The sequence below is a fragment of the Argentina silus genome (assembly GCF_951799395.1).
Source record: "Argentina silus genome assembly, chromosome: X".
Taxonomy (NCBI): Eukaryota; Metazoa; Chordata; class Actinopteri; order Argentiniformes; family Argentinidae; genus Argentina; species Argentina silus.
Window position 1 is genome coordinate 3,227,372 of NC_139653.1, and position 144,179 is coordinate 3,371,550.

A 144,179-nucleotide genomic window follows, 5' to 3' on the forward strand; every position below is an offset into this window, starting at 1 on the left:
CATTTAACTCTCGGCTTCTGGGCACTAATCTTTTCCCTTTTGGGCTGGCTGGTCTCTCTGTCTTCTTCAGTGCTAGGACCTACTTCAGGGGTGCTGATGTCCTGCGAACTGTGGTTTACTTCCTGCCGCTGGACTTCAACCGACTGACTTGACATACTTCTGAGGAAATAATTGTCAATGCGGGATCCCTGTGTTCCCTCTACCAAGCACTTCCTCCTCCCTTGATGGATTCTAAGACCCTTCAAAGTTGTTACCTTTTGCCAGCCGCATGAACAAGTTTGGAGCTTCTTCCCACCCATCTCTGATCTAGTGCCTTCCACAGCCATGTTTTCCCTACTCGTAGTCAGGTCCGTTCCAGAGTCAATAACCATGTTAGCCATAGATGAGTCATCTTCCGCCCCCGCTCTCGCAGACTCTAGGGGTGTTTTTCTCAAAGTCGTTTCTGTAGCTAGGTAGGGTGTAACCACTAGGTTTATACAACCTTGGTTACTGCAGCATTGAGTTGCTAACCCAATGCCGCCCCGGTGGGGTCTATTTCCTCCTGTCAGCTGTCTTTCCATTCTGTCACAAGGTCTTTCCCTAGTTGTCAGCTGCTCTATTCACAACAGTCACTAGCCTAAGCTAGCTTTAGCATTTATTAATACACAGGACAAGATGTTATAATCCCTTGTGCCATGATCCAAGGTAAAACAGATGTAGAAGGCCAAATCAAACCAACAAAGCGAGTGATATATCCACCATTCGATGCAACACCATAGCAAACATCAGGCTACGCCGTCATAGGTCTACGGAGTCATTCCTCAGGTGGTACCATTCACCGGTTACCTACTCTAGCCAACTGAGGTAAGCAGCATGTCATTGGGGTTATCAAGTGGGCACCTTCTGTCACCGGTATAATGTAATGTTAACTTGTGTTAACTGGTCATGTGACCACTTATGTTGAGTTCGATTCATCATGTCAATAACCATTTGAAGTTCTACTTGGGAATAAATGTATGTATTATACATACATGATATTGCTGCTGTTTAATGTGCTGTAGCTATTAAAAAAACAATGTATTGAAATCAATTGACATGAAATTATCTTTTACACACAGGTCTCCTAATTTTAACCCCATCAATCTTGTCTGGCACGCATTGAAAGAGTACATCAGAAGCAAGGCGAAACCAACGAACAGAGATGATTTTATTGCGGCCATTAGTACATTTTGGGAAGAGAAGCTGACAAGGACGGCCTACAACAAGGACCTTGATCACTTATGGAAGGTTCTGCCAGTGGTTATCGAGCTGGAAGGTGGCGCATCCAGAATATGATCAAGAACGTCAGTGTTGAATAAAAATCAAATAACAGCACAAACCAACACATTGTGTCCAATGTTACTTGACTTTGGATTGCTCACTTTATCTTACACTTATTGCTTTATTTACTGTTGAGAGGAAGCTTGCAAGGAACTCATTTAATTGTACAGTTTACAACCTCTATCCTGTGCACATGAACAATATGCTTTGACTTGATTTTTCATTAAAACATGGAACAAATAAAAACATGTAATTTAATCTTGTTTTTGTGCAAAAATGTTTTAATAATGCTGCACCGCTTCAACCCACCTAAATAGGGGGTGAAAACCTGAAGCAGGTCGTTAAGAGACTTCACACCCTGGCCATTGTTAAGAAATGGGTGGGGGAAGGTCAAGAGGGAATTAAATGTCTGTGTGTGCTTGCTTGAGCTCCGCTTACACCAAGCTCGTTTTCCATTAACAAACAAAGGCGTGACAACTTATCTAGACAGTCTTTTAGAGATACAATTTGAATGCTGAGTACAATCCAGTCCCACTCCTCCCCCAGAAGAGTAAAGTTCTTAATTTAAAGAATTCTGTTAGTTCATAGAAGATTGAAATGCATTGATTGTACTGTAGCCAAAATGTTGCATATTTTAGAGAACTGTTATCAATTACGTTTTACATCGAAAAGGTTACAGATAGGACTACTGCTAACCCTTACGGTTACCCTTCCACCTCTCTGCTGTTTGACAGACGATGAGTCAAAAAGTATAAACATAGTGGATTTGTCAGTTATCACTGGCTGGTACACTTTTATTTAATGTCCCCCAAATATTAAATCATGTTGCCAGCAATGGTAGAAAAAGATGTTTGATTGAGCAGTGTTTTAATGGGGGGGGGGGGGGGGGGGGGGGGGCTTTCTCCACTGCAGCCTCTACTCAATTTGAAACACTCCCAAACCACAATCAAACTATTTTTTATTGTGCTTTTGTTTTACTTTTTATGTATCTATTCTTGTTCTCTCCATGAAATGTAGTGTCTTTGAGTACTGAGAAAAGTGTTATTATGACATTTTTAATCCAGTCTTAATCCTACTAAAGCCCAACATCCTACTACTGCCTCGCATGAAAATTCCTAACTTAATTCGATCATCAATATGTTGCATTATTAAATCTGACTTGTGCTAATTCATGTCAGACTGTGCTAAAACATTTCTCCTGCTTTTTTGTGTTGTGAGAGAATGTGTGATGACGGTATGAGAGTAGAGGAGTCGGTCTCATTGCTTGGTCCTCGTTAAAATAAACTGATATTTAAACCATTTCCACTCTTCATCTCTATAATTCATGAGCTGCTATAATAAACTAGATTTTGCCAATGTATCTGATAAGGCAAACCATCCTGTTTTTAAACATCCATCACAGCTCTTGTATTAACCACTGGCCCACTGTACGTTAATCATTGAGGTCACATAATGCTAGATTGACCCACATCTGACCCAGCTAAGCTAAGGTTCATTGGTCTCTGCACTTAAGAAGGTGCAGGGGGACACCAGAAGGAGAGCAGGTGTATGTCTCCTGGACACATAGTCTGTTGGGAACAGGTGTACGTCTGCCTTACCAGTATACACTATGAAAGTCAGTATGTCACAAACTGCAGAATGTATAACATAACTGGAGACACACATTTTTGGAGACAGACATCATCTAACTTATGATTGCTAGCAAAAGTTAATCTGAGCAGTTGCTAACAAACGGCAAATGATTTTGCCTAAGGTTTACTTTGCTTGCAGGTAAGGTCAATTTTAATTTACTGGAATTTAACATTAATTAAATTCCAGTAATTGATGCCTGTCTCCAAAATGCCTGTCTCCAAAAATGATACCTGTCTCCAGTTGTGTTTACATTCTGCAGTTTTTGACGTATGGACTTTCATAGCGTATTCAATATAGAGGTCTTTCGTTTTGGAACTGCTTACCAGTCCAACTGAAGACCTGTACTTGCCATACATTTTAGATAAAACAGTTATGACATGACATGCCATAACCCAACTAACTTGTTCTTGTCATTTCTGTCAATATCACATCTGCTCTGCTTTGTTTAACTCACAAACATGTATTTATTTTCCCACTATTATTTTACCACTACTGCACATCTTTTATTTTCACTTTTAATGTCACTTTTTATGTCTGTCTACTGTGTGCAACAGATTTAATAAAATAGTGTGTCCATTGCTCTGCAGTCCAAATGATTCATTGCATTGACAGCCCATTCATTATTCCCATTTCAACATGCTATTATGTTATTCAAATTTTTTTCCAGTTATGTTGCGGGAAAGCTTTTAATGAATTTAAGCCCTCCTCATGCCCCAGGATGAAAGTATTTTTGGCAGGGACATGGATATTTCTGGAGTGAGAAATAATTTCCGTCGGAGCAGTCCTTGTTAGAGAATTCTCTGTTATTAGTCAGCTTGTCTGCCTTGCTCCTCCTCTGCAGTCTCGAAAATTATTCAATTCTCATACTGTATCTATCCCATATCCCATGGTGCTAGGCCTAGCACTACAGTGTCGTAGCAACTCACTTGAACAGGCTGTATTCATCTGGAAGAAAATGCAGCTTTAGATTTTGGTGCTGTTGTGGAGGGTCGTTGAAGCAAAGTCATGATTTTAGTGTTGTTGTTGTTGCAGACAATGTGGTTGATTCTCCTTCTGGGCAGGGATTATTTTTGGTAATCAGACAACTGGCTGGAGACTGATGGTGACCCAATATGACACCTCTGGATCAGGCAAGACAGGAAGAAAGGAGAGAAGGGTACTTGGTGGGAGGGCACAATCTTCTGGGTCTTGGGTGCAACAGTGTAAAGCAAACCTAAGAATAAACCAGGTCCGTTAATAATAATTGTGATACCTGTTTAATGAATGTTCTCAATGTCTCCAAAGAAAGTAGCTCGTAAGTTGGGTAAAACAAAGGGAAGAAAGAAAGAATAACCTTCCAATGAAAAAGTAGAGATTTGTGCTTTTCATATCTCAAGTTATCTTTCCAGAGGAAGTGCCTGAGGGAGGACATCTAATCTGCAGTATATGGTCCTTATCTAAAGCTTTACACAGTATTTCCCTATGCATGAGGTACAGTTAGGGCTTCAATGTTTTATAAGGGCTAGAAATAAAGAAACAAATGTGTGACCCATAATAATATAAAAAGGTGGTGATTATTTCTTTAATGCCTAATATTATTATGGGACCCACACAAACTCCATGAATGTTGTTTTTGTGCACTTACTGCTTTGAATTTGTCCATATGTCTTCTGAAATCATGAAAATGTATGGCCTTATTTATAACTCAGTGCCTTTGGGTCATGACTCATGGGGTGTATCCATCATGCTGTAAAGGCAGGCAGCGCATTGATCACTGCTCATGCATTAGTGTAGAGGGCAAAGTAGATGGAGCAAATTCTGTCTCATGCTGTGTACAGCACCTCCAACCATTTGGAAAAATCCTAACAGAATGCTGAGATGAAACTCCCATGAGCACCAGGAGCAGTCATGTCCTCTGAGAGAGGCTGACGGCTTTATTGTGGTACTGCTTCCCTGCCCTCAGTAGTCCTGCTCTGCACTTGTCACACTCAGTTAGCTCAATGAAGTAATGAATATGCCTCTGTACATTTTTCATGAGGGAGGTGGGGGTAAGAAATCTGCACTTTATAATGCTTCTAATATGGAGCTTTTCACACACACTCTTCCCACAAACCATCAATGTAATGATGTCATGGTGCTCTCCAAACACAAATAGAAAAGTCAGCACATAAACTAAGGTTATTCCTAGTGGAAATTTCTCTTCATCATTTTACATCAGTAATTCAGCAGCACAGTCCTCCACAAAACTCAAGTGTGGATATTCAACATACAATCTATACAATATGGAATCAAACAGCTGTTAAAAGACTAATGCAAAATGGATGACAAACAAAGAACTGTATGGTATAAATGATCATCAAAATGAGGGATGGAAAATGTTAAGGATATGTTTCTGGCAATCATTCATGTTTACAACCATTTGTAATGGCATCAGTCACTGTAATTCAAATTAGTTTACAATCTTAAGATAGTTATATAACACATTGTGAATCAATTATACTTTAGCAACAAACAATCGTAGGTTTAAAACTGGAGGGCACATGAGCAACAGTCTATTGGAATTTCAGATTATATTTAGAATGGTCTTTTCTAGCAGTGACATACTGCAGACGAGAGACACTTTGGTTTTGGCTGCACTCTTTACCCGTGTGCAATAATACAGCTCTGATTTTCAATTACAAGTAAGAGTTTGCATTAGGCAAAGAAACACTGAGGGTAATGGACTTTCTCTGTTGCTCAGAGAAATGGGCTTGTCCCCTGAGACCTCTGTTTCCATTATTAAACCTCCACCATATTGCCTATCCAAGCGGTTTCCGTCCCCATTGACCCAAGTGGAATTACCTGCTTTTGAAACTTAAATGCAACCAAGAAGTGAGAGAGCTACTTTCTGGACCTATAATTGCTGTCAGCTATCTGGGGGCTTGATATGCTTTAGCAAGGCCTCAGTTAAAATGTGTCAAACGCGTTTTTTGTTTCATACTGATATTGCTGTGCTGTTCACAAGCTGAGGACCCAGAGGGGACAGAATGACAGAATTCTACATAACTTAAACTGTAGGTCCGGTATAGCATAAAGTGTGTGCAGGCTGGCTGCAAATATCAAGCGTTAGATGATGAATTGCAATATAAAAAGAAAAAAAGTAAAATCTCCAAGATGAGTCATGTGTTGCAAATACAAACATTTTGTATTCAGTAGGGTAAAGATGAAAGCTGATTTCACACAATCCTACAGTACCATCTAACAGTCTGACAGCTAGTTATGCAGATGTGCATAACAAAACAACGCTCTCCTGAATTGAACTCCCTGAAATGCATTGGGTAATCAGGTCACACAGGACGGAGCTGCCTCTCTCCAGATGAAACAGTGAGATGTCGTCCTTGTAGAGTTTTAGTCTGTGTCTTATCATTCACCTACATGGACTGCAACAATCCATGATGGATAGGGTTATATTGAACCCCCAATATCCTTGTGTCCTTTAGGGAAAAGGAGAGATGTGTTTTTCCATCTTCAAACTATTGTGTTCATTAGTATTTGATGGTGATATGGAAGGAGGTAAAGTATTGCCTGTTTCTAAAACCACACACAATATTCAGGGCCCTATCCAATCAAACCAAGTAGCTTGAATTGGTAAGGTACTGTGTAATGTTAAAAATGAATGACCATTCACTATAGTAATTGTGACCGTTAACCTCTTCTGAAGGCAAGCCCAGCAAGATAGGTGAAATTGAAAATGTGAATGTCTGGCTGATGGCAGCTGAGATATAATACCAAATCTATAAAGGACAATTTCAAGCCTTAGACTCTCTGGAGCCCACCGTTCAATCATGAAACGATTCACTTAGATTGATCAAGGAGTGTGATCACATGAGAATGTTACATGTGGCTGTGATGGGGCTTTGCAGGACCAGCTTGGGATTTTATCACTGGACTGAATGGATTTGTACAAATATGTTCTGCAAATCGTTTCAGAGGGATCAAATACAATTCGTCTTATGAAATGATTATACAGTAATGCAGATTTCATGAGGAATAGTAAGGAAGTGAGGAAGATGATTAAAAGCAGAGACTTTTCTGTGTGCCTAAATCTGAACTCCTGAAGTCTGTGTTACAGTACAGTATCTCCTAATGATACAATACAGTATCTCCTAATTATTTTTGTCGTTGACAGTCACACATTAAACAGCATGCCTCAATGCACTTACAGTACAGATAACATGCATTCTTTTTATTTAAACTTTATTAAACATGACATCTAGGATGAATGCATGCCCTCCAGCTTCCATGAAAGATACAGTTTATGAAGGAATAATGATGGGAAATGGTTTTCAGTATTTTTATTTTCAAGTCATAGATAGATATGAGTCTACTCAAACTCAGATTTACTCAGATCACTCTGAGGGGGTAAAAATGTAATTCATCACATGCAATGGTTACAGATGTCTGCTGAAAGCACGTTCAGAGTGCAGCAATGTTAAACCCTAGATTCTGAGAACTGACAAGCTGCATGAGATGCACTCCTAACAGATTACTCAACAAAATGCCTAAACACTTCCTGGCATATGTACAGGCAGCAGAGACATGCGCTACTGTAGGTCTGAGTGGTTTCAAGACCTACTGCCCAGTACATTGAACATTGGCTTTTTTGCCTGACTTCATCAACTGGGTGCAATGAGTAATGTGTAGCAGCAGATGTATAATCTTTTCTGGGCAGGCTTAGGATGTGTTAGATTCATAGCTGACTCTGGATTTTCTAATACAGCAGTAATTTGTATGACCTCATCTTTAACTGAATTTGGATGTAAGGAATGGTGGGCTCTGACCCGAACCGTACCATTTATAAAGATTTCAATGAATCAATCACATTTCATCTGATTGAGCCAACACCCCCATAATGTCCCTGTGACTGAATGTATTCAAGAACTCTCAGTTAATGCTCATGTCTTTGAACACCATACAGTGTATGTCTTTTACAGTAATTGCATCTACTATAAGGCAATTGGACACACAAGTAATGTGCATGTTGGACAGGATAGATTTCCAAGTGTAATTCTACCTTCTACCAAATGACAGTAATTAATGACTTTAGCAAAGATTCTAAGATTTCAACTTCACATACTAATGTCACTCTGATATGTCTCTTTATGAACACTTGAATGCAGTAATGGCCCTTAAACCCTTGCAGGCACTCTTTTCAAATTACTGAGGTGGCTATTTGCCAGAACTTAATCATCACTTGATAGGGACAAAGGCAGTTTCACTGATAGGAGCATTGTCCAGAACCAGACCTTAATTGTGTGGTTACTGTGTTGAGAACACCAGGATAATCTCATATGGGTTTCTCAGACAGATGTCTCCAATTAATGGGCTCTCTTTGAAGGAAGGCCGGGCAGTCTGGAAGGAAGATACTTTGGGAATTCGATTTCAAAGTCGAAGACTAATTTAGTCTCTCTTGAAGTATGTAGACATTAGAGCAAGTTTTAATCATGTTTTTTTTTTCTATCACAAACTACATGTCAGACACAACTTTAAATAGATAACTGTTGAATATATGACTGGATCAAAATTCTATATTTTCCCTAAATGTTATAATAAACAGATACAAAAGGTCCCTGCATGCATTAATTACTCTGTACCTATACACAGTAGGCATCTGCTCTCTGTTCTTGGGAGAAAAAAAAACATATATGAGAGAGAGAGAGAGAGAGAGAGAGAGAGATACACAGAGCTACATAGAGAGAGGGCGAGAAAATAAGTGTGAGCACACCAGTCCTCAGTAATTGCATTGTATAAAGGGGGAACAATAGAGGAGGAAAGAAGGAGCATTCCCCAAGCACATGTCCATTGAGAATCCACATTTTTTGAGTGAATTGAAGCTTTGATTGGAAGGGAGAGGGACTGTATGGTAATGAGAAGGATGGAGATAGAGACAGATGCTGATGTGTGGTATGGCTCCCCTGCTGCTTGAGCGAAGCTTGTCATGAATGTGCACGTATTTGGGCTTATTTACCTCGATCCTTCAGGCTGGCTCACAGGCACGTCTCCCTGCTGGAGGCACACCGCCGTTGTCTGGCAACCCTGGATCAAAGAGTGCTGCTGTGTGGCACATTAGAGATGGTGGCCCAGAGGGCCAAGCTGAAAACCCCATTCAATAAACAAATCACATCTGCATCCTTTTATCATAGGCTGTTGCTACACTGTTACTCAGCAAAACCTTTGCTATACAGTAAATAGGTTCTGAAGAGAGGTACTGTATCTATCTGACCTCATGAACAACATATTTTGATACTTCCACCAGCCATTGCACTCTTCATTCTCACCTGATTAAGACACATTTTCCTCTATCTTAACTGGCTTGTCAGAAATACAGTCAGTTGACCTTTTCAGATTGGAAACCTAGCAGAGGGAAAATGGGGATCTATGATTTGGAAAGCCTAGCCTGCCACTAATTAATTCAGTAGACGATCCAGCCTTTCCAGCCTTTTTCCTATGGCAGTTATTATGGAAAGCCTTGAATCTCTGTTTCCAATTGGGCCTTTTCATTGTAATGCAGATAGCAGTTGCATATTCATTTGAATAATTTCATCTGCTGTTGACTATCTATAAAATATTAACGATTGGCGTTTGCATTTTGGTACACTTCATTGGACGCACAGAGAGTAAAAACAACACTGTGCTGTTTCAGCATGTAAATACTAAACATGAACAGATGAATGTTATACATTTCTGATTTAAATTTCTGTATGAACACCAACAGTGCACAGGTAGTTGTTTATTTAAAACATAAAAACACAATACAAAGAGAACTGTTTACAAAATGCACTTTAAATCAAAACACATTGAAATGTCAAGAAAGAAAGAAATCATCAAACAGTCAGGCCATTTCTTCACATTTTCATGTGGTTTATCTAGAGACCAATCAAAGTTTTAATCATTATTTCCATTGTATATCAGATGGTTGAAGATCTACCCCAGCAGAAAATTGTGGGTCAGATCTGGTCTTGTGGTGGCACATAGAAACTCAAAGTAATATATGCACTAGACCTGGTCCAAATGTGGAGGGCCAGCCCTGGATGAGAGTTGGCAATTTGCTATGGGCCAGCTCTGGGATGTGATATTTGGCCCTGACACATTCCTGTTGTTACTGGGCCACTTTTTGTCTAAATGTGGGAGGCCAGTACTGGGTGAGAGTTGGAACTTTGCTCATGGGCCAGCTCTGGTATGTATGTGGTGTATGGCTCTAATAAGTTCCCATTGTTGGCCAGTGTACTGGAGGTCTAAATGTGGTGGACCAGTACTGGGTGAGAATTGGAAACTCTGGCTTGAGGTATGTAGCCCAAATAAGTTACTGTAGTTGCTTGGGGCACACACAGTTCAGATCGTGTGAGTTGGGCTAAGAATTTAGAACTCTGGAACCACAAAAACTGGTGTGGACACACAGAAGTGACAAAACAGCTTGCCACAGTCAAACTTATCAAAACCAGTCAAGATGAGAGGAGTAGAATTAGGTTATAGTTTCGAAAATACACAGACCATTCGGGGAAATCTACTCATCTTATCTGGTTTTGAAGAGTTTGACTGTAACACACTGACAGACTCATCAAAACCAAATGAGAAGACACTTACAGACCATCTGAAGAAATCTAGACTCATCTCATCTGGTTTTGATAAGTCTGTCAGTGTGGCCAGATAAAAAAAAGAAGACAAAATCTGAATGAAACTAACAATTTGACAAAATCGAGTTTTCAGTTATGAATATTGTACAGTACGTGTTTCATATTCTCTGATTTTGTCAGATGTGATCTCCCCAGTTTAGGTGATCTCAGAATTCAAAATTCTTAAACCAAACTGACAATCTCTGAGCCAATCAACTAAGTCCAGATTTCATCAGACAGACATCGGACAGATCTGTGTCCCAGACTAATACGTTACCATATTACTAGACTGATACAACAAAATCTATACAGATTTATTACTGAACACATTGGATAAGAATACAAACTGGTAGCACATCAGCTTCCTCTGACTTTCAAAACACTTGACACATCCTCCATTTATAGGAGACACCCAATTAGACTCAGGTGTGGCCAATGAAGACACAACACACCTGATGCCCCTCCACTCATTAAGGAAGTATGTAAGCTATGGCCTCTGTGTAATTTGGTGGGAGTTCATTGGCAGGAGGCCAAAGGCTAGGCTGCTCATGCATTTGTTTAGAATGCTGCGTTGCCAGTAAGCTGGGTAGCGAAGTGTTCTTGTAATTAATCATTTTCTCTTCACTTTTCAAGTCCTAAATGTCTTTTTATTATCGTCTTAAATGTTCTTCAGTTAAATTGTAGTTAACCTGACTAGAATGGATTTTGTTAACGTTTCTTTTTTAATCTGCCCTTAAGCTAAATAAACACCCAGCACAGCTTGGATTTGACCTGAGACTGTATTTTGTGTGGTGTATTTTGTGTGGTGAGTGTGTTGCATGTTGAGTCTCTGCATTGTGTCACTACTGCTAAGTGCTCAAACTGTTTGCCTAAGTTTGTGATATTTCATTTTTTAATCAGATGGATCCATTTTGGAACGTAGTTTTTGGGTCTGGAGAAAGTTATGCAGATGTTATAACGTGTTGGAACTAGGAAACTCGGATATTTCCAACTTGGAAACTTGTAGAAAGATGACCCATGTTTTCCACTTGCAAACACAAACCAACCAATAGGAAGCTCTACGCAAATAACTTATTAATCATTATTAGTTAATTTTAACTCTGAGGTTACGAGTTTCTGTCATGAATGCAGCATTATCCGTGATTTGGATTTGATTAAACAAACTACATCAGCTAAATGTAGCCCCAGCTAACAGATACATGTGCTCGGGGGATTCAACCAAGTTTTATATTGCACAACCAAATCTACTCAAATTGCATACAATTAAATACTTGGTTACATGTGAATTTGTGGTGATTTGAAAATTGGTCAGTATTTCCATTTCCTTTTTTGTTAGCAGGGGCTGCAATTAGCTGAAGTTAGCATTGGCTATTTCAACAATTTTGAATGGTAATGTTTCTCCTGGCTCATAGATTACTTTCAGGGTACAAGGAATCATGTGACTATAATGTCAAAATGTTGATGCATCCCACTTGGAATAAAGGAACAGAACTATAGTTACCATACCATGTGAAATCTCTGACAATGCAACCATGATCTGGTTACCATACATAAGGCTGTATGTCAGCACACTCAACAGTATATATATATAAATGGGCCTGTTATGGTGCCATAAGTAAACCAAATCTTGGCCACAATACAACCATAATTTGAGTAGAACTGGGCCAGATCTGGTTACCATAACTAAGCCAGATCCATAACTATGGCCCGGCTGTTGCCACAAATAGGCCAAGCCTGGGTCAGAATGTTTGTTCCCTGGGCCGGCTCTGTTGGCCGTACCTAAGCCCAATCATCACCATGAAAAGGCCACATCTTGGCCGGCATGTGAATGTGGCCCAGTCACAACTTGTAATGATGGGCCGAAGTGGACCAAGTCTGGTTTCCATTACAATCACCATGCAAAAGCCCGATCCTTGGCATGAAAATGCCACATCTTGGCCAGCATGTGGATGTGGTCCAGTTACCCGGGCCCTCCTTACTAACCGAAGTACACGGTGTGAGGTCTGGAGACGTCCATTTGTTGACGTTAGTGTGACAGTGTAATCATTGAATTAGATCAATACCATGTCAAAATGATGCACTGGTTGTGTTTAGTCAGGACATTAGAATCATTAGAATACCACATTTAGTATTTTAAAGAGCTTACATATTGACTATAACATATTGACGGACTGTAACAAAAACCTGCGGTCAAATGTGAAGCGCCAATGTGTAAAATAGAACACAAATCTGAAGCAATAATAACATTTAATGAAATATAATTAAACATACTGTATATGGAAGAAGGTCTATACATCAGTCATTTGCTTAAGTTAAAAACATTAGAGTGGACAAAAAGTTGCTTCTTCTTTCAGTGGCTTTATGCACCTTTACACAAATACATCAGTAATGTCAACAGACAAATTCGTCGGCTTTTATGCTCCACCATGCAAAACAACTTCAAAACAAATCTTCTGAGTTCCTGTGTGCAAGATCCACAGACGTCGGTTGCACATTCCACAGATATTGTTCCGTGTACATCGGCCCAATTGACACTGTTTCTTTGCAGGCATTCTCACATCTCAGACACTTGCCGAGATGCAATAAGCCAGTGTTTCGTAGTACGTGTGTGATGAAGGGTAAGTGTCTTTTCTTCGCAGGTTGGGTGTGCGCTGCGTGGGCTTCTATTCACATGTAATTGCTTTGATCATGTAAATAACTGTTATTGTCTGTCTGTCTATGTTGCTGATATAGCCTTTACAGTTTAAATGGGTAATCCATTCATAACTGTAAGGTCATTTTCGATTCATCATGATGAGGGTAAAGCTACACATGAGGCTTTGGGGACAGATGTGAATTGCGCTTCAGTATGTGACTTGTTGGCTATTCAAAAAAAGGTGTGGTAGTCATGAAAATGCTATTATGTTATAAAGTCAGGGAAGGAGGGAGACATGGGTTTAACAATGGCAGTTATTTTATTATAAAGTGTCACATTGCGCCTGTGGACCTCCGTTGGGGCGACTAATGTTAAGCAGCCAGACCTGGCCCATATCTGGGCTGTTTATCAAGTGATAACTGGGCCATACCCACATACCGGCCAAGGTCTGGCCTTTAAGGCAAAGATCAGGCTCAGGTATGACGGACAGAATCGGTCCACTTCTGGCTCAAGCAACAAAGTCGTACCTCGGTCACATCCACATGCCGGCCAAGGTCTGGCTTTTTCATGGCAAAGATGAGGCTCAGCAATGGCAGCCAGAGCTGGCCACTTCTGGCCGGGGGAACAAAGTTGTACCTGGGCCACATCCGGATGCCGGTAGAAAAGAGACGTGGGCCAGATCTGGGCCGTCATTTCTCTGCTGACTGGATAGTGTCACGTAAGAATGACACACAGGTTGTTTTACCTCATTAACACAGGTTGTTTTACCTCCAATAACGCAGACAACTGTTGTTTTACCTCATTAACACAGACAACTGTAGGTGTTCTATACAGTACATTCCATGATGTTTGTTTGACCGCTGAACATCTGTACATATACAGTAGCAGTATATTAAAATACAGTGCTTATAAAAAATATCTTCAACCTAGTTCGAGTTTTTCTCCTATACTTCCATACATATTTCAGTACATAGATAAATAGATATTCTGTATGTGGATTACAAATCTTCATACAAAGCTTTTATTTAGCAATACATGTGATTATAAATGCTTAAATGGAATGGTCTGGGGTCTAACCCTGACATCCGGTAGGTAGGCTGGGTGAAGGCTGAGAGTTGCGTGCTGACTGGCATAGACACCAGGTACCCATGGCCCCTGCCCCCTTCCAAAGCCGGTTTCTAACTCTGCTGGCAGTCATTCTTGCTGCAGGTGGCCTGACGCTCGATCTGCCACGTACCCTCCTCGTATGTGCAGTAGCAGATTGTACACTCGTCAATCTTCACCTCGCGGCCAGCTGGTATCACTGCTGTGTCCGCAAAACAGTTTGGCCCTGGCAAAAGAAGAGTATTTTTTAACTGTAAGTGGTTTCACTCACTGTCATTGGATGTGTACACAGTTATGAGCTGAACAAGGGGTAGGCATTTATTGCCTTTCATTGGACAGTGTCTCAGCTGAAAAGCATTGTTACAGATGCAGATGGTCAAAAGATCGTGGATTATCCCTAATATTTCAACATCATGAACACATCAAACATAGAAACTTTGCTTAAAGGAGCTGCCACCTCTGGCCATTAATAACATCCTCCCTAATCAAGAAAAACCCTAAAACAACTATCCCACAGATCATGAACACTCTCCAGGTGGCAGGCATGAATGTGTCAGAGAATACCATCCAGAGAATATTTCACTAGCTGAACTACAGAGGCTTTGCTGCAAGGTGCAAACCACTAGTTGTCCTCAAAAAGGATGGTAAGTACCTACAAAAGCCAGCAGAGGTCTGGAAAAAGATATTCTAGACAGATAAGACAAATATTATTATGTCCCAGAGTGATTACAAGAGGAAAGTTTAGAGAAAAAAGGATCTGCCAAAGATTTACAGCATACCACCTCATCTGTGAAACATGGTGGAGGGGGTGTCATGTATAGCTGCCACCACAACTGGCTAACTTAATTGATGATGTAACTGACGGCAGCAGCAGAATGTATTCTGAAGTGTACAGAAACATCTTGTCTGCTTAAGTACAAGCAAATTCCTCCAAATTCATTGGATGCTCTTTATAACACAGTAAGACAATGACCCAAAACATACTGCAATAGCAATTAGAGAGTTGTTCATGGTCAAAAAGTGGAACGTTCTTGACTGGCCAGGTCAATCCAATTGAACATGCATTTAATTTCCTGATGATAACATTTTAGGCTAAAAGACCTAAAAACAAACAACAACTAAAGATGACTGCAGTACAGGCCTGGCTGAGCATCACCAGAGAAGAAATACAGCGTCTGGTGGGTTCAATGTGTTGCAGACTTCAGACAGCTATTGCATGCCAAGGATTGTCGACCAAATATTAAACATAAGTGCTTAATTTGGACATTATATGAATCTGTCCTATTATTTTGGGTGTCCTGGAATGGGGGACTATATATAAAAAGTGTTTGTCATTTCTAAATGGTGAAACCAATATGTACACTAACACCATCAAATAAAAGCTGAGAATGTATACTTTAACCTAATTATTTTGGTTTTAAACTTTTGGTATTTTTATATTTATGAAATACTTCACTATCCCATTACTTAAACAAGGCACTGTATTTCTTTTAAGGGATCTGAGTCCCTGATCACTACTGATTAAACATAGTCATTACAAGTATTAGTAAGCTTTTAGAACGCTTGAATGTTAAATTACTGGACCTTTGAAGCAGCAATATTCAATGGATGGACTAAGAAACCAGTTAGATGTAAGCTTTCCCACGTTCACCACAGTTATATAACCTTCTTTCCTCTGGTTCCTAATGTAAAAGCAAGGCTATTGTCTCAAGAAACCCCCTCTGTCTTCCACGAGTAGCCAAAAAGATATTCACATAAATCATCCCTTATCTTTCAAGCAACACAGACCCAAATAGGCACTTAAGGAGCTGCACACTCAACATAGTGTGTTGCACAATATTGGTTACTAACAAGTTGTTGAGCAGCACTATATAATACTAATACTTATATATATATATATATATATATATATATATATATACACACACACACACACACACACACACACACACACACACACACACACAGACATGTAGTGTGGATTAGTGTTAGACTATCCTCCTTAGCATACATCGCCACAATTTTTATCTTTCTATCTATCTATCTATCTATCTATCTATCTATCTATATGTAAGTATTAAGATGACATATGAGTCGTTCAGCTGCAGCTAAGACATTTCATTTGATGGACAAGCTAAGGAAAAGCATGCTGGGACATCAATCAATGTGAACAGTTTTCCGAGGCTGTCAAAATGTCAGCCCTAACACATTTATAACTTGTCAGATGAATACTGATGAGACTTTGTCTGCGTAACAACTGAGCACGCTCCTGTTGCAGTTGATTCATCATTTAAAACATTTATCATAACATTAAGCAAAACACTGCCTAAAAGATAGTCTCTAAAAATGATTGAGTCCTCTTTCACTCAATAAGTAGGCAAATCAACCTGGTACAAATCAGGAAATATGTCCTGTGGAGACAAGATTGAGCAGAAGCCTGTCAAGCATTTGTGCACAGATGATTTGCATGACACTGATTTCTAATCGTTTATGCACATTCTGTCAACTCTGCTTACTCATCGCTGTCACCCTTTTCTTCTGCTCATCATTTCAACACCCACCTTTTTAGTCATGGCTTCATTAATACAATATCCCTCTTCTCTCTACTGTAACTGTTTTTCCCAAATCACATTACATGAGCAACAAAGAAGCCTTCCACCATTCATCTCTAGCATCAGACTCTCAGAAAACACAAAAAGACAGTACGACGTGTTCTTGCCAGAATTGTGCCCAGTATGCATCTGTCTATGCAGTAGGATTGGACAAAAGTGTAAAAAGAAATACTCATTAGTACCTGTGGCTTAACAATGATGATGACGTCTTTACTGTAATCTGGATACACTTTAAAAGTGTAGGTAATGGAAACAGCAGAATAACTGCAAATCACTTCCCTTAATGCAGTTCTTTATTATGCATTATGAATGCAGAAAAATACCCCAGCTAGCTTTGTGAAAATGGTAAGTGGAAGCGTTTGGGGAGGAGAGAATTTAGAGCAGTGATTCTGCTAACACATGAATCATTTACTCGCCCAACATGTTGCATGAGATTGCAGTCCAATGTGCTGCCACATGTTAATATAGTCATACACTGCTGTCAATTTAGCAGTATTTTACCTTATGTAGAGTTTCAGAAATGGTATGCTCAGAGCTTTACTGTACACATGGATGTAATACATTATAGCTTTAATCAAGTGTTGCATTTTTCCTCCTTACCCTCTTTATCCTTCTCTGTTTCCATGGCTTTCATTCATTTGATCAAAATTATAAAATAAACAACAGTGTACTGTAAGTGTAGTGTATCTGATGATTATGATTGGCCTGTGTTATTCTGTATTCCAAATGATCTGGGGTCAGTTTCCCGAAAGCTTCTCAGCTTAATTCTCTTTTGTAAATTCAGGCCCACCAGCTAAGTGATTCAAGGAATTCAATTCAACCACTATACTACATATACATTACTCTACAGTTTTTAATGCACTCTTTCTTTACTTCTTTTTGCAGCACCTCTATTGCCCCTTCATGAATATATCCTCCCATACCTCGCTTATTTCAAATTAGAGTTTTTGTTTCCTTTGGCGACCAGGTTTCCTCCTCTTGTGGTGTGCTGTTTGAAGTGCGTTTGGCTCTGGTTTGGCCTGTTTATCACAACCTCCACAGATTAGTGTCGACCCCAATGTCTGAGCCTTCAAGAGCAGTACTTGTTTCCTCATGCGTTGCCAAGGCGATGGCCTGTGTGAGCTAATGTCGTGGGGGAGGGACTACCACTGAGACACAGTGAAGAAATGAGAACCATGCAGCAGCAGTCAACTTCTGGATTAACTTGCTTTCTGTGTTATTGGAGGCAGTAGCTGTGGCAGAAACCTTGAAGCTGAATTTACTCAGCATACGTTTAAGCCTTGAGGCGCATATCATTGAATCCACGTCCTTTAGGAAGAGAAAAAGCAATCTCAAGAAAAATCTAATTGATACTGCTAAACTATGAGAGGTTTCTTTCTTCTTAAGTTAAATTGACTGCACTTGTACTCTGCGCATTTTACATAAATTAAAGTATCATTATAGATAGTGCTATCTACTGTATGTTCAATTAATGTATTTCCTACATTGGTCACATGCATAACCAAAATCCAATGCAATGATTACTATATCTTCATGTTTAACAGGTACAGCGGATGTGAACTTGTTTTCGTTTCACAAAGGTGCCTTTCACAGATGTTCTTTGATATTCATGAACAACTGCCTGGGGTGGATGTTAGCGATACCCCTCACTTTCATCTCCCCCCCGGCTCTTCCTCAAGTGTCTCTTTGCATACAGCTTGAACAACACATCTGAGACACGGTGCTCTGCCATAACAGAAATGATTTTGCATGCCTGAAAAGGCCAAAATGATGTCTCTGCATGATAGATGAAGCAATCAAACGTCAAAACACTGAGATACATTTCATAACAACACTAACAAAATGCATTAAATTAAATAATTTTGGTGATGGCAGTGAGAATATTATAGCCTAGCAAAAGACTGCTGCATAAATGACAGGGATTCGAATGACTTGTATAGAACTTGTTTGACTTGTATTGTATTGTATATATTACTTGTATATAAACAACTTTGACTTCTCTGTTCAGCTCCTTAAGCCACATTTTCTATTGAACTCATCAGTAAGAATAGGATAAACAGGGTATTTTGTTCACTGCAGTACAATCTGTGGAGTGTGATCTTGAATCTCGTCACTTATCCGTTCTCCACTTTGGTGGCCATTAGCAATTGGAGAAGCTTTGATGTCATACTTCAGATGCCTCGAGCTCTCAGGAGGTCTCAACATCTGTTTACCTCTCAAACAACATCTGTATATGAATGAGCCTGACACAACAATACAGCAAGAAACTTATAAACAACCTTAAACCAAACTAATTTACACACTATGTTCTACCATGGAATTCACTAAAGCTAATGAGAATTGGTGTGTTGTCTAATGTCGGTATGATCAACATTGGAGAGAAATCACTTGTATGTCGACCCATGTACTGATCTACTTGACTTTTTCCCTGGAGCCATGGTCATTTTGTGCGATTTTCGGGATTTCCGGTTTCAGTAACACTGTAGAATGGTAACATGCGGTAGTCCCAGTAGTTGTGAATACAGTTACAATACAGTTACGCTACATGGCATTGATTGATCTTAAAACTATAAACCCTTATTGCCTGAACAAGCCTGTGGATTGTTTGGTTCATTGAATATACATGGACACTACATACTGTATGCCACATTTCTGCTTAAGGAAATTCAAGTGCCTCTCCCCTATAGATTAATATCCCTGAAAATATAACTGAGCAAATCTTGACTATTGTATTGAGGCAAACATGTTTCTTTTTATGCTGATTGCATTTACATTGTATACTGTAAACAGCACGTCACTTTAAGAGGCCATGTTTGAGATACATATTGCCAGTCATCATTATTTTTGCTGAAGGAGGCAACATTGCTGACATTGCCATGTTGCATTAGGGTCACCCAAAGAAAAACAAGGGGACACAATCTAGGACATGCTGTCTGAAATCATCTGAAACAACTTCAGATAATTCACTGTGACCCAGAGAACTCCAGAGAATGCTTTCAAATCAGAAGGATCTCACACACTAACCCAGGGAGCATTTATTCACACCAGCATATTGTAGCAATTCATTGCAAACACACTGTCTGGGGTAATTGAGACGTAATTTTTATTATTATTATTTCCTGATGAAAATTTGTGGGCTTGCTCCAGCTGTCTAAAATTATTTCAATCATAGTAGAACAAGTGGTAGTAAAGATGAATGTTATTATAGTAATGTTGACTTAAAGGGGCAATCTGTAATCGGTACATCCATTTTGGGACTTTAATTAATTAATTAATAAAGCCATTGATTCCTGAAGACTATACCTTATAAATGCATATGAGATTAGTTCAACTGTGTTACCCCATCAGAACCCAAATATAAGCTTGTTTTAATCCATTGTACTGTATATCTTAAAAACATGGTTAAAACTATTATGTTGATCTCATGGACAGTCGGTCCTTCCATCCAGAGCTCTGTCGATCTTAGCTATGATATTGAGAGTGGTTACAACAAGTTTCATAAGCAACCTCAAGATTGTTATCTTGCATGATGAGGCGAGAGTAGCCTTTCATGAACTGTTCAACATCTATAACACGAAAGGCAGCTTGGTGATTTGCCTGTTAGGCATTATTGACAGTTTCAACATATTTTGTTCTGAAACTGTTATTATTTAGTAGTAGGCCAGTAGCACTGGTTGAAGTAGTGACTGTCATAGTAGTAGTGATGGTGACTGGTAATGGAGTAGTTATACTGTAAGGGACAGTTGGTGAGTTCTTGCTTTCAGCATGCTTTGTGTTCTATGTTATGATGAGATATTAGAGACAACATGAATCACTCACCACTCTTACAGAGGGACAACACTCACCACTCTTACAGATGGGACAACACTGCTCAGGCTCATACTCCGGGTTCACACACTCCGTCAAAGGACAAGCTGCCACAGAGCACAAAACCTCTCCGCTTGCCTCGCAGCGGCACTTCTCACATGGAGACACCTGGAGAAGAGGAAGAGGGAGAAAAAAAACGATTTAATCAAACACACAGGCACACACACACACACACACACAGCTCTCCTGTACCACCAGGTTCAAAAACAGTTCTTACCTGCAAGCTATAACATTGATGACTGAAACAGTTGAATCTCATGACCGTCTTCTATATACAGTGCCCTCCGTAATTATTGGGACAGTGAAGCATTTTTTAAATCTTTCTTTTGACTCTATACTCCAGAAGTTTGGATTTGAAATCAAACAATTACTATGAAGTTGAATTATAGATTTTCAGCTTTTATTTGTATTGGGACCATTGGCTTGTCAGGTGTGTTCTGTCACATCATTTGTGCAGGCATAAGACAGCTGTCAATGTCCAGTATTGATTCTAGGCTTTGCGGTTGCCTTTGGAGTCTGCTATTGGTGTCTGTCAACATGAAAACCAAAGAGGTGTCACTGAAAGTCAAAGAAGCCATTATGAGGCTGAAAGAACAAAAGCAGTAAAAAATGTAGGCTTACCAAAGTTAAGCAATAACACACTCAAGGGTGTGCTATATCATGGATATTGGAATGGCTGTGATGCACTCATAGGCATGAGGCACAGCCAAATGCCATTGACCGATATCCTAGATATATAGCACACCCTTGAGTGTGTTATTGTAGGTTTCTGATGGCAACAATAATTGTTGATAGTTCTGGAATGCATGAAATATCACTGCAGTTAGGGGCGCAGGTTGGTTGATAGTTCTGGAATGTATGGTCCAATATGATTGGCTTGGTGACCCAGTAAACAAATAGCTGGCTGTCTTATAAAAGCTAGCTAGCTAGTTCAGTTTTTAAGGAGTATAGCAGCATACGAATGACAAAAACAAACATAAATGAACCATTATTGTAAGAATTCCCTCCATTGGTCCAGCAACGTTTTCATTATTGAAAAACAAGTTTTTAAAAAAACTACAATAAGTGAGTGTTTATCGTGTACGTATACATTTGGTAAGTGAAAGTGATGAGGTAGCCATGCTGATATCGGGGATACCGGAAGGGCTGGAATGCTCCTCAGCCAATCACAATGTTTGATTTGAAACAGTTGTATAATCAACCGTTTGCAACATTATTAAAAAGAAAGCACTGGTTGTAGATCAACAATCACAAACAGCCTGATTCCAGGCCAAGGAAGACCTTTACAGTAGATGACTGAGACATTATCACCATGATAAAGAAATACCCCAAAACAACTGTCCCACAGATCAGAAACACTGTCAAGGAGGTAGGCATGAATGTGTCAGAGACTACAATCTGCAGAAGACTGAACTACAGAGGCTACACTGCAAAGTGCTAACCATTAGTTAGGCTCAAAAACAGGATGGCCATGTTACAGTTTGCTAAAAGGTACCTAAAAAGATACCTAGCTGACAGAGGAATAAAATGTTATTGTGGACAGATAAAGCGAATATTATGATGCACCAGAGTGATGGAAAAAAAAGGAACTGCCCAAGATCCACCTCATCTGTGAAACATGGTGGAAAGGGTGTTATGGTTTGGCATGTATGGCTGCCACTAGAACTGGTTAACTTGTTGTAATTGATGAAGTAACTGCTCACGGCAGCAGCAGAATGAATTCTGAAGTGTACAGAAACATCAGAACGAGTACAAGCAAATACCTCCAAACTCATTGGACTGCGCTTCATCATACAGTAAGACATCAAAAATACTGCCATAGCAACTAAGGAGTCTTTCAAGACCAAAAATGGAAAGTTCTTGACTGGCCAAGTCAATCTTCCTATTTAAATCCAATTGAACATGCATTTCATTTCCTGAAGATAATATTTTAGGCAAAAAGACTTACAACAAAGACTTAACTGACAAAAACTGATGGCTGCAGTACAGGCCTGGCAGAGCATCACCAGAGAAGATAACCAGTGTCTGGTGGGGTCAATGGGTCACAGACTTTAGGCAGTTAATGCATGAATAAAGGATATGTGAACAAATACTAAACATGAGTGCTTAATTTGAACATAACATTATTTTGTCCCAATACTTTTGGTGCCATAAAATAGCGGGACTATGTATACATTTTTTTTTTCATTTTTGTCTCAAATAAAAGCTGAGAGTCTATACTTTAACCTCAAAGTAATTGTTTGATTTCAAATTCAAACCTTTGGGGTATAGTGCCAAAGGAAGAAGAAATGCTTCACTGTCCCAATAATTATGGAGGGCCCTGTATATATACTGTACACTCTTTGCACCCCCACTACATGCCACATACTGTGGCTATTGTATCTCTGTGCAGGTCCAGTCTATCCAGACTTGATTGAGAATAAATGATTTATAAATATAAATACTCACTGCGTGAGTCTAGAATCAGTAGCCAATCAATGAAAAAAGGAAAATCAATGTGCTCAATGGGAAACAGAAGAAAGATGCCTTCAATTTCTTTGGTTTGTGAAGAGGGTGTAGAATTGCTTTGGAAAGCTAGTAATAAAGGGGAGTGTGCGAGTAGTACAGTTGAATAAAAAAATAATGTGTTGCCTGTTGCTCTTGTTTCTAATCCCCCAGGCACAAAGGATATATTATTAAAAAAAAAAACCATTCAATCGATATATGGTATTCTAAGAGAAGAACTAAAGCAAAAAAGCAAGGATTACCAGAGTTTCAAATGGGTGTTCATCAACCAGGAAATTGCTTTGGGAAAAGTTATACATTACGGCAGACAATTTTGCAGATATATCGAGTTATACATGCTTCAGGCTATAGCTCCATTTCAAGCTGAAAATGTAAGGGTAAAATATACTTTCCTTAGCTTGTCAATCCTCCGTACAGCATATTTAATGTAGTACCTTTTATCAAAGATACAATACAAAGCTGGTGGTAGAGTTGTCTATGGAGCTTCTAATATAAATGAGAGATGAGCTCTTTGAAATCTAATGAGCTTAGCTCAAAAAAAGATCATTCTACCAAGATTACCAATTGTATCAAGATACAGTATTGAGTAATAACTAAATTACAAAATAAATGTTAAAAATGCTGCTTAAACAGGCTCACTGTTTTCAGCCTGTTTTCAAAGTAACATGCCTCTGTATAGTGCTTGTAATAAGCCCATCACACACATGGAAGTGTTCTATTTGCAGTTCCCCAAGTGTTTGCTATTAAACATGTTACAAATGGATGCAGTCACATGCTCACCTTAAACTCCTGTAGCGACATGTAGATTTTGCCCCGAAATTCACAGTAGTTCTTCTTTTCCTTGCACTGTGGGCAGCACTGGCTGGTGTCCACCCTGATGCAGCGAGGGGGAACTTTGGGACATTCAGGCTTGGCACACAGGGGACCCTCATCTGTGCAGAGGCACGGGCATGTGGAGGGACCTGGGGTAAACTTCTCACCGATGGCAAACACAAAGCCACTCTCATCCATGCAGCCCTTCCCCCTGTAATCTGGGTATGCGTACTCATCAATGGCATCAAGAGAGAGGTTGACTTCACTGGTAGGGCCCTCGTCTATTAGGTTTGGGTCCTCTTGCTCCTCCCCCCACACATCTTGTGCCTTTGCTCCCTTGGCTCCACGCTTTTTAGTGCCTGGGTTAGGCCTGGCCCTGTTGACAGAGGTTCTATTGGCCCCTCTGTTGCTCTCTAGGGCTATGGAACTGAGCTCCTCAAGCTTCTGCTGGGTGCTGTAGCTCAGTACCCCCTCAGATGCCTGGCTGTCCTGCTTCTCCTCCCTGACCTGGATCAGGACCTTCTCCAGACGTTCCCGGCTCACCGACAAGGGTACTATGGGGTTACACTGAGCACCGGTCATCAGGAACCACAGAACAAAGAGAACTTCTGCTGTCATGGCAACAGAGTGCAGCATATCTCCCCACCACCTGCAAGGTGGGATGACACCTTGGTTCACATAACACACTTCACATTTCACGCGTGAGTCAGTCCATCTGGAAAGACAAAATTAAATCATCAGTACTTTTTCACATAATAGTCAAGTCATTAGTATTCACTTTGTCTCCGTGTCTGCCTGCAGAACTGTAGTAGAGTAGACATTTTGTTTCTGCATTGTACCGTGTCCTGCCAAAAAAAACTCTACAGTAAAAGGCCTAAACAGACACAAGTGTAGTCTATTGGGTTGTCAGAATGGAGTGCATTCATATGGCTTATGTCAGAAAATCAATACGGTTTCTTACACTAACCCTTCTCCTTGCATCAACCGCTTCCCGCAGTGACAGACTGAAGAGAAAATGGCCAAAAAAGGACCTGAATTGACCACTCTCTCGCTCTGCTCTCTGAACAAAGAAAATAATCAATGAATTCTGTTCTAAATAAATCCCAGAGAACTGCACAGATTCAAATAAAGATCATGGTTTTTCTCAAGAAAGAATCAAATAAATACATTGGATTTGTGTATGTTAATGTCAATAATGCTCAGAATTGCAAGAAAAAAAACACTACAAAAGAGGTTGGTTTATATGTGCAACATCTGCATTGAGACATAAAATCGCTTCACTAAAGGTGAAATCATAATGTATATATACTTTCCATGAGTTGCTCGCAGTTGCACTAACTGTAAAGTCATTGACTAGCTAACTGTCTGCTTTGCACTGCAGTTTAGCTAAAGTCATGACAAACTAATTAGCTGAACTTTTATCACAGACAGCCAGTTAGCTAGCTAGCTATGTCATGTGTTTAATGTCAGACAAAAAGTCGTAATTTGAGCTGCGGTACGAGTGTCTGCGGTGCTGTGAGTTGAATGCGATAGCCGTTACCTCAAAAAGTGTTCAGTATTACTCCCGACAGTAACTGACTCATTATTTGAGTCATTATTTGAGTTGAGACACAAATTTGGCATGGTTAGAAAGCAGACATTCTCAGCCCTTTAACAGTCATCAGAACTCAAAATATGTTTAGGGGCACAAGCGACTGAAAATGATGGAGCAAGTCACAGCTACATCTCAGTACTATGCACAGCAGCATATCAATCTCCTATTAGCACAGTAGATGCTATGTGGAACCTTTGGGATAAGCCTATTATTAAACCTAACCATTACGCCTATCCTTAACCTTTAACCTAACCCCTACCCTTAACCCTAACACCTACCATTACCCCTACCCGTTGGAGTTTTTCTAAAATGACTTAATAAACTAATAAGAATACAAACCTGGTATTTATTATGAATGGACAGGTCTAATTCCTGAGAAATATTACCATGTCACCTCAGAGAAATGATGAGATTTGGGTAAATTCCAGCTAAATCTAGTAATTCCATGAACTCCAGGGTGGAAGTGAGAGGCAGAATGAGGTGCATACCGATGGTGTTGCAGAAGAGAGAGACAGCCAGCCTTTATAAGCCAAAGGACATAATTTGGCTCTACACAGCATATAACCTCACTGCTTTAACAGCTGCTCCTGCTAGTACCAGTCCTACACTGCTGCTGCATGTCCTCTCTCTTTCCTACAGCCCCACAGGCTAGCCATCATCTTGTGGGTTCATACATAGTGGCCACTGCCTGCCCAGTGCTATAATAGGCTTTGTTTTTCTTTTATCATTGGAGGGTTCTATTAGTGCATGTGAAAGTAGGTAATTGGTAACATTTTACATTTAGTAGTTATCTTACCCGAGTAGTAACACTGACTGTGATAACAACATTGTATTATTAATTTGCTGATGGAATGTCTGGGGGTCCCTGAGGACCAGTTGCCACCACTGGCCTATGACATCAATGTCGTCAGCTCATGCCAGTGTGTGTGTGTGACTGACAGAGGACTGTCAATGTTTTCCCTGACATTTAAAGGAGCTGCGCCTCAGTGCTGCAGCACTACAGTGAATAAACACTTTTTGTCTTCCAGCTGAGAAGGTCTGGTTCACTCCTTATTGTCAACATGGTTGTAAATCATTTGTTTAAGGTCAGGTTTAAGGTTGTGTTAACATCTTAAATCATTTAACAATGCCTCTTGTGGAAATGATTAACCAGGCTATGATACTGAAGAGTGTGAGAATGGCAGATTCAATAATGCTTACTATCTCAAATAATTTATGACGTATGGCCTTATTCATCAGTCGACATGGCAAGTGAAGCTACATCTTAACTTAGTGTAGACCATATTTCAGTGTGAAATATCAATAAAATGCTAGCTTTCCTTTGAGTCAAGAGTAGCTTCATTACTGTAGCACCATACTCATTCATAATCTTAATATTTGACTGACCTAGCCAGGGAAGGCATATGTGTGATGGGCGGGGTTCAAACCCAGGTCTCCCACATGAAAGACACAAGCGTCTACCATTAGGCCAGGAGGACATATTACTCATTACTCATGGTCTGAGGGTGACACTCAAATTGACATGTCTCAGACAGGGCTATCTCATCACGAGTGTTATTCCAAATCACCTCTGCTACAAACTGTATGCATCAGATTAAGAAGATGGTCATTGTTCAAATGAACTCTTTAGGGAACCTGATCTTCCTCTTCCTTCTTTAGTTTGCCTCGAGTGCCCAGGCCCAACACAGGTCTTAAGAGGAGAATAGGAGAAATAAAGGAGTTTTTCATGATGCTCATACGTCATTTAGTTTCCTGTATGGGTGCGTCTAGAAAAAAAATATATTCCATGTAAATGGAAGTAGTGACGTGTGCCTTTACCAGTTCCAGTTTGAATGACATCAACAGTTGATAATAACAAAGTAAACCATGGTGAGGATAGTGGGAACATTTATCTTTCCTAATATTTCAGGTGTCAGGTAAAGGAGGACCCATATCAAATCAGCAACAGATCAGCCCCAATTAAAACAGCAAACCTCCAAGGCAGTTCACCTTCATTATGTATAGTATTAGAAGCTAAACATAAATCTCTTAATCAAAGATAAGATGCAATGTTAACATATAAACTGTCATTAAAGAAGGCAATGCTGTATGATGGTCACTTCTGGCCTTCTGTATACTATAGTTAGGGAAAGGATACATTTGTTTCAGTTGACTTAAGCTTTGTGTAAAATATGTTTATTAAGCACATTGACATATGGATTGCGTATAAGTATACAGTATGAGATTTCCTTCGAAAAATATTCTTATTCTTCATAGATCACATGAGCGATTCAGGTTAGCTTCATTTTGTGACAATGCAGATCATCTGAGATGGAATGAAAAGTGTTCAGACAGTAGTGGCTAGTGGGCTGAGATTTGACAGGGTTGAAATAACATTGAATTAATGATTCTCAACTTGGAAAAGCCTTAATTTGTTTATGTGAATAAATGGTGTGAAATGATGAAATCTAATTAAAGCAATGAGAGTGACTGATGGGTATTCTAAAGCAGGCTGCCAGTGAATAAAGACAGCTCCAGGCTGTCTAATTGAATTGCATCCCTTGACTGTGATATTTACTACTGACCCAAATCCAAAAAAACATGCCTAAAGATGCAGTAGCTTACATAAATGTAATAAATCAAACAATCCAGCTAATAACATTATGATTACGACCCATTGACACCCACGATAGCCTGGAATTTAGTGGGTTATTTATCGGGAGAGTTTGGTGTAAATGAGTCTATTACCCACTCAATTCCCAACCAATAATTGCCCAGCTCCGGACATATAGTAGAAATCCCAATAATTTAGTTGGTCCAGATCCATTTCCAGTAAATGGGACAGCCAGACCTAACCACTAATGTCACTGTGACCCACTTGATAAATCACAACCTGTTACTGTGTTCTGTTGGTGTAAATGGATACATGGCAGAACCCCATTCATCTTCAACCTACTGTAGTTTATTCCGAGGTAATATGGTATGAGTGGGAGTAGTGTAAAATACAATTATAAGGTGTTGATTGGTGTACAAAGTACCCTGATTCAACACCACCCATGTATTTGTCACATGGAGTCAACATTGGGATGGTAACCATGAGGGCAATGATCAGAGGTCTACAGAGTCATGTATCAGAGGAGTTGTCTGAGGTTGCACCCTCTGGAGGGGTATAAGGTAAATCCATGGCTACCATGGGTATCTGGGATCCTATGCCTATGCCTTTCTATAATGCACTCAATCATTTTTGTAATTGACTTGATGATAATGACAAAAGTAGGTTAACACTGAGAACTGAGAGAAATGCATAATCTCAATGTCACATTGTGCATACAGAGCTATTCCAAGGCAAGCCGATTCTAAGTAGGTTACTGTACTGTTTGATGCAGAGAAAACAAAATAAAAAAACTCCACATCACATCCACAGTGCTGCTTTTGTCGAAATCAACATGATGTTCACTACTTCCCATGCACCTGTTACAGCAGCAGATAGTCAGACACGGCCGAGCCATTGATAATACATATATGATATGGTCGAGCACGTACTGAACCCATTCAAATGTCAGCAGCGTTTGAATAGGATGTATAGCCTACAATAGCAATACATGATAAGCAAAATGACATTGTGCTGCTGAATGCCGACAAAAAGAGCTCATTCGGACGATAGACAAAGCGCACAGATAGATTGTTTTCGAATATGACCAATTAACAGCTTTTTTAGGTGACCTGCCAGATGTGTAGGATATGCACCTATGCACAATCTTTAGATCTAATCAATTGGCATGCATCTACGCGATGGTGTTCTAAATTCTCAGAGATTATCACAAGACTCTAATGAATCAAACTAAGTTGATGTGGAAATGTGCACGCTGAAATATGAACCTATTCACATAGAAAGTTGCAAAACAATTGAAATAGTAGCAGAAACTATAAACCATGTTACCTGTAATTTTCTGTGTCGTTATGCTGACCGCTGGTTTGAGGTTGAAGTCGGAGCTTGTATATTATAACAGCAGCCCTCGGCGGCGGCAAATCACTTTAGTGACAGAAAAGCAAACGCATATGTCAAATAAGCCAATAGACTACACTATCATACATACGGATCTAGCTTCCTATAAGGATACTTTAATACATTTGTACCTTCTGGTCCTTTTCCTACGATAACTGGGTTGTCGTTCGATATACTGCGAGACCCGAGCAGCAAATGCGTTCCCTCGTCTACATTACCACTTTTTGGTTCGGGTGACAAAAAAACATCAGTGTTCTTACGTCACATATTCAAGGGTTCAATGAAAATGGTGAGCTTGCACTTGACCACTAGGTGGGGTATGGTTACAGAGTAGGCTCAACATGAGCATGTGTGAAATTATCACCTTCATTTAAAACCCTCATTTTAGGACTTTTTGAGAAAGCAAACGTAATTGTGCTAGTAAGAGAAGAGGATATAACTGTAATTATGTAGGGTAACAGCACAGGAACTAAAAGTAGGCCTACAGTACAAGAAAAGGAATTTCCTGAAATATGGGATAGGATAAGTATAGATAATGAGTATGTGATAAAGACTATGGAAATTGGCACACACACACACACACACACACACACACACACACACACACACACACACACACACACACACACACACACACATTCTTCATAAACTTTGTAATTTGATCACTGTCTTACCTGCATTCTCATTGCCTGAAAAAAGCTATGAAACAATCACAATCATAACAATCCACACAACACCACGCCCTCCCCATTAGGGGAAATCATTAATATAGCATTAGCAAGAGGCTGTGAGCTCACAACTGCCCATGGCATACTGCAGAGATGCACCACTGCTGGCTGTCACTACTGTACACATCCCTAGCTGTCATTACTGTTTCCATCCCTATTATTTATTGATTATCTCCAACAGCATTTTAGCCCCGAAAGTGGAAATCGACATGCAAACAGGCTAAGAGCCCTGTGCTCTTAGGGGTTTGGATTGTGGATTTCAAAGTCTATAAAGCTCTGTAATCGAAAAAAGGTAGTTTAATATATGCAGTACCAGGGTTCATTCCAGATGAAGAGGGCTGGCTGAGAAACAGGGAGAGGCTACAGTATACTTAGGAGTATGCTTGAATAGGCAACCAGAGGCTAAGTTGTTCCTGCATTACCTGTGAGGATATTTCAATGTGTTGAATATGTACTTGATGTTTTGGGTCACACCAAGTTCACCTCAAATTTTCATTAAAGAAATAAGTTTGCTCCATACCTGTTGCTGTAGACCTGTTTGTGCCAGAGTTCAACAGTTGTTATGCCCATACACAACTCAGATACAAACAAAACAATTATTTACTTAATTCTACTATTTATTCTCATAGATAAGCAATTATTATTTTAGGGGCATCTCAAAGATTGAATTGGACAATGAACAACTTTACATTACAATATGTATGAACACGAGTGCAGTGGCATCAATGGATTTAATTTAAAGTGAAACTGTTGTTATTGTGTTTTTGTTCTTAGTTAAACTACTTAAATCTATTGAATCTGTAGACCTATGGTACCTATGGTGGACATTAAATAGCATGTCGGAAAAACTCTTATGATAAGTGATAAATTAAAAGAACTTACAATAAGTCTTACAACCCCTTATCCTTACAATTGTGTCAAACAGCTCTGTAAAATTGTACCCAAAGGAATTCAAGCTATAAATAGTAATTGGTTTCTAGAGCAAGGTACAAGACTTAAATAACCCAGACTTTTGTACCTAATAAATTATTGACAAAGAATCTAGCAATATGGAAATATATCTGTGCTGTGCACTCAAACAGTAGAGATTTAATTAAGATAATGACTGACCATACCATACCGCATTTGAATTGAGACTTCATTTGAAATGTAACAATATCTACAAGCATGTGAATTCTTTGATTTTGCTGTGCAATCGAAAGGAAAAAAATACCCATAAAAAGCTCTGTTTATTTCAAAGTTATTTTGTATGTGACAAATATAACACATTGGGAGAGCTCATCAACAAGACTGAGGCTAGACCCTAACTAAAAACAACTACAAACATAAACATACATTTATTACAATATACAGCATCAACCACAGGACACAGAGTGCAGAAGAGAGAATGAATTGGATTGGATTGCTGAATCATATTAAGAGAAAATCAACTACTGTAGCAAAAGAAACACTAGGCCAGTCCCACACAAGATTGTGTTTTGTGTATTGTGTGGAGTCAAATCCACACGAATCCAATGTCTTTAGGATAATCCCATCAGAACTGCAACTGTGCAACGATACTACAGAACACCCAAGCCTGTTACCAGTGATGAGAGCCTATTGGAGGAAAGTAGGAAACATGACAGAGGGACAGAGGAGTGGAACAATGCTTGTTAAAAGAAACTTCACAGTTGTAACGCTATAAACCAACCCTCTGAATAGTCTACAGCAGGTTCAGCATCACTCAGTGTATGATACTGGCTTCCTTCTAAAAAAAGTATTATTGGTACACTATTTACAATAATACAAAACAAAGTATACATCTGACAAAAGTGATTTTGCTTAACACGCCACAAGAGTAACACATCTTGTATACCTCAACAAAACAAAAGCCAACACATGAAGAGGATCACATGTGTCTATGCAGCTTATAAGCCTATAAAATGTATGTTTAGGTTTACATGAAGACCGTACAGTAGGTACAGTGGTTTTACTTATAGTTAAAAACAATTGTGTTGTATTAATAAGTAGCTGAGTGTGAGAACTTGTGTTCATCAACAATTGCCCTTATTAATCAGACATTTTGCTGATTCACTTTTCATGAATGACTTCATAAACACAATATTGACAAGACCTGAAAAGCTATTCTTAAGTCATAAATCAATATGGGGCAAACTTCTGCCGGTCAGATTTTTTGATCCCAGCAGTTTGGATCTTAGCGGTGTAAGGGGATAGGCCTTGTGCTAGGCCTGAGGCTGGGTGGACAGCCATCATAGGCAGAGTTTTCATGCCAAGCAGACTGGAAACAGGGACAGCATAGTGCGGGGTGGGGATGGTGGAAAAGGTTGAGGGAGAGTGGACATTAATGGTGGCGGGGGCTTGAGTGGTGGCAGCCAGGACAGCCATGGAGGTAGGTGTAGAGACAGTAGGAGCAGATTGAGAGAAGGCCATGTTGAGGTCAACTTGGGTCACAGTGGAAGCAGTCTGCATACTGTATTTAGCCATCTCTAAGCTGCAAACAAATACAGGGAGGAGAGCATTTTTGAGAGGATGGGATGAGACAAGGTAGGGTTCAGTAAATGAGTTAAGGGGAAGACAAATCAAAAGAAGAGGGAAGAAAGAGGGAGGTACGACATGGGAGGAGGGTAAGAAAAAGGAAGAAAAAAATAATCAAAGAAGGAATGTCATGAGTTAAAAGCAGAGACAATAAGATAACAAGGGTTTTCATGTTTTCAGGAGTATGGATTGGTGGATTGTGTGTAAGTAAGCCCCACAGGTTTCAGATTAGATATGGTACTTTTAGTTACAACAACAGTGTGTGATTGGCTATCCCATCTCTATCATGGGGAACCCAATAGGTCATAACTGACATTCCACAGTAATTAGGTGGTCTTACCTGGCGTTGATGAGGTACTGTGCCACACTGATGCTGGTCGGGGAGCCTGTGATCGTGACTTGGCGCATGGCAGATCCATCTGTGGTGCTGCCTATTTTGATGTGAGCTCCAGATACCTGGCGAATCTCATTGATCTTGCTGCCTTGTCTACCAATTATGCAGCCAATAAACTGAAAAGAGATATGGAAGATATGTTGATTATACAGTAAAGACACCCCCACCCTTACTTTGCCCCTCCAAAAAGACATTTAATCCGAGGCACTTACAGTACTTAGAGCAGAACAATTGGTGTGTTACAACAGTGTGATTTAGATGATGTACATTGTCTGGTGTAGACAGACTTACATCATTGGGTATTGCCATCTCCTGAGAACTTGTAGGGACAGAGGCCTCAAATCCTGCAGAATAAGATATGGAATGATAACTTAAATGTACATTTACACTTACACTGAAAGGCATCAGAGGTGCATGTTATGCACATTATGATGTCTGAGACACCCCATAGGGCATTCATCAGGTGTCTGATTACTGTACTTGTATTTGATTTACACATCAGTGAAGGCTGTTGGAAGTAGAAATTGGAGGACAGGCTCATTGTAATACATGGAATGGAATGAGGAATGGTATTAAACACTTGATATCATTCCTTATTCCATTCCGTGCATTACAATGAGCCCGTCCCCCAAATTTCTACCTTCAATAGCCTCCCCTAGTACACATTTAAACATGAAACTGTAACCCAAGATCATAAAAGAAGTGACAAATCTTTGAATAAATTAAATGATATTAGAACCAATAAACATTGGCATTACAATCAGTAAGTCTATCATTTGAATTATATTCCAAAAAAGTATTATTTTGGAAAATGTCGCTTTTACTTTTCTTGCGTCAAGGCTGGGTATATATGAATCCCTTCTGGTTGAATGTGTGTTTTGTTTTTTTATCCTGGTTTGTTGTGGAACACATGGGATGGTTTACAGTACAGTACAGTAGGTCAGGGATGGTATGGGGATGTTAGACATGGAGGAGAGATGTTGCAGAGGTCAAGGAGAGGGGTTTGTAAGATGAGGATCTGTTTTGGAGCAGGTAAGGCAAAATATCAGTGAGTTGGTACACTCTGATAGCCACTGTGGCACTTATACAGATTCTCATATTGCACATGTGCACTGTTTTTACAGTAATTGATCTACGTTGTACACTGTTATGTGTATTTTGTGTCTGTATAACTTAGACATAAACAGATGAAAATCTCAATGTGTCTTCTCTGGTTAAGTGAAGGATAATAATAATAATAATAATAATAATAATAATAATAATAATACCAGTATAAACATAAACATACCAGTAAATGTGTAATACAACATTATATAAAATATACTGTATATAAAAAAGTCACTGAAGCTGAGGAAGGTGTTTTAATGATGCCATGAGCGCAGGAGGACAGAGAGAGGGATAGATGGACTTCCCCAGGGAGCCTTGGGTACGTACCAGGGAAGGTAGGATTGCTCTGCCCAAGGGAAGGGAAGGGGATATGCTGCATAGCCAACTGGTGAAGCTTGGTCAACTGCAGGGTAGGAAGGAAGTTAGAACTAACCAATCAACACTGGATTATTTTGGAGGAGCTGACAGCTACAATACAGAGCCAATCTGAAGTTAAAACACAGAGTTTCATATATTGCATCCGTTTGGATAAGAATTTGACGTTTTTTAATCATATTCATGCGGGCTTATCTTTGTAATAATTGGATTTTGCCAATAGTTCATGTGGTATTTCTATGAGAAAGAGGGGCTACATGATTTTAATGGTCCCGATTTTCGCCCACAATCTTTTTAAAGAATGCAAACTGCTATGTTAGTATAAGTAATAGTAGTATGTACAGAAGTGACTATGATACAGGGTAGTGTTAAGGTTTAGGAGGGCATAATGGTGGAAGGTGTTGGGCAGGAGTGGGTAACTGGGATAGGTGGTATGTGATCAGACAACTACACTTACATCTTGATGTGGAAAAGCATACTGCCCTTGTATTGTGAACGCCTACAAAACAAAGTGGGAAACAAGAGGGTGTGGGTGTTAATATGACTGTTTACACAAGTGCTCTGTTCTCCCTGTTTGATTATATTCTAAATGGCGTACCTTAGGTCTTCTAATAAATTAGGACGTAAATGTACCATAGCTTCCTTTAGCCTTATTAGCGACTGCTTTACTCACATCCCAGCATCCTCTACAACTATGTCCCACATTCCCATAGCTTTTAACAACATCAATATTTTCGATCTACCTCATTTCATTTTTTATTTGTTTTATGTTTATTGTAGGGACATAAGGGGTTGTTAGGCATGATGTCACATGGCAAGACATGACAACAGTTTAAAAAGGCCATATTGTATTTGACATGTCCACTATTGATGCATATCAGAGTACTGATCACTTGAAACAGTAAAAATGCTTGTTAATGTTAATGTGTGTTGTGTAAGCTCTGACCAGAGGCTCTGACCAAGTCATATGTCTGCAGCAACAATTATATTTCCCCTGGTCGGTCACTCATTATTACATGCAGATGCTACCCTCTAGTGGTGGTAATATGCTCTGATCGTTGTTTAGCTGGATGAATGCTTTGATAAATGTAAATCATGTTTAAGAATGTCTTTATCAGAATAGCATTTTTTTTTTTACATTTTGGTACACATTGCTATTGAAATTGGTAGGCCTACTCACTGGTTGGGAGTGTTGTTGTGCTAACATGGCATGGTTTCCTCCCTGTGTGGACTTTGGACGATATGGAACAGTTGCTCCTTTAGGTGGTGACTGGAGACACAAGCGTGCAAAACAACAAACATGATTGTCAGGACAACTGCATTATTATCAGCTGCAAGAAGTGCTATGTAGCCTACTGTTCTTTAGATGACTTGGATGTTAATTTGACCATTTTGTAATCAAATTATATAGTGTGTCCCATATATCAATATAATATGAGAATCGGTAACTCTATCTGTGTATCTCTGATAGAGCAGGTAAAAGTGCCTTGCCTCCAGCATGACAGAGCAGATGTGTCTCACACACTGAGTAATGGCCAGAGGAGTGCCTGAGATAGTAACAGCTCTCTCTGTGGAGTCCGGCAGCATGTCTCCTGCCACCTGCACCTGCGCCCCTGTGGTCTTAATAGCAGACAAAATGGGAGAAAAAAGAGAACCCATTACTTGCCTTCCGATATTCAAATGTACAAAATGACATGACTAATGTCTGTCATGCCTGTCAAAATAAATATTTAATTCCATTATTTGGAGATTACAACTCCCCATTCTTAAGGGGAATAAACATGTTTGAGTGAGCATGTTTGTAGTCTCACTTGACCAGATTTACAGGTACTGTCTACTGAGCAGTTGTAGAGGACACTCAGGACACACTGTACTGTGGTTGATGTTTCTGACAGAGTATAGTTAGGCGATGAATAGGTTGCAATGGATTAATCAAATGAATTCCCTCATGACCTTTGTCAAGAGACCCAGAATCAAAACTTGAGATGATTTTTGTTGCCAAATCCTACCTCTCGGATCTCCTTGATCTTGGACCCCCCTTTGCCTATCAACGAGCCACACTGACTTCCTGGAAACACAAGACGGAGTGTCACTGGTGGCTTGCTTGTCACTGTGCTGTTGGTCATAGCGGCAGTAATGTCCTGGAACAGAGCACAAGAACATGGTTAACCATTGAGTCAATTAAGTGTCATTTTGCGTCATGTAAGTGTATCTCAAGTCAGGATTCTGCCCAAAGTGAGAGAATGAGTTTGGGTATTACTGCCAGAGCCTTTACAGTGCTGTAGTTACCTCCTCAAACTTCTCTGCGATCATGGAAAATGCTCTGAAGATTCCCTCTGTTGGCCCTGTGATGGTAACAATCCTCTCTGGAGAGGATCCCTCTGAAATGTTAATGCGAGCCCCACTCTGGAAACACATACAAGTATGGCGTTTTAATACATTTGATCTGTCACATGAAACGAAAACATATTCATAGGATGTTTTTCTGAACCGCATAATAAATCTTTAACACTAACATATTGCATAATTAGTGTGCTTGGGAAGCAACACACTCTTGTAATCCTCCATACTTATTATTACAATCTTTGTAGGCTACTATTCTTCCAAGGGTTTCTACTCCTACATGTTTTCAGCTAGATACACCAAACCAACTCCATCTACTTATTATAATTAGAACATTTTTACACATGAGGGTCCATTCTCATTTCCTTGCGCACCATCTCATGCACGCGAATCTATGCTTTATGTGTCAGTACGCGCCATCGTGCCAACTGCGCATTCTCATATGATATTTTACGTGCAAAATCTCCATGTCCCCTGCGCTCTGGAGAGGCTGCATTAAGTCCAGCAACGCTATTGGCGAAATTGAGTCTTTTGCTATCAGCATTTTATCAATGATGGTTGATTCAACAGTAGGCTATTCAGGTAATGTAACATTGCTGATGTCACAGTCATTTGTTGAAGTGACACTGGAAATAATTGAAAAAACATATAGCAGTATTGAAACAGCAAAAAGCATCGCAACCCTTATCTGTGGTAGTACGTTTCACTTTTTAGTGGTCTCGGTCATTTGATAGGATCAGTTGATCAAATAACCTACATTTATATCATTTCCAATGTATCGTCATTGCTTAGCAATTAGAAAGTATGGCCTCGTTGATGTAGAGAATCCGGTCCAAGAATAACAGAATACATACAGTTCCAAGTTGTATTGTTATATTATGTACTGGGATACAGGAGAGTTTATGACAGTAGCCTACAACTAGAAAAATAATTTCCAGAAGAAACTTTGTGGACTTGCAAAGTCTTATTTTGGTAGTGGAAAAGGTTTAAAGATGTTTCGGTAGATAGATAGATTTGCTGGGTAGTTTAAAGAAAGTGTCAGTCTTATTATGGTAGTGGATAAAGTTAGAGAGTTTGGTTGGTTGGATGGATGTTACATAGATAGATAGACAGGATGAGCCAGGGGTACTTCAGTGGAGTGGGTAGACAGTTGGTTGGTTGAGTTGATTCGTGGTAGAGTTGATTCGTTAACCGGATGAGAGTTTTTGGAGTTGCAAAAAGTTTAATGGTTAAAAAAGTTGAATGTGTATCATAAAGCTTTTATCACAGTTGACGACGATTTTCTGGGTAGATGAAAGAAAGTGACATAGGTTGGTTAGGTTGGTTGATTGGATGGATGGATGGATGGATGGATGGATGGATAGATGAAAGAGAGGATGGATAGATGGGAGCGGGGAGGTATAGAAAGATCAAAACAATGAAGAGGTTAATCAGTATAGGTTATACTGAGTGAAGCAGTTGTGGTGAAAGGATGATGCTTGGTAGTTGAAAGGGTAGATAGATATAAGGTTGGAAAGATAGTGGAATGGGTAGAGAGTTGGTTGGTTGAGATGAGAGTTTTTGGAGTTACAAAAAGCTTAATAGTTTAAAAAAGTTTAACAGATTTTCTGGGCAGTTGAAAGAGAGTGAGACAGGTTGGTTAGGTTGGTTGGTTGGTTGATTGGATGGATAAATGGATAGATGAAAGAGAGAATGGATGGATGGATGAGAGAGGGGAGGTATAGAAAGATCAAAATAATTAAGAGGTTAATAAGTATGGGTTATACTGAGAGAAGCTGTAGGGACTTGTGAAAGGAAGAAAGGATGATGCTAGGTATATATATATATATATATATATATATATATATATATATATATATATATATATATAATAGCTATATATATATAAGGTTGGAAAGTTAGAAGGTTAGACAGATAGTATGTAAGAAGGTCATAGATAGATAGATAGATAGATAGATAGATAGATAGATAGATAGATAGATAGATAGATAGATAGATAGATAGATAGATAGATAGATACCATGTTAACTGGATGAGAGGTTTTGGAGTTACAAAAAGCTTAATAGTTTTAAAAGTTGAATATGTATCAAAAAGCTTTCATCAGAGATGGTAATTTGTATTTTTTGGCACATTTAACAGTTGAAATGGTGTAATTGCTTAAAAGGTGTAAGATCAGCAATGGTTCAGAAATTGCATCTTTTGGTTTCCTTAAACCTCCATGTTAAAAAGTGCACTTTCAAGTTTGTATAGGTTAAAAAGTTGAATTGGTATCAAAACCAAAAGTCATAGCAACATGAGTTACACCTCTCTGCATGTTTTAAAGTTGGATTGGTGTGAATACTGTAGCTTAAAAGAAGAAGAATTGGAATAATAATAATAATAAGTATGTCAAATAACTTAAGCAAATAGCTGAAGCAAGCCCACCTAATAAGTATGTCGAAGAACAATAGTTGGAATTACTGAAGCAAGCCCACTAATAAGTATGATCGATAAAAATAGTTGGAATTGCTGAAGCAAGCCCACTAATTAAATTCTTACGCGTAAACTCTCCTCTTCGCAAGAACACGCAAGCAGGAAGTTGTGCTCTATTGTGGATATTAGAACTGCTGTGTTGCGATCATTGAGGCGCAGCCAATGGAAGTACATTTTAAACATGTTTGATGACTGTTTTACCAATGTTACTTTTGGGAACAAATGTTACAATCTTTGTAAACACTTGAGTGCTCTATGACAATTCTGACAGACAATCTTACCTTGGCAATATTTCCACATTTTCCACTCCAAAGCAGGTGGGCTATGGCAAAGAACAGGCTATTTAGTTGTTATTTAAAGCCTGATCGTAATGATGAATTCCAGTTTTTTAGTTTTTACCTTTCTGAAGGACTGCCTTAAAAATAAAGGTTTTATAGCCATATGACAATCTTCAGATAAATCTATCTTGATTTGAACTCAGAGATCATTTCTGTTGGCCACCAGAGGGGCGTGATTTTGAGGCTAAGGGTGTGATTTTCCAAGTGCATAAACTCTGGATGCCTATTTTGTGAGGCGCGCACCACTAGTGCTCATTCTCTTGCCTTGTAATTCCTACAGTATGTCCTATGGCTATAAAACCAATATTTATGGAAAATTATGAATAATCATTATCATAGGCTATACACTACAACTACATAGCCTTAGGTTACTTGCCATACCTGTTTTGGCGTGGAATTAGATTAGGGGAGAATAATTCGCCAAGTTTGCCACATGAAACTTTTGATTCATTGTGCTTGAGGGGGGGTCTAGAAAGCAGTGTGAAATGTTTGGGTCCTCTCTATCATTTCAAAAAACTATACGATCTGAGATGATCTAAACAACAGGCAGAGTATGCTCGCAAATGGATGCTTTCTTACATCAATACACCATGTCTGCTGTCCATGGTGCTTATATTGCGTTGCTAAATCAGTGGTGGAAACTTGAGCTGAAGGTCAGAATTGTCATTGAGCACTCAATTGTTTTCAAAGATTTGAACATTTGTTCCTGAATGTAATATGTTAGCCTTATGTATTATGCTAATCCTGGACCAGATTCCCTCCATTAGCAAGGCCATTCTTTCTAATTGCTAAGCAATAATGATGATATGTTACTTGAAAATCTCAAAGATATATACCTAACTATCTCACTATGTCAACCTTTTCCACTACCTAGACTTTTAGACAGCTGGCCAAGCACATTCTTCAGAAATGTTCATTTTCTAGTTTGTACTGAAATAGGTATTTCACTGTAAATGTATTATCAAAAAATGTTAATTACAGTGGTATCAAATTTTACTTACCTCTTCTCTCATCTTTTTGACAGTTTCCCCTTTCTGTAATAAATCAGAAACTGTGAGAACATGAAACACAAGGAATAAATACACATTTAAAATGAAAACTTGTTTTGTACATATAAATCAACTTACCTTTCCAATTATGCTGCCCACTTCCTGTGAACGAAGACACCAAAGACATTATATTATATGACATATAATATAAATACATATGAATACATACTGAGAAAAGAAAATGCCTTCAGTCGATCTCTTGATTTAATTGGAACATTCGGAATGTGATCTAATAAAATTGTATAATATTATGGAGGATGGATGTTGTTTTGAGGTGTCTTTTCGTTTTTTACCTTTCCGTGCATGAGAAGCCGTAATGTGAGAGTCACATTTAGTCCCAGCTCTGAGGTCCCTTCCTCCTTATCAGACATCGTCACACTTAGCAAAGGTCTAGACAGTCCTACACTTCATACAAAACACACTGTGGATACAAAAAGGGACCAATTCAGTCACATTTATCAAAATAGAATGAGAATATAACACAAAAGCCTGTTCTAATGATTTGGTAACCAACACTTCATGGAGTCAATATAACAATATAAATCAATAACATTATGTTGGAGAGCTTTTCCAAAATAAATAAATTAAACAATAAATTAAAAAATTTCCTTGTGGTGAATACCCTTTTCTTTGATTTTGGTTACAAAGAACACATCAACATACTGTACTGTACTTAATGTTACCTATATGCAGCACATCAAATAGTTGCAATATTTTGCTTTCTTCTCATCCCTCTAATGTGAAGCTGATCATTATCATTATCCCCCTTTTGGGATATGCTTTGGAACTTTGGGCAAGGTAATTTAAGTCTGTAAATGTCACAGCACCACTGTGAAAGTCCCCTGGATATTAGTAACACCCCTGATGGTGCCCGGTATGCTTAGTTTGTAGGGTCCTTTGTATGTAACTTATGACATTATTTTGTACTATTCCTTCAGACATATCAAGACTTTAAATGGGACATTCTCAATGGCTGGTGGAGGTAGAAGAATAAGAAACTTCAAATGGAATGGAATGAAGAATGGTCAAACACGTTACAAAATAATGTTACAAAATAACGTTACAACATAATGTAATCAGTTACATACAAGGGACCCTACAAATTAACCTTACAGATGACCTTCAGGGACATAATTTACATACTCGGAACATCACAAATATTCCTAGAATGTCCTGTAACATTCAGGACCTTTGATAGACTTAAGGGAAACGTTAGCAAATGTTGCGACAACGTTCCTTGCTAGTTGTAAAATAAGGTCTACCCCTGGTGTGATCTTCACATGGTGTTGCCTCATTAGTTCAGGCTAAATAGAACTTGTGTGATTCTCTTTGATAAGATGAGATACAAAAGGAGCTACTTGTGTCCTACAGGGCTGAAGATCAAGTGATGTCTGTGTGACTGTCTCTAATAATATCCTGGTAATATTACAGTGAAGGAGCACAATGTTCCACTGTTCATATGTCTCATTCATCATATTTGCACACAGCCACAATGGAATATCTTGAGAATAACACAGACAGAGGTAGACAGACTCAACCCGAAGAGTACTCCTTTATTATGTTGAGTATGAATGGGTAGAAGTAAATATTCCTTCCCAACGCAATCTAGATTTCAATCCAATACTCCCCAAGGCAGATCATGCTCTACTTAGCAACATAGGATACATACATTGATGCGTGACCTTTGACCAAAATCTTATACTTACATACACCAATGGATGAAGGCAACTCTTTGTTGCCATCCCACACCTAAAAGAGCGGGTAAACAAATATTTGAAAAACAGGGAGTCATCTACGAGAGAGATTGACCAAAGAGGTTTATCACCATGATCCCACAGCATATGACAATTACATTACAATCAATTCAACATTAATTCAAATTCATCAATAGAATTTGACGGTCCTCAACATATTGTGTGTGGGCAAGGAGAAGCAAAGCCCTCTGAGAACTAGGAACCTAGGTCAATTAACAGCAAGCAATGTAAACCCACATACTCCTTTGTTGACAATTACCAGACAAAGAGCAGAAGCGTAGCTAATGTAGAAAATGATATTGATAAACTAAAGTGTTGTTGAGGAGCAGCTAAGTATGCAGCCTGGAAAGGGTCATTCCCTTCTCTGTGTCATCAAGCTACAGTAAATGCATCAAACCAACAGCAACATCACAGCCTTAATCCTATAGGCCAGGATTTGTTTGGTTAATGCTAAGACCCTTTTGACCCATTTCTGTCACTTCTAGCATGTCAGCACCCACTCAAGACCACAGAACAACATACTAATAATGAACAACAGTCATAAACATGATTTTACAGATTATCTAATCCAATCCTTCATACCTGCCTTACATCAATAAAACCAAAAAATGAACAGCGACAAAAGATGTTTATAAAACTAAGTATAAACCAAGTGGAATAATATTTCAGTGAATATTTCAGCCAACACATGTTCTCCTAACTAACTTCATATGTTGAGAACAATATGAGAAAATGTTGTTTGATCTTCCTGAAAAAGTAGATACTCATGAAATATTCATTGCAGTATAAGCTATCAACATATAGATCGACTTTGTTCAGAGAGTGTTGTGTGTCTCCGGCCCCTACTAGCACATTACAAGGCCTAATTGATGCTGTGTTTCATCAGAATATAGTCAATTATTTCTCCCACAACAAAAAAGGAGATTAAGGTACCTAAGATTGGAAAATGAGTATCCTCTTGGTAGACAGGAGCATAGAACATTGGTGCAATATACAAAACCTGAATAAAATAATTTGATACAAAACAATCAATCACGTTCATCCATCCATTTCAATACTGATGAAGTGTGACTGTATTGCATCAAACAATAAGTGAGGAAAATCAATGATACAGGTAGCTCAGTCTATTTGAATTCAAGACAGAGGGCTATCAATTTATAAGACCATTTGAACTTATGATAAGAGTTAAGATATCTCCAAATTCCTCAACTCCCTTTGTGACAGTTGAAAATAAAAAACTTTGGTTTTAAACCAAACTTCTGTATTTTTCTTCTCTGCAACATTTCTAAACGTGAGCAGCTGAAAGCCTAGTCTTGTTAGTCATATAAAGGTTGAGTGGCCTGTAATGTGAAACACTGACCTTCTGTTTTTGTATGTATGTTGGTTCCTCTTCTTCCCGTCCTTGTCTCTCCAGAATGAATTGTCCTCTAGTTTAGGGTCCTTGTTTAATGTTTGCCCCCTATTGTTGTCAGTTGTTACCCAGAGAGTGGACAGATGGCTCCCCGTGCCCTCAGACCGGCTGGAGTGAGGCTGGCTTTGCTATTTGTCCATCCCCGAGCTTAGCCCAAGATAAGCCCCTACGCAGGGCAAGTGAACCCGCATCCCTCGCCTAATACTCCCTGTTAGTGACACGAGAGAGGCATTTCTCTGTGGAGAGATCTGCTAGCTGCATGAAGAGGCCTGAGGGCAGGACAAAGTGGCTCTTCTTCTGGACAGTGTCAAGCAGTGATAGATAGATAGAAAGAGAGAGAGCTACAGTTACAGTGACTGAGAGGTCAAACCTTTGCAGTCATCAAAAAAATTAAAATTAAATCTTTGTAAATTGATGAGTAGCAAATATTTTATATCACTAACGAGCTGCCTGATTATTTCTTGAACAGATTATGAGAGGCAGTCTGCTTCTCCAAAACAAAGAAATAAAAACATGGACGTACATAATGTACTCTGTGTTTCAACAGAGTACATTACACCATAAAATGAGGATTTTGTTATGTTTGGAAAAACATAACGTCTTCATTGGGTGCTCTACCCCTACTGCCCCTCCCCCACACCAAGCCTTTGCGCCCAGTAATGAGGCCATAGTGGACACAATACAGCCTCCTGCACATAGAGATGCATTCAGCCGGGCTTCTAAATTGTGAAAGAAATTAATCAGCGAAGCATAAGTGGCATATTTGATTACTGTTCACTGCATGGAAGGAAGACAATAATGGCCTCTGTGAGCTACATTTCAGTGAGTTCCAGACCACATGCTTTAGCCTCCCTTACATTTAAAACAACAGGCTGCAGGCACTGTCTTCTACAATGTCCTATGAGTTATGTGTATGTATGTGTATGTATGTGTGTGTGTGTGTGCGTTTAATCACACTTTGCCTTTCACAGCAATATCTAGCCTATTTGTACATAATAGGCCAAACTTGTCGGTAAACCAAAAACATTCTCTGCAGCTAGACATCTACTTGCCACTATGCAGCACTTTGTTGGTGTATTTTTTTTTATTATAGATCATGATCACCATGAAATCAAATAAAATCATACTTTTTTGTAGTTTCAGGTGCTACTGGTAGGCTACTGTATATGATTTTCTCTGATTCAATATAACTAACTTTTTGAAAGGGATATCTTACCTGGATTATGCTGGAACAACACATATCCTGAGTGACTGGTGAGAGAACTCAAGAAATTTCAAGGAATGCATATGTTGAGAGTCTTACCCCCTATTGTGCCATTTATTTAAGTATCATTACAACTGATATCATGTTTTAATGTATCATTTAGGCCAATATCTGTCCAGCATAAGAGCCTCCTACATTTTATATTCTTCTATTTGGCCTGTATCTGACTTTTGAAAGCGTAGTCTACAGGCCACCCTCACAGCCACGACCCCAGCAGCAGACTGACACACGTGGAGTGTGTCAGATACATAAGGCATCCAGATGAGGCAGTTCTATCCAGCCAGTGACTGCCAGGCCAAGTGGTCGGTCTTGCTGGATGCTGGCTTTCTTTGTTATAGAACACTTAACACTTTCTCAAAGACAATATATCAAACCTAATATTCATACACTCCATGCCAACACAACAGTGCAGTATGGGTCATTCAGCTGGGAGTTAATTCTGAATTGAACTCAGAATGAATTCAAGCTTGAATTCCTTAAATGAATTATAGTATAATACAGAATGCAAACAAAAAAATAAATAATTTTAACCAGGTAAGATGCTTGAAACCTCTATTGAGGGCGACCTGGCAAGAAAGCAACACGGTAGTAAAATAACAGTGTGTACATACATACAGTATAAAGACACACACACACACAGACGAAGTGTTACAAACTAGACAGAGATTAAAAACAATTGTACTCTATCAGTGTCTTATATGCAGGCAAAGACTAACTCCACCAACCGTAGTCTTTTGGAGTGTGTATACAGTATCTTCTCCCACTACAGTTCAGTTACAGCTATTTCTGAATTCTGGTCTTTTCAGTAAGAAGCAAAGATGTAAAGGAAGTTGCCTTATCAATGCTTTGTACACAACAGGCCTCAGCCTCCTGGTGGAGAGAGAGGTCCATTGCATTGAATGGCAAATAGCTCATGTGAGTGATCTAGCATTGGTTATAATACAACTTAAAGCACTATGATACTATATTGCTTGAAGCCTTCATATGAACAATGTCACCACATTCTAACACTGATAAAAAAGTGCCTTGTACAAGATATTATCTTACTGACATTGAAAAACAAGATTTAAAATCCTAATTTCAATTGCAGACAAGTTTTCAATATGCTGTTTAAAACTGAAATTGTTATCCAACCAAATCACAAGGTACTTATAGGAGAATTTGCTGGCCTTTTAGAGTTAGAATTTGCAACTTCCTCTGTCTGCAATCAGAGTAGCGAAAACTATGTATTAAGTATTACAAAAACAGTCACAAATATTTAATTTCAGAAATTCAAATACACTTGTTTTTAATGGTACAGCAGTCTGCTTATATTTTGCTTAACATTAGTTGTTCTATTATGTTTACGAACACAGGAAGCAACGCTGCCCAAAGGCAGGTTTCCAAGTGTCCCTTTGTTACTTACAAACCTTTCTCTGCCCAAGCACATGATACCAGAAACAGGGACACCATACCTCCAGACTACATCACTTCATGTGGAACATGGGTGTTTTAAGAGGTGTTTTAATCTACCAATTAAGCAAACAAATTAACCAATGGCAATACCAGATGGTAAAAATTCAAACCAATTTGCCAGACCTGTGACACACTCACCCACTAAGAAAAAGTGTGTCATCACGCAACAACCCAAGTGAAAAAACACAGCACACAGTTAAAGATGGAGATTGCACCAAATGTTACATTTGATATAATGGTGAAAGGAATTTCAGATAAACCCACTGACTCTTTACTCACAATCACATTAGTCCACTCATCTTACCCAGACTGGAAGGTACACAGTGTCCTGGGGTAGCCAGGACTCTTTGGCGCAACCCTTTGACTCCTTGAGAGACTACAGGGACTTCTCTGGCCAGCGATCAAAACCGATAACCTTAACTCTAACCTTAAATGGGCAATCTGGGATTGGTGCATCAATTTTTAGACTTTTAAATGAATTATCTATAGCCATTGAATACTGAAGAATATAACTTATAAATGCCTCATGAGCTTAGTTCAACTGTCTTACCCCATCAGAACCAAAAATATACCCTTGTTCTACTTCATTGTTTGTAAACAATGTGATTGTAAGCATTGTCTAGCTTCAACACATGGTTAAAACTATCATTTCGATCACATGAATGGTCAGTATTTGCATCCAATCCTCAGCTTCTTTACCAAAAAAAGTGGCGGGGAGACTGCTTGTTATTGTTTGAATCCCTGATTGCCCCTTTAACCAAACCCCTCACCATAATCCTATCCTTAATCTTAACCCTAAACCAATGTTTTACTTTTTCTTTTACAAATTCAGAAATGTGACATTAGTTTATTAGAAATGTGACACTGGTCAGTCGGTCCCCTTAGTTTTTCGAGGGCCAAGGCTCCCTGCTCCATGATACCGGTGTGTGCATGTAGCACTCTCCGCCCAGTCATCCCCAAATAAACCAGCCCTGGCAATACATAAAAACAGTCGGATCAATCAACATACTCAAAAACTACAGTATGGGAGTGGTGTTAGCAGACTCCTATTCTGAGTTTTCCACCCAAAGCGCGCAGTTGGCACAATGGTGCGAAATGGAGTGAAATGGGGTTACAATCCGTGCTGGAGATATGCACACATATTTAGCGTGTAAACCGCAGATCAGCATGTGTAAGGCGATGTGCAAAGGAAATGAGAATAGACCCCTATGCGTATTATGGAGAAATAACTTGGACCACAACACCGCCCCCCCCCCCCTCCCTCCTCAGAGCTCAGTCCTCTCAGCTGACTCGGCTTTGTGGAACACCATGAAGGGGGTTCAAGAACTTTATAAAAAACACTCAACAAAACAAGAAAAGACTACACATCTGCCTCACACATAACCTCCATGACCACCAAGCTATGAGAGGAAAGACCACAGCAAACGGCTTGAATACTTTCATCTGGATTTTAAACCACATATCCATGGACTAAAATATATTTTTGTGGAATATTTTCAATCTTGTGGATTAACATTTTGGATTTTCTATGTTTATTTGGAATAAAGGAAAATCCTGTCATACTGGGACTCTGGAGGCCGATACAGTTTTGTCAAATGGAGTTGTCTTGCTGAAATTCACAGTGGACAATGTTAGAACATACCAAAGTGAACTTTTCACTTCTCACGTCAATACTATCTTTGACAACTCTGTTGATGATATGCTGCTTATCATAACTTAAGCCTCCATTGGAGAGGGTGAGCAGATTGGATGCCCAATGTTTCTTTAACCAAAGATGACAGACCTCACAGAAGTGTCTGTGTACTCAGAATCATCTGATATTTACAAGGTGGGAGCACAACTAATGGCAACAGCTGAGCTTAACTAATGGCAACAGCTAATGGCCTGGAGATCTGGTTATTGGTTGAGTTGTCTTTTTGTGTTTTATGGGAATTTACTTGGCATTCTCATGTTCATGGAGTGGTTATACCAATTTTCCTTATTTTTTTGCGTTTCCCAGAATGTGTTCTGTAATCCTGCGTTTGAGCTGGAGGGAGAGCGTGAGGAGAAGGTGGGAGGATTTAGAACAACCATGACCCCAGAGCCAATCAAGAGCCCAGCAACCAGTGAGTCCATCAAACTCATTTTTGTATTTTTCCAAGACATCATTTTGAACATCTAAAATGGATTTGATGTAGGATTCATTGTTGCCACACCACCAAATACCAAAGACTAATGTTATAATCAATTGGCCTTACAATATTGCATTATTTACGCCCATCAAATAGATAAAAACACATTTCAAAACATCTTCAATGACCATTTCTCAGGAGAATTTAGTAAGAAGGCTGACATGCTACTAAAACGTGTTTTTTTGTAACCTTCCATGTCTTTTCTGCCAATCCTCTACTCCCTGTGTGTCCCCAGGCCAAGGTGTGTTCAGTGTGTGTGTGATGCGTCTGAGGGGCCCATGGTGTGGCTGGGGGGCCTTGGTGGTTTCTGCTGCTGCACTGCTCCTGGTAGCAGCCCTGGGTCTTGCGCTGGTGCTCATACTTACACGTGCGTGAGAGGGACATAATGAATAACAATAGACATGGATTGGATATGTATATCTGTATATCTGTATATCTGTATATCTGTATATATGAAAGACTTTTGGGATTAGGCCCTTGATTGACTTACAGTAAACCAATATTGATGAGTGCCCCCTCCATCTTAAAACCCTAAACCCCCAAGGCCCTTAATGTGAAACACAATTTGGCATGTTTCTTGTGTGTGTGTGTGTGTGTTGGGGGGGGGGGGCATGAGGTCACACAATAGTGCTTTTTGTAGGGTTATTTTTAGAGGAATATTGTTTTTTGCCAGCCATTCCTGAACAGACACCTGAGGGCAATACCAAAACAGATGATCTATTGCTTCAGTTTCCTCACTACAAAATCTGCATAGTGGCGATTGTTCAATGCTCCATATGGTGAGCATTCTTTTGGTTGCAATAATTCTATACAGCAATTTCAATTTAAAAAAGTGATGAGTTAAATGTTGTTTTATATATTGATTCACCTGATGCCATGGGGCAGAAATGTCAAAATGAAACTGGTATACTGATCTATTTATTTTAATATGAGGCAGACAAACTAAATTCTTACCTTCTCCTTTTCCAATTTTCCTCTTCCAACTTTGGATTGAGCATACTAAATTAACCCCATATTATCCTTTTTTTTTCTTTCAAATTAGTATATTTTGAGTTTAATCAGATTATTTGCTGTAATATTTGATCTGACTGTTCTGGAGGATAAAATTGAAATTGTGACCAGCTTTGTATGGCTTGTTTTAAGAAGGGTGATACTTTGTACAATATTTCATTTTCAATTTACCTAAAATTAGATGTTGTAATCTGTATAAAGGCAAAAAGGCCCTTTTTAAATAGAGGATAAATTACTGTTAGTAATCTGCAAGAGAACCAGTTTGGAGGTAAGCATAGTTTTTTCGAATGATTGAAGCTTTTAGTGAGAAGTTCAATGCATTGATATTTAATCATTTCAACCCCCCATATTCATGTTCATTATATACAGGCACGTTTAATTTTGTCTGGTTGATTGAAATTTATGGTGGTAAGTTAATTTATGTCTTTGGGGATATGAATACCAAGTATGTCTATTGCTCCATCAGCCCATTTTATCGGTAAACTGCATGGTAGTGAAAACATTGTACCTTTTAGTGATCAAATACGTAGTATAGTACATTTTTTATGATTAGGTTTTAATCCAGAGAGACTAGAGAAGTTGTCCAGGCCTTTAATAAAACCAAGCAATAATCTGGATTGTGGATTCAAGAAAAAGCTTGAACATCCACATACATTGACACATTTGTGTTTAAGCCCTGAATATCTAACCCCTTGATCATATGATTGAATCTGATTTTAGTTGCTAGTATTTCAATGGCCATAACAAACAAATATGTGACAACGGACAACCTTGTTTAACACCTCTTGACAGATCAGTACTTTCAGAGAAGTATCCATTATTAATTATTTTACACCTGGGTTTGCTATCCATAACTTTAACCCATTTTAAGAGATTCTCCAAAATTAAAGAAGTCATGGCATTTATAAATAAATTCTAATCGCACTTTATCAAAAGCCTTTTCGAAATTCGCTATGAAGAAAGTGGACTACATCATGCTCCTCATAATCACAGTTAATTTAGGGGAGTTCGCCCTCTCTTGTTTACAACTATGCATAAAACCACAAACATTTGTTTTTGGTTTAGCACTTTTTTGCACTTTGCATCTGCACCATTTTGTTATTCTGTGTTGCCTTCTTGCCAGGTCGACCTCCCAAAAAAGGTCTCCAACATTTATGCTTTAAGAAAAAATTAAATAGATTATATCTCTGCTTCCTGTTTTTCTCCTTTATGGTTTGAGTGTGAGTACCATTCTAACAGAATTCAGTTATGACATGAAATTATGGTGGAATTCCACTCTCCTAAAAGAAACAATCCTGACAATCGCTAATGCTGCCAGAACATTCTAACATCTTGTTTCTTACCTCTCCTTCTATGTTCCCCACTGCACAGAGGTTAAAGGGCAGACTGTGAATGTGGAAGTGGTTTCGACCAATCCCCTCGACTTGTTGAGTGGAGACGGAGTGCCAAGTGGTCTACCCACAACCTTCACCAACAATAGTCAGAAGGACAGTACAGTAGCACCACAGTCAGCAAGATACCCTACCCCTGAAACGAGTGGGTGTTTTTTAATAACTTAGAATAATAATATAAGTTTGTAATTCCATAGTTTGCAATACTATAGTACATAATTGGGATAACACTTTCTTTTATTGTGACTTGTTACACCCAGTATGAATTGAACCACTGGTAACTTCAAGTTCAATACTAACTCTCTCCTTTTATTCTCTTCTTTGCTCTCCCTCTCTGTCCATGTCCATATCTCAGAGTGTGGAGGTGTATTGTCGGACTCTGAGGGGAGTTTCAGCTCCCCAAACCATCCTGGTTCTTATCCCCCGGACTCGCTATGTGTTTGGGTGATCCGGTTGCAACCGCCCTCCCTGGTCCAGATCCATGTGTCCTCCCTGACTGTAGAAGGACCATCTCCATGCCTCTTTGATTGGCTGGAGGTCCAAGAGGAGAGTGAACAGCCCACTGTGGTCACCAGGTGGATCAAACACATCCACACCAGTTGACACTATATTAGCGGTCATGCTACAAAGCTTGAAGCAAAGAACTTTTACTCCTAATATCAAACGCACAATGTGGGATCTGGGAATCTGCTCAATGGTTATTTGATCAGTGGTTATCTGATGCCTTTTTTATTTTGTATTATATTCTCCCATCTAGGTTCTGTGGCAATGTGGCGCCCCCTACAGTCAACACCAACAGCAGCACTGTGTGGGTGACCTTCCGCTCTGATGGGAGCATTGGTGGAAGCGGGTTCACTGCTCAGTACCGCGCCACCTTACCTGAGCAGAGTGAGTACTCTTCCAGAGGCAGAATCAATAGTAGGAAGTTAGCTATCGTTTGTATGTGTTTTGCAAGAAGACATTTCAAAGCACACAAGCGTAAGTGACATTGTGTGTACGTGTGTGTGTGTGTGTGTTCCCAGAAAGCTGCTCCAGGGAAGAGTTTATGTGTGACCATGGGCACTGTCTCCTGCCAGTGTCTGTGTGTGATGGTCAGCCTAACTGCCATGACCACTCTGATGAAGCCAACTGCAGCCACAAGCACAAAGGTGAGAGCACAAACATCAAGGTCTCTCACTGTATCCAGTAACTCTTTCTCTGAAGGTTGCATACATGTAGCATTCATAACAATCTACAGTAACAAAAAGCATTCATAACACATTCATTAAGGTATACGTAACATTCATAACAGCTGTGCATTCATTAAGCATTGGTGTATAAGGTACGTGAAATGTGAAAAATTGGGTGGACTATCCCTTCAATCAAAGTTGCTTCTCTATGTTGTTGTCCAGAGTGTGGGGGGCAAAAGACTGGACCATATGGCTACTTGGCGAGTCCAAACCACCCAAAGTCTTACCCTCACCAACAGGTATCTGACACCTGATACACCGAAATAACCCATCCAGCCTTACCCCCACAAAATCCCCTAAAATGTATGTGTATTAATGTTAGATCTACTCCTCCCTCTGTCTCTTACTCAGTTGTGCACATGGCGGATATCTGTTGACAAAGGTCATGTGATCCGACTCAGCTTCCGAAACTTCAGCCTGGAGACCCAGGATGTGTGTGAATTTGACTACGTGGAGGTACACGACAGTGCTGACACTGGGGCAGGAAGAGTTCTTGGACGGTAAGGACGGGTATACAAATTCTCATTGGCTGTGCATTTTGACTGTAATGGTGTCCCTAACCTTATAATTTTACCTTTAGCCCTAACCTTAATCATAACAAATTGTAGTCCTATATACCCAACCATAAATGTAACCATTAACATCACTAAATGCCGGTACCAGATGATCTGAGTGGCCTACCGTGAACATATGGTGTCAGGCAAAGAGTTACATAATCAGTTGTGTTCTGTGTCCTGTTTCAGGTACTGTGGGACCAGCCTGCCTCCTGACCTCACCTCCTCTGGGCCTCTGATGACTGTGGTGTTTGTGGCCGATGAGGGTGTGGCGGACAGTGGCTTTAACGTCTCATACCAGGCCATCTCCCTCTCACAACGTGAGTCCCTCCCACAATACACTCAGGATTACAGTGAACTAGTACAGTGTTTCTCAACTCTGGCCCTGGGGTGGCCCCAAGATTGCACTTTAATGTTTCACTCCAGCGCTATCACAGACAGAAATGAGTATATCTGTTATATATTTATTCTCAACATCACGACTGAATGTGGCTCTTCTGCCGAAAGCTTAATACAACTGCCTATTCTGCACACACCACTCTAGAGGGATAGTCTTGGGTGAGTGGTGAAGCCTGTTCTCCAGTCTAAGTAAGTTAAAGTTGTTTAAAGTCAGTGTGCTGTTGGTAGTTGTATTTTGCTGTGGTTATAAGATCAGGAACCTAGTTTCTAGGAAGCCAGCTGTTTGAAGAGCATTGTGACTGCCAATGGCCCCTGGTCCAAGCATTGATTACTTTATCTTATGATGACTGATGGATAGATGATTCACTTACTTAAACAAATGTATTTGTTCTAAGTCGCTTTAGATAAAGGCATCTGCTAAATGCCATAAAATGTAAATGATGGTGCTTACTGCCATCTGGTGGCAAATAGAATAACTGCAAAGTAATAGTACTATAACAGGTTTGGTGACTAGTTGAGTAATCAAATTACGTTGTTATTTCAGTGCTGGGCTGGGGCAGGAATATCTGATTCAGTTCTGTATCACCAGGAACCTGCAGCCCCACCCAGTTTGCCTGCAGTAGTGGGGAGTGTCTGCACCAGGAGTGGCTGTGTGATGGCTGGACTGACTGTGCAGATGGGGCAGATGAGCACGGCTGTGACAACTCCACCTATCCCCCTTTCAGTGAGCAAGCACAGATATACAATGAATTATTGTACTTTTAGAATTTTTTGATTTTATTATTTCTCCACACCACACATGTACAAGATTCATGTGATGCTGGGAGCGAGCAGTATAGGGTTAGCCGTAATGAAGAGACCCTGGAGCAATAATTCTGCCACTTTGATAACCTCTGGAAAATAGTTTCTTGTGCCCTTCTTTTAGCCCGCAATCATGTGACCTCCTAGGAACTTGTCTAACTGGTACTACTGGTCCTACAGCCTCATCCTGTGAGCCCATCGAGGTAGAGATGTGCCAGGGCCTGAGCTACAACCTCACCTCCTTCCCCAACATTTGGCTGTCCATCGCTGACCAGAGAGAGGCAGCTACTCTGCTGCGACAGTACAGGGTGAGACCTTGTCAGCTGACACACAATATGATATACAGTATAGGCTACAGCACTATTTCACTTTATCAGTGACCAAGTCATCACCAATATGTTTCCAGAAACAGCAGTTAAAGTGATTATATGGAACAAACTATGGGGGAGCGCTTGAGCAAGGTGGGTCCCCCAAATAGACAGAAATATTGTCAAGAAAATATCTGATTGGGCATAAAGGGGCACACTTCCGCATAAGCAAAAAGCTTATTTTGCAATAGTTTGTTAGCGTTAAACGAAGGACTGTGTGGTCTAATGAAATAAGAAATCATTTATTATATCATGAACCATACAGTCAACATTTCTGACAAAAGTTCCATATTGTATTTCTGAATCTCCCTTGTGGTGGTTGTCAGGTACTGATGGAGCTTGCGTGTTTCCAGCCCTTGCGCAAGCTGGTGTGTGGCATGTTCCTGCCCCAGTGCAGCCCTCAGGGAGGGGTCCTGCAGCCCTGTCGCTCCGTGTGTTCCTCTGCCGAGCAGCAGTGCAGTCAGGCCTTGGACCTCTTCACCTTCAGTTGGCCCTTCAACTGCCACTTGCTGCCCGACTCCCAGGACCCCATGGAATGCTCTCTCCCTTGAAACCTCAGTGCTAGGGATGCAGTGGGGGTGTCAACACAGGCAAAAGCAAGTTAAGTGGCACATATCTGTTATACAGTATGGTGTCATGGCAGTTTCCCAACTGTTATGCTGCACTAGTGTTGTTAGTTGCATTGCCCTTCATCTCCACATACAGACTTACATAAGTACAGTTTACATATCTGCTCAGTACAGCTCAGCCTCAGCAATAAGAGAGCAACCCCTAATCCAGGACTATGAGACCTCTCCCTAGAGGTGCAACATGAAGGAAGCACATGTCTATTGATGTTTCATTCATTATGTCTGTGTGGGATTCTTGCCTTCCTTGTTTTTTTTGCTGGTTAACATTTTCTTTGATGCCCAGCACCTGATCAAAGCCCTTCCAATGGCCCACTCAGGACTTTTATCATTTTCTCTCAGTTACAGTGAAAACATATTTTAAGGACAAGTACAACAACTGGCTGTCATGTATCATAAATATGTATAATATTGAGCTGGTAAGAGTTGTCGAGTTATAATTGTTCTCTTGAAAAGAGGTATATATTAGCAAGAAACAATTCTGATTTGACCTTTCCTTTTTTCATACACATTCTCACGAATTAAATTCCAAAACTTTTCCACGATTTGACCATGACTGTACAAACCAATGTTAAATAATTTTTGCACTACATTTAAATATGTTAGTGTGATTTATCCTGTTCAGATTGATTAGGAAATAACAGGTCAAATAATTTGTAAAAACTCTTTATTGCAAATTCTGACAACACACCAAAGCATGGTGTATTGTAAAGGTTTACTTTCTGATTAGTACTGTAGAGGTTTGACCTTCTGAGGGAATACTGCGGTTCATTCTGTTGGTACAACAAAATACAGTTTGGCTTCACAAACCTGTGAAAGCCACACAGCAACTCGCTTATAAAGAGTCATCAATAATTTGATACACAAGCCTCAGTGATTGCACATAGGACAAATCAATCAAATAATTTAGTAATCAATCATACATTAAGTTTATGTGCTTATCCACAACAGTTCTGATTAATACAATTGGTTGCTACGGTGGCACAATAAGTTTGAGGGTGTGGTCCAGAGCGACAGCTGTGAGACCCCACACACGGTGCTTCCCGTTGCGGAACACGGGGAGGGTGTATCCGTATCGTTCACCCACGCGGAAGTGTGTGTATCCTCGGTTCTGTGGGCTGCACACATGAGAGAGTGATAAGGTGAAAATCTCTTCCACCTGTGAGACAGAGGGATAATGGCATCTTTACTCTGTTTAAGCCCCTGTGCAATCACAATTTCATTAAATTTTTATTTAATTACATTTCAAGCCACAAGATAAAGATTATTTTTCATAATAGTTTGTAGTATATTATGCATGGCATTTGTTTGTAATGTATGAGTGACTATGTTTATAATTAGTTTGTACTGTATATGTGTCTACGTTTGTGATTTGTCTGAAACATTGTTCTCCCCTGCTGCAGTCTTGGACCAGATCTCTCTTGAAAAATAGGTTTTATATCAATGAGACTATAACATGGATAAATAAAGGTTGAATAAAATATGCAAATAGGAGAATACGAGAAAAATAAACAAAAATGAAATCTAAAAATTCCATTTCTAATTAAAATCATTATAGAACATTATGGGTAAGCTTTGTTTTTCAGCTTAAAAAGTTAACATATCACTAGCCTCTTTTCACAGGTGATATATCTCCAACACAACGCTTGCTATTCTTATATTGACATTCGGAAAATGAAAACCCAAAAAATAATCCAAATGTGATTGAATCTTTCAATTCAAGTAATCTTTCAATTTCATTTTCAACACCAACATCCTACCCACTGGAGCACTCAGAGTCTGTCGTTGAGAGACTAACCTATGACTGGAGTGGGCTTTTAAGGAATATACTGATCTAGTGGCAGACAGACTGGTTTTGCAAAATCTCAAATCAACCCCTAGGCCCTGAGATGTAAGATCGGAGTTGACCGAATACTATATTTCACCAATATAAGAGAGATGTGGTAATATCTTCACCTTGCCACCTGACCTGGCTGGGTGGAATTTCTATCATATTGCTTACAAATCCACTAGGGGGGATTTTGGATTGGTCATACAGTATCTGTAGCAAACAGAGTGGTTGTAGTTGTAGTAGCAAGACTGTACCTCGCCTGGGTTCGGCTTGAATGACAGCGCCTCCAGGGGCCCAAGGTTGGCCAGAACAGGGGCTATCATCATTCCTGACTGTGAGGAAAAAGGCACAATTAGTTACATTAGTTGCTTAGATGCTCAGGACCAGTACATGGGCAACTAGTCCAAGTAAGACAAATCAAGTGCAACAATAAAAAAAATAAAAAAGATTAAATATTACAGTATTTCCACCCATGTCTAATTTGAGCAGTGGAAATATCAAACAGATTAATGGGTGGTCATGAAGCAGTGGGACCAGAGTTCTCACCATATCCCTAAGTGGCTTCAACACACCCCAAACTCTGTCTGCTGCCACGGTAACGCCCAATTCCTCCTGTGCTTCCCGTAATGCAGTGTCCACAACATCCTTGTCTGAGGGATCCCGCTTGCCTCCTGCAAAACTGGACAATCACACAGCGCTGAGGTCCTTTCCAGACCATTTCCCTGACCAAACACAAATGAGGTTTCAGTAGTTTTTTCAATGGCTTCATGGGCTAGATTTTAACAACCCAAATGCAATGGCTACAGAGCGCAGAGGGATCTGGATTTCTTTGCCATCCCTAGTTCTGGAAGAATATTCCCCATTAATTTGGGGGAATTTACAATAAATTAGTGTAAAATCAGTGTACCGCCAATGCTTACAGTTTTTTACTGGTCTGTAAATCTAGCCAATATGCTAACTAGTTTACAATTCTTGGCACCCATTACAAACATGGTCTTGTGACTTTACCATTTGCATGTCACAACTGTTTCTGTTGAGTAATTTGTGTCACTCCAAGTGACTTGCAGTGATTAATCTTGGAAGTTATTATTCATACTTTCAAATGTGAAAAGTCGCCACTCATTAAACACAAATGGAGAAATTAACTAGGAAATCTTGTCTGGAATCGGCATGAAGTAAGCACTTCAACACTCTATGGCGCTCTGATTTAACTACATCAAAACACTTCTTAAAGCTGTTAAATTAGTTATCATCAGAGATACTAAACTTGGTCATGCAATGAAAGTTGTGGTAGCGGGGGTCTGACATGAAATACCAACCTCACATCACCCTTGTGTCTCCCCTTCAGCATGCTGGACCTGAGGGTGAAGAGGAAAGCAGGCTCCCCCTGCACAAAGCAGAGAGAGATCAGCACGGCCGCCCACTTCTCCTGGGCCCCTCTCCTCCCCCTGTCCTTTTCGTACAGAGCAGTGTTGGGCCCCAGGCTCTGCCTGCAGCGTGCCTCGTTCTCTATGGACAGGCAATACTTCAGGGTAGCCTGGTGGGGGACAGCCTGCTGAAGGCCCCGGGACTGGAGAAGGGACAGGCTGGGAGGTCTGGAGAGAGTCCCTGTGAGGTCCAGACTCCATGGTTTGAGTGTAGACCCATGCATTCTAAGAAAATGGTGTTTGAGAAATGTAACACCTTGAACAGAACTATTAGTCTTACTTTTAACACTCAATGGGAGGTCATTGTTTAACACAGCAGATGAATGTTGGCATCTCTCAGTTTGACTATTTTTTAGAAGGCACTTAATTTCGTTAGAACAGTCAGTGGCTTTAGCATATCCCAAATGTTCCAATGCAGTTGTTTTCCAAGGGGCAGATGTTAGCCCCAACAATCTTGGTGTACGTTTGAAAGAGTCCTGAGACAGTTGAGGACAGTTGGAAGGAGCAGCATTTGGTGAGGGTTCTTGGGCTGTGGGGTTTAGGATACTGCTTTCACAGTCATACATTTGTGAGGAGATGGTTAAATAAAGAGATACAGCCTCCTGAGAGTGTAAGGCCTCCTCTCCTCCTCCTCTTCCCATCCTGCCATCCCCTTGGTAGAGAGAGATAGTCCTCCCAGCTCTTGGTCTATTCCACCTCTGACAGGGGGGCTCTGTCTGGGCAGGAAGATGGGAGTCTCTCACCCCCAGCAGCAGGGGTCTATGTGTCCTGATGGGGCATGTCCAGGCAAGAATCTGTGGACTCCTCAACATTCTGGAAAATGGAAAAGAAACAGGCAACTGAGGCAGGGTTTCTCAACTCCGTCCTGAGAACCCACACTGTGAATGCATGCATGTTTTCATTGAATGGCTTTTACACTACACTGAGTGTGTGTATCAATCAATTTGGATGTATCAATCGTTGGGTGTAAATGCATCCCTGAAACCATACATCAACAAGTAGCCAAATTGACTAGGGATGGTCACTGTTCACTATTTTGACATTTACATCGTTTTTTGATGTCAGATATTTTGAGGGGGGATATCTGCAACCTCCTCTTTTTGAAACTCCAAACAGTGTAAAACAGTTTTTTTATGGAGTGGTCATTGCACATTTAGCTTCTTCTGAAGTTTGCCAACCCTGCTGATTGTTGACAACACCTGTCTGAGTATGTGAAGATGACAAAAACATGTGGCTAGCTGTTACTAGTTAGCAATTTTAGTTAGCATACGGTCGCTAGCTTATTTCTACCCAGTAGTCACTCTTCGCGACCTCTTGCGTCACAAGGACAACATGACATTTTACAGAAATGTTGTTTTACATATTGGACGTTGAAGTCAATTCATGAATGCAGGCGAACATGGAAGACGATGCATTTCCACCATAGGCTAGCTCACCGAGACTGAGTCTGAGGCCGTGTATGCTGTAGTAGACCGGAGTCTCAAGTATCAGTGTGGTGACCACCGGTGTAGTAGGCTAAAGGACTAATATCTCACTGTTACAGTGTCTTGGTCGACTGAGAAACCGAGTATCATGAAAACCAAGTGCACACGTCCCGACAACCTCACTAAAACGGAAATAAATGTTTGTGGTGAACAACTCACCTTGAACATTAATGATGCGTCTGTGTTCCGTGAACTATAATAGTGGAACTCCGCCCACCTACCTCGGGTGTATGTAAATGAGGATTTCTTCAAAATAAAAGCACCCACGTTAAACTTGTTTAAACTATTTAAACTATACAAACTTGAAAGTGCATGTTTTAACATGGTGGTCTATGGAAACCAAAAGACGCCAAAAGATTGTTTTAACCACTGTCGCTCTTACATCTTTTAAACTATTTACACCAACTGTAAAATATGCTAAAAACTCAAAATGATCAACTCTGATGAAAGCTTTCTGATACCTATTCAACTTTTTAAGCTTTTTGTAACTTCAAACCCTCTCATCTATGACCTTCTAACATACTATCTATCTAACCTTCTATCTTTCCAACCTTATATCTATCTAATTTTTCAACTACCTAGCAACATCCTTTCTTCCTTTCACCAGTCACCACTGCTTTATTCAATATATCCCATATTGATTAACCTCTTAATTATACTAATCTATCTATACCTCCCCTCTCTCATCTATCCATCCTCTCTTTCATCTATCCATTCATCCAACCAGCCAAACAACCAACCAACAATCCATCCATCCAATCAACTACCTAGCTAGCTTGTTTCAACTACCTAGCAAATCTATCTATCTACAGTATCAAAACATCTTTAAACATTTCCCAATACCAAAATAAGACTGCAAGCCCACAAAGTTTCTTCTGGAACTAGTTTTTCTATTTTTATTTTTAATGTATTGTTATATTATCTTATGTTGTTCTTGTATAGAACTATTCTGTCTATAGCTGTTCTGTACTCTGTTATGTGTTTTTATGTTTTATGTGGACCCCAGGAAGAGTAGCGGCTGCATGTGCAGTAGCGAATGGGATCCTGATTAATAAATAAATAGATAAAATACTTTTTTGTACTATCCAATGTGTACATGGCAGATACAAGTAATATCAACTCTGGTAATATTTGTTTCCATATGTTTCTTTTGCGATTAGTAACGGCATCATTATCAGTGTCATAATGGTCCAATATACCTGTTTTTGAACGTTTTATTAAAACATTATATGTTGAGGGAGTGCTTTTATTTTGAAGTTTAAAATACTCACAGGTTGTAAAAACTTCACCTGAAAACGTACCTGCCTTTAAAGGCAGTTTGCAGGTAGCTGCCCCACAGAGGCTATGTACAGGTATCGACCAAAGGATTGTCATCACTTTTTCAGCGCTATACTTAATAGTGGCAACCGCACAGAGGCCACGACAGGCAGCAGAGTTCTGTGTTCCTTGAGTTCCAATAGTGGAACTCCTCCCATCTACTTCCGGTAATGTATCTTAAGTGAAGATTTCTTCAAAATAAGAAGCCCAAGTTAAACTTCATTTCGTATTTAAACATAGTAAATGGGGGCAAGGAACCACAAACAATATGCTAATTATCCTAACAAATATATATTCAATCATCACCATATAATATTTGGTATAGTACTGCTCCAGAAGGCTTTGTAATGTTTCTAATATCCTGATTACCCTGAAATAGTATTGCCTCAGAATATTGGACTGTATAGAAATATGTTTCCATTTCTGTACAGTCCAGTTTACACAAACATAAAAGGCATGTGTAAAATGACATGTAATGGCACCAATATGTAAATTGTAAAGATCAAGATAACTTTTTTTGAAATAGTATATATCTTCTGTAAATTAGAACAAAAATAAGAGAAAATATTGTAATCCCACCGCTTTCCATTCATCTCTTAACTCACTATTTCGTCTTTAAATTGCGAAAACGGAAGTCTTAATGGAGATCTTATTGGAGCTCAGAGAACACAGATTTTCTCATCATAACCAACAACTTCCAACATTAAGATTTCCGGTTTCGTTTTCGCAACATCAAAATAAAAGCGTGACTTAAGAGATGACATATTTTCTCATGTAATTGCTGAAACAAGGACAAATTATTAAACATAAAGCATATATCATTTCGAAAAAGTTATCATGACATTTTTGATCATCACAATTTACATTACAGCTGGTTGACCACAGTAAAATGCTAGCAAATTAGATAAGACAGCACTTTAGAGTCAAACTCACCTGATCTATATTCTAGAAGTGTTGCCAAGTAGACTGGTACCAGCGATTAGTTTAAATAATCGAAAAATATTTATGTATATTAAAAAATATATTTTGAAGATTGAATAAGATTATAAGATTGAAACTCACTTGATTCATATTCTAGAAGGGCTGCTGAGTAGAGGGGGAGTAAAAATAATGTTTAGCCTTGGAAAGTTATTTGTGTACAGTCCATTATGTGTTCCCTATGCAGTTCAGCAGTCTTTCAGTAGGGTAATTAGGATATTAGAAGAATTACAAACCCTTAAAAACAGAAATAATACATTGAGAGGATTAAATGTTTATTCCCAGATACAGCTGCATATAAGTTGTGGTTCCTTTATCCATATGTATTATTTTTTCATACTTAATAGGTATCAACACCAAAAGTCATAGCAACGCGAGTTATACCTCTGCACGTTTTAAAGTTGGATTGGTGAATAACTCAAAAGTTGTAGGAGGAGTAGCACTGGGAATAATTGGAATAATAATAATAACTAGAAAAAGAAGTTCCAGAGGACACTTTATGGGCTTGTAAGGTGTTATTTTAGTAGTGGAAAAGGTTTAAAGATGTTTTGATAGACATATAGATTTGCTGAGTAGTTGAAAGAAAGTGAGATAGTCTTCAGTGATAGCGAATAAAGTTAAAGATGGTTTGGTTGGTTTGTTGGCTGGTTTGATGGGTTAATGCATAGATGAAAGAGAGGATGGATAGATGAGAGAGGGGAGGTATTACATACAATACAATTAAGAGGTATAGGTCAATACAATTAAGCAGAGTCTTTTACAAAGACATTGTCACAACGTGGGAAAGCAGGCAGTGGTAATGAACGTGCGTAATTGTAAATATCACTCATCTAAAGTGCGGTATCGCTATGTGCTCTGTGTAGGCCTATGGTGCTCAACCACTGCAATCAGGTGCCACAATGTGACGTCTGTAGGCTAACTTATTCACTGCAATTTATTTTCAGATAGCTTCCCTTTACGGTATGCTCTCGTTTAGGTGATGGTGTTTCGGCGTTGGAGTCTGGAACGAATATGTTTTAATGGATAGATTTAAGCACGTGTCTACACTTTGCTACCAGATAACAGAATTCATTTTTTCATACACGTAGTGTATGGGGTGTGGACCATCCTTTGATCTTGTTAATTATGGATTGTAGTGTATATAACTTTCAGAATAATTTGGGCTTAGAGATGTGAGATACTTAATCCATTACGAAGTGGAGTATGTGCTCTATAAGATGTATTTCTAGTTGGGAAATTGTGTACACAGTCATAAAAACCTCACACTTTAACAAATTATTAACCAAGTTCAAACAATTCTGAAACGCATAAGCGTCTAATACGTATAGCCTACGTCGAAAATGATGCACAAAACTGTGAAGCGAGAAAGAGTTGAAGGAATTAATTTCTTTAATGTAAACTGTGCACAGAAATATTTATACAAGCACGATTTATCAAGTGGCCCTGCACCGCCGCACACCGGCCCCCACTACACGTCTCAATGTTATAGGGGTATGCCCGCCTTGGACTCACAGGCAAGCAATGATAATGATATAATCTTGAATCTGGTTGCTTTGCATTTGGCCAATGAAAGTGTTGTGGGCGGGTCCACATTGGAAGCTAGTATCGCCCTTCACCAGCATAGACAATAACAAATACGAAAACAGAATAAAGTACATTTTCTTGCAAAACTGAACAAAACAAAGAAAAACAAGCCATTCTTCGTTTTTGGGGTGCAGATTGAAAACATGAAAATGACCCTTCTTTCTCTTTTTTCCCCTCCAACTGACACTTGATTCTCCAACATGGGCAGAAATTGGAAAATTAGCCAATTCTCGTTTTCTGTTTTCTAACTCCACAAATGAAAAACGAGATATGAGTGGATTTCCGATTACCGTTTTGAACACGCAAATCTGTCAAATTCTGATAGCAGCAGCAGAACATATTCTTAAATTTACAGAAACATCTTGTCTGCTGGAGTACAACCAAATGCCCCCAAATTCATTGGATGGCTGTCGCGGAAATTCTTCACTGTAGTATTTTATTTCAGCAAAGGTGAGATTCAAGAGTCACGGGTCTTGTTAAAGCCACGATATAAGTTTATTATACTTGCAAGCAGAGAGATACTCCAAACTGAATTTAGTGAGACCTCTGAGGCGCAGCTCAGCAACCTTCCTCCTTAAGGAACACAATGAAGAAGATAGGGATGTTAGCGGTTGGAACATATTGTGTCAATAACAGGTGCCACAAGTACTGTTTCCCACAGTCTACTTCCAACCTTCAAACCCCGTTTTGCCCAGCGACAATACTCAGTAAATTTCCACAGGCCTAGCACATTGTTATAAGCAATATAGCAGTACTATTTCTATTACATGGCGCTTCATCATACAATAAGACAATTACCCGAAACATACTGCCATAGCAACTAGGCAGTTTTTCAGGGCAAAAAGGTGTAAGGTTCTTGTCTGGCCAAGCCAATCTTCAGATTTAAATCTAATTGAACATGCATTTCATTTCCTGATGATAAGATTTTAGGCAAAAATACCTCAAAACAAACAACAACTGAAGTACAGGCCTGGCAGAGCATCACCAGAGAAGATACTCAGTGTCTGGTGGGGTCAATGGTTTGCAGACTTCCAGCGGATATTGTAATAGCCTGTCCAGGCATGAATGGCAAGCTAAAGCATTAATTTGAACAGTGAATATTTTGCTATACATGTTTCTATTTTATGTACCCTATTACATCTGTAACAGTTTGAGGGACCAGCCACCCAAACAGCACCCTTTCCCTGCCACTGAACCATGGGAGCCAGCTATAGAAGTCTGCAGTTCCCCCTTCGACCACACAGCACACCTGAGAGGAGTTTCCTCGTCAGGCTCTGCTGGCAGCTGTCAGATGAGAGAGCTTGGGGTACTTACAGGGGGAACTGCTGATCTGCTGTTGTTTTAGTTGTAATATGTGAAGAATTGTGTTTCTTTATTTTCAGTTGACCTTTTTGATATAAGTACTTTTGAGCAATTAAATCAGTTTTATTCTTTTGAACCTGCCTCTTATGGGTGTTTGCCTTATGTGCTTTAAAGGGATAGTTCAACCAAATTACAAAATCATGTATGTTGTTCCTTACCCCGAAAAGTCTATGGACACTCCACACATTGGTTCTGTTTATCTGGGCACTATCACTAACCGCTAAAGGTGTCTGCTAAATCTGATAAATGTAAATGTAAATAGTTAAATATTAAAACCAAGTTTAAAATGAGTTTTGAGGGATCGTTTGAAGGAGAGCGTGCTGGATTCTTATTCTTACTAATTTAGGGTCCATTGACTGTGTGGATCCAAAGTGTGGATTGAAGTCTGTCCTAGTCCATAGAATTCTTTCAGGGTAAGGAACCAAGTTTGTAGTTGGAAGTTGGAAAAGTAATGTATTGTTCAATCTGTACTTGTTTCTAGGAGAACATGAAAAACCTGTTTGTCAACCTGAGATTCCTTTTCATTTACATCACCAAGGCAGCTCTGAAACTACAGTGATACTAACGAGAGAGCAGCCCTATGACTGACATCACTTCCAAATGGTTTGGAAACTTGTCACTCGTCATACCTGTTTTTCCAGCCTAGGCCCTGCCCATTTTGGTTTTAACCAGCATGTAATGAGATCTAAATTGCATTGCTAATGTGCTCGTCTTAGTGATTTTGGTCACCCTTCTACTTTCAAGAAGCCTCCGTCTTTTCCCAGCACAATGGCCTCTCTGTGGTCTGAGGAGACGTTTGTGTGCTCGGTCTGCCTGGAGATGTTGCAGGATCCGGCCACTCTACCCTGTGGTCATACCTACTGCCTCCCCTGCATTGACAAGCACTGGGACACGGGCAGCACTAAGGACCAGTACAGCTGCCCCCAATGCAGGCAGATCTTCAAACCTCGACCCTCTCTGGCCAGGAGCACCGTGCTGGTGGAGGCCATGGAGAAGCTGAGGGCCAAGAGCAGCCAAGAGAGTCCCAATCTCTTCCTCTCATCTAACCCACCCTCCATGCCTATCTATCTGGAGGTTTCCCCGCACACAGGCCCTCACCAGGGGGGTATGTACCCCCAGCTCCCTGCCTTCAGCCCTGGGCCTTGCCCCCAACACCGGCGACCACTGGAGCTGTATTGTTACGATGACATGAAGTGTGTGTGTGATGAGTGTTGTCGCCATGAACACGATGGCCACCGGGTGGTCAAGCCAGAGAAGGAAAGGAGGGAGAAACAGGTATGGAACCATACTCTATTGCTATTTATATTACTATGTCTGTCTGCCACAAAGGTTTTCATAAATCTTATAGATAAAGTATCTAAGTACGGTGAGTGACTTAGAAAATGTCTATTTGTGTCCCTATGTGCAGAGGGCACTTATTCAGAAGCAGGCAGAGATACAGCAGAAAATTCTAGAGAATGAAAGGAAACTGAAGGAGCTCCCGCAAGATGCTCGGCTCCACAATGTAAGGAAAACTTTACTCATGCTATCAGTATCATGGTGAGCTGGATCACAGCAACTACTCTTGTTAGCAGATATGTATTTTTCTTTTATAACATTTATTTTACATTCTAAATGCTACTCATGTTTGTTTAAAATAAGTTATAATTAATGACGATCGCAGTGTTTATCATCACATGGTGATAAAACACTTCCAAATATCAGTGAGGGAGTCGTTTACTTCAGGAATGGTATAAATGCCGGTCTCAAGACCATTCTCTTACTGTAAATGCAACAGCATTTTCACAGTTAAAATAAACACCTGGGCGCTTAAATAAAGTTTCTCTCTCTCTCTGTCTCTCTCTCTCTTTCTCTGTGTGTGTCTGTCTCCTCTCTCCAACTCTCTGCACTCAGGGCTCATCCCAGGCCCTACAGAGTGAGGCTGTGGAGCTTTTTGCTGAGCTAGTGAAAAGTGTGGAGCTCATGGGTACCCAGGTGAGCGAGCTGATCTGTGCCCAAGAGGCCTCCATGGGCAGCAGGGTGGAGGCCCACATCCACAGGCTGGAGCAGGAAGGGGCTCAGCTACGCAGGAAGGATGAGGAGCTGAACAGGCTAGCCAGCATGCAGGACAACATCTGCTTTTTAAAGGTATTATTTATCTATTTATATTTACCACAATATCCCATTTAGCCACAGCTGTCACTTTATTTATTAGAATAGAAAGAATACCTTGTTTTACACTCTCAGACTAGTATTATTCTACATTATAGGCCCTGTCCAGAAATAATCCCTAGACCTAGTCCCTAGACATTAGTACGAGTAGTTATTAAAACAAAATGGAATTTGCACCATCAGGGCAAAGTGGAGCTTCCACCATTGTGCTTATACCTATCCAATCCTTTCATTTCTACACAAGGGATAGTTTCTAATGTTACCCTGTAACCCTCTCCCTACAGAGCTTCCACACCCTGGAGCCCCTCATCCAAAATGAGGGAAGAGAGTGGGGAGGGCTGGGGGATGAGGCAGTTTTGTCTGGGTTGCGGACAGTGATGGTAGATCTGAGAGATGCACTACAAGATCTCTGTAAATCTAGCTTGGCCAAGATGTTCAGAGCAGGTGAGTGAGGGACCTGTTTCATCCTATTTATCGTGTCACTGTGTTTGAGGTTGGGAATGCTCTCACCATCCTGGTCACCTATTTAGTAGGAGGTAAAGTAAAAAATACTGTAGAGTGGAACTTCCGACATCTGTCTTTTGCAGTGCCCATGTGTGGTTATTGTAAATGTTGAGGCTTCTCTCTTGACAGTGAATGATGCCACTCTGGTTTCATTGCCCAGTGGTCAGGCAGTATCAGAGGGTGGAGAGGCGGCTGCCCAAAACGAAGGTTAACATCCACAGATATTTGAGAAAAAAACTAAACACAGAAATGTGCTTGCCATAACCAATGAGTACACAAATGATAATTGAATTACCAATGAGCGTCATAAGTACAAAAATAATAACTTTGTGGTCATTTTGTATGGTTTTCTTCTCAGGAATCACAGCACTCTCTGAAGTGGCACCTGAAGTGCCCCCGAACCCTCGTTTAAACACTGGTAAATGTTACAGTTTGCATTACATATGGTCAATCTTTCAGCATATACAGATTTTCATTCGCCAAATATAACAGTAAATGTATTCCATATACTTATCTTTCTGTTTTTATATTTCCCTATTCTTATATTTTCCCCTCCATTTAATTTCGTAGTTGATAAAATGAGACTTCCACCTCCACACCAGCCTCAGGGTAAATACTGATACATGAACATTGGACTGAAAATCTTTCATTGTAACAAAGTTCTAAGTAAATAAATGAGAGCATGTTGATATTGTTTGACATTTTGACAAGCTTTTGTTTTTCAGTGAATCACAAGCTAATCAAATATTATATTTCAAAGTGAATATTATATCACAGTTGGTAAACTTGCTTTCCCCTCTACTGCATTCTTTAGTAAATATGAACATTTAGTATATATGAACGTTGTAAATGGAATGTTTTGGATTACTTTTTTCAAAACATTTCAGTCAATCCAGTGACCACTGTTGATTTAGCAAACCAAGAACCAAAAACCAGAGAAGAGATGCTGAAGTGTGAGTGACCCTTTCCCTCAACTTTTCCTTTTGCTGTTAGATTTTTCTTATATTTAAACATCAATTTGAAAGAAAGAAAATCCCACTCTCTTTGATGCCCCTCTCCATGAAGTTCGCTTTCAGCCTAAGCTGGACCCCAACACTGCATACCGTCACCTGCGCTTGTCAGATGGGGACTGCAAGGCCACTCTGCGGGCTGAGAACCAGAACCACCCGGACCACCCTGATCGCTTCCTCTACTGGAGACAGATCCTGTGCAGGGAGCCCCTGGCAGGAAGCCCCTACTACTGGGAGACAGAGTGGACCGGCCAGAAGGTGGGCCACTTCCTCATCTCCAAGATAGTTAATGGATATGTTCCACTATAGCCTACTACAACATACTGTAGTGACGCATGGACTTTAATGTCATATTGATGTCTATCAGAATCAAGGGCAATTCCAGTTAATTTCCTGTCTATGGAGCGGGCATGGAATGATTGACCCCTACCCTGTTGTATTTGGTATTTTGGCTGCAAGTACTTACTTGGTTATATGTCATTCAGATCACAATTGGAGTGGCCTTAAGAGAGATGGACCGGAAGGGGAGTGATGATGTCAGCAGGCTGGGCCACAACGAGCAGTCATGGGGCCTGTACTGGTCAGGGACGGGTTACTCCATGTGGCATTCAGGAAAGGAGACCCAGTTGGGCTCACCTAAAGCCCGGAGGGTGGGAGTGTACCTGGACCAGCATGAAGGGGTGCTGGCCTTCTACAGGGTCTGTAATAACCAGGCCCATCTCATCTACTCCACCCAGACACAATTTGCTGGCCCCCTGTACCCTGGGTTCCGTTTCTGGACAGGTGTTGGGGCGACTGTGACACTGTGCCAAATGGACTAGGCTGTGTGGCAACATCAACAATGGCATCAATTCTTGTATTTAAGTTTATGTCCTGTCCACAGAGGAAGGTGTAACAGATAAAGAAGACCTCACTGAGGTGCTATGGAGTCGTATCTAGTCTGGCAATAACATAGCCAGGATTTATGTTCCAGTCCAATGCTAATGTTATTGGTTTCTTTAGTTGTGTCATCTCCTCTATGATTCAAAAACCCCATATACACCTCTTATCTTGAATATGTAATAATTATTTTCAAATGCATGATGAATAATAAAATGTGCAAGCTTACCAAACAAAATTGTATGATACGCCATGATCATCATAGACGGCAGGTGACTTCAAAAGTTAGGAAGTACAATATAGATCAAAATTCTTCACAGTAAAACCATATGCTTAATTAAGATAGCAGGTTGGTTGTCTTTTGTGACACCCTCAATTTACCATAGAACTAAGTGAGATTAGAGTGGACAAAATATTAACGATAACAAATACCTCTACCACAACAGCCACCAAAAAACAATTCTATGTCTATACAATTCTTATCTTGTTTCAGAAGATTTGCTGTCTTCACAGATATACCTACCTGGCTAACTAGCTAACTCCAGTATGAAAACGAAAATCAAGTAAGCTTCTCTCAAAATGTGGCAAATGTTAATATTGTTCATAAAAACAAAGTTGCCGTTTTATACTCCTTAGTGCAGGGGTTCCCCATCTCATTTTCTTTTTTTGACCCCAAAGTGACTTTTCTGTGACCCAGAACACTCAATTATTTATTATTCTACAAACCTTCAGTGACATTAATTGATGATGGGCTTGATTTTGCCATCTTTCATAATGAAGAAATGTAATGGTTCATGACCGGAAACAACTTCTTCATATCATCAAATGCTCCTGACCTGGCTTTTATTTTGTAGTTTTCTCTATTTCCCTTTTTATCAACTAGATCTCAAGTATTCCCCAGAGAGAGATTGTCTTACATAAAAACACCGTATTGGCCCATTGTACGTCTTTTCTCTCCCTGATTTCAGATAACATTTGTCCTACAAATCCACAATGCCCACAAAGCCTAATTGTGTGGTGTGGATTGTTGTTCCCTAATATGTATGAAAACCTTTCTGTGTCTGTGTTGATACGTTCAACCCACCTATCTCCATGGAGGAGATCATGTCAATGTCATGTGTACATTATTGGATTCAAGTTCTAAACGTGTTACAACACTGTGTTATGTGCATCTATTACATATATTTTTGTAAATGTTTAGTGTTTGAAGAAGGCACACATACAGTACAGATGTTCATTAGCATCTAGTATTAAAGTACAGTCAGGTGTGATTCATCCCCAACTATGATCCATTGAGGGAATCCTTTCAATACCCCAGCATAGAGAAAATGTATGTATTTGTTATTGTGTAATGTTATAGTTCCTCTATCCATCATTAGGCAACTCCCAACTTTTGCCACAGATCAGCTTTGAAATGAATAAATAGAATTGAAGTTCTGTCAGATAGCATTGCTTGCATTATATCTCCTGCTTTTTTATTTTATTTCTTTCCCTGTCCCAACCCTCCCCTAATTGGAGGACATGAAAAGAAAATAATAACTATTCTACTTACTGTACAGCTATTTCTCATTCCATGGTAAGGAACATATAATACTTACACACATTCACATATACACGCATATAGACACATAATTTCCCATCACTGCCTATATTGGGTTTATAATTGAATCAGTTAATCAATTACTTAACTAGTTAACTAAGTGTTAACTATTAAATGATTTCCTTTTGCAAAACATACTTCTATTTTACTGTGATTTTTTTATGAAGGTTTTGAACCTCTCTATTTGTATACTGCTTGCTGAGATTTCCCTAAAAATCTATATTTTACCTAAGAGTATAATCATATTTCCCAATGAGTGGGCCTGGTCCCCAACAATTGATTGCAGGCCTATCTGCATACTGATGATACACTGATACATTATGCCTTAACAACCATTCCTGGACCTGAATCCAAAAGTGAGCCACCAATGGACAGTACCAAAATAGATGTTCTATTGATTCTGTTTCCTCATGGCAGAATCTGCACAAGGCTGACTGTTCAATTCCCCATATATTGAGCATTCTTTTTGTAGCAAGACTGTAGCTAAGAGCTTAAAATGAAAAGAACAGATTTATGAGTCAATTATTGTTTTTTTATATTAAATCATAGGCCAGCAGTTTCAATAACAAATAAAGGATTGTACCTTTAAATCATATTGACACATCAACACAGATTTGTGTTTAGAGACTAAGACTAAAATGTGTATCTTTCAAAGAGGCACACTTACACAACTTACTGTGATGGGAAAGAGTTCACTGATGCACACTGGCTAATAAAGACACACAAGAGACTCCAACACAAATGCCCTTATCACACTTTTGCATCAGGAATAGGTTCTTTTGTTGTGTACCTGATATTACACGAACACGAACACACACACACACACACACACACACACACACACACACACACACACACACACACACACACACACACACACACACACACACACACACACACACACACACACAGACAGACAATATCTGTCCCACATAGCCAGGACACAAAGCCTACCATTGCCCAGCCCCTAGAGTACAGACAGTGGGAGGTGGGGTTTGCTGAGAGTTTATAGCCTGAGCCTTTTCTCCATCTGACAGTCTATCCCTCCATCACTACTGTCTGAGAACATCAACTGCCATCTCCAAGCTGCAACATGAGAGGTGAGATTGTAGAAAAACTGCTATGAGCCGGTACAGATGAGCACCTGACAGAAGTTCCAGAATTACTGAGGAGAAAGGCTTAGGTTCCAGAATAACTTTTAGAATGGTTGGTGGCGGATGGAGGTATAAAGACTCTAGATGATGAGCTGTCAGTCTCTAGAGCAGGGCTGTGAGACTTCAGCCCTTGAGAGATTTAGTCCTGCTTGTTTTTTGTTTATCCCTGGCAATGAAATGAGTGATTGATGTTATCAATTCGCTAGAGCAGTCCTAAATAGTCCTAAATGATCTACTGTGTAGATGTGTCTGTTTTAGATCACTTTGCTATAATTTGCAATGTCATAACCTTAGTGTAATTAGCTTACTGTACACTCCATGGCTTCTCAGTATAGATTGTGCTATAGTTACATGCCTGTTATTGACTGTTCTCCAACCACTCTGTAGCCATCATACTGCTGTGCTTGCTGGGGACTGCTCTGACCCAGGAAGATAGCTACAACTGGCACGGCCCTGGAGAGACTGAGGAAGTCGACCCCAACACAGGGAATGGTGAGGAGAGAGGGATGGGCTGAACAGTTATTAAAAGGATAGACAAAAATAGACAAAAGGGAAAAATAAAACGATTAGGTGGAATACTGAATAGACTGAGGATAGTGAACCGTAGGGAGTGTATTGTAAGAGGCTATGAGGATGGTGAGTGAGAAACTGTCTGATATCATGGGTCCTGCTTGTGTGTGTGTGTGTGTGTGTGTGTGTGTGTGTGTGTGTGTGTGTGTGTCTAGTGTGCTTGACGGACCAGGCCTCCTGTGGCTGCTGCCTGATGCAGAAGCAGATGTGGAGGATGAAGACGTTCTTCAATTTGACCCTGAATGAGCTGGAGAGAAGCCTGGAGAGAGCACAGAATGTGCTCAGTAACGTCCGCGGTGAGACCTCGTAACCAGACCTGACTGACAATCTGAGCTATTCTCAACATAGTCTCTAACAGATTACATTCAGGAGAATCACTTCTGCAGACCAAACAATATGTTCTGTGTGCTCGTATTAGCGTTGACCACGTGAGAGTTACTTGAATTGCACTATTTGAGTGGTTAAGGTTAGGGTATGTTGTCAGGGGACAACATTAGCAAGAATTATCAAGAATTAGCGCCAAAAAGAAATAGGTCCCAAGCACGATTCGAACATGCCTCCACCACTCCACCAACCTCCTTATGTAGTGTCTTTTGTATTTACCTGCCAGTATAGCTAGATAATACATTCACACAGAACGTATTCTTTGGTCAGCAGAAATGATGAGACTGGGTTGACTATTCTCCACCTCACCACTACTTAATCCCCCCCCCCCCCTCTTGTTCTCTCTCTCTCGCTCTCCCTTTCTTTCACTGAGTAGCCAGCCGCAGTGCATTCTCTGTGGCGCTGACAGATGAGCGCATATGCCTGGGTCCCTTCCGCGAGATCAAGTCTGTCATCTACAACAGTGTCTTCATCAATCTGGGTGGGGGCTATGACGTCAATACAGGCATTTTCACTGCTCCACGCTCCGGCATATACAGCCTGTCCCTTACCGTCTACAGCGATTCCGGCGCCCCGGCAACCACCCTTGCTGCCTGTGCTAGCCTGATGGTGAACGGGCGCCAGGTGGCGGGGCCCAGTGAGAGGAACCAACAGGACCAGGAGGACAGCACCACCACAGTGCTGGCTCTCCAGCTGCAGGCCAGGGATACGGTGGTCGTCAGCTTGCCTATCGGCTGCTTCTTGTGCGACAATGGAAGCCACTTCAATACCTTCACTGGCTTCCTGCTCTATGCCACTGACTAAGGCCAGCTGAGGCGACTGCAACCACACACACACATGCACGCACGTACACACACTTACACACACACCCTGTTGCACTCCTCTTTACATCCCCATTACTAAAACAGGCTTGGCCTATGGTCTAGTTCTGCCTCTGGAGGGTAGCAAAGAGCTACCTCTTTTTAATGAGAGTGTGAATGTCAGACCTCCAGATTGACTGGAGCTGGGTCTCGCCTCCAGCCCTGACAACCTCAATCACCCCCCTTAATTACAATGAATAACAATTAATTTACAATTAATAAAATGTATTTTACTAAATCAAGTGATCCCCCAATGCATACTGTGAAAACAATTGCATGTGTTTAAGAAATTTTAAAATAAATCATGAATGCTATTACTTGGTCTGAGTATGTTCTTTATATCACCATAGGTTTTTGCAGGATACATGTGTATGGTTACATTAAAGCTACTAATGAGCCCAGCCACTTGGTTTGATATAAAGCTGAGGGATGGGACTGGAGAAAACAACCAAATTCATAGATTAAAGGGGCACTCTGAGATTGGTACATTTTACTTTTAAATGTGTGATATATAGCCATTCATTCTTGAAGAATATAACTTATAAAGGCCTCATGACCTTAGTTCAACTGTCTTACCCCATCAGAACTCAAAATAAAAGTCTTCACCCCTTTGCAGTGGCTCCTAAAATTAGCTCAAATGCAAAAATGTATTCAACAAGGTACTAAATAAGTGGAATTGAGTCTATTGAGTGCAATTGAGAGTGGACCCGGTAAAGGACACAGCACTGGCCGTGTCCTTTAGATGTATTTTAGACAGGTCCTTGCCCGGCGATAAACCATCCTTGCTGTCTCTGTTTGAGGGCTGGCTTGCTGGGTGATTACTGGGGCACCTTCTGGTGATGTGGGGGCTGGGTCGACAGGAATGCCACAGGGTTGGCTTTGGTCTGGTGGATGGTGTTTGCTGTTGGGGGGAGATTCCATGCTCTCCTCATCCCGGGGGTGAGCAGGCGCTGGCGGGTTGGGGCTTTGGGCCGGGGTTGCTGCTGCTATCTGTCCCCATGCAATTGTGTGGCATGGGCTACATGGATTGGGGGTGGTGGTGGTTGCCCCAGGTGTTATCTGGGTCTGGTTGCAGTCATTGTTTGTGGGTGGGGTGTGCCCTGCGTCAGTGGACAGGTTGAGGCTCGGTTGGCCTGGATTGCTGGTGTTGGCCCCCCTGATGCAGATGTGCCACCGAGTTGGTACAGGTTGGGGGGGCACCGGCTCCTACCTGGGCCGATTTCAGGTCCTTCTTCCCTTTCAATGGTGGGTGGGCTCCTGCGGTGCAGGGGTTTGGTGGTGGGGTCAATGGGTCACAGACTTCAGGCAGTTATGGCATGCAAAAGATTGTGGATCAAATACTAAACATGGTGGCCTGGGGTGGTCCAGTGTTCTAGCACAATGGCCTACCGTGCACCCATGTCGGCATGGGTTCGACTCTGGCCCATGCCCTGCTGACATGCCCTCTCCTCCTTATTTTCCTGTCTCTCTCCACAGTATCAAATAAAGATGAAAAATGTAAAAGTGGGACTGCCCGCCCCCAAAAAAAAACAGGGGTGCTATCGCTTTTGGGTACCCTGAAACAAGGGAACTATGCGTAAAAAGTGTAATTTAAGAATGTTGTAATTTATGAATGGTGAAACCAATATATACACAAATACCATCAAATAAAAGCTGAGAATCTCTACTTTAACCTCATAGTAATTGTTTGATTTCATCCAAACTTGAAGTGTAGAGCCAAAAGAAGAAAAAATCCTTCACTGTCTACTAAGGCAGGGCACTGTATGTGGAGTTAAAATGTGTTATGCTGTATGTGCCTCATAGAAAGAGTTCCCCAACTTCAAACATTTTCACATTGCATCTACTTAGATACTGTAGTTGGTTGAATTGACAAAAAGTCATCAACGTACAGTTTTTGTCACATTTGATCCAAGATTTCAAACACAAATGAATAGCTTTTCAAAGCATAGTTTATTTCAAGTGGATTTCATGTTTGCATGTTTACAACAAAATCATATATCAAACAATATTGGATGCTTTGATTTCATGTTATGTCAGGTCTTTGCTTGTGGATTTCCCCTAATAACGGTAGCTAGTGAATATCTTTCTTCATATAATCGAAAGAGACACATGAACACGTCCTCACACCGTTACATAGTTTGACCTCCCAGCCCATTGAAAACACACTGTATTCTAGGGATGGTGAAATTAAGTAAACATGAACATAAACTAACACCAGACAAGATTCTCTGTCCTCCCTTTGTTAATAAACAGTTACCATCTAAAGAACCAGGTTACCCAACAGGGGACACACTTGTGACAGTAACAATAACAAACAATCAATGGACGGTTACCAGGTCGCCAACAAAAACAGGAAAGAAAACAGAGAGAAGAAGGGAGCGTCTCTCCTCGACTTAACTACGCCCAGGTGTGAGAACCAGGTAGTACTCTTTATACCCACTAGATCTGTGAGATATCTTGATCGACTGATATGGTATCTCAATGTGGCTGCAATTAAGTCACCTTATCTTTGAGACCCACATACAAAATTCTGCATAACAATATATTCAGCTTCATCACACAACAATATGTCCACTGGGAGGTGGGAAATGAGACACCGGTGTCCTGTTAAAACCTATTATTCTCAGTACAACAGCAGAATAATAGGACATTATGAGTTTCATTGAAGCTGGACCTCCCATTCACACCCAATGAAGATACACTACCATGATATTGTCTTTCACATCAGTACATGAATATATGAGTATTGAATGTTAGCACTCTGTTGGTAACTTTACCTATCAGGCTACATGTGTGTGTGTGTGTGTGTGTGTTTATGTGTGAGCGTGTGTGTGTGTTTATGTGTGTGTGTTTATGTGTGTGTGTTAGAGTGTGTGTGAGAGAGAGAGAGAGAGTGTGTGTGTGTGTGTGTGTGTGTGTGTGTGTGTGTGTGTGTGTGTGTGTGTGTGTGTACAAGGGGTGGGCGTGTACCTGTTCCCATCCACCTGGTTGGTGTGGTGGGGCACCTGAGGGGTAAAGACCTCCCCCTGCGTAAAACTACTTAGACTGTCTCTTCACCTACTCACACACACTGCTTATGGGTCTTCTGCAGTAAAGACAGACATTAAGAACAAGAAGACGTGGGCTATTTACATTGATATAGTAAGTTATGATTTTCTTCTGTATCAGTGTCCAATGAAGTATTCACTTAACAATGATGTATGAGCTTGTCAATAATCTTAGGAGTGTGCTGATCTGGTAAAGCTCATATCTTAATTGTATCCATTAACAGAGGCTTTATAGTCATTGTTGGATGAAACATTGCTGAAGGAATTTGAACAAATCAGCTATTCTACTTTACCTGGTGTGCCAGATCACTGGTACTTCAGCAAGCTACACTGTGATCTGGAGAGTAGGGCTTCTGAGCTAACTGGTTGAGTAATCATTCTGATTGGTCTTTTGCATTGGGCCGGAGACCTGTCATTGCTGAATCAATTAACATACCAATTGTAAAAGATGGTATAACAACCAGCATGAAGCCAGGTATTTCACAGCCCCTTCATTACATATTGTACCTCAAAAGACGGTACCAAAGAGAGTACTTGATAAAAGACGGTACCAAAGAGAATACTTATCTTGAATCTTGAATCTTGAACTTAATAAGAGGTCCAGGATCTGCTTTTCCAACAGAAATCCAATCATGCTTGTAGACTGTAGCTAACAAAGCTCATGCGCAGAATGACGTGGTGGTGTCAAATTTCATAGGAGTGGGAAACTGTGCATGTGCATTAAATCAAAAGTGAGGCACTGCTTTAAAAAAAAAGAAGTGTTTTTTCACAAGAATGAGCATGTTTCATTTAGTCAATTCTGGGCAGTCTTGAAATGAATTTACCTGAATCTTGGCTGAATATACAAAATCACTATTTATTTCAGAAAATAATAACGATGGTGGAAGAATCTGTCACTCTCCCATTCACATTGATACAGCCAAATTGTGATCTTGTCTGTTACAGGAAGTCCCTGTTTAAAACCTATTTGATGATACCCACACTAATTAGCCAAGTAGCTCACTAGCAATGGCTGACAAGTACAGCTTATTAGCCAGGCTATATTCTCTTACATTCTATTTCAGAAGATGAAGCTGGTTGCAGTGTCTGCTCTGTGCCTGTGGGGGTTGCTGTGTCTCAGTGTCAATGTGAAGGCTGGGATGTTTGAGGTCATGAGAGATGCAGCAGGTAACAGAGCCTTCTCCTACATGTTTTCTTCAATCAAACGTAATATGCCTCCTCTACATCTTACCTACCCTCCATAAAACTCACCACATTGTACCCCCTTTGTCTCTGTTCATTTCTCATTTAATTTCCTTCCTTCCTTGTCCAATCCTACCCCCACATATTCACCCTTATTCTGCCCCTGCCCCCCCCCCCGCCTCCCTTTCTCCCCATCCTTCCCCACTTCTCCCCATATTCTCCCTAATCTTTCCCAAACCTCTCCCCCCACCTCCATCCACCGCTCTCCATCTCCTAACCCTGCATCTCACCTCTCCCCTCTCCTGTCACCCAGCAAGCTGGACAGGGTCCCTGCCCTGTGGGAATTGGGACTGCGAGTGTGCCTTCACACGCCAGCGGGGCTGCTGCTGCGCGTCCAACCAGATGAATGACATAGAAGAGCAGACCTTCACGCGCATGGTACACATCTGGGGGCAGTTAAAGATGCTGGACAATGACATCCAAGAAGTCACAGGTATCTTTATCATCTTTTACCAAAGAACCTGGAACTATCCTTTTAAAGTCATGGCAAGGTATGGGTTTACGATTGGTTATGGATAGGGTTAAAGGTAAGGGGTGAAGTAAGGGTAAGGGTTAAGGTTAGAATTAAGATTAGAGATAGCATTACAGTCAACCCAGACGCGCAGCCTATGGGAATTCGGATATGTGTCTGTAAATGTAGCCACCGCCAATTTGTTTTTAATCACCTCATCTGGTAAACTAAGGCTTAACTAAATGAATAATAGATTGTCCCTGCCATTGAGGAAATAAGTCTGTTTCCTAGATATATGAAGTCAGGAACCACAGCAGTACTGTGGTATGGCCTGACTATCTGTTCAGCTACCTAACCTCTCCTCTTCTCGTCTTCCCTCCCATCCCTCCCTTCATTCCCTCCATCGGTTTCACAGGCAACAGCAAGTTTGCATTCACAGCAGCCATGGGCGCTAGGAGCTCTTGCTTTGGACCCTTCACCAGCAACGTGCCCATCCCCTACAATTCCATCTCACTCAATCAGGGCAACGGATACAACCCTGCTCTGGGTAGGACATGGGAAGAGCTAGCATTAGCATACTTACATATACCAACATCTCTCGACATGACACGTACACACACATACACAAACATATCTCTTTCTCTCTCTCCCCCCCCCCCCCCCCCCCCACACACACACACACACACACACTGACTCTGCCCCTTTACGTGTCCTATGTTCAGGTACCTTCACCGCACCCCGCGCTGGCCTCTACTCCTTCTCCTTTTCTGCATACTCCAATGTGGGTAAAGCTGGCAAGCGGCTCTACCACAAGGTGCAGCTGATGAAGAACGGCGAGGTGGTGGCCTCCATGTGGGAGGACAACCGGGAGGACATGGAGGACAGTGGGACACAGGTGGTGCTGCTGACCCTACGCCAGGGCTGCCAGGTCTATGTGGAGCTGCTCTCTGGCAGGATGCTGTGCGGAAACACAGAGGAGTTCAACATCTTTACTGGCTACCTGCTGTACCCCTTCACAGAGGAGTAACATGAACACACATATGTACATGAGCATGGACATACACATAAGCACACACACACACACACACACACACACACACACACACACACACACACACACACACACACACACACACACACCTGTTTGACAGCTGACATGATAAGTGATTGACAACAGAAGTAACACCAGAACTTGTGTGTTTTTGTGTGCATCCTTGTAACCAGATATTCCATGTACAATGAATTTCAGTGTCTGCTAAGCAAATTGTATTGGAAAATAAAGATTGGTTTGTTCCATGAAGCAGAATATGTCATGTAGTGCTGTGTTATTTTACATAGTGGTCATTCACAAGTGGGGTCCAACCATGGTGTTGATTAGCAGGTACTTACTTACAGTAATTGCCTCTAATACTGTGAGGTGAAAGACCTTGCTAGGCTCCAAAACAGATTCCCAGCTAACAATTTGTGTTTTGGAAACACTTGGAATAGGTTTTTCTAAGGTTCCCAGGACGTGCTGCATAGGTACCTCCACCTTGAGACATTCAACATTGATACGTTATCTGTGAAGTTACAAGCACGTTCTGAAATAACGTGAAGTGAATCTATAAATTCAAATGTAATTCCAAAATGTTAGAATGACATTTTCATGACTGTCATTGGATTCAAACTCAGGCCATATAGTGTAGTTGACAGTATTCTCCCCATTAACAATACATTCCTCCACCTCCTGATTTACAACGTAAGCATTAGATGAGTATACATACATTTGGGGGCCTGGCAAGAGAAGAGGTGCTAATAGGAAGGGAATGTCTGACTAAGAACAAGGTCCACACATCATCTTCACACACACACACACACACACACACACACACACACACACACACACACACGCACATGCACAGTTGAAGCACAGCTGAGGCTCATCCTGGACATAAAAGGTCTGCTGTATACAATGACTCCTGTCTCCACTCATCTATCTTTCTCATCCTCAGATTCCCTCTCCTTCCTTCTCTTTCCCCTCCTTCCTTCCCCTCTCTCTCCCTCTCCCTCTCTCTCTCACTCTCTCTCTCGCTCACTCCACAATTTCTATGAATCACGGCAATGTGAAAAAAAAAGTGCCATGAAAATGTATGATTTTATGGTCAAATGGACAGAGCCTGCTGTAACTGTCTGTACTACTATCCATGGGTCTTTAACAAGACCAGCTCTATCCCCTCCCCCTCCACTTTTCATCCTCTCTCTCTCTCTTTTCCCCTCTCCCTCCTCTGTTGATGGAGTGGTATAGTAAAGTATTTGGAAAATTCCTGCTGACCAAACCAAAGACTGTTGGCACTGCTCTCCCCTCTCTCTGTACAGCCCTTCCCAAATAAGGATGCGCTTTTTTACCAGATGGAAAAAAAGAGGAAGGTAGAGAAAGACAGGGGAGGAGAGAGAGAAGCAAGTAGAGAGAGAGCGCAGTAGAGAGGGAGGGATCTAAGGAGAGACAGAAAGGCCATGCCCTTGTAAGGATGAGGTTTCCTTTTTCCCTCTCTCCCTCTCTGCTAAGAGCAGTGAAGTCACTTCGGCTCTGCTCCTTTTAAGCCGGCACTTTTTATTGGGAGGACTTTGTTGGAGCGAGACGTATACAAACACTCACTCAAACATACCCTCACACCTTATCCGCTGGTTGTACAGAGGAACGACTCTTCGCTCATCCTTTCACACAGTGAGTATGTCTTCACTTTATTATTGGTACTTTTACTGTAGGTCCGAGTCAGAATAACTGTATGTCTGTCAGTTAGTCAGTCAGTCTGTTATTCTGCCTGACGATGGAGGCCTTGTCCAGGCAGTCAGCCAGTATCCAGCTGTTGAATATGACAGATCTTTCATTGATTGATGCATTCAGAAACTATTCTTGCTAATACTTACAGTAATATTAACAGTGTCATAGCATTGTGTCTAACCTTCTCAACTCATGTGAAAGGGCTTCCATATGTCTGTGAGTGTCTCATATTCCATCCATCCTGTGTGTGAATGTGAGTGTGTGAATGAACACAAATACAAGCTGAAGTGCTAATACTCTGTGATCTTATTATCTGTGATTGTGTCATTGTGAAGAAGTTAGAGGTGTTATTGCAGCCATTTTGTTTGGAATGGTAGTCCTGATTAGTAAGATTGCCCAACATTGACCGGCATTACTTATTTCGGCACAAAATGTATATTGACATTAAGTACTTACACTTAAGACATGGATTTTCATCTTAACATTTTCGATTTTAACTGAAGGGGGTCTTTAATAACAGTCATAGGGCCCCAATTTGTATGTGCAAAATTGGGAAAATTGGAGAAAAGTCAGCCATCATTACCTTAGATGCAATGAGAAATAATCCAATGGGAGTTTTGAATACTAAGTCGAGCAGACTTTTCAGACTGCTTACAAAAACTCTGATTAAATAATGACAGTATTCTCAAAACCATTGTTAAAATCAAGCTACAATAACAATCATGCTGTAGAGTATTCTGAGTTGTATGGTATTGTTTGCTCTGCTCAGCACTATTTGCTGAATCAAATTGGGGCACATAATCTGATATTGTTCTGATGTTAAGGCAACACAGGGAAACATTTTTCAGAGAATGTTTTAGACATGAGATGTTAGATAGGAAGCAGCTCCTCTTGTAACAGACACACATGCATACCTTTGTTTGCACATGCAAAATAACTGATTTCCATAAATGGTCTTTTGGCTTGACACAGCCAAACAGAGGCCTAGACTGAGAGGCAGACACACTCCTCGAAGAGAGACAGACAGACAAATACAGACAGACACAGACACAGACACAGACACAGACACAGACACAGACACAGACACACACACACACACACACACACACACACACACACACACACACACACACACACTGAACCCAAAGTGTCTAGAAGCTTCCAGCTACAGTAACTGTAGCAGAAGTGAAGTCCTAGAGCTCCAGCAGCAGCAGCAGGAGACAGTTCAGATTCAGTAGCAGCACAGGACCGCTAACTACGTAGCTAGCATTATGTCATTGTTTCAGCCACAGACCACAGCTCAGGAAGTGTTCCTGATTTGTGGCAATGACAGCCAGATGTTACCATGGCGAGACAGAAACACAGCAGTAAACAGCAGTGGGTGTAGAGATGGGAGATGCTGGGATCCTTGGGATTGGTTGACGTCAGAGTCGGGCCCGCCCAAAGCTTCCCACTTAGCATTTACTGTGAAGAGATGGATGGTGTCATACCTTAGAAGAAGGAGATGATAGTTCAGGTCTTGCATGATAGTTAAATAACTTAATATAATTCTGAGAGTGCCTTATTCCAACACACAAGTCAGCAATGGCTGCCACTGAAAAAGACCTGAAGTATTTCAAATACTTGATTTAGCTTGTTTGGCACACTGGATGGGCAGGGTGTGCACTTTTGGGATGACGCCATTGATCCAATTGTGCCAAGAAAGCAAATTCTGCCATACACTGACTCACAGCTATAGAACTCTCATCAGTCAAAAAAGAAATGCAGTTGCATAGATTAACAAACACACCAAAAAAGCGAACATTTAATTACTTGCACAGACCTCAAGTTAGGATTTCTGCCTTAAAAAAAACATCTGCATCGATCAATAACAGCACAAGTAGACAGTATAAAAAACAACTAAATAGTGCACACCATCTCTTTTAACATTTGACCTTTGACCCCCACCCCCAGGCACAGCAAGTTGTGGTGTCCTGACATCAAGATGGCAGCACAGGTGATGGTGCTAACAGAAGTGTGCATTGAAAGGGGCTTTGCACTTGGCTGCTTTGCCCAAAAGCAATAAATGTGTTGGTGGATGCGTGTGTTTGAGAGGGGGAGAGAGAGACACTGCTGATTATAGGGCTCCTATTGTGCAGCACCTTGGCTCATGTTTCTAGACATTGATGTTACATTTTTTTCTGTAACACACCCAGATGGGATGAATGGATGTGCATTTGGAGACATGCAGTCTTTGTGTGTTGTCGGGAGGGGTTTGGTTTTGCTCAAATACACGCCTTTTAAAATGCATGACTTCTATATCTTCCGTATGTACCAGCGTACGTGTTTGTGAGTGAATGTTCCATATGTCCTTGTGTGCTCATGTCCGCATGTGAGTCTGCCTTTATTATCCACAGAGCTGTTTGAAATTACTTGACATGCAACAGAGGTAACGTTTGTTTCAGGCAAAGACCAATGAAAGAAACAGTTGCACAGATAACATGCAAATCACTGTAGGTGTAATATGCTCACCTCAGACGCTTCTGATAATAGTGAAAACAATTGGTTAAGTGATAGAAGTTTCACACACACAGTGCTTCAGATCAAGAAAGGAAGTTTCCTAAATGTCTTCCTTTATATCCCAGCCTTGTTCCGGGTCTGTATGTGCATGTCCTCTACTACTCAATAACAGTAGCTGCCAGTGGGAGTTGCTTGGTTAAAGCACATACACATCTGGGACCATGCAACAGTGCCAACATTTCATCTTGCCAACATCTTACCTCCATTCTCCTCCACTCCCTATCTTCTTCCGCTACTCTCCCTTCATCTCTCTCTCCCTCAATCCCTCGCCTCGGCCGTGGGATAGGGGGTAGGCATGGCTAACAAGGGTCCGTCTTATGGGATGAGCCGAGTGGTTCAGGATAAGATCGACAAAAAGTATGACCCGGAGCTTGAGGCCATTCTGGTGGAGTGGATCGTGGCCCAGTGTGGATCTGGAGTCGGGAGGCCAGAGGCCGGCAAACTGGGCTTCCAAGCCTGGCTCAAAGATGGATGTGTGAGTAACCAATTAGAGCTGGGTCAAATACAGTGCCCTGCATAAGTAATGGGACAGTGAAGCATTTTTTCTTCTTTTGGCTCTACACTCCAAAAGTTTTGATCTTAAATCAAACAATTATTGTGAGGTTAAAGTAGAGATGCTCAGCTTTTATTTTATGGTATTTATGTACACAGAAATTACAACCCTTTTTATGCATAGTGCCCCTATTTCAGGGTACCCAATCAGAAACATAGGCAAAACCTTAAACCTACCAAAATCAACAGTTTGGAACAGCATTAACAAAAGCTACAAAAACAGGATGGCCAGGTTACAGTTGTGGACAGATGAGACAAAGATTACCATGAACCAGAGTGATGGCAAGAGTAAAGTGTGGAGAAAAAAAAACTGCCCAATATCTTACCACCTCATCTGTGAAATATGGTGGAGGGAGTGTTTGGCATGTTTAGCTTCCACTGGAACTGGTTAACTTGTCTTCATTGATGATGTAACTGCAGATGGCAGCAGGAGGATGAATTCTGAAGTATACAGAAACATTTTGTCAGCCCAAGTACAAGCAAATACCTCCAAACTCATTGGACGGCGCTTCATCATACAACAGGACAATGACCCAAAACATACGGTCATAGCAATTGGGGAGTTTTTCAGGCCCAAAAAGTGGAAAGTGGTTGACTGGCCATGTCAATCTCCAGATTTAAATCCTATTGAACATGCAGCACTGCTGAAAAGGAGACTGAAAAGCATACTTAAGGCAAATCGTCCTCAAAACAAACAACTAAAGATGGCTGTATACACACCTGGCAGAGCATCACCAAAGATGGTGAGGGTCAATGCGTCGCAGACTTCAGGCAGTTATTGCATGCAAAGGATTGTCGACCAAATACTAAACATGAGTGCTTAATTTGGACATTTGATCAATCTGTCCCATCACTTTTTAGTACCCTGAAATAGGGGGACTATGCTGGACGTAGCTGAATAACAAAGATACATGGATATGAAGTGGGCCTGCTTTATGCCTCCTCAACTCCTTCTAAATCAAACACACTTCTGAAACTGCAGTGTGGAAATCTGCTATCCGCAATTGATAGAATCCCAGCCCAACTATCTTTCTTCCATCTCTCTCCATCACCAGGTCCTGTGTGAGCTTGTCAACAGTCTGTATGATGGGGACAAGCCTGTTAAGAAGATCCAGAGCTCGAGCATGGCCTTCAAGCAGATGGAGCAGGTTTCTCAGTTCCTGAACGCTTCCGAGCGCTACGGTGTCATCAAGACTGATATGTTCCAGACTGTTGACCTCTGGGAAGGTTAGCAAAACACTCAGAAACTGAACCCTAACCCTAACCCTAACACTCAGAAACTGAATATATAATGAATATAAACACATGTACATTTAGACAGTTCAAATTAATTGAAACATCTGCACTACGATTATATGATTTAAGTGACTTATTTTGATTGTGCCCACACTTCAAACACAGAAAACAGGTAATAGTGGTAGACATACAAAGATGGGGAGGGACATGGTAACAGCAGGGTACATTGAAGATTGAATCGAATTTAATTCATCACTAATTGAATTAATAATCGAATAAAATGTTATTGTTAATGTTTAGCAAGTTTATGGTATGGTATGACTGTGGTGCACTAACTACCCTGATGTGACTGTACTAACTACCCTAGTGTGACTGTAGTGTACTAACTACTCTGATGTGACTGTACTAACTACCCTAGTGTGACTGTAGTGTACTAACTACCCTGGTGTGACTGTAGTGTACTAACTACCCTGATGTGACTGTACTAACTACCCTGGTGTGACTGTGGTGTACTAACTACCCTGGTGTGACTGTGGTGCACTAACTACCCTGATGTGACTGTATTAACTACCCTGATGTGACTGTAGTGTACTAACTACTCTGATGTGACTGTACTAACTACCCTGGTGTGACTGTGGTGTACTAACTACCCTGATGTGACTGTACTAACTACCCTGATGTGGTGGCAGGAAAGGACCTGGCAGCAGTCCAGAGGACTCTGAGTGCCCTGGGAAGTCTTGCCGTCACCAAGGACGAAGGCACTTATCGCGGTGACCCCAACTGGTTCTTCAAGTGAGTGAGATCCATGTGTTTGACCCTGAGTGTACAGCTGTTGCCTCATAAGCAAGACTGTGGTGTGCAGTGGTGTTGATTAATCACATAACACCCAAATTAAAATATAAAATTAACATGAGCTCACAAATGGGGCTAAAGTTGTTGCTGATACTGTATGACTGCAGGTATTATTTCTTTCTACCTGGTGTTCTGCTGTTACTGTAACTGTCTTACATAATACATCTCTTATACACATTCTCGTGTATTTAGTGTATTGCGTATTGTGTTACCGTACAGTATGTTAGTGTTGTGTTCCGTGTTTATAAACATATTCACTCAGCAACTTATGTTTTTTCAAGCACAACAATCTGACTAGCAGACGGTTTTGTTCTTGTATGCATGCAAATATATTGGCCAAGAATATCAGTCTAATCAAAATACTGTCTTTTTTAAAGCCATTATCTGCCGATACTAATATGATTAAAGCCCCGAGAAAATGTAGACTCTTTTTTTCTGGTTGCTTCTCCCGCACCAATCTGTTACTACCGGTACAATAGCGACAAATTCCTGACATGTTTTGAATTAATTAATGCGCTCCCAGTCTATTCAGAATGTTTTTATGTCTGCATAAGCTGTCAGAAAACTGTGGAAGTGCATGCTTTGTCGCCGTGAGGATACGCTTTTAATAGCGAACATGGATAAAGTGAAAGTGTGTGGAGGCTGACATCTTTATGCCGTTCGCCATGTAATTTATATGACAGGTCAAGTGGTCAAGAATGTATCTATCAGTATGATGGCTTATATAATGCATCCCCATTTAAAAATACACCCATGTATCTTGTATGCTCCCTGGAACTGTTGATGTCTAGAGCTATTGTGTACTGTCATGAAAGTGTTTTTGACTACAGTTCCCACGTATTTCCATGCAGGAAAGCCCAGGAGAACCGGAGGGATTTCTCTGAGGACCAGCTCAAGGAAGGGAAGAACGTGATAGGGCTGCAGATGGGCTCCAACCGGGGGGCTTCTCAGGCTGGCTCGGGTGGGTATGGGAGATCCCGCCAGATCGCCGACTAAGACCACAGGCCACAATCCTTTACCACCCCCCACCACCCTTAACCCCCTCAACACAGTCCCACCCTCTCACTGCACCTATGACCAGGTCCACATGTCTAAATGCCTTGATCTGAACCTGATCCCAGTATAGTAGAAACAGTCGGATTAGTATATCACACAAATACACTAGTATTGCCAAAACTGACCAACTCCATAACAGTACTGTTTCTGCTTTATGGATACAGAATTGAGTCTTAACTTTTGAGCAAGGCCAAAGGGACAAACATGCATTATTCCAAATAGTCACTCATCCTCACACACAATTCCCTATCCCATATTAACATGAGACTGACATCAGAATATTGGAGTGTACTTGGCACTGAGTACTAAATTATGCATCCAAGATGTGTTAGCATCAGAACATTTAATTCGTTAGAAAAAATAAACAAATAACAGAAAGAAAATAATGTCACTGAACTGTGTCACAACAACATTATGGAAGAGGTTGTCAAGGTAGTCTAACTCTAACACAGTGGAGCACCCTGCCTTTGCTATTCCCTTTGTATCTGCCCCGATATTTGTGTACAATGTCGTATTAAATAATGACTTTGAAATACTTTATTGTGCTGAATCTTTGTGGTTTGCAATATGAAAATGGATGATTACAGGGTTGCACCCAGTCCATTTATTCCTTAGGGAAATATTGACACTGGAAGGGTGTTTTCACACTTTTTTTTTTATTTTTTATGATTTGGTTCGGTCAGCTTTCACATTGCTAAATTCCAAGTGCACTGAAATTGATAGATAAAAGCATGTGATGTGTTCATTGGACTGACATTTGTCAATAAATCTTGCATCAATCACGTTCCATAGGACAACGAATTTGCAATGTAACAGCGGATTATATATATAACGAACCTCATCCATAATTGTAAGCATTTACGCACATTGCCCTCTGCCAAACCAGTGCGTATGGTGAGGTATACTCCGCGTTTGAGGCGATCGGTCTGAGCAAGGCACTGCACGGATTTGCTAATGTTGATCAAATATGTGATTCTGCACAGTGCTTTGCTCAGATTGATCCACTCAATTGCATCAAAGACTACCCAAATGGACAGGTACTTCAAATTAATTACTTGAAACGGTTTGTAAATGAAGACAATAATTTATTAACTTGTTATAAATCATATATCACCCTTTTTAAAAGGGCACCTTAATGTAAAGTGTTACCCAAAAATATACTCTCTTTAATATGTTTTTAAAATTCACAGGAATCATCAAACTCTATATGGGTGTAGCTGTACAACAGGCACACATTATCATGTGTGTACACCGACCGCCGGTTAACTCATGCCTCAATAGGTAACAGTTTCAGATAACTTGCGGTTCTAGAGGTGTTTTGCTGGGGCTTTATTCACACTAAATTGATTTTATTCTGATGGACCTGATGGAGGCGTGAGTTACCGAGGAGGCGGTGTATTACAGTTGATATGAAAATACACATTCAACAACCCACACACAAATCCCAAATCAAGTTCAAGTACTGGAAATAAAATGATAGTCTGCACACAGTAACATCCCAAAACGTCCATGGCAAATTACCATGGTCCATTGCTAAAAGGAGGAAAATTGGAAAAATAAAATAACTCTTTTTTTAAATGTTATATATATATATATATATATATATATATATATATATATATATATATATATATATATATATATATATATATATATTATAAAAGCAGCTCTCTCTATAGCTCCATCTGCTTCACACACTCTAACCCTAACACAAAAAAAATTACATTTCAGAAGACAAAACCAGGCAAGAACACACACACACACACACACACACACACACACACACACACACACACACACACACACACACACACACACACACACACACACACACGCACTCTCAGCACTCTCAGCACTCTCAGCACTCTCAGCACTCTCAGCACTCTCAGCACTCATTCAAATCTAAAAAGTGTCAAACCCATACCAGTGACACCTACTCATGCCCCAGAGACTACCAGCCACCTCAGTGACTCTTGCTAGGTGAGGTAAGACCCCTAAGGGCCCAGGGCAAGGCAGAGATGGCAATCTTGGCACTGCATCTCCCAGAGAGAGTCCAAAGAGGTTTCAGAGATCCAAGGTCCAATGCTGCACCGCATTACACTCACAAACTCACACTTTAATCGAACACGCACGCACGCACACTCTCTCTCTTTCTGATTAAAGGCCACAGACTTAATAAAAAGGCTCTCCAGTGCTATGTGGCTGTGTCTCCTGTGATGAGAGGCACCTTGTCCTCTGAGTCCAACACGGTTTGCAGCTCCATTTCAGAGCTGTCCTCCTCCAAAGCCCCAGCCACTCTCCCCCTACTCCAACGTGGCCCCCTGCCATGCCCACACAGCTGCCAGAAGTCCAGGTGGGCCAGGATCACCTCCAGGGTGTAGTACAGGGACCAAAAGAGAGCAAAGCAGCCCAGCAGCAACAGAGACTACAACAAAACCCATGGAGATAGAGGAGAGAGGAAAAGAAAGACAGGGGAAAATGTCAAAGGGAGGCATATTCTCCTCATCTGGGCTGTGTGTGTGTGTGTGTGTGTGTGTGTGTGTGTGTGTGTGTGACCAACCTTAAGACTGTTGGAGGTGAAGGGGTTGACTATCTCAGGAGGGATGTCTAGGCCTGGGGGGCAGGGCAAGGAGAAGGTGCTGTCCAGATACTGACCTCCCATAGCCTCCTCCACCACACTGTCAATCAAAACACCCAACTAATCAATGCTCACATATAGTGCAACACTAATTCACAGAGAGAAAACGCTTTAAAGACAAGCTATAGGATTTTTGTTGCTAATTCTTCAAATCAGATTTCAGCATAAGTGTTGACTGTATAGTTATGATATAATGTTCATCGATGTCTTATATCATTAGACCACCAGTCCTCAGTTTGATGCTAACAAACCGTTGCAAAATAAGCTTTTCCTCATGGGAGTGGGGAAGTGTGCCCCTCTCTGTCCAATGAAGTCATTTGACATTACTTGGCTGAAGTTATACAAAGATCCTGTTGCATCTCTTTAAGATTGCTAGAACACAGGCCGTTCAACAGTGATATAGATAGATGGTGCAGCAAGGGTCCATACCTCTGTCTGTCCTTCACCTCCTGAAAGGAAAGAGAGGAACCGTAGAGGGTGAGCTTCCAGTGCTTCAGAGTTCCCTGAGGCAAGCAAGTCTTCTCAGCAGGGTCCTCTGAGGAATGAGAAAGAGGGAGTGAGGAGGAGATGGCTCATTAGAGCCGCCATGTTGTGGTCACACATCATGTGATACTGTACACAGGTGAATGACAGAGTGGTGGTCTTACTGTGGTCAGTGATCTGTAGTCTGTACTGGCCCTCTGCTCTCTCCCCCCAGCAGCGCACAGTGGAGAAGGTCCAGTCCTGGTAGCCGGACGGGTCCCTAGGTTTACACACAACAGAGAACAGCGTTAAGTGAGAATGTTTTATGAGAAAAAATAAAGTGTTATGTTGATGTGCACACGTGAAGTCCTGCAGTGTTTAGTCATATTAAACAACATTGGTTATGCATTGCGTTGTCTTTAGGTAGACAATGTAGGTAGGCGATAGCTCCAAAAATATATATAGTGCTATATATATATATATAGTAAGTAATTGGACAGTGAAGATCTTTTTCTTCTTTTGGCTTTATACTTTAATTTTAAATCAAACAATTACTATGAAAGTAGAGATTCCCAGTTTTTATTTGATGGTATTTGTGTATTGGTTTCACCATTTAGAAACACTTTTTATGCAAAGGGCATGGGACAGATTGATCAAAGGTCCAAATTCAGCACTCATGTTTAGTTTTTTGTTGATAATCCTTTGTATGCAATAACTGCCTAAAGCCTGTGACCCATTGACGATGGATATCTTCTCTGGTGATGCTCTGCCAGGCCTGTACTGCAGTCATCTTCAGTTGTTGTTTGCTTTGAGGAAGTTTTCCCTTAAGTCTTCTCTTCAGCAAATTAAATAGGATTTAAATCTGAATATTGTGGCTAGTAAAAAACTCTCCACTCTTTGGAAAACTCCCTACTTGCTATGGCAGTATGTTTTGGGTCATTGTCCTTCTTTATGAAGCACCGTCCAATGAATTTGGAGGCATTTGCTTGTACTTCAGCTAACAAGCTGTTTCTGTACACTTCAGAATTCATCCTGCTGCTGCTGTTCAGTTACCTCATCAATGAAGACAAATTAGCCAGTTCCAGTGGAAACCATACATGCCCAAGTCATAACAAGGCTGTGGATATTGAGCAGTTCCTTTATTTCTCCACACTTCACTCTGGTACATGTTAATGTTTGTCTCATCTGTCCACAAGAACAGAACTCTGCAGGCTTTTAGATAGATAGATAGATAGATAGATAGATAGATAGATAGATAGATAGATAGATACTTGATCCCCAAGGGCAAATTAAGGCGTTAAAGCAACTCACATCACAAACAACAACACAGCAGACTCCAAATGCAAACGGAAAGCCTAGGATCAACACTAGACACAGAGCTCTCTTATGACTGCACAAATGATGTGAAGGAACATATCTAACAAACAGAAACATCTGTCAAGCCAATTGTCCCATCACTTTTGTCCCATGCTTCACTGTCCAATTACTTACACATATGTACAGTGGCTTCAGAGAGTATTCAGATCCCTTCACTTTTTCCATATTTTGTTGTTATTGTTACAACATCAATCCACACACAATACCCCATATTGACAGAGCAAAATTCTGTGTGTGTGTAATTGATTCCTATGCAAACCAGAGACTATAAAAAGAAAATATATTCATTCTGAAATCACATTAACTATTATCCTTGCACTCAGATGGAGTCAATTCAACTTGTTGAGTGACTTGAAGAAATGTTTGTATTTGAGCAAATTTTAAGAGTGTCATAGCAAAGGGTCTGAATACGTATGTAAATTAGGTATTTCTGTATTTCAATTTTAGTATAATATATTAATATATTGCAAACATTTCTAAAAAAAAATTCGCTTTGTCATTAGGGGGTATTGTTTATTATTATTGGGTACATACATTGGGTACATTAATTCCACTTTAAATTGAGTCTATGACACAACAAAATGTAGAAAAAGTGAAGGGGTCTGTGTGTGTTGGGGGTGGGGGGGCTATATGTAAACTCACCTGTCTATGGCACGTCGTGCTCCAATGAGTGAGGTCATCCCGCTGGGGCAGAACAACACTATCTCCACATTGCCACGGCAGGGATGGGTTATCGTCACGGTGACAGATACGTGTTCCAAGGTCTGCATCCCAGACTGTTCCAGGTCGGCTGAAGTGACTGGGGGAGGAGAGAGAGAGAGAGAGAGAGAATCAGACTACTGATTTTTACTAGTCATGAGGTCTGACAAAAGTAGTTGACTAATCATTGTTTATGTTATTATGTAAAAGGCATGCAGACAGAGAAAAAAAATAAAATAAAAATGTTGGAACATTGGTAGACAACCACAGGGCTATGCACAAACAATGTAGGCTTAGCACACATAGCTGGTTAAATAAAGCTTAGATATCATAAAATGATATATAGTATGATATTATGGAATTCAGCAACATTATACGCTACACACCATAGTAACAACAGCGTCTTCATAAAAAAAGACAGCAGAGACTAGCAAAATATCAGAGAAGATGCACAAGAGGAAATAGAGGAGATTAGGCGTAAAATGAAACAGCAGATAATGTAAATGAGCGTGGACCATACAGGGTCAACTTACATCACATACTCAACAACTAGTCCACAACTGCCCACAGCGCTGTCTAGTGGTTATGTTAGTTGACTAGTCCACAACTGCCCACAGCGCTGTCTAGTGGTTATGTTAGTTGACTAGTCCACTATTCTGTTAAACTCCTACTGTCATGCTACATTTAGAGTTGCCAATCATGCAATGTATTCTGAAATTAGGTAGATTCGGCTCAATGCATGCTTTTCATTGGAAGATCAACAGCAGGCCACATTTCCCTCCACCAGTGTACAGTAATTGCCTGGCATTTCCTCACTTCTGTTTGCTAATGGGAGGCACCAACACTCCATGACCATATATGGAAGAACTGTTCCCAGAGAGGATGAGAGAGAGAGATACAAGGTGTGTGAAAAGAGAGGGAGAGGGAGAGTACAGGAAGAAGGCAGGAGAGAGAGAAGAGGTAGAGATGGGTGGAGGGGAGCGAGAGGATGGGAGTGTATGGGGTAGAGATAGTTATAGTGAAGTGAAGGGAGGAAGGGAGAGAGATGGTGGGAGGATAGGTGCAGTCGAGAGAGAAAGGTGTGTAGTGGTAGAGATTGATTGATTTTTGTATTCATTTTTATTTTAAATTATTATAAATAAGGAACCAAAAAGCCTTTTAAGGCCACACTCTAGTAGGCATTATTAGAATTAACACAGCAATGCATTGTATCCAAATAAACAAAATAGCCTAGATGCTTTTAATTATTTAATTTATTACTATTAAACCTACCATGTATCCAACTCTGAGACCTTCAGCCTCATGTGGGCTAGCTAGCCAGCTAACAAACTCCTGTTAGTTCTGGTATATGGCTGCACACAAGCTTGCTCTCCAAGTTTGCAAACTATGCTCACAGCTTTCCCTGCCACATTAGTAAAGACATATTTAGGAGTCCATTACTTTTTAAAAATCCTGCATTCAGTCTACTTTCTTGTCTTTGACAAACTCATCACGTAGCTTGCTAGTTACATCTCTTTCCGGGTGGCAGATATTTCACATGCCGCTCTGATGCTGATATTCTTCTTACCAGCAACAAATTACCATTCAAGCCAGTGTCAAATTAAAGGTCCTGTGAGCTGTTGACATATTAAACCCTTATTGGTGATTATATGGTGGACTTTTAATTTATAAAATGAACAATTCAAAGCTGGAAAAGTTTTTTTCAAAGAAAATAATATTTATTTTAGCAGCTGGAAGTGATGGCTGGCCAGGTAAGTCCTTAACGGGCTGAACCAGGCCTGTGGGCAGTATGTTGCCCAGATCTGTGCTACAGCCTATTCATGCTGTTTGCATTTTTTTAATTTATTTTTTTACTTTGAGGACTTTAACAACAGCTTGTCTTTCTAAAACCAAGCAGTCTCTTTGGGATTCTGAGTTGGAGTTTTAACATTGGCCCCAAGTGAATGCAAGTGTGTGTAGGGTTATTTGCACTAAGAACTTCCATATTTTCCTACCCTGGTGTAGGGTGTTTCTGGTCAGGCATCATCTTCGTGCACAATAGTGTCCGTCTGGTAGCCTACAAGAGCTAAACAGGCCATGACCAAATCCGTCTCTTACACAATCACACAATCCAACAGGATGAAACATACTGACAAGAGAGTACATACTGAGAAATATACTCTGAGCGCCAACCCAGTTACACAAGAACATTAAGGCAGTAAGCCTATCTGGTAGGCTATCTATGCAGTGAAATATGGATTATTGATGTAAACAACCTGTATCCTCTGATCAATACGCAGATATTCCAACAAAACTCACCTAAAGCTTGATAACTGAATAGGTCAAAGGTAAATATAATTGCCATGGTGCTGAAATAGGCTACCCCTATCACATGACCTGTGCAGCAATTGTAATCCATGACATAAAATGACAAAAAGTGGCCTGAAATGCACTTCATGCTATGCATTTTTCTTGACTATATGCTTTGTATGCATTTGGCCACCGGAAGCCACAACTGTGAAACTTACCAACACACACAGTGGTCATTGGATATGGCAGGATCAAGAACAGAAAGAATTATAAAAGGAAGAGAAATGAAAACTATTTACTGCAGGACATAAGTGTCGGTCTTATTCTGAGAGAATAAATGATAACATTCTGGTAAATGCATGCTTCCTCCTTTTAAACTCTGGCAACCGTTTTTTGGGAAAATCTGCTTGTGCTGCTTATGCTTTCAAGTTGTTAATTAATCAGTCGATTTAATAGCAAATGTTTCAGTTTTAGTAAACTATAGGAACACATGTTTCAGTTTTAGTAGACCATACTGTAGGAGCCCATGTTTCGGTGTAGAGGTTGATGTTAAAACCACTGACAAATCTCTGCAGGTATAGGCATAATGCCTATCCTGTATTTTATAGTTTAAATTATGATCAATGCAAATACGTAAAGGATGGGTTCCAACCCAACTGGGATGCTTAGTCACATTAAATAAGTGAGTTAAATTAATTCATATAAATAGTATGAAATGCATTGGGCACAGTTGATTATTAGGCTATTATACTTATTATATTTTGATTAGGGTATTACATTTGGCTATGAATAATAATAATACATTTTATTTGTAATTTATTTAGAAATTATTATTTATTTATGTATTTGCTTTTCATCTGATGAATCTCAAAGCACATATAACTGAGTACATTTATAAAAAATATATATATAAAAAAAAAATCTAACTATAAACAACTAAGAAGACTACATGAAGGTCTGTTTGAAGAGGTGAATTTTAAGTCCTGTTTTAAAGGAGGAGTGAAAAGGCTAATACCCCTCACCTGGCTCCCCAACAAAGTAGCCAGATACGTGAGTTGTTTACTACCGTAATAAAATAGGTTGTGATTTTCACTTTATGGTCCCTATTATAGCATTTCATATTATAGCCTCATGTGAATTGACACTCTGCAATGCAAAGAGAGAATAATCTTGACCGAAAAAGGAATGCACTGGGATAGCCTTTTTGTGATGTTGCTGAGAGCAAAGAGCCTATTACACTGTTAAAGAGAGATACATAGGAGGCACACCTGGTAATGTAGCAGGTTCACAACACTTTCTCATCTGTTCCAGTTGTTATGGTAACAGTAGAAAATAAATCAGCCGGAACCCTGAGTCAGAGCATACAATGATGTCACAGACCAACATTGTGACATCACCAGCATCATAGTGAACTCATATTTTGATTGCAATGGTTATCATCAGTAACTTTCTAGAATATTCAACACTCAGCTTAAGATTCAATACTGTCTTCATAAACAATGTGGTCCCCCCCTCTGACCACCACAATGGAGCCCAGGCGGGAAGGGAGGAGGAAGAGGAGGTGAGGGATGATGACCCTGTAATGGTACATGCTGTTGCTTCTGCTACAGTTCATGGGAGTCTTGAGTTAAGGGGAGAGAATTGTTGGAGCACCCAGACTCCTGGACTTGAGGGAGAAGGAAGGGCTGACTGTGCCCACGCTCCTGGGGTGCCATGGAGCACCCGATCAAAGAGAGATATAAGAGGTTAATTAATAACTGATTTTATAATAGCTTATATTGAATGTTTTTGTGATTGCCTTTGTTAATTCACTGTTGCATTGTTTTTTCCCCCTTCACTTTTTATAAATCATGGCTACTTTCTTTCTTAGCCCTTGTGCTGTAATGTCACGGCTGAAATCCCATGGCTCTTCTTGTTTCACATGGGAAGCCAATACTGCTTAGAATACTACAGCCTGGATCCTAGGAAACACAGCAGCAAATCGTGATTGAGTAGTTTAAAACATTTGCCTGCATTATATCAATATAAATAACAAAAAACGCTTTTAAAATGAATGAAAATATGTTTTCAAACAAAGAAAACTGTGGCAAACTAAATTCATTGTTTATCTAACAAAGTTGAATAGATTAAAAACAAGCATATTTCTATTGGATAAAATCCTTGTCAGCCACTCAGGCATTGTCCTTATGCCCTGCCATGCCAGACTGGACACACACACAGAACATAGCCACCGGAGGTCTACACCAGACCAGGACAACATACAGCACGCGGGCCGGATCCGGACTCCTAAATATGTCTTTACTGATGTGGCAGGAAAAGCTGTGAGCTTAGTTTGCAAACTTGAACTGTCACTTTGAGAGCAAGCTTGCGTGTAGCCAAATACCAGAACTACCAGGAGTTTGTTAGCTAGCTAGCTAGCCTACAGATGCTAACATGAGCCTGAACGTCTCAGAGTTGGATACATTGTAGGTTTAATAGTAATCTTGTTTGAATTAGATAGTGATAATGCCTACGAGTGTTTGGACGAGGCGGATAGTAGTGCATTGCAGTAATCAAGTCTTGATGATATAAAAGCGTGAAATAAATGTTTCGGCATCCTGTAGTGAAAGAGAACTTCTAATTTAATTTTAATTTTGCAATATTATGGGAGGTGAAAATAAGCTTTTCTGCATGTGTTCTTAATGTGAATATCCAACGCAAGGTCAGAGTCAATAATAAAACAATTTCTGTGGAATAGCCTGCCTGCTCTTGTTAGGGGGTCAGCAACTGTTACCACTTGTAAGGCTAACCTCAAGACCCATCTTTTTAGAGCTGCATACGGTTGCTCATGGCAACTCCCTCCACATTGCCTTTCCCCATTTTGAGATGTAGCCTACCCATATGGCTTTATTGATGTTATGTGTTTGGTTTTTATATCATGTACACTGTGTTGAGACCTTAGTGAAAATGCACTTTAAACTTTTATTTGGATAGGATGCATTGCAGTTTTAATTGTAACAATGTCTACAAGAAAGCGTGGCTGTTTGGTTATTTATATATAATTGATGCCCGTGATGGCGTGGCAAAAGTCTTAATGTGAAAATGATTGCCCACTCCTGGTTTACATGAGTGTCAGAGTCTGGCTTATCTGCCCCATATGCAGCGCAGCAGGGAAACTCACAGTGCTTCTGGCTCTGCTGCTGACCACTGAACCACACATACAGTGAGTAAACCATAGAGGCCATAAAAGAAGGGAGAAGAGAGGAAAAGAGGAAGGGTAGAGATGTCTCTGCTGTAATGAGGTCACTGTGTGTGTGTGTGTGTGTGAGGGGAGAGAGAGAGAGAGAGACTCTCTCCACTGCCCAGAGTACACAGTGACAGAAACTGGAGAACATTGCCTTATACGGTCAGTTTCTGATTGCCTGTTGGGAGGTTCTGTTCTGTTGCTCACTCAACTCTACACAGAGCAGTTCTATTGACACAGAGAAGAGAAACAGAAAATACACAGAATACTCAACAGACTGACTCACAGACACTACTAACCATTTGAGGTGAGGAAGAGCTTCTCTGGATTGGTTGGAATAGTCTCCTCCTCCTTCAGCACTGTGCTCTGATAGGACACCAGGAAAGGCACTGACTCCCACACCTGACAGAAAAGACATAGAGACACACACACACACACACACACACACACACACACACACACACACACACACACACACACACACACACACACACACACACACACACACACACACACACACACACACACACACACACACACACACACACACACACACACACTTCAGGTCCAGCTTTAACACATTAGATTTAGACCTTCCATCCATCTTTTACAATAAACATGATATGACATTCAACAACAAACATGAGAAAGGATCAATCCTAATTTTCCATTACAGACGCAAATCCTACATTCAATGTAGTGTCCTATTTTAACTTTCACAATCCTCAAACCTATATTTTTTTAGTATCCACATTAATTTAATTCACTTCAACAGTGAAGTGTTTTTGTTTTTGCAATATTGCTTAGTTACTCTTTAGAGTTGGTTGGTTCACAACTCATTATGGATTTCTAATTGCAAAATGTTTTATTTTATACTTTTAGCAAGGGAAAATTACTGCTAAAATTGCTTTTAATATATCTCATCTGTCAAAGTTCAGACATAACTCTGAAATGAACATCTTACATCAAATGATGCACCCTACAGAGGCCAAGACACAAAAATACAATACAAACAGAAGACATGGATAACACAACAGTTTAAATCCAGGAGCACAGGCAGGTGTATGTGCGTGCAGGGCTGAGTGGTACCTTGGCAGCATTGACTAGCCTCCAGGCGTTAAGCAGGCCGAAGCCGTGTTGGTGGCTGTGGTGGAAGCCAGCTCCATTGACTTCCCAGTCTGCTCGCATGTCATACTGTGAAAACACACACACACTTCATCCTGTTTGTGACAATAACCTATAGGTGTTTTTCAATGCACATACGTCCAAGCCCCCAGCCTGCAAATCTGACCCAATACCCATGTAGCTGATGTCACTCTATACCTGTGTAGCTGTGTAGGTGATAATGTGCTGCACATCTCTCCAGGTGAGGCAGGGTCGAACCTGCAGCATCAGTGCCACCATGCCAGCAGCCAGGGGCGCCGCCGCTGAGGTACCCGTGTGCCCGTCGGTACAGCCCGTGCCCTGCTGCAATGACCAGTCTGACGTCACCTACACAGGGATAAACAAGACTTACACATACAGTAAACAAAACTTTTTTCAACCAATAGACCCCTAAAAGAAACCACTTGGCCTGGAGAGTAGTGGTAGATTTGCCTTCTCTCAACACAGTTAAGGTTTTCTGTGTCTAACATTCTGGGTCTAACATTATCTGCTCATGTCACATGGGAGAGGACTCAAAACAGCAGCAAACTGGGTCTCCTACTGATCTCCTTTATAGATTTGACAAGCTTGTGAAATCCTTTGAGTACTACTCAATACTACCTCAGCACCACATAATAAGTTAGGGTAGTTTCTACTGGTGATATTGTACCCACGTACCTTAAATTACTTTGGTAAAATTGACCAGAATACAGGTTAACCGGTTTACCTTTACTTTTTACTGCTTCTACTCTCTCTTCCCCCAATTCTCATGTACCCAACCCCTGCTAAGGCTCCCTGACTCACAAGCCATCACTTCATCTATCTGCTACAACAAGGCAGAGACAGGATTGTTGTCTACATAATGTAGGTATATTAGTGTGTGTGTGTGTGTGTGTGTAGACTCACAATGCTGCGCATTTTGATGCCTCCACTACTGAAGGTCACAGCCAGCATGGAAGCACACTCCTCAGCATAGAAGGGCATCCTCCCGTTCTCATCTACAGCTCCTAGAAACACATACAGTGGGGGAAATAATTATTTGGTCCCCTGCTGATTTTGTTAGTTTGCCCGATTACAAAGAAATGAGCGGTCTATAATTTTTATGGTACTTTTAGTTTAACAAATAGAGACAGAATATCAACAAAGAAGTCCAGAAAAAACACATTATATAAAGTTATAAATTCATTTGTCTGAATTTCATACGTCTGATCTGAGTATTTTTCACACTATGCATGTTGCATTATTTTGTGTTAATAACATGTAATATGCTATTTCCTGCATTCTTGTAAATTTTCCCCATGGAATGGGAGAGAAATTTGTTGGGAAATATCAGAATCCCGGCTTTCATCCCAAACACACAGTACTGAAAGGCATTGCTCCTATCCATGTACCTTACCTATGGTAATGGTATAGATTGAGTTAGCATAGCCATCGTAGTTGCAGTTGTCCTTGTATAGGCCCCCGTTGCCGCTGGCGACAACAAAGATACTGCCAAAGCCTCTTCTGCCAGCGATCACACCATGCTGCAGCGCCGCCTGCAGGAAAAAGTGGGAAATGATGCTGGTGTTGGAGAGTAGTACAAGTGCAGATCTTCCCACTTCACAACTCTGTCACTCCCAATGTGGTTTAAAGCCACATTCATCTACCCATACACACTACAGAAAAAAGTGTTCCAGGCACTATGTGGTGTCCTTGCTGACCTTGCCCAGGGGGTGTGGCCCATCAACAGTGTGTCCATCATCATCCGGACCCCAACTGAGAAAGAGAAGGAAAGGTTGTTGAGCAGGCCCCCTTACTTTGGCCAACATAAATAGTATTGAATAACTGGTGTGTCTCTGTGTCTTGTGTTAATTGAATACACTAGCTTTATTTATACCATTCATTGGTACAACATACTTTTACCAAGTGTAGGCCCTATCCGTCATTTTGGTCACTGCACAAGAGTCACCAAGATATATGAACTGATGATGATAGTAAATCTATTTCATTTACACAACCAGTCTTTCTGAATAATAGGTATATGCCATTTTGGTCGCGCTGTAAAAGTGTTGAAAGTTCTATTACTGCTGTTAAATTACAAAAATGTGATCCCATCACTATCCTGCAAGACAATGAATAATCCTATTGGAAAAGCAAAAACATTTAAGAACTACGCTTATTCATAAACATGACAGTGGCATGTTTGTATACAAAACAAGTGAGATAGCGACATAATATTATGGATTTACATAATATTATTGATTTATTTTTAACAACACAAATGTCATGAATGTCAAAGAGCATTAGAGATAAACCAGGCAGTCAGGCTCGAAGTTCGAACAGTATGAATAATGTAGTGACCCTCTGACATGTCACCTGCTGTTGTCTTTCAGTGCTGTTTACTTGTTTGAAATCGTGTGTTTATTGGTGTGGGCTACGGCCACAGCCTATTCATGCTTTATTCAACAGATTAATTCGAGAAACGTTTTACATCCACTATTGGGTATTGTCTTTTATTTTATGCATGGAGTTCACTAGCTAGCTAGCAGCTACCCTAGTCTGAAAACGTAGTGAATAAATGTCGCAAATGATCTGCAGATCGCCCGAGGCTGCTATGCTTTGTACAGTAATGACGACCAGAAAAATGATCTTCCCGAGAACACCAGTGCAAAGTCTGGCGGGCAGGTTTACAGGTAACTAGCTGGACCTAGCTACATCACTGGTATTGGAGGACGTATTATGCCATTGCCATTTCACAGATTATTTACACGATTTATTTATACATGTCGCAGAGCATCATCAAAGTTTGGACATAACAGCGGTGAGCCCATACCATTAAACAGCTATATTTCTGGTTTATCTGACATAAATTATCGTTAGGGCATACCATTGTTATCCCAGCAAAGGCACCCCTTTCAGCATGTCATTATGGTTATCTGCCTAGCTTTCAAGTACACACTGTATAGTCCTCTTGTCTAAAAATAAACTTTAGCTGTGATGATGTAACCCACCATGGTGCTGTGCGATGATATTAGCATTGATAACGTTGTTGGTAGGTAAAACGAAAACAGTTGTAATCACACTGAAACCACATAGTGTTGACTAAACCTTTTTGTTTATTGATTTGATCTCAGCGAATATCGTAGCCAAGCTCTGATCCATCCGTTTGCTCTAAGTCTCTTAATTTTTATGCAAATATTTTAAGGTACCTGGTAAACGAAAACGGCTGAACTAATTCATTCGTTCAATTCATTCAATTCATTGTGACAATATTCAGGGGATGTGTAGCCATTGGCATGGTGAGCAGACATACAAAATTAAATAAAAATCGGTGGTCAAACGGCTGAGAAATTAGAGAAGGCAATTCGGCATTTTCAATGGTAGGCACCAACACCAATCACCCAAATGGTACGGTTAGTTGTGTGCTGTGGTTGGTTGTTCAGCTTTGTACCTGCAGCTGTAGACATCGTTGACCTGGTAGTGCTTATTGAATGCCACCGCCTCCATGCTGTCTGTTAGGGGTCCGTCCAGAACTCTGATACCTGGACAGGTTGCATGATAGAAGAAAGTTGAGTATTTTTAACACCCACTGATTCTGTGCAGATCTTTAACATATGAAAGATGCTACAACCTAGAGAGGCATTTCGCCACATCGATATGCTATAACGATCTTGTATTCTACGCAGCGTCTGAGTATCTAAACACGCTGAATTACAGTGCCTTCGGAATGTATACAGACCTTCACTTTTTCCACAATTTGTTGTGTTATAGACTCAATAGACTAAAATGGATTAAATTAAAAGAATTTGCCATCAATCCACACACAATACCCCAGAATGACAAGGCAAAAACAAGTTTTTAGAAATGTATTCTAGTAAATGTATTAAAATTGAAATACAGAAATACCTCATGTACAAAAGTATTCAGACCCTTTGACACTCTTGAAATTAGTTAAAATGCAAAAATGTCATCAACAAATCACTCAATAAGTTGAATTGAGTCCATCTTAATGCAAGGATAATAGTTAGTGTCATTTTGGAATTAATATCTTTGTTTTTATAGGGTCTCTGATTTGCATAGGAATCAATTACACACTGTGTGGATCAGGTTGTCATTACAAACTGAGCAAATGGAGAGACTTAGAAAAATCCACAAAGTTGAATGATGGAGAGGAAAAAGCACAGTCGATGGGATAACATCATCTCAGTCACTCTACAAAATTGGTCTATAACCAAGTGGCCAAAAAGAATCCCTTAATGGAAAATATCCATTAATATATACAGTATATATAATATCCTCTCTCATATCCATAATTGTGTTTGCAACAATGAATTCAAGTGATACAGCAAAGAAAGTGGCTGGAAATGTGTTTATTTGGTTTTACTACAAAGCATTAAGTTTGGTGCAAATCCAGCACATGCAATGCAGTTTCTGCACCATCTCTCGTGTGAAGAATAGTGGTAGTTGAATTAAGTTATGGGTATGTTTGTCACTAGCAGGGACTGGGGAGTTTGTCAGGATCAAGAGAAAATTATGAAACTTGCTGAGTTGGTAGTGACATCCTAATCTACACAGTGTGTAATTGATTCCTATGCAAATCAGAGACCCTATAAAAACAAAGATATTAATTCCAAAATGACATGAACTACACTGCTCAAAAAAATTAAGGGAACACTTAATCGTCACAGTGTAACACCAAGTCAGTTAAACTTCAGGGATATCAATCTGCCCATTTAGGAAGTACAAGCGATTGTGAATCAATTTCACCTGCTTTGGTGCAAATGAAAGTGACAACAGGTGCACTGGAGAGGCAAAAGCAAGACAACCCCCAAAAAGGTAATGGTTTTGCATGTGGTGGCCACAGACAATTGCTCTCTCCTTATCCTTCCTGACTGATTCTTCTCTAGTTTTGTGTTCTGCTAGTGTCCTTGTCACTACTTGTAGCATGAGGCGGTACGTCCTCTAGTGGGACCTGTGCTCACTGTCCAGCACCGTGCAGCTCGATTGGCATTCGTGAGAGAACGCCGGAATTGGCAGGTCCGCCATTGGCGTCCTGTTCTCTTCACATATGAGAGCAGGTTCACACTGAGCACATGTGACAGGCCTGAAAGAGTCTGGAGACGCCGTGGTGAACGTAATGCTGGGTCGCACAGACCTACATGTCATAGCCAACGTTACCCTGACTGCTGTTAGGTACCGGGATGAGATCCTCAGACCCATTGTCAGACCTTACGCTGGTGTAGTGGGCCCTGGGTTCCTCCTAGTGCAGGACAATGCCCGGCCTCATGTGGCCAGAGTGTGTAGGCAGTTCCTGGATGAAGAAGGCATTGATACCATTGAATGGCCCTCTCGTTCCCCTGACCTAAATCCAATTAAGCACCTATAGGACGTTATGTATCGGTGCATCCGACGCCACCAAGTACCGCCACAGACTGTCCAGGAGCTCACTGATGCCCTGATCCAGGTCTGGGAGGAGATCCCCCAGGACACCATCCGCCGACTCATCAGGAGCATGCCCAGACGTTGTCGGGAGTGCGTACAGGCAAGCGGGGGCCATACACACTACTGAATCACATCATGAGTTGCCGTGATAAAATTCACACAAGTTGGATCAGCCTGTGATTTGAATTTTTTACTTTGATTTTCGGTGTGATTTTGAATCCAGCCCTCAATGGGTTGATGATTTTGGTTTCCATTGACTGTTGTTATGTCATTTTGTTCTCAACAAATTATACAATGTACATCAGTAAAGATTTTCAACTTGAATAATTCGTTCATCAAGATCTGATGTGTCCCTTAAGTGTTTTTTTGAGCAGTGTATTATCCTTGCATTAAGATGGACTCAATTCAACTTATTGAGTGATTTGTTGATGACATTTTTGTATTTTAGCCATAGTGCCATAGCAAAGGGTCCGATTACTTATGTACATGAGGTATTTCTGTATTTCGATTTTAATAAATTTACTGTAATTTCTAAAAACCTGTTTTCACTTTGTCATTCTGGGGTATTGTGTGTGGATTGATGGGAAATTATTTTAATTTAATCCATTTTAAATTGAGTCTATAACACAACAAAATGTGGAAAAGGTGAAGGGGTCTGAATACTTTCCGAAGGCACTGTACTTTAAAACGTATGCATCTATTTACATGCTCATCATGGCCACACAGTCTAATAATGCAATTGGCTGTGCAATTCTCCCAATGTACATACCAGCCACTTTACTGCCATAAGCCACGCCCACGGCACAGAAGCTGTTGTTGGAGACAGCAGCGATCTCACCGGCACACCGTGTGCCATGGTGGTTATCACTGCGGACATCCGGGTGAGGCATGGGGTCCGGGTCGTTGGAATTCAAGTCATAACTGCCCTCTGGACTCTGGAGGGACAAAACAACGACAGAATGTCTTGGACAACAAACTACATCACGACAATTGCAAATGTCAAATAAATTCGTATTCCCTTAATTAGTGGGAGAGAGGGTATCATTTGAGAGTCAGGTATGCTCTGATGAAGGTCTTCCTACTGAAAGCTTAGATTTAGCTCTTCATCTCCTGCACCTCAGCTACAGTCGGGTGTGCAGAAAGGTCCTCTAAGAGTCAGCTGATAAGACATGTGGCCAGTCTCACTCACATAGTTTGGTTGAATATCCTTGAGGGTGTGCTGCACCCCATCATCAACTACGACCACTGTCACGCCTGTCCCAGTGATGTTGCGCTCCCATACCCCAGTCACATTGATGTCCATCCCCTCCCGGACATCGTTGTGCTGTGGGTGGGTAGAGGGGAAGAACGATTTGATGGAAACTTAAAACACGTCCATATGCTCTGACTTCAAATCATAGGCTAATACTGTCAGGCTGCTTGAAAATTGTTTTTGGGGTGTGTGTTTTGTGTTTTTATTTTTTGCTATTGGTAGGGTAGCACAGGCGGCAGGGGCCCCTATGTCTGTCAAACGTTGATTAGCCTAGCTTGCACTGAGGTAAAAATGTCTACAACAGGCACTGTGTAATGTAAATGGCTGCTCAGGCACCTAAGCAGGAACCCTGGTGGCAGAGTGATTTCTGATGTCACAGTGCGATGTGGATGCAGAGAAATCTTTATTTTAAAATTTCTGGGTAGTTCAAAATGCAGTAGAATCAGATAGCAATCATAAGTCAAGGGGCTACTGTGAGCGAGTGCCACTAATGCTGTAGGCAAAGCCATGACCCTTTAACACCTGGTGTTGCATATAGGTAACAATGTCTTTGAACGCCTGGTAAAATGTCTGTACGTGATCAACTCACGAAAAAAAAATCCTGTCTTGGACAATAGATCATAATAAACATTTTTAGCACTTTTGGTGGCCGATTGTTGTAATCACAGCAACGTAAATTCTCTCTGAATAATGACAGAAATCACTGCCTGTAAACACAGATGTCCAGAGATGCCAGAGTACATTTTCTAAGAAAAATATGAATTTGGCGAAGGTAAAAATGTAAATGTCGCGTATACGCAACATCGGGCATTAAGGACTGTAAACACACTCTCAAGCACATTCATGTTCTGCATAGGCTTTCATGTAAAATTATACTTTTGTGGCTCAAAAGCTGAATGAAAAGGTAAATCAAAACAGTTATTTGGGGTCTCCTTGAGCAGTCTAATCACTACTCCATTTTCATGCAAAACTGGGTCTGGGTATCTAAGGTTTATATCAAGAAAGGAGAGGAAGACAGAGGATTGTCTCACCAGGTGCCACTGTTTCGGGTATCTGGGGTCATTGAAGGCCACTGCCCTCTTGGACCTGCTGAGGACCTGCTCCTGAGAGTACCAGAGCACATGAGGGTGGTTTGCCAGCACTTTCCCAGCCCTGCCCTCTTCCTCTGCCTTGGCACACAGCAGGTAGTGGCCCTCCAGCTGCCCAATCTGGCCCCTGTTCTCCAGCCCAGCATGTTCTGCCACCATGCTGGCTAGCTCGTCAAGGTCCAGGGAGCCATCCTCCAGCAGCTCAGGGTTTGTGTGCAGCCGGACAGCCCAGGACTGTCCAGGCCCACAAGAGGGAGGGGGGGAGAAGGAGGCTTGTAGAGGGTAAATGGTCAGGAGAAGCGTGAGGGATGGGCAGAGAAGGAATGAGAAAAAGGAAGGTGATCCCATGGTAACACAGGCACGTGCTCTACGCAACCGCTCCACATCAGAACTGCTGCCTGGGGAAACAGTCAGGGGGAGACATGGGGGGGGGGGGGGGGGGGGGGTGTAACAGAATGGGAGAAGGGGGTAGAACAGACAGAAGAGAGAAAAGCAAAGGTAGAGATGGGATATTACATAGAAGGCAAGCTATTGCTTGTGCAGACTCACCAGTTGCAAACAATAATCACAATATTTAAACAGCATTAACAACATCCATGAGAAGATGGCAATTAGTGTTAAACATTTAAATAAACAGTGCTAAAATATGTTGCTAGAGTGCTAGAGCGTAGGTAGGTAGAACTCTCAACTCCTTTAAAATCGATTCCGGTCTATTTAGAATCATATTTAGAATCAATGTTGTTTTGTTATTTTACACTGTGTAGTATCTAGCTAAGAATGACATCCGCCATGAGTGCAATTTGTTGTCGTCCATATGTGTGTTAGTATGTACACTACTCTCCAACTTCCGCAATGTAGAGCAGAAATACATTTTCTACATATACGAGCCGAATGGCTTCGATTACAAACATACTGATCAGATCTGTCCTCGTTATGGATACTCATTATTTGTCCCAGGCCAAGGGTTAGCTAGCCCCAGTTTCCACCCCAACACTAAAGACTAAACTAGCCAGTGCCAGCTAGTTAAATACAGTACATACTATGTAACATAGCTCCCTGCCTGATACATCATTCGCTCACGCAAGCTAACCAATTGGCGAACTGGCTAGCTAGTAGGGGAATGCATTTCCGAACAATACTAACTACAAATACGAATAGGAAACGATACACGCTAGCTAGCTAGCTAGCTAACTGACATAATTACTCACGTTGTTGGCAATCAGATGTTATCAGAGAGCGGTGAAGACAGAGACAGAGGTAACTAGCTAGCTAACCAGCCGCTGAGCTGAGGGCAGCACCGGTGCCAGCTATGTTGTTAGTAGCTAATCCCCAACACGCCAAGCAAGTATTATCTTAAGTAGTTAGCTAGCTAGTTACATTACTGAATTTCATATTCATATTACCTTTCTTTCAGCTGTTTTATTCTACAATGTATTTGTGGGTGACAAGTTCATTCAGATATCCATTTTAGGTATCTCGCCTAGATGACGATCGCCAAGATCTGCGTTCTCTGAGCTCCAATAGTGGAACTCCGCCCATATACCTCCAATCAATATAAATGTATGTAAATGAAGATTTCTTCAAAATAAGAGCACCGAAGTTAGACTTTATATTGCATTTAAACATGGTAAATAGGGATCAAGGAATCACAAGAAATATGCTGATATTGCTGGTTATTTACTGCGGCCATACAGCTGCAAGTACCCAATCTGCACTGTGTAGGACACATATAATGGACTGTACAGAATTTTTTTGTGTTTGTTTTAGATTCAAACTCACCTGATATGCATTCTAGAATTGTTCCAGTTGAGTGGTACCAGAGATACCAGTACCAGTTCTGTACAGTCCATTACATGTGTCCTACACAGTGCATATTGGGTGCTTTGAGCTGCATGGCGGGGCATCGCTTTCAACTCAAACTCACCCGATATGCATTCTAGAAATGCTCCCGAATAGAGCGGAACCAGAGATGTACTTAAATCTTTTATAAACAGTCCAGTTTATACAAATATAATAGACGTGTAATTCCACCAATATGTACATTTTAAAGATCAAAATTACTTTTTCAAAATTGTATATACTTTCTGTTGGGTAATTTGTGCTTATTTCAGCAAAAATAAGACAAAATATTGTGATCCCATCACTTTCCATTCATATTTTTAACTCTAAAACGGCGATAAGCGAAACCGGAAGTCTTAATGTAGCTAGATGGAGCTTATTGGAACGTCGCTCATCTACTTCCGGTCAATGTAAATGTATGTAAATGAGGATTTCTTCAAAATAAGAGCACCCAAATTAAACTTTATTTTGCATTTAAACATGGTAAATAGGCATCAAGGCACCACAAACAATATGCTAACAATATACAAATATATATCAATCATAACCATATCATATTTGGTATAGTATTGCCCCAGAAGGGTTTGTAATTGTTCTTATATCCTCATTACCCTGATTAAATAGTATTGCCCCAGAATAATGGGCTGTACAGAACAATTTTTCAAAGATTTCAATTAATCTCTGGTACCACCCCACTCGGCATCACTTCTAGAATATGGTTCAGGTTAGTTTGAATCTAAAGCGATGTCTTAGCAAATGTTGTTGTCTATTTACTCCAGCCACACACCTCAAAGTGCTTGGGGGTGTGTCTAGTGTCAGAGTGCATTTGTGGTTTGTGTGTTCAGTTCAACAATGACAAAAAACTGTGACATCAAGTATCTCATTAAGTGTTACTCCTTAACTCCTAGCCTCTTCAGAGAAATCTACATAGCTATCGAGGTGACCTAAACAGCACCCACCAGCAAAAAACATAATTCTACTCAATTGAGACCTATGAATACTATTTAACAGATGTCAAGCATCCCAGTGTCAAACACCGAGCTGAACTAAGAACTAAAACCTAACAATCCCTGGCCTGAGTCAGATAGCTCCCGCAAGTACAGCAATTTAGCCATTCCAACCAAGTACCTGCAAAGGCAAAAGAGCATGATTGCACAAAAGTCACCAATGTAATACACTATGCATTCATCCTCTTGCTGCCAATCAGATGGAGCAAACACCTTGTTAATGGAGATGGCTCCAAAGTTACCACTGACTGCGCCCATTAGCAAACCGAACCCACAGTTACACTGTTGAACTGAACACACCAACCACAAATGCACAAACTGCAATAAGTGTCCTGACAAATTCAGTAAATGTCCTGACTGAATTTATGTTCTTATACTTCAATAACGAGGTGAGAACTGGGAGTTCATGCAGTAGGGTTTTGTACACAAAAAGGGAGTAATGATGCGATCAAAAGGACTTTAACAAGGTTCAGCCGACCTATTGGTAAAGAATGCAATGGTAGGTATTGGAACTATAACCTGTGATAAAGTGAAGGGCGCTATGATAAATGGCATCCAAAGGTTTAGGAGTGGTGGCTGCTGCATTTTGTTAGATGATATCACCATAATCTAGCACTGGCATGAAGGTTGATTGCACAATCCGCCTTCTGCTGTTCAGGGAAAGGAAAGAAACCCACCTTAAATTGTAGCTATTGGTGGATGTCTCCTGGCTTGTATGTGTTTCTTTGTGATGCAGAGTTATTCAGGTATTCATCCTGAGTCGCATGAACTTTATATACAGCACTAACCACTTTGTTTGCAGCCATACCACCTGAAACACGCCCAATGTCGTCCGATCTCGGCTGCTAAGCAGGGTTGGGCCGGGTTACAACTTCCTCCAGTAGAGTGCACTAATCTATCCTTTTAACAACTGGAACTATATCATAGTTGTTAATAGTCTGTGTCAAATATGAACACAGTTTAATTTACTCCAGACTAGTTGCTTCCTATCATTTTGGAATGAATGGCAGTAGATAGTAGTCAACTAACTGGACCAGCTGGGGCTCAACACCTCCCTCTGCAACTGGCTGCTGGACTTCCTCAGCGAGAGACCACAAGCAGTACGAGTCGGCAACAACACCTCGAGCAGCATCACACTCAGCACAGGGGCCCCCCAAGGCTGTGTGCTCAGTCCCCTGCTCTTCACCCTGCTGACTCACGACTGCACATCAACCCACAGCACCAATCACATGGTGAAGTTTGCGGACGACACAACTCTGGTGGGTCTCATCTCCAAGAACGACGAGACCCACTATAGAAAGGAGGTCAACCTTCTGACCACGTGGTGCAGAGACAACAACCTCCTGCTGAATGTCAGCAAAACGAAGGAGATTGTGGTCGACTTCCGGAGAAGGCACACCGAACACCCACCACTGACCATCGATGGTGCTGCTGTGGAGAGAGTGAGCAGCACCAAATTCCTGGGGGTGCACATCAGTGAGGACCTCTCCTGGACCACCAACACCGCATCACTGGCGAAGACAGCCCAGTGGCGCCTCTACTTCCTCCGCAAGCTGAAGCGAGCGAAAGCTCCCACACCTATCCTGACAACATTCTACCGAGGCACCATTGAAAGCATCCTGTCCAGCTGCATCACTGTGTGGGGCGGTAGCTGCACCGAACACAGTAGGAAAGCACTGCAACGCATTGTGAACACAGCTGCTAAGATCATTGGTGCCCCACTCCCTTCCCTGCAAGAGACTTACTCCACCCGCCTCACCCGCAAAGCTACCTCGATTGTGAGCGACGCAAGCCACCCCGCACACAGTCTGTTCAGCCTCCTGCCTTCTGGAAGAAGGTATAGGAGCCTCCGTGCCCACACCACCAGACTCACGAAAAGCTTCATACCCCAAGCTGTCAGGAAGCTAAATTCTCTCCCCTCACTTCCCCCAGCCACATCCTCCAAGCTGTCAAGAAGCTGAAACCACCACCCCCCCTCCCAACCCTTCAGCCCCCCCCCCCCCCCCCCCCCCCAAAAAACACTACGGACTCTGGACAATCCACTATTCTATTGCTACAATGCACTATTGCACTATTATTTTTTTATACAGAATACACAGTATCTGGCTGCTACTTACTGTCTTTACCGACTGCTCTTTTTGCACTGTTTAAATTATTTTTATTGAATGTTTTACTTTTAGTATGTGTTATCTGTTGTGCCTGGGCACTTTATCTGTCTCACCGTGGGAGAGTGAGAAACGTCCTCTCGATTCCTTTGTATGTCTTGACATGTGAAGAATTGACAATAAAGCCACTTTGACTAAAGCCTAGGTGTTAAACAAAATCATTCCTACATGGACTGTCTGACTGAATTGTGAGTTGGTGTTGATGACAAACACCTTTTATTTTCAATGGACAAAAGCTCTTATTTGAGTGAGGGTGCTGCAGTCACTTTTTAGGATGAATGAATTTAGCTGGTGTATTAAGCACTAAGCATTACATTTGGGATATAGTGTAAGATGTATACATTTATATATCGTTCATCAAGTGGCCTACATGACGTAAATTGCATGTACAGACTGTCTTTCTTTCGTTCTCAATGTTGTGATTCTGAGCTCACTGTTAACTGCATGTATGGGACTTGGTCCCCTGTGTTTCATATAATTTGCAGCTTGTCTCTTCTATAATAGCCTATTATTATTATTATTATTATTCGGTGGGCTTGTTTCAGCAAGTCCAATTATTGTTCTCAGACATACTTATTATTAGCTGGGCTTGCTTAAGCAAATCCAACTAGTGTTCTTGCTTATACTTATTATTAGGTGGGCTTGCATAAGCAAGTCCAACTATTCTTGCTCATATTTATTACTGGGCTTGCTTCAGCAAGACCAACTATTGTTATTGCTCATACTTATTCTTATTCTTCAAATTCTTCTGATTTTTCAGGTATGCTACTCCTCCTACAGCTTTTAAGCTAGGTCTAACTTGAGTTGCTTACATTTATATTTTTCAAACTTATACTTTTTTTTAAATATTCAGCTTTTTGTAATTCAAAAACTCCTGTCTCTTAACATGGTGAAATGCGTGACTGTTGTTGCTAGGCTACCTGATGCAGTGCCTTAGCTGGAAAGGTAGCTAGCAACGATTAGCGATTATGTAACACGAACTTCTTAGGCATTTGTATGCTAGTAACAGAGTAACTTGCTAGTAAGCGTAAGTGTTTAGAAAGTGTTTTTCATACAAAAAGTGTATATTTAATTCAGAAATTGTAGTGGAAGATATCCTCATTTTCCAGTGAAGTACCTGCCATCTTGCTGTGACATTTTTCTTCGTCCCACCCCTCCGTCAATTTGATTGTTTTCTTGGCCCAAAGAACTTCTATATATTACTACATTTTTATACCATTTATACTTTTTGCGCTGTACCCCATTTTGCTTGAAATCCTATTAATTCCTATGGCCATTTGCTCTGAATGGGGACATTTAAAAATGTATCCACTTTTTCATATTTTAAGCTTGACACCTCAATTAAACTTTACAATGTGTAGACTGACTAACTTACATTCAGAGTGTCACGGTAGATTGAGAGTAGACCACCAGTGGCTCTATACACCTTAGCCAAGGCTGATGGTAACCAGGCAAAACCCCAAAAATGCAGAGTCAGAGGCAGTAGGGAGGTTCAAGGCTTTTACTCGAAAACTTAGGGATCTTTACAATAGGCAGCAAAACTGTCTCAGGCATAAACATTCATAACTCGACAAGGAGGCACTGCTAACAGAGGTCTTAAAATACTACAACTAATAAGGTCTAACGAGTAAAACACAGGTGAGAAACATAAACACAAAACACAATCACTCCTGTCATAGGTAGCAGGTGAGTCCCTAGGGCAGGAAGGACCAAATATGGGCATCTCCTAGTTACTTCCTCTTGGTCCCCCTGGAAGTGCTCTCTGTCGCCATCTGCTGGTTGGACAGCCTCGTGGCAGGACCCCCTCCTCTACGGCCGACTCCCGGCGGCCCAGGGCGATCTGGTCGACTTCGATGAAAGTCTTGAACAAGGCCTCGGTGCAGGACGTGTCGTGAAGGAACCCAACTCCTCTCTTCTGGGCCATAGCCTTCCCAGTCTACAAGGTATTGTAGTCCCCGTCCAACACGTCTTGAGTCTAACAGCCGCTTGACGGAATAAGCCATACCTCCACCTATGAGACGGGGTGGGGGAGGGGGGGCACAGGGGGGGACAGAGGAGAGGTAATCACTGGCTTCAACAAGGATACATGAAACACTGGGTTCACATTCATGGATCTTGGGAGCTCCAGCTGGTAAGCGACCGGATTCACTCTCCGAATGATGCGGAACGGTCCGATGTAACGTGGAGCAAGCTTCCGAGAATCCACTCTCAATGGGAGGTCCTTGGCGGACAACCATACTCGTTGACCTGGTCTCAGCTGTGGAACCGGTCTCCTGTGTCGGTTGGCCTGCCTCTGGTGGCACGATGTGGACTGGCTTAAGGCCATGCGAGCCCGTTTCCAGACTTTCCTGCAGCGGGACACGAATGCCTCAGCAGATGGGACCGCCACGGAGTCCTGCTGACTGGGGAACAGAGGAGGTTTAAAGCCAAATTGACACTCGAATGGAGATATACCAGTAGATGACCGCTGGAGGGTGTTGTACGACAGCTCTGCCGACATCAGAAATCGGCTCCATCTGTCTGGGTTGGAGGACACAAAACATCTTAAATATTTCACTCGCTCAGTTTGGCCATTGGACTGAGGGTGAAATCCCGAAGAGAGGCTGAACACGCGTCCACAAAGGTCTTGACATCCCCTCGCATCTTAGGCCACCAGAACTTTCGCCGAATAAACTCAAAAGGTGCGCTGCACGCCTGCATGGCCTGTCAGTCGTGTGGAATGGCCCCATTGTAAGACCCGTGACCTGGTTGAGCTGGGTACGAAGAGACAGCCTTCAGGGGCCTCAGGGGGGCAAGTCTCGGACTCGAGGGCCAGGCGGACCGTGTCCTCAACGGCAAACTGTACTGGCGCCACGATGCAGGAGGCTGGAAGGATGGGCTCTGGAGTACGATGCCTTTCAGAGAGGTCAAACTGGCGGGAGAGGGCATCTGCCTTTGTGTTCTTCGACCCGGGTCTGTAAGAGAACACAAAGTTAAAACGGCTAAAGAATAGTGCCCACCTTGCTTGCCGCGGGTTCAATCGTTTGGCCTCTTGGATGTAGGACAGGTTCTTGTGGTCTGTCCAGACCTGGAAGGGGTGTTCCGGCCCCTCCAACCAGTGGCGCCATTCCTCAAGTGCCAACTTGATGGCCAATAGTTCCTTGTCTCCTACCGCATGATTCCTTTCGGATGAGGTCAAGCGGCGTGAGAAAAAGGCACATGGGTGAAGTCTACCATCTTCCACTGACCTCTGTGAAAGAATTGCTCCCACTCCGACATCAGAGGCATCCACTTTCACCACAAACGGCTGGGCCGGGTCTGGATGGCGCAGAATGGGGGCAGTGACAAAGTGCTTCTTTAAGGTGTTGAATGCTATCTGTGCCTCTGCTGTCCATTTGATCCTTGCTGGGGACCCCTTGGTAAGGGCAGTGAGTGGCGCCGCCACCGAACTGAAGCTCTAAAAGTGATAAAAGTTAGCAAAGCCTAAAAAACGTTGTACCTGCTTAAGGGTTGCTGGTTGGGCCCAGTCCAAAACGGCCTGCACCTTGGTGGGATCCATGTGAACACCCTCCTGAGATATGACCAACCCCAGGAAGGAGGCCTGAGTGACATGGAACTCACATTTCTCCCATTTCACAAACAGGCTGTTTTCGTACAGTCTCTTCAGGACCTCTCGAACATGTTGGACATGGAGACTCTGGGAACGAGAAAAGATTAAGATGTCGTCCAAATAAACAAACACAAATTGGTTTAGCATGTCTCGTAAAATGTCATTTATAAACGCCTGAAACACCGCTGGACTGTTGGCCAACCCAAAGGGCATCACCAGGTATTCGTAGTGGCTACTAGGGGTGATGAATGCGGTCTTCCATTCATCCCCTTCACTCATACGCACCAGATTGTAGGCGCTACGCAGGTCCAGCTTAGTGAAGATGGTAGCGTTGCGCAGTTGTTCAAAGGTGGACGACATCAAGGGAAGAGGATACCGATCCTTGATGGTAATCTTGTTAAGGCCTCTGTAGTCTATGCAAGGACGGAGCCCACCGTCCTTCTTTCCTACGAAAAAGAAACTTGCCGCTGCAGGAGATCGAGACGGCCTGATAAAGCCAGTCTTCAGTGCATCCCTGATGTACTCATCCATGGCCAGTTTCTCAGGGGGAGAGAGGGAATATAGTCTGCCCCTAGGTGGCATAGTACCAGGCAGCAGATCGATGGCACAGTCATAGGGTCGATGTGGTGGTAGCACTGAGGCTTTGGCCTTGCTGAAAACCATAGACAGGTCTCTGTATTGCTCTGGTAATCCCGGTATCTCTAACCGGGGTCTGGGGTCCATGCTACTCTGGAGCTGATCGGACACAGGGAATTCCTCTATTTGGGCGTAACACACCTTCTGAGCTCTGAGACAAGAGAGGACACAGTTAGGACCCCAGAGAGTTAAAGAGCCTGTGGACCAAGAGAACTGAGGTTCATGCTTACACAACCAGGGATAGCCCAGAATCACAGGATCCATTGGTGAGTCGAGTAGCTGAAATTGGATAGTCTCACAGTGGTCCTCAATACATGGCTGAACAGGCTTAGTACGGTAGGTTAGTTTTCCAGTGCCAATCGGTTTCCCATCAATGGCCTGCACCATTCGTGGAGAAGGGTTTAACTCGATGGGTAATTGCAATCTTAAGGCCCACGACAAGTCTAAAAAGTTCTCTGCAGCTCCAGAATCAACAAGGGCGTTAACCTGTGCTTGCCTGGTCTGAGGATCCCCCCCATCTAAGTGTCACATGCAAATGTAGGCCAGACACTGACCTGGACGGGAGTACAGCTCCGCTCCTCAGGGTTTCCCAGCTCCCTGAGGAGGCCTGGCTTTTCCCTGAAGCCCTGGGCATTGGAGGTGGAGGTGGCTGAGGAACTGCGGGTGACAGGATTGGGGGATACAGGCCACTGGACGCCAGGCTCTTGCCACCTCGTTCTCTTAGGCGCTCCAGTCGGCGGTTGTCAATACGGATGGCAAGGGTGATAAGTGGCTCCAGGCCATCGCCCCAGTCTCGAGTAGACCGCTCATCCTTGATGTCTTCTGCTAGTCCATGGTAAAAGGTTGAGATCATGGCCTCTTCTTCCCATCCAGTCTCCTCAGCTAGGGTCCTGAACTGAATGGCGTAGTCGACCATCGTCTGTGATCCCTGACGTAGGTCTAGGAGTCGTCTGGCGGCCTCACGCCCACTTACGGGATGGTCGAAGACTTGACGGAGTGTATGGGTGAACACATCCAGACTGTCGCAGATCGGGGAATCCTTCTCCACTAGGGCTGCGGCCCAGTGTAGGGCCTGATCAGACAGCAAGGTGATGATATAGGCGACCTTGGAGGCTTCTGTGGCAAAGGAATAGGGCTGGAGTTTAAAAATCAGTGAGCACTGGGTCAAAAATGGCTTGCACCCACCCGAGCGACCATCATAGCGTTGAGGGGCAGGGATCTTGGGTTCAGGGCCTGGTGTCTGGGGGTTTCGTTGTGGCCCCGGCAGAGCAGTCGGCGTTGGGGCTGGTGCGGGTCCCGGTAATCGATTCTCCAGGCGGCGCACAGAGTCAAGAAGTATTCCCACCGAGTCGGTGAGGTGCCGGAGCTGGTCCTGGTGCGCACCCAGCAGCGCTCCTTGGTTCGTCAGTGCCGATCGGATTTGCTCGGCCTCTGAGGAGGGTGCTGGTGACTCCGCGGGGTTCATGTTGATGGTCGAGTTATGCTGTCACGGTAGATTGAGAGTTGACCACCAGTGGCTCTATACACCTTAGCCAAGGCTGATGGTAACCAGGCAAAACCCCAAAAATGCAGAGTCAGAGGCAGTAGGGAGTTCCAAGGCTTTTACTCGAAAACTTAGGGATCTTTACAATAGGCAGCAAAACTGTCTCAGGCATAAACGTTCATAACTCGACAAGGAGGCACTGCTAACAGAGGTCTTAAAATACTACAACTAATAAGGTCTAACGAGTAAAACACAGGTGAGAAACATAAACACAAAACACAATCACTCCTGGTAGCAGGTGAGTCCCTAGGGCAGGAAGGACCAAATATGGGCATCTCCTAGTTACTTCCTCTTGGTCCCCCTGGAAGTGCTCTCTGTCGCCATCTGCTGGTTGGACAGCCTCGTGACACAGAGTGTTGATACTATTTAAACTATTTACTTTAACCCTTTTTAAGTTGCATGAACAAACATAGGTTTCAATGAGAATCATTAGGTTCCTATTATACATTCTATCTATACCTCCCCTCTCTAATCTATCCATCCTCTCTTTCTTCTATCCATTCAGCCATCCAACAAAACCAGTTTCTATCGATGCATCCTTCTCTCATCTCTCTATCTTTCCCTCATCTATCTAACTTCATCTGTCTATCTATCTACAGTATATGTAATACCCACCTGTTTCAAAGCGACCACTATCATCCCAGTCCCCAAGAAGAACAAGGTAACCTGCCTCAACGACTACCTCCCTTCAGTTTGCATACCGCCCCAATAGATCCACAGACAACGTCATCGCCTACACCCTGCACACCGCCTTATCCCACCAGGACAACAGGGACACCTGCGTGAGAATGCTGTTCATCAACTACAGCTCAGCATTCAACACCATTGTCCCTTCCAAGCTCATCACCAAGCTCAGGGACCGAGGTCTCAACACCTCCTTATGTAACTGGATCCTGGACTTCCTGACTGGCAGACCCCTGGTGGTGAAGGTAGGCAGTATCACCTTATCCACTCTGATTCTCAACACAGGGGCTCCCCAGGGCTGTGTGCTCAGCCCCCTACTTTACTCCTTGTTCACCCACAACTGTCACAGCTCCAACTCCATCATAAAGTTTGCTGATGACACCACTGTGGTTGGCTTGATCACCAAAAACGACAAGTCAGCCTACAGGGATGAGGTAAGAGTCCTGGCGGACTGGTGACAGGACAATAACCTCTCCCTGAACATCTGCAAAACCAAGGAGCTGATCATGGACTTCAGGACGAAGGAGGGGGGCACACCCCCATCCACATCAGCGGGGCTGCAGTGGAGAGAGTCAGCAGCTTCCAGTTCCTTGGTGTCCACATCAGCGAGGATTTAACATGGTCACACTCACCCACGCTGTGATCAAGACAGTGCGCCAGTGCCTGTTTTTCCTCAGGCGGCTGAGGAAGTTCGGTATGGATCCCCAGATCCTTACAAACTTTTACAGATACACCACAGTATCCTGAGTATCCTGTATCACCTCCTGGTACAGCAGCTGCACCGCCCTCGACCATAAGGCTCTTCAGAGGGTGGTGAAAAAGGCCCATTACATCACAGGCCGCAAGCTACCAGCCATTCAGGACCTCTACCCTGAGAGGTGCAAGAAGAAGGCTGGGAAGATCATCAGGGACCTCAGCCACACCCTGTACTCTCTGCTGCCTTCTGGCAGAAGGTACCGGAGCATCCAGTCCCGGAACAGTTTCTACCCCCAGGCCATAAGTCTGCTCAACTAACCCCCCCCCTTTTTATGCTATTCAGCTTTTTGTAACTCAAAAACTCCTATCTTTTAATATGGTACAATATTGATGTACTGAAGTGCGAAGTTTTGAAACGCTGTGACGATGTCGCGACAGTTTGTGACGCAACTGGTGAGTTTCTTTTCAGATCATTCACCTCTTCAAAACCACCATCAGGAGGTATCGTTGAGTATGATGGATACATTTACAGTGCGTTATAGTGTGTTAACAAACATTGCCGCCAGATTAAATATGTGAAGAGTAGCTTATGAGTTTCCATTTGGATAATGTCTCTCAGTTGATTCCGCGCATTTCAGCAGTAGGCTACTGAATATGGACAAAGCTCACAAAGCAAAGAGCGCAGTTTGTGTCCGAAATGTTCTGCTCTAGCAGTGAACGTATTTCACATGATTGAAATGAGAACTTTCATGAATCAGTGAAAATGTTTTACATGCCATGTGCAATGATGAGAATAAAACAAATAAACAGCTCTGATCACAAGTGCGTTGCATATATTTGTCAGAATGTCAATCTGATCTGATCATCCTCGCATTTGACTATTTGTCCAGAGCATGTTGTCCCCCCCCTCTACCCAGCGAAAATGTTGCCAATCACCTGTTAAACATGAGAGCTTTCATGAATCAATCACAAGTCTTTACATGCCATGTGCAATGAGGAGACTAAAACAAACTATATTTTCACAGTTTTACTGCCCATACTGTCCTTGGATAAACCATCATTTAGCACAATTCTGCTTTGTAAATCAGTGGGTAGGGCCACGTGTGATATTCCAAATATTAACATACTGTATTAAATACATTTGAATAGAATTTGTGGATAGGCCGTGTGCAGCATTCCATTCCAATCCAACATTAACACTAATCAAAGTGGTAGGCCTGCTATTCAGATATTTGTGATATATTGAATGGTAAAGATATGTGTAAAAGACAATCCTTTTATATGTATCTCCTAATAACCAATAGGCAAAAGCTATTATTCTAAAATTAATCTTTTAACCGTAAATAGATCTATTTAATATAGATTGTTGAAAGACACAGTGATAAAATATTTGTATTTGACATTCGAGACATGTGTGCTATAGTAGTACAGTAGGCCTACAAGTAACGTGGCTAACTGTGACAAGTCACAAATGAAAACCAAAGTACTTATTATTTGTGAGTTTATTGCACATTGTGTATGACATTTCAATAAAGAATTAAACTGATGCAGAAATAAAAATGCAGAAACGTGTTTATTTAAGGTCGTACATAACGCAACGCAAAATGGAACATCTGAAAGAGAATCCACAATCTTAAACTTGAAGGACTGGTATACATATTTTCTCAGATTGCATTCTGAAACTGGAGGTTGGTATTTGGACTATGAACACTGTTCTGTTGCACAACATGGAGCTCAGGAGGGAGCAGCTGGAGCATTACACTTGAAGGACTCCTAGATGGCCAGAACAATCATGGATTACTGGCAAAAAGAGACAACACAAGGTTTTGGATTTGGACAGAACCAGCACACAATTTCACATTGCCTTGTATCAAATTGTTATCAGTGAACGCTATATTTGTTAATACTTTGTAAATGTTTTTGTATTTTTGCCCAATTCTGATTTATGAGGCAGATATATTTTTATGAATTTGGTTTAAAAGCAACTGTTTGATATTTCCTGTCAAAAATATATGTATGGGTAATAGATCAAATGGGGTAAAACTCTGGAAGAGTGGATGTAAAACTCAGTTCTCGACTCAGACTACACGGCTGGACCCAGAGCATAGACTGTTCTGCTACCGATTACACCAAGTACAATATTCCTTCAACACAGAAGTTGTCACTGTCCTTTTATTTTCTTAGATTTGATAGTTCTTGTCACACCTAACTTGATCACTCACCATCACAGGATGTTGTGAATGGTGAATGGTTGGCCTGATTAGCTTGTCTTCTGACAGTCTACATCTCAACTCACATTCCACCTGTCACACCTTCCACTTCCACCTAGCCTGTGTCAGTCCCTCTCCCTCTTCCCAGTCTGGGTGTTAGTGTGTGGGGGTGGCTCTAGGCTCCTGCCGATCATTCACCATCTACACACCTGCGGCTCGTCTCCTCATCACTCTTCTGTGTCTTATACCCTGGTTTTCCGTCTATTCCCTGCCAGCTCATCACAGTTTGCGTACCAGCAATATCTCGCCTGTTGTTTCCTGGTTTCGACTCTACGTGTGTTTTTGGACAGTGTCTTTGCTTAACCCCTGTCGAATTATCTGCATTTCCTTGGACTGCCCTCTTGTGTATCGACCCCTGCCTGTATTACTCGCCTGCCTGCCTGCCCTGCCCTGCCTACCTGCCCTGTCTGCTCTACCTTCCCATTTCCCCCTATTCCTTTTTAAATACTCTATTATTTTATACCTGTGTCCTAACTGTGTGCTGCACTTGGATTCACAAGTTCTGATATGTTACACCACCCTTTGATGCTGTTTTCAATTCATTGAAACAGCATCATAACAATTGAAAGTTCTTAAGTGTCAGTGAATATACCATTCTGCTTAAGATTGTCTCCCTCTTGCTAGGGAAATGTTACTTGTCTCTGGATTAGTTTAACCCAGACCAAATGATTTCACAGAAATCTACAGGCCAGATCACAAAGACAGAGTCAACAATCAGAGATTTTTCATTGTGGCATTTCACATTCAGTGTGTTACTCACGAACGTCTGAAGAACCAAATGACGGCACACACTGAGATGGTTATATAGCCCGAAGGCGTATTTAATAATAATAATAATTACACTAGGAATAGGAATAGGAATAATAAAACACTAGGAACACGTCGGGATACTTGCAAGGGCTGAAGCATCTGCAGGTTACGTAGATAATTACCATTGGCACAGTACGTTCTGGCACTGTAGTGGAGTTCAGGCAGGGTTTTTGTAGGGGAGGTGATTGCCGATGGGTTGCAGGTGTGCTGTGTGTGATAGGAAACAGGTGCGCTGTCGACTCGGAGTTGGACGCTCCAGCGATGATCGCCGGGGCCTCAAGGTGGTGCCAGAGGGTTGGTTAGGGGGAGGGACAAAGCGCCTTCAATTCTTATCCTTGTTTGCATACCCTGACTGCGGATTTTGCCTATCGTGTTTTTGTACCTTTGCCTGGATTATAATAAACATCATTGCATGCACTTGTGTCCTGCCTCTGGAGTCATTACAGTTTGTGTAGAAATTGCTGTTGGTCTGACTAAGAAAAACTCATTTTTCAGGTGACACAATACAATACTATTATCCTTGCATTCAGATGGACTGAATTCAACTTATTGAGTGAGTTGTTGAAGACATTTTTACAACATTTAAATATAAATATAATTATAATAAGAACTTGTTATAAGAAGTTCTCTTGTGTTTCCTAGTGGTTGAGAAATAAAGTGCCCTATAATGAATACATCAAATACAATTTGGTTGATGATATAATTAAACTAGTCTAAACTAGTACTTTGTTCTATGCTATTCTATTTTCTATGTATCTTGCTGTTAATATGAATTGGTTTCAGTGGTTAAATGCAACGAGAATAGGCTACATTTGTACTTGCAAGACTATAGTCTAACAGTCTAGTCTTGGCAAAGAGTATTTTTTTTCTGGAAAGATATGGCTTTAGGGTGAAGGTTTGTAGGATGCTCTCATGGAATGTGTCCTAATAATAACCGGTTTAACCTCCTATTTAAGCTCTTGTTAAATTGACGATAGACTTTTCAAATGTACACAAGTAGGCCCAGTATTATTGGTAATGATATTTTCACTGTTTTGTCTGACATTCCAAATATTAACACATACTGTTAAATATATATATATATACACACACACACATTTGAATAGAATTCGTGGATAGGTCGCGTGGATAGGTCGCCTCCTATTCAGGCGGAGCAACTGATATTTGTGAATGGTAAATATATTTTTTTAAAGACATATAAATCATAAAAAAATATGTATCTCCTAATAACCAATAGGCAAAAGCTATTATTCTAAAATGAATCTTTTAACCGTTAACATATCTATTTAATCTAGATTTTGAAAGACACGGTGATAAAATATTTTCCTCCATTAAAACGTTCAGCCGCCAATCACCTGCCCGATCACTCCGCTCTTCCACCGCCTGGCACCGCCGCCATTACGTGGATGCAGCAGCCGTGCTACTCGGTCACGGCTTTTCACTGTCCTGACGCCCCGCTGGTAGAACGAGCTTCCCACTGCTGTCATGACTGCAGAGTCATTACCTATCTTCCACCGTAGATTGAAGACCCATCTTTTCAGGCTACATCTTAACTGTCCCTCCTAAGTACCTCTTCATCCCCACTACACCCCTGTGCAAGTTTCTGTCCTGAAAATAAAATAAATAAATAAAAATCTATATTTCTTCTAGCATTGTGATTGCCAATGGCCCCTTGTCCTAGCATAGATTACTTTTTCTTATGATGACTGATGGATAGATGATTTACTCACTTAGACAAATGTATTTGTTGTAACTCGCTTTGGATAAAAGCGTCTACTAAATGCCATAAATGTAAATGTAACGGGCTGCGTGTGACATTCCAAATATTAATGTGCAATGATGAGAATAAAAATAATAAACAGCTCTGATCACAAGAGCGTTGCATATATGTGTCAGAATGTCAGTCTGATCTGATCACCCTCGCATTTTGGCTATTTGGCATTGTTCAGGCGGAGCAACTGATATTTGTGATATATTGAATGGTAAAGATATGTTTCAAATACAATAGTTTTATATGTATCTCCTAATAACCAATAGGCAAAAGCTATTTTAACCGTAAACAGATCTATTTAATCTAGATTGTTGAAAGACACAGTGATAAAATACAGTCATGAGAAAAAGTTAGGACACCCCCCAAAATATTAAGTTATTCTCTTAAAAATATGGACATATCAATATGTTAACATTTTATCTTCTTTCTAACAATGTCTATAGATAAAGGGGATGTAATTGAACAAAAAACTATGAAAATGTAACTTTGTAATCATTTATTTAACGAAAAATTAACAATAATGCCCTAATAGCTAGTATTGCCCCCCTTGGCTGAAATAACCTCAATTAGACGTTTCTTATAACTGTCTACAGGTCTCTGACATCAATTGGGAGAAAGTTTTTCCCACTCCTCCTTGCAGAATTCTTTCAGCTGTGTGATGTTCAGGGGTGTCTTGCATGCACAGCCAGTTTCAAATCAATCCACAGCATCTCAATAAGATTAAGATCCGGGCTTTGACTTGACCATTCCAGAACTCTCAATTTATTTTTCTTGAGTCATTCCTTGGTAGATTTACTGGAATGTTTTGGGTCATTGTCATGTTGCATGGTCCACATCTGCTTCAGCTTCAACTTTCGAACAGATGGTCTCACATTTTCCTCAAGCACCCTCTGATACAATACAAAATTCATAGTGGATTCTATGATGGTGAGCTGACCAGGCCCTGCTGCAGAAAAGCAGCCCCAAACCATGACATTTCCACCCCCATGCTTCACAGTTGGTATGAGGTTCTTGTTCTCAAATGCTGTCTTGGTTTTGTGCCAAACATGTCTACTCTTACTGTGCCCAAATAGTTCAACTTTGGATTCATCTGTCCAAAGCACATTGTTCCAGAAGTTCTGGTCTTTCTCTAGGTGTTCTCTGGCAAACTTTAGTCTTGCCCTGATGTTTTTTTTTTGACAGCAGGGGTTTCCTCCTTGCACACCTCCCATGTAATGCAAACTTGTTCAGTCTCTTTCTTATGGTGGATGCATGTACTTTGACATCAATTGTGGCAAGAGATACCTGTAGGTCTCGTGATGACATTCTGGGATTGTTGGAGACTTCTTTAAGCATCTTTCGGTCAGCTCTTAGGCTGAACTTGCTTGGGCGGCCTGACCTGGCCATGTTGGTGGTGGTTTTAAATGTTCTCCACTTGTAAATTATTTTCCGGACAGTGGAATGGCCAATTTCGAATAGTTTGGAGATCTTTTTATATCCCTTCCCAGACTCATATGCATCTACAATTTTTCTTCTGAAGGCCTCAGAGAGCTCTTTTGATCTCGCCATGGTGATGCAACTCACTTCAACAATCAAGAGCAAACCAAACTAAATATCTGAGGCTTAAATAGGACAGGCTCCTCCAAAATCCTCTGTAACGATGTTCTAATTATTTGCACCTGATGTGGTGCTCTTTATTATAATTTTAGGCATTTTAAGTGGAACTAAATGTGGGGGTGTCCTAACTTTTTCCTCACAAGAAGATTGCATTTCTATTAATTACATTTTACCAATCATTTTTTAAATAATTTGTTTCAGTTGTATTTGTTTAGTTATATTACCTCAATTTTTCAATATTGTTCAAATGAATATCAAATGTCCATATGTTTGAATATGTTGAAGAAGACAAAGGTTTTCATAGGGTGTCCTAATTTTTTCTCATGACTGTATGTGTATTTGATATTCGAGACATGTGTGCTATAGTAGTACAGTAGGCCTACAAGTAACGTGGCTAACTGTGACAAGTCACAAATGAAAACCAAAGTTATTATTATTTGTGAATTTATTGCACATTGTGTATGACATTTCAATAAAGAATTAAACTGATGCAGATCTAAAAATGCAGAAAAGTGTGTATTTAAGGTCATACATAAGGCATACAGTGCGTCCATGTGCTGTACACTACAAGAACAGCCCGGGAGTTTGGGCTCTCACTGAGCGGAAGGACTCATTGATCCTGTCCGTGATGCTTCTCCGGTCTCCATCGGTCATGGCAGGAAACCCTTGCGCTGTTGTGTCCATGACAAGTCCCTGAGATTGAGAGGCAAGCCCCACCTGCCCCGTGAACCATCCCAATTGGGTTTGGTCACCCATCCAACTCATGGAATGTGCATCCAGAATGTGATCAAGAATGTCCTGTGTTAAAGTTTACAACCTCTATCCTGTGTATGACCAATACACTTTCACTTGACTTGACTCTTTATTTGACTGTTATTATAGCCCTCATATACTTTTAATTCCAAATTTTGATTATTGATTATTGTATCAGGCCTGCCCAATATGCTCAAATACATTTCAATAGAATTAGGGGGGGAGGTGGGCGGATTGTAGCATATTTTCACATTCATAATCGTTTCCCATTAACAAACAAAAGTGTGACAATTTATCTAGCCACTGTCGAAAAACAATTTGAATGATTGCACTGCTCCCCCAGAACAGGACAGTTCTTCATTTAACGAATTCCGTTAAATCATTCAAGATTGACGGCACCTACCAAATAGGCAAAGACATTATGATAAAAAAACGTGTGCATAAAACAAGATTACGTTACAGTATTTTATTTGCTCCCTGTTTAAACGTAAATCGAAATTCAGCCTACTGTTGATAGTTGTTACCAACTATATCAAACAGACCTGTTTCATTACAACAGAGATCCGAGCGGAACAAATCTCACTTTTGGCGCGTCTCTACAGACTTCAATCAAATTTAGGCTGGTGTAACATTGATGGAGGAGGGTATTCTTTTCTTGAGGGTAATCTTTTCTCGTTCTCTTGTGGGAGAAAGGGAGGGGAATGCAGGACGTTGTTGAATGTGTCATTGTCACCTATCCATGTTACATTGAGCGGGTTAATGGAATATGAATGACAGTCATCCAGCCTCCTTTCCCCAATGCGTGATCTGCAAACTTGATTTTGCCAATCTACAGTACATGTCCATGTATCTGATGAGGCAAACCATTTTCTTTTCAAACATCCTTTACAACTCTTTTCACCACCTTGTCACTTCACATGCGTGTATTGTACGGCGGCGTGCAGCGGCGGTGTAAGGGGGTTAAACCCATGCCAACTGTAGCAAGACATTGTAAAAGCTTTTGCAGGGAGAGATCCAATTGAATGGATGTCGGTTTTGCATGTGTTAAGATCAGGCATATTGCTAGACAGTGTAAAAATGTTGGCTGTTTTGCATGTGGCAAAACTGGACAATGATAGGCCAAGCTATCAGGACCTTTTGAGGAAGGTAGAGGAGTTGCAAACTGACATGGCCACAGATCACAGCGATTTACATTTTGAATAGTGTTACCAGCAAGACAGACGTGGCAACAGTGATACTGTAGGACATTTGGTTTAGTGTGAATTTGAAATAGATAATTATGATTGTGACCAGATATTCAATACTGTTCACAGTCAAAGGGGGGAGGTCTGGAGGTATAGAGTGGGTTATGCTAAATACAGATCTTGATACAAGGCATGGACACAATAAGGTGTGAGAGCAACACCTTGGGGATAGACTGGGATAACATGATTAGTAGACTTCACATGAAATTGCCTCCTACTGCAATCAATGACCATTACATAATCCAGGAAATGTTTAAAGAAATAGCAGAATCAGATGGACTGAGAGAATCACTGTAAAGACAAGTCAGACAACCGAGGAACATCTAGGCAAAAACATGTTTGGATACATAAGATTTTATATTTTCTCAGATGGTGTTTTGAAGCCGTATTTAACCTCTAAGTAGATATTGCATGAACATTACTGTTGCACAAAATGGAACATCTGAAGGAGAATCCATAACCTTAAACTTGAATGACTGGAATACATATTTTCTAAGATTGCGTTCTGAAACTGGGGGTCGGTATTTGAAGAATATGAACACTGTTCTGTTGCACTACATGCAACTCAGGAGGGCACAGCTGCAGCATTACACTTGAAGGACTCCTAGGTAACCAGAACAATCATGGATCTGTGGGTGGTGGTGCATGGCAGTTCTTAGTTGGTGGAGTGATTTGTCTGGTTAATTCCGATAACTAACAAGACTCCGGCATGCTAACTAGTTATGCGGCCCCGAGCAGTCAGCGTCCAACTTCTTAGAGGGACAAGTGGCGTTCAGCCACATGAGATTGAGCAATAACGGGTCTGTGATGCCCTTAGATGTCCGGGGCTGCACACGCGCCACACTGAGGGGATCAGCGTCATTACCTTCGCCGAGAGAGGTGGGTAACTCGCGTTGATTAAGTCCCTGCCCTTTGTACACACCGTCCGTCGCTACTACCGATTGGATGGTTTAATAAGGTCCTTGGATCGGCCCCGCCGGAGTCGGTAACGGCCCTGGTGGAGTGCCAAGAAGACGATCAAACTTGACTATCTAGAGGAAGTAAAAGTCGTAACAAGGCAGAAAGAGACAATACAAGGTTTGAATATATTGATGATAGATCAAAAGGGGTAAAACACTAGAAGAGTGGATGACTCAGTTATTGGCTCAGACCACAAGGCAGGACCTAGACTGGACCTAGAGCATAAACTGCCCTGCTGCTGATTACACCAAGTAAAATATTTATTCAACACAGAAGTCCTTTTATTTTCTTAAGTTTGATAGTTCTTGTCACACCTAACTTGATCACTCACCATCACAAGATGTTGTGAAAACCAGTTCCAAATGGTTGGACTGATTAGCATGTCTTCTAACAGTCTACATCTCACATTCCACCCTTTGATGCTGTTTTCACTTCATTGAAACAGCATCACAACAATGGAAAGTTCTTCAGTTTTAGTGAATATACCATTCTGCTTAAGGTTGTCTCCCTCTTGCTAGGGAAATGTTACTTGTCTCTGAATTAGTTTACCCCAGACCAAATGATTTCAGAGAAATCTACAGGCCAGATCACAAAGACAGAGTCAACAATCAACAGAGATTTTTCATTGTGGGATTTGACATTCAAATAGCCTTCAACTCTTATCCCTGTTTGCAGCTTACTTATGTCAAAATGTCATCGCTAAATAAACTGAAAATGGAGACGATAGTCAGATCTAGAGCAATAGGGTGTGTGTGTACAAAAGAACTACAGGTATCCCAGTTTAGTAGCCTATTATGTATTATTTACATAAGACAAGCAGTGATCCTCTCTCCTGGTCCCGGAGAGACACAGTACTGCAGGATTCTGTCCCAGCTCAGAAGTGACACACCTGATTCAACTATTCAAGATTTTGAAGATCAGTTGATTAGTTCAATCATGTGATAGTGCTTGGCTGGGAAAAAACCCTAGACCCACTGACGCTCTTCAGGATTGAGTCACTCTATAGTGTACACATATACACATATGTGTTATGCATGATGATGAGGTGAACCCAAGTGCAGATGAAAACTCAGATGAACGATGTACTTAAAAATAAAGAAGCTTTTTAATAAGAGGTTTTGCCCAAGGCACGAAAACATATATGTAACAAAGGGTAAAATAAAGATATAGGGCAACTGGGTAAACAACTGGATACACAGACTGGCAGCCAGGGTACTCACAGACAGAGAGAATCTCCGACAAATACATAGAGAACACACAGGCTATATATAACAAACACAGGACAGGACAAACAGGTGATAGGAATCCTGGTGATTGGAGAGCGCTGGCACCGGACTGCCAGAGGAGGGCACCAGAGTCACCAGAACAGCAACCTCAGGCGTGACACATATGATACCGATCTTTATTTTGTTCCATGCATTACAATGCATTATTCTACGGGCTCGTTTCTACCCTGACTGCAGATTTTTCCCATCATGTTTTTGTACCTTCGCCTGGATTATAATAAACATCATTGCATGCACTTGTGTCCTGCCTCTGGAGTCATTACAGTTTGTGTAGAAATTGCTGTAGGTCTGACAAAGAAAAACTAATTTTTAAGGTTACACAATACAATAATATTATCCTTGCATTCAGATGGACTCAATTCAACTTATTGAATAAGTAACTTATTGGAGACATTTGTACAATATTGAAATTACAATTATAATGAGGACTTCTTATAACAAGTCCTCTTGTGTTTCCTCGTGGTTGAGAAATAAAGTGTCCTATAATGAATAAATCAAATGCGATTTGGTTGATGATACAATTAAACTATCTTTATATCATAAATATATATATACATTATAATCTTTGTATCATTCAGGTATTGAAGGTTTTGAAGCTATATACCCACCTGTAGGCCTTAGCCTAGAGGTTCTCCTCCTGACTGTACAGTAGAGCTGAACGAGGCCAGGGATGCTGCAGCCTCTCAGAGTGGGTCAGGACTCTCCTCCACCATGTCTCTGGAGGAACGAGAGCCCAGTCCCAGTGCCCGCACGCCAACTCTGGGGTCTTCCTCAGGGAGGTATGTTATGATAACAACCACACCCCATGTAATTACGATTATGACCATAATAACACTAATCCCTTTAAATCAGGTGGTAAACACACACAAAGCCATTGTTTGTTTGTTTTTTTGACCGGCATAACCCTATATGTTTGTTACAGACGTTATCAATACAATTTTACAATGATTTTTTTGTGAAATGTAAAATGTTTGACAAAATACCAACAATAAGCAAAAAGAGTTACAACATGTCTTTGTGAGAGATCAATCTCTTTACATCAGAGTCAGACTTGAGTCATCATAACTGTTATGCCCCTCAAGGATTGATAACGTTTGATTAAATTGAATTCAATGTGATATTTGTGTTTGTTTTGAAGTTCAAGACCTCGCTGCAGTGTGCCTAAGGAGCACCGCCCCCGCTGGATGACTCTTTGGAACTATAATCTTTGGGATCATCGAGGACACCATCCTCCAATCACTGGGCTCCAGCTCTTATCGCTCATCTGATTGGACCAGAGCTCTCGTTATAGTGTCCTTGATAATATCCTTATCAAGCTCAGATAAGTCCACCCCAATAGCCTGCGATTAGGATAGCTTCATTTACACAGCTAGGAGGATGATGCGTATGGTGTTCACCACAGAGTTTGGGATCACCAGACCAGTCGTGCCAAAGGTGAAGGTCATGATCTCTAATGCCAACCTGGGACCAATAATGCTGGACGTGATGACTGCTATTCTGCAGACGGTGGAGTCATGCAGCACAGACAATCAGGGGGGCATGCAGACAGTGGCTGACATGCTCAGACAGTTGGCAGAGAAAATCAAGATCATTGGCTCTTGTCATTCTGATCAGGAGGGCTCCTCTGCTAGAGGGGAGTTGTGTCCTCCTCTGGCGGTGTGGGACAACCCCCTCTGCATTATTACAAGTGAGGAGTTTCACTCCAAAGCTACCAAGGCTGTGGGTACGATTCTGTGTAGGAATATCCACTGTTGCTCACCCATTGGCTCCTCTAGTCATGTCACTGACCAGGCCAAAATGGCTGTCGCGATGACCTCCTCCCCCACTCTGAGTGATTTTAACTCAGTGGCGTCTCACGTCATCGACACCTTTGTGTCTGAGGTTCAAGACATCATTCAGACTATTGATTTGGATGCGCCTAGTAAAAATGCTAATAATGAAATCTTCTCTGCTACCCGTAAGATTTTTGTAATAATGCAGAATAAATTGTCTGACCTAATCTAGTTCAGAGGTTTCAGAGAAGGCAGGGAGCGTTTTATGCATGGCTGTTATCTTTTAAAGGAACAAGCCGCAAATCTCTCAAGAGAAAACTGCCCTCAGACCATGCTAGATCTATCCGCGGACCTGCTCTGATACAAGTGTCACAGGAGTCTTGCCGGAGTGAGCCTCTGTTGTCAACAACTGTCTCTCAAGATGTTTTAGCACACTGTAGGGGTCAGAGGGAAAGCTCTCGACCAATGTTGGCTCTCTGTTGCCATGGGGTGAGCCAGCTCGAACTCGACCACAGTACCAAAGAGGTTTTGAGCGAGATTCTGGTGTTTTATAAAACAGATGACGAGCGGACAGCTTCAGCTGGAATGAGAGCGTCTGATGAGTCTTTTGCTGCCTGTGAGTATGTTGAGGACGTATTGGCATAGTTGAAGGAATACTCTGTCTCCTCATCATCATCAGCAGAGAGTTTGTCTCCCAGGGCAGTCATTAGTGGACTGTCATATGAGAAACTTCAACTATAGCCTAGTTGTTAAACAAAATCCTTCAGAAAGGACTACAAGATCATATTTCATGGACTGTCTGAGTGAATTGTGAGTTGGTGTTGATGACAAACTCCTTCAATGGACAAAAGCTCTCATTTGAGTGAGGGTGCTGCAGTCACTTTTTAGGATGACTGACTGGCTGATGTATTAAGCATTACATTTGGGATATATTGTAGTTTAAGATGTATACATTTACAACGCATTGTTCCTTTATCAGGTGGCCTACATGACGTAAATTGCACGTACAAACTGGCTTTCTCTCCTTCCCAATGTTGTGTTTTTGAACTCACTGTTGACTGCATGTATGGGACTTGGTCCCCTGTGTTCCATATAATTTGCAGCTTGTCTTTTCTATAATAGCCTATTATGATTATTAGGTGGGCTTATTTCAGCAAATCCAACTACTGTTCTTCACAAACGTATTATTAGGTGGGTTTGCTTAAGCAAGTCCAGCTATTGCTGTTGCTCATATTTATCTGTGGGCTTGCTTGAGCAAGACCAACTATTGTTATCCATGTTTTAACGAAGAAGAGCGTGTCCAAAACCAGCCATGCATTTTTTTTGTATGCAGGTGCGCTCCTCCCAAATTGGCAATGGCATTATGATGAATAATGTGTGAACAAAAAAAACAAGATTACATGGAATTATTGTATTTGTTCCATGTTTTAACGAAAATCAAGATTTAGCTAACTGGTAGTTATTCTCTATGACTGTAGAAAACAGACCTGTGTCAAAAAATCTCACTTTTGGCGCGTTTCTCTTCACAGACTAAAACCTAAAATCCAGCGTGACTGGAGCGAGATGTTCCCGAGCCAGCCAGGAGTTTAACTTTTATAGTGATATGTTGTATGGTTTATGGGGGAGGGTCATCTTTTTCTTGATCGTTTCCGATTAAGAAACAAGGCGTGATAATTTATCCAGCACGCTCTACCCCTTCAAACGATCCACCAAAAAGTCCTATACAAAATCGATGTATTGTAGCGAACGGCGGGGCAGAGCAGCTTGCCTTAAGCGGGTATCGAACTCGCAACCTCTCGCTTACAAAGCGGCCGCGCTAGCCACAACACCAAGAGAGTTAACTCACTTGGCGGAGTTGCTAACGGGCCTTACACAGGGTCGTTACACTATCCCCTCCGTTCGGGAGAGCGTGCCCTCACGCTTCACTATACGAGTCTCTCACGTGGACACGCCTCTCCGATGGCCTCACGGGCGCCATCCCACTTCTGACACCAATGTAGCGAACGGCGGGGCAGAGCAGCTTGCCTTAAGCGGGTATCGAACTCGCAACCTCTCGCTTACAAAGCGGCCGCGCTAGCCACAACACCAAGAGAGTTAACTCACTTGGCGGAGCTGCTAACGGGCCTTACACAGGGTCGTTACAATACGTTGCATTATTTAAGACGACTCACGCTTATTCATGTCAAACTGCGCCAAACACGCTTCTCTGTGCATATGAACATATTTATGTCCATGTATCTGAAATGCGCGGAATCAACTGAGAAACATTATATCCTATGAGTTAATTAATATGGAATTTCGCAGTGTGCCACAAGTATTCCATGTCTGACATCTTTTTATGAAGTGTCCATGAAGACATTAATTATTTCTGAATTAAGGTTCATCCAAATACATCATCACCCCCCTCATAGCATTTGAGGCAGTACCCCCTCACGAAATATAATTGCGCTAACACATTTCCCCCCGTTGAGAGAGAATGTTTGATGATGATATGAGAGTAGACAGTACTTGGTCCCATTGCTTGGTCCTCCTTAAAAATAACCCGATTTTTCAACCATTTCCACTTTTCATCTCTGCAATTCATGAGCTGCTATAATAAACTTGATTTTGCCAATCTATCTGATAAGGCAAACCATTCTCTTTGTCATTGCCTCGGTAGGCTAAAAAGGTTGATCTAGCTTGTATACAGTAGTTTGACTTCAGATCAAGATGTTGCCTGTATTGGATGTCCGACACATTTACGTAAGGGGGCTACAGCCTAAAATGTTGCGATGGGGTGAAGAGGGGATGTGTTTCATATCACGTCATGCTAAACAAGCAATTCTGGTGACTTTTGACGGGAGAATGGGTGAATGGAATATTTATATTATGGAGTACGGTTATTGACGGCTGGTGCCGATCAAGATTAGGGCGGACGATTATTTGTTTTTTTGTGTGAGCATGGTGCTATTTCTATTACAGTATTTCTTTAATATTCCTATTAAAGGACGGACAGCTGATTACAGCTCACCCATACTGCATGAGTCGTTGTATTATTCCTTTTCGCGAAATATACTTCCGAGATTATGTCCCTTCCCCAAAGTGTTTGAGCAGAGTGGGAGTGAGTAAGTGTTACTTCCGAGAGTATGTCCCTTCCCCAAAGTGTTTGAGCAGAGTGGGAGTAAGTGTTAATGTTACTGTTAACGTGTTTAAAGCACTTTGCTTTGTGAGTGCGCTGTGGGGTGGCGGAATCGGGACAAATAGCCAAAATGTGAGGTGGTGCGCGGTGACGTAGCGCCTGCTACTGTAGATTGCAGCGCATGACAAATATATGCAAGGTTTATCCGATAATTTCATGCTTTTTACTCGCACGAACCACAACGGTATTCTCCCGTCAAAAGTAACTAGACTTGCTTGTTTAACAATCTTTACCTGTCCTTGATACTGTATATTAGCTGCAAAACATGGTGTTACAGTAAAACTGCCCAGTTTTTCTCTGACAAAGGTATATCTTCTCATTTGAGATCATCACTTTCTTTAAATATGCAGACGACACAACCATAACCGGACTCATAACCAACAATAACGAAGACCACTACCGCAAGCAGGTGGCCCAAGCCTTCACTTGGTGCCAAGACAACAACCTCCAGCTCAACACATCCAAAACACTAGAACTCATCATAGATTTCAGGCGCAGACCCTCCCTCAAAACACCCATTCACATCTCTGGCGAACCCATAACTGTAACGGACTCATTCAAATTTCTTGGCACACACATCAGTAATACACTCAAATGGAACATAAACCACATCATCAAAAAAGCCCATCAAAGACTGTTTTTTCTGAGGCAGCTCAAGAAATTCAAGATAAAACAAAACCTCCTCCTTCAGTTTTACTCAGCCATTATTGAAAGCATCCTCACCTCCTCCATAACAGTTTGGTACGGCAGCCTGGACAGTCACTCACGCAAAAAACTACAGCGCATAGTCAAAAAATCATCAAAGATCATCGGCTCCCCCCTCCCCACAGTCGAATCACTTTATCATAAACGCACAATCAAACGGTCACAAAAAATATTATCTGATCCCTTTCACCCCGCTCACCACCTGTTACAACTGATGCGCTCCAGGCGGCGATACAGATCCATATCCACCAAAACAACCGCTTCAAAAACAGTTTTTTCCCCCACAGCCATAAGGACCCTTAACTCTTTGCACTAAATCACCACTGCATGTGTTAATTTGTGTATATTGTATGCTGTATACTGTCTGTGTATATTGTCTGCTGTACTACTGTCTGTGTATATGTCTGTATTGATTGTCTATGTTAATGTCTGTGGTTGTTATAAGACACTTGATCTGAGCTTTATAACATGCTGTACTGAAAGCAAATTCCACCAACCTTGGTTGTGTGGTCCTTAATAAATGATTTGATTTGATTTGATTTGATTTGATTTTGATCATCCTCTGTTTGATTACAATTCACAATTTATCACATTACCACCTGATTCTTCTCTCCACCCTCTCAGAACTGGGCATATCTGGCTCTGCACTCTCCTGGTTTGCAGCCGATCACTCTTACCAGGTGATCGGCTTTGCCCTCACCACTGGGGTCCACCAGGGCTCTGTCCTAGGGCCCTTACTGTTCTCCCTTTATACCAAATCTCTTGGCTTGGTAATTTCCTCACATGGTTTCTCCCACCACTGCTATGCAGATGACACTCAACTCTTTCTCTCTTTCCCCCCCTCTGACTCACAGATGGCAACACGTGTCTCTGCGTGTCTTACAGACATTTCTGCTTGGTTGTCAGCTCACCACCTCAAGCTCAACCTTAACAAGACTGAGCTGCTCTTCCTCCCTGGGGAAGCCTGTCCTTCCCAAGACTTCTCCATCACAGTAGACAACTCTACTGTGACCTCCTTCCAGACAGCCAAGAATCTTAGGGTGACAACCACTTATCCTGTGTGGTGAACATCACAGCAACAGCATGGTCCTGTAGATTCTTCCTCTACAACATCAAAAGGACACCTCACGAGAGAAGCAGCACAAGTCTTGCTGCAGACACTTGTGATCTCCCACCTTGACTACTGCAACGCACTCTTGGCCAGGCTCCCAGCCTCCTCCATCAGACCTCTACAGCTCATCCAGAATGCTGCTGCCCATCTGGTGTTCAATCTCCCCAAATTCTCCCATGTCACCCCCCTCCTTCGCACCCTTCACTGGCTCCCGGTAGCAGCTCACATCAGATTCAAGACGCTGTTGTTCGCCTACCGGGCAGCATAGGGAACAGCCCATCCCTACTTGCAAGCAATGGTCAGCCACCGACCCCCTGCCTGATCACTTCACTCTGGCCGCTTGGCACTGCTGCCTCTACGTGGATGCAGTGGTCACGCTATTCGGTCATGGCTTTTCACTGTCCTGGCACCCCGTGGTGGAACAAGCTTCCCACTGCTGTCAGGACTGCAGAGTCACAGCCTATCTTCTGCCGTAGACTGAAGACCCATCTTTTCAGGGTACATCTTGACTGTCCCTCCTAAAGACCTCTTCATACCCACTGCCCCCTGTACAGTTTCTCTACTGAAAAAAGAAAAAAGTAATTCTTCCTCCTTCTAGTGTTGTGACTGCCAATAGCCCCTTGGTCCTAGCATTTCTTATAATGAATGATGTATAGATGATTCACTTACTTGAGACAAATGTACTTGTTGTCAGTCGCTTTGGATAATGGCGTCTGCTAAATGTCTAAAATGTAAATGTAAATGTAAAATTACCTGTGAGCTCATTAGTGATCAAAATAATTGACTAAAACACTTTCCAGAAAATGAAAAGAATTCGATGGTGGTTATTGTTGGTGATGAGAATAAAACAAATAAACAGCTCTGATCACGAGCGTTGCATATATTTCTCAGAATGTCAATCTGATCTGATCACCCTCGCATTTTGGCTATTTATCCAGAGCATGTCATCGTCGTCCCCCTCTACCCAGCGAAAATGCCTGTCACTTGTTAAACGTGAGAGCTATTACATGCCATGTGCAATGAGGAGACAAAAACAAACTATATTTTCAGTTTTACTGCCCATACTGTCCTTGGATAAGCCTTAAATCAGAACACATCATGTCTTCATGTCTACAATTGTGCTTTGTAAATCAGTGGGTAGGGCCGTGTGTGACATTCCAAACATTAACACTAATCAAAGTGGTAGGCCTGCTATTCAGGCGGAGCAACTGATGTTTGTGATATATTGAATTGTAAAGATATGTGTAAAAGAACAAGTAACGTGACTAACTGTGACAAGTCACAAATGAAAACCAAAGTTATTATTTTAGTTTATTATTTTATTTTATTGCACATTGTGTATGACATTTCAATAAAGAAATCAAAATGCAGAAATGTCTTTATTTAAGGTTGTACATAACGCAACACAAAATGGAACATCTGAAGGACAATCCACAACCTTAAACTTGAAGGACTGGTTTACATATTTTCTCAGATTGCGTTCTGAAACTGGAGGTCGGTATATAGAGGCTATGAACACTGTTCTGTTGCACAACATGGAGCTCATGATGGAGCAGCTGGAGCATTAAACTTGAAGGACTCCTAGATGGCCAGAACAATCATGGATTACTGGCAGAAAGAGACAACACAAGGTTTTGGAATTGGACAGAACCATCACACAATTTCACATTACCCACTGATGCTCTCCAGGACCAGGATTGAGTCACTATACAGTGTACACACGTGTTTGATACTGTTCCTCATCTTGTTCCATGCATTACAATGCATTATTCTACTTTTCTACCCTGACTGTGGATTTTGCCCATCGTGTTTTTATACCTTTGCTTAGATTACAATGAACATCATTGCATGCACTTGTGTCCTGCCTCCAGAGTCATTACAGTTTGTGTAGAAATTGTTGTAGGTGTGACTAAGAAGAACACATTTTTCAGGTTACACAATACAATACTGTTATCCTTGCATTCAGATGGACTCAATTCAACTTTTTGAGTGACTTGTTGAAGACATTTTTACAATATTGAAATTATAATTATAATAGTGGTTGAGAAATAAAGGGCCCTATAATGAATGCATCAAATACGGTTTGTTTGATGATATAATTAAACAAGTCTAAATTAGTACGTTGTTCGATGCTATTTTATCTTCTATGTATCTTGCAGCTAATATGAATTGGTTTCAGTGGTTAAATGCAACGAGAATAAGCTAAATCTGTACTTGCTAGTCGAACACGATTGTCAAACTGTATTTTCTTTCTGGAAAAAAATGGCCTATTTTAGGGTGAAGGTTTGCAGGATACTCTCATTTAATGTGTCCTAATAATAATAGTTTTCACCTCCTATTGAAGCTCTTTTAATTTTGTGAAATCATTTGGTATCAATGGGCAGTGTCATTCATGATAACATTGACTCTGGACTTTTCAAAAGTATACAAGTAGGCCCAGTATCATTTGTAATGATAGGCTATTTTCATGATCATTAATGTAAATTGATTAATCAACTCAAATATCATGCTATATCATAGATAGATAGATAGATAGATAGATAGATAATTAGATACTTTAAGTACTTTATTGATCCCCAAGGGGAAACTAAAGCATTACAGCAGCACACATCACAAACAACAACAAAACAACACAATAGAATAATAGAATAAAATAGACATCTGAAACATTATATACAGTAAGAACAGTTCAGTCCTCCTATTGGCCACCTCCTGCACAGTGTCCAGGGTGACACAGAGGACAGAACCAGCTCTCCTAATATGCTTGTTCATCCTCTTGGTGTCACCTTCCGTGATGCTGCCCCCCCCAGTATACCACCGCGTACAGCAGTGGCTGGTAGAACATGTTCAGCAGAGTTGTGCACCCGCCAAAGGACCTGAGCCTCCTCAGGAAATAAAGCCGGCTCTGGGACAGGGGGACCCTAGTCCTCCTAAAGTCCACCACCATCTCCTTTGTCTTGCTGATATTGAGTAGCAGGTGCTTCTGCTCAAACTCTCCACCAGTGCTCTGTATTCGATCTCCTGGCCTCCACTGACACATCCCACAACAGCAGAAGCGTCAGAGAACTTCTGCAGATGGCAAGTATCTGTGTTGTGCCTGAAGTCCGAGACATTCAGGGTGAAAAGGAAGGGAGCCAGAACTGTCCCCTGGGGGGCGCCAGTGCTGCTCACCACCCAGTCCGACACACATCCTTGCAGCCGTACAAACTGTGGCATGTTGGTCAGGTAGTTGGTAATCCAGGAAACACCGGGGGAGTCCACCAGTATCCTCAGCAGCTTATCCGCAAGTTGTGATGGCTTTATGTTGTTAAATGCACTGGAGAAGTCAAAGAACATGACCCTCACAGTGCTGCCAGCCTTATCTAAATGGGAGTGAGCTCTGTGTAGCAGGTAGATAATGGCATCATCCACACCAATATCTACCTGTTCATGGTCCACATGAGGCTCACTGTAGTCCGATGTCCACGACTATGATGCAGCATGACATGCCATTATGACGTCAAGGGCAGATTTTCGTCTTGTCCGCATTGTGGTTGAATGCACTTATTATTGTACTCCACTCAGACGTAAACTTATCTGCAAATACAGGTTTAACTGCAACTACAAGTGGATAGACAATGTCGGACGATATAGGGATATTATTTAGCAAACTGCCCAGAAAAAATTAACTAACTAGAAATTTAAAAAATCACAGGATACATCAATTATTTATACACTATTTGACCTAATCATGGAACATACATTGAATATTATAATGTTGAAATAGTCATTGACTGGTAGGAAACCAGTACTGGTATTAACATCCATGTAGCCTATGTAGCAGTACTTAGATTTAAATCTTTGTATCATTCAGGTATTGAAGATTGGACTCGAGGAGAAAGGTGTGGAGGAGGTGAAGAAGCCAGTGGCTTTGCCCAAGAAGGAGAGAAGAAGAGTGGCAAGGTATGATTACTAAAACTGACCCCTTCCTGCATCCTTGTAACACATAACCCCTGGGGTTGGGTCAGTTCATGTGATTTACATTAGACTGTGTGTCCTGTCAAAGGGGTATACACCCACCTCTAGGCCTTTGCCTAACATTTACAGAATGAGCCCTTTGCTGCCCCCTTCTGGCTGATCCAGTCTAAAGCTACTCTGACATCACATAACAAGTTGACCATAATGTCAGATTTGAACTCTTGAAGGTAAAGAGGAAGACTAGTGGTAAGAGGGCCTCAGCTGAGAAGAGCACCAAAACACTGATGAAGGTGAGAGGGGTTTATGTTGTTACATTTTCTGTTGTAACCCTAACCCTAACACAATTTGTAGACTTGTTTGAAAAACATTTATGTCATTACATTAGCATCCAATCACAGCCAATGATGAAGACTTGAACATTGTACTCGTGTGTACAGTATGAACATATACATAGTTGGGTCATTTGGGTTGTGGGCCACGTGTGACATTCCAAATATTAACACGTACTTGTTATGTTATGCGACTGACACATTAGCTGGTAAGTATTCAACTAACTTTATTAAACATTTCGTGACTTTACAGTACCTAGCTACGGTGGCCTCTTAGGACCATAATAGTGTCTCACAGGATATCCTTACATCTCCCTTCTTCAGTAAACAAAAACAGATTCACTGTGCACTCTTTAACATAAAAATAAATAAATGATAATTTGGTGCCAGAGGTTGCCAGCACTTAGCACACCGTAGGAGGACGGTCTTTACCACCGCCTCATAAAAGACAGACTGTGTCACGATTACTTTAGCCTAACCTGAGCATTATCACTTTTAACTGATCATTTCCTTTTTCTTTTTTTTATAAACTTATTATAGTTCAACTGTGTAAAAATGAGCGTCTGCTATAAATCAAGTCTGTCAGGGGCTTTTCTAATGCGTTCTGACCGTCTCTCTGGAGCTGCCTCCGGCTCCGTCATGACAGGTGCATTCTCCTCTAAAACCCCTGGCTGATCGTCTGTTTCTGTCCCATGCTGTGCACATTTGTCCCTGTGTTCCTCTATTGAAGGAACTGCATTGCCGACCTGTGTTTTAAGTAGCTGCAACCTGTTTCGCCTGACCACAGCCCCGGTGTCCGTCTGGACTGCGTAGGACCTCGGAGCCACTTCATCCAGTACTGTTCCAGCGCGCTGCCAGTCCTGTCTTTCTGTGTTGAAAACTCTGACTCTGTCGCCCGCCTGCAGAGGTTGCATCGCTTTTGCTGTGCGATCAAAGTATCTCTTTTGTTTTTCCTTTAGTTTTTTCATGGCCTCCAGTACAGGTGTGGAGGCTTGTTTCTTCACTGTTGGGATCAGTGTCTGTAGTCGTCTGCCCATGAGCAGTTCAGCCGGAGATTTCCCGCACGCCAGAGGTGCTGCTCTATAAGCCAGCAGAGCCAAATAAAGATCCTCACCATTCTCTGTTGCCTTTGTCAGAAGACTTTTCACTATTTGAACACCCTTTTCAGCCTTGCCATTAGCCTGTGGGAAGTGTGGGCTTACTGTGACGTGTTCAAATCCATACTCTCTGGCAAACTGCTTGAACTCCTGACTGGCATACTGAGGCCCATTGTCCGAGACAACAGTTCCTGGAATGCCATGTCGTGCAAAGCTGGACTTCATATGCTTAACTACTCCCGTTGCTGTTGTGCTCGTGAGCAGAGCCATCTCAGGATAGTTGGAGTAGTAGTTGATCATCAGTAGATACTCTCTCCCCCTGAAGTGGAACAGGTCTGTCCCAATTTTTTCCCAGCGGTGCTCCGCCCTCATGTCTGTGAGCAGCGGTTCTCTTTGCTGCCTGTGATGGTAAGTAAGGCAAGTGGCACAGTCATTTATCATCTCTGCTATGTCAGTCTGTTCGCTAGCTCTGCAAATTCTGAGTGCATCTTCTAATTTCAGACTGTCTTCCCGTAGCAGGCGTTCCCGCACCTTTTTATTGCGTATTCCAAAGACTATCTGATCGCGTAGTATGGAGGACTGCATGTCGCCATAGTTACAGGATTGCACTTTCAGCCTTAGATCAGTCACATACGAGTCAAACGATTCATCTTGCTGCTGTACACGGCAACGAAAGACATGTCTCTCGTATACTTCATTCTTTTTCGGACTACAGTATGCATAAAACTGTTCCAGAACTTTGTTCAGTTTGTTTTTATCTCCATCCTCTGTAAACTCAAACGTGTTGTATATTTCTATCGCTTGTGTCCCTGCTATCGTAAGTAACAATGCTACTTTCCTCTAACCGGTCTTGTCGTTGGCGCCAGTTGCAGTCAAATAAAGTTGAAACGCCTGTTTAAACTGTTTCCACGCATAATCCACATTTCCTGTGAGCTTCAATGGTTCTGGTGGTTTTATGACATCCATCCCGTCTTTCTCACACAGACATTAACTTTTAATACTTTTACTCCTGGTACCATGTTATGTTATGCGACTGACACATTAGCTGGTAAGTATTCAACTAACTTTATTAAACATTTCGTGACTTTACAATACCTAGCTACGGTGGCCTCTTAGGACCATAATAGTGTCTCACAGGATATCCTTACAGTACTGTATTAAATACATTTGAATAGAATTTGTGGTTTGGCCGTGTGCGGCATTCCAAACATTAACACTAATCAAAGTGGTAGGCCTGCTATTCAGGCGGAGCAACTGATATTTGTGATATATTGAATGGTAAAGAT

The 144,179-nt window shown here is 41.3% G+C and overlaps 8 protein-coding genes across 23 annotated transcripts; 4 read left to right on the plus strand and 4 right to left on the minus strand.

The window, feature by feature from the left end:
* Positions 1-14,375: 14,375 nt before the first annotated feature.
* On the minus strand, positions 14,376-29,678 carry vwc2 (von Willebrand factor C domain containing 2; the record flags this gene model as incomplete). Its single annotated transcript, XM_083695245.1, has 4 exons — positions 29,612-29,678; positions 24,066-24,813; positions 20,759-20,888; positions 14,376-14,527 (listed from the first exon to the last, which is right to left on the minus strand). Exons 2-4 carry the CDS (start codon positions 24,732-24,734, stop codon positions 14,376-14,378), a joined length of 951 nt encoding a protein of 316 aa, XP_083551371.1. The 5' UTR covers positions 24,735-24,813; positions 29,612-29,678.
* A 2,866-nt stretch (positions 29,679-32,544) lies between these two features.
* LOC310823545 (poly(rC)-binding protein 3) lies at positions 32,545-41,389 on the minus strand (the record flags this gene model as incomplete). The annotated part of the gene is made up of 12 exons (XM_083696416.1): positions 32,545-32,896; positions 33,281-33,450; positions 33,626-33,678; positions 34,769-34,844; positions 35,274-35,315; positions 35,997-36,086; positions 36,308-36,436; positions 36,826-36,957; positions 37,106-37,222; positions 40,971-41,003; positions 41,097-41,120; positions 41,312-41,389. The coding sequence occupies 12 exons, from the start codon at positions 41,387-41,389 to the stop codon at positions 32,545-32,547; spliced, it is 1,296 nt and encodes a 431-aa protein (XP_083552542.1).
* A 7,287-nt stretch (positions 41,390-48,676) lies between these two features.
* On the plus strand, positions 48,677-55,377 carry mfrp (membrane frizzled-related protein; the record flags this gene model as incomplete). Its single annotated transcript, XM_083695141.1, has 13 exons — positions 48,677-48,730; positions 48,902-49,007; positions 49,309-49,440; positions 51,456-51,620; positions 51,831-52,050; positions 52,233-52,363; positions 52,498-52,623; positions 52,867-52,943; positions 53,056-53,204; positions 53,448-53,578; positions 54,247-54,381; positions 54,639-54,766; positions 55,153-55,377. 13 exons carry the CDS (start codon positions 48,677-48,679, stop codon positions 55,375-55,377), a joined length of 1,779 nt encoding a protein of 592 aa, XP_083551267.1.
* Positions 55,378-56,102: 725 nt separating this feature from the next.
* nudt8 (nudix hydrolase 8) lies at positions 56,103-61,593 on the minus strand. Of its 10 annotated transcripts, none has more exons than XM_083695966.1 (5): positions 61,466-61,593; positions 58,603-59,523; positions 57,830-57,962; positions 57,538-57,615; positions 56,103-56,611 (listed from the first exon to the last, which is right to left on the minus strand). In XM_083695966.1, the coding sequence occupies exons 2-5, from the start codon at positions 59,520-59,522 to the stop codon at positions 56,426-56,428; spliced, it is 1,317 nt and encodes a 438-aa protein (XP_083552092.1). In that variant the 5' UTR covers position 59,523; positions 61,466-61,593; the 3' UTR covers positions 56,103-56,425. The 10 variants fall into 10 exon arrangements, 6 of the variants coding, with proteins under 6 accessions (XP_083552092.1, XP_083552091.1, XP_083552093.1 ...); XM_083695965.1 differs by lacking the exon at positions 61,466-61,593 and adding an exon at positions 60,354-60,399; XM_083695967.1 differs by lacking the exon at positions 61,466-61,593 and adding an exon at positions 60,147-60,264 and having other exon boundaries at positions 56,103-56,570; positions 57,856-57,962.
* Positions 61,594-65,272: 3,679 nt separating this feature from the next.
* On the plus strand, positions 65,273-71,716 carry ftr86 (finTRIM family, member 86). Its single transcript, XM_083695340.1, has 11 exons — positions 65,273-65,379; positions 65,917-66,710; positions 66,844-66,939; positions 67,329-67,562; positions 67,871-68,030; positions 68,220-68,297; positions 68,449-68,508; positions 68,661-68,699; positions 68,978-69,043; positions 69,156-69,358; positions 69,586-71,716. The coding sequence occupies exons 2-11, from the start codon at positions 66,204-66,206 to the stop codon at positions 69,919-69,921; spliced, it is 1,779 nt and encodes a 592-aa protein (XP_083551466.1). The 5' UTR covers positions 65,273-65,379; positions 65,917-66,203; the 3' UTR covers positions 69,922-71,716.
* A 956-nt stretch (positions 71,717-72,672) lies between these two features.
* cbln20 (cerebellin 20) lies at positions 72,673-74,491 on the plus strand (the record flags this gene model as incomplete). Its single annotated transcript, XM_083696196.1, has 4 exons — positions 72,673-72,679; positions 73,121-73,225; positions 73,459-73,599; positions 74,064-74,491. The coding sequence occupies 4 exons, from the start codon at positions 72,673-72,675 to the stop codon at positions 74,489-74,491; spliced, it is 681 nt and encodes a 226-aa protein (XP_083552322.1).
* A 7,383-nt stretch (positions 74,492-81,874) lies between these two features.
* Positions 81,875-88,838, plus strand: tagln (transgelin). Of its 3 annotated transcripts, XM_083695322.1 has the most exons (6): positions 81,896-81,991; positions 84,002-84,044; positions 84,894-85,082; positions 86,215-86,386; positions 87,085-87,187; positions 88,099-88,838. In XM_083695322.1, exons 2-6 carry the CDS (start codon positions 84,033-84,035, stop codon positions 88,241-88,243), a joined length of 621 nt encoding a protein of 206 aa, XP_083551448.1. In that variant the 5' UTR covers positions 81,896-81,991; positions 84,002-84,032; the 3' UTR covers positions 88,244-88,838. The 3 variants fall into 3 exon arrangements, with proteins under 3 accessions (XP_083551449.1, XP_083551448.1, XP_083551450.1); XM_083695323.1 differs by lacking the exon at positions 84,002-84,044 and having other exon boundaries at positions 81,875-81,991; XM_083695324.1 differs by lacking the exon at positions 84,002-84,044 and having other exon boundaries at positions 81,912-81,995.
* A 1,134-nt stretch (positions 88,839-89,972) lies between these two features.
* pcsk7 (proprotein convertase subtilisin/kexin type 7) lies at positions 89,973-111,467 on the minus strand. Of its 5 annotated transcripts, none has more exons than XM_083694976.1 (16): positions 111,419-111,467; positions 107,839-108,293; positions 106,745-106,879; positions 106,325-106,490; positions 103,565-103,655; positions 101,835-101,889; positions 101,531-101,669; positions 101,041-101,141; positions 100,315-100,482; positions 100,081-100,185; positions 99,291-99,393; positions 93,423-93,579; positions 91,589-91,683; positions 91,371-91,476; positions 90,864-90,981; positions 89,973-90,728 (listed from the first exon to the last, which is right to left on the minus strand). In XM_083694976.1, exons 2-16 carry the CDS (start codon positions 108,241-108,243, stop codon positions 90,498-90,500), a joined length of 2,175 nt encoding a protein of 724 aa, XP_083551102.1. In that variant the 5' UTR covers positions 108,244-108,293; positions 111,419-111,467; the 3' UTR covers positions 89,973-90,497. The 5 variants fall into 5 exon arrangements, with proteins under 5 accessions (XP_083551102.1, XP_083551105.1, XP_083551101.1 ...); XM_083694979.1 differs by having other exon boundaries at positions 107,839-108,289; positions 111,419-111,423; XM_083694975.1 differs by lacking the exon at positions 111,419-111,467 and adding an exon at positions 109,299-109,415.
* Between the last annotated feature and the right edge of the window lie 32,712 nt (positions 111,468-144,179).

What these genes read in the sequence shown, in the direction of transcription:
- tagln (XM_083695322.1), top strand. An exon ending in GACTGTTGACCTCTGGGAAG is followed by an intron (nt 86,387 to 87,084) that starts GTTAGCAAAACA and finishes ATGTGGTGGCAG; the next exon opens with GAAAGGACCTGGCAGCAGTC. An exon ending in GACCCCAACTGGTTCTTCAA is followed by an intron (nt 87,188 to 88,098) that starts GTGAGTGAGATC and finishes ATTTCCATGCAG; the next exon opens with GAAAGCCCAGGAGAACCGGA.
- nudt8 (XM_083695966.1), bottom strand. Translation starts at nt 59,522, where the DNA reads ATGTTGAGGAGTCCACAGATTCTTGCCTGGACATGCCCCATCAGGACA. An exon ending in AGACACAAGGGTGATGTGAG is followed by an intron (nt 57,963 to 58,602) that starts GTTGGTATTTCA and finishes GTGATTGTCCAG; the next exon opens with TTTTGCAGGAGGCAAGCGGG. An exon ending in TGAAGCCACTTAGGGATATG is followed by an intron (nt 57,616 to 57,829) that starts GTGAGAACTCTG and finishes TTTTCCTCACAG; the next exon opens with TCAGGAATGATGATAGCCCC.
- pcsk7 (XM_083694976.1), bottom strand. Translation starts at nt 108,243, where the DNA reads ATGGGATCACCTTCCTTTTTCTCATTCCTTCTCTGCCCATCCCTCACG. An exon ending in ACCCGAAACAGTGGCACCTG is followed by an intron (nt 106,880 to 107,838) that starts GTGAGACAATCC and finishes ACCCACCCACAG; the next exon opens with CACAACGATGTCCGGGAGGG. An exon ending in GGCCACACCCCCTGGGCAAG is followed by an intron (nt 101,670 to 101,834) that starts GTCAGCAAGGAC and finishes TTTTTCCTGCAG; the next exon opens with GCGGCGCTGCAGCATGGTGT.
- ftr86 (XM_083695340.1), top strand. Translation starts at nt 66,204, where the DNA reads ATGGCCTCTCTGTGGTCTGAGGAGACGTTTGTGTGCTCGGTCTGCCTG. An exon ending in AGGAAAGGAGGGAGAAACAG is followed by an intron (nt 66,711 to 66,843) that starts GTATGGAACCAT and finishes CCCTATGTGCAG; the next exon opens with AGGGCACTTATTCAGAAGCA. An exon ending in AAGATGCTCGGCTCCACAAT is followed by an intron (nt 66,940 to 67,328) that starts GTAAGGAAAACT and finishes CTCTGCACTCAG; the next exon opens with GGCTCATCCCAGGCCCTACA.